The sequence below is a fragment of the Mustela erminea genome, chromosome 12, assembly GCF_009829155.1.
Source record: "Mustela erminea isolate mMusErm1 chromosome 12, mMusErm1.Pri, whole genome shotgun sequence".
Classification (NCBI taxonomy): Eukaryota; Metazoa; Chordata; class Mammalia; order Carnivora; family Mustelidae; genus Mustela; species Mustela erminea.
In genome coordinates this window covers 65083931-65226549 of record NC_045625.1, presented here as the reverse complement: position 1 = coordinate 65226549, position 142619 = coordinate 65083931, and the positions used below count along the sequence as shown (strand labels likewise).

The window sequence follows — 142619 nt, the reverse complement described above, 5'->3', positions numbered from 1 at the left end:
CAGTGGGGGAGGGGGTCCTCACCTGACTGTCACTCTGCAGTGTGACAACAGGTATGGCTCCTAGGGGGTTCTCTGATGTTGGGCTGTGGCTTTAAGGTCATTCATCAAAAGCCCTGGGGTTTGGCCGGGCTGGTCCTGCCCACACCACCTGGGCACACTGTGATCCTGTTGGTTTTGCTTTTGTTGGGCAAGCCGATGACTTCTATTCTGATGTTTTCTTGATGATTAGATCTTGTTTTTAACAGAACAAAAACATCTGGACAATTGTGTAGACTTGTATCCCTACCTTAACTGGTTTGACTAAAAACAGTGAGCTCACAGTGATTCAGTTAAGTGACCAATGAGTTCGCAATGGTCTGGCTTACAAAAACAAGTCTATGCATATGCAGTAAGGAAATGGATGTCCAACTCCCGTTAACTGCTGTCATGGTAAGACAAGAAGGAAGTGCACCATAGAAGAGCTTTGAAATGTATTTCGTGATCGCATGCTATCTACTATGTGTCTAGCAGTGGGAAAAGTAATCTGTATTTTTAGACATTTTTCTTACAACTCAGGGTTCCAGAATCCTGCAATAAAGCAATAGCACAATGAAGTGCTATTAAAATTTAAAGAAATTTTTTGGTTTCCCATTGCATACACAAGTCATGTTTTCCCTCTACTGTAGTCTATTTAGTGTGCAATCGCTTTATGTCTAAAAAATGCACAGGCATTAATAAAAAAACACTTCATTGCTAAAAAGTGCTAACCAAAATCATGTTTCAGCAAACATGATCATTCTGCTGGTGGAAGGTCTGTGCCCATGTTGACGGCTGCTGTCTGATCACGGTGGTGGATGCTGAAATTTGGGGTGGCCCTGGCAGTTTCTTAAAATAAGACAACAGTGAAGTTCGCTGCAATCGCTTTCTCTGGGGCATGCAATGCTGTTTGTTAGCATTTTACCCACGGTAAAACTTGTTTCCAACAGAGTCCCATGCCCTATCACAGCTTCATCAACTCCGTTTATGTAATATTCTAAGTCTTTTGTGGTCAGTTCAATGATCATCATAGAATCTTCACCAGGAGAAGAGGATGCTTTTCCATCTCCAGAAACCATCTTTTCGTTCATCTAAGAAGCAGCTCCTTATCTGTTCACGTTTTTTTTGTACACATAGGATTTTATTTTATTTTATTTTTTCATATAACATATAATGTATTCTTGGTTTCAGAGGTAGAGGTCAGTGGTTCACCAGTCCTGTATAACACCCAAGGCTCAGTACACCGCGTGCCTTCCCTCATGACCATCACCCAGTCACCCCATCCTCCCACCACCCCCCAGAAACCTTCAGTTTATTTCTTATGATTATGAAATTCTCGTGGTTTTTCTCCCTCTGTGACTTCACTTTCATTTATTTTTTCCTCTTTTCCCCTGAGATCCTCTGTTTTGTTTCTTAAATTCCACATATCCGTGAGATCATATAACTGTCTTTTTCTGATTGGCTTATTTTACTTAGCATAATACCCTGTAGTTCCATCCAGCTCGTTGCAAATGACAAGATTTCTTTCTTTCTTTCTTTCTTTTTTTATGGCTGATATATATAGATAAAGAGATACAGACAGATATAGATACATAGACATAGATATATATCTAGATATATCTAGATACATAGATATTTAGAGATTATATAGATATATAGAGACATATAGAGAGAAATATAGATATATATCTAGATATCTGTGTCTATGTGTCTGTATCTATATATCTATATCTATCTATAGATATATATCTGTATATCTTTGTTGTGCAAATGCTTTTTATCTTGATGAAGTCCCAATAGTTCATTTTTGCCTGTTTCCCTGGCCTTTGGAATGTGTCTGACAGAGGCGCCTGGGTGGCTCAGGGGGTTATAATCTGTGCCTTTGGCTCAGGTCATAATCCCACGGTCCTGGGATAGAGCCTCGCATTAGGCTCTGCTCTGCAGGGAGCCTGCTTCCTTCTCTCTCTCTCTCTCTGCCTACTTGTAATCTCTGTCAAATAAATAAAATCTTCAAAAAAAAAAAAAAGAGAGATGTGTCTGACAAGAAGTTTTTATGGCTGAGGTCAAAGAGATTGCTACCTGTGTTCTCCTCTAAGATCTGATGGATTCCTGTCTCACAGTTAGGTCTTTCATCTGTTTTTGAGTCGATTTTGTGTGTGGTGTAAAGAGATGGCCCAGTTTCATTCTTCAGCATGTGACTATCCAATTTTCCCAGCACCATTTTTTGAAGAGACCGTCTTTTTCCCACTGAATACTCTTCCCTGCTCTTGTCAAAGATTAGTTGACCATTCCATTTCTGAGTTCCTATTCTATTCCATTAATCTATGTATCTGTTTCTGTGCCAGTACCATACTGTCTTGATGATTACAGCTTTGTAACAGATCTTGAAGTCCAGATTGTGATGCCACCAGATTTGGGGGTTTTTGTTCTTTTCTTTTTTAGATTTTGTTTTCTTTTTCAACATTTCTTGGCTATTCGGGGTCTTTTCTGGTTCCATACACATTTTAAGATTGTTTTTTCCACTCTCTGTAAAAAGTTAATGGTATTTTGACAAGGATTGCATTGGATGTATAGATTGTCCATGGTACCATAGACATTTTAACAGTATTTGTTTTTCCAATCCATGAGTATGGAACATTTTTCAATTTCTTTGAGTCTTCCTCAATTTCTTTCTGAGTGTTCTATAGTTTTCTGAGTACAGATCCTTAACCTTTTGGGTTAGGTTTATTCCTAGGTATCTTGTGTTTCTTGGTGCAATTACAAATGGGATTGACTCCTTAATTTTTCTTTCTTCTGTCTCATTGTTGGTGTATAGAAATGCAACTGATTTCAGTACATTGATTTTATATTCTGCCAATTTTCAGAATTCTTGTACGAGTTCTAGCAATTGGGGGTGGAGTATCATGTCATCTGCAAAGCCGAAGAGCTTGATTTCTACTTTGCCAATTCGGATGCCTTTTATTTTTATTTTTTTGTTGTCTGATTGCTGAAGCTAGGACTTCTAGTGCTATGTTGAATAGCGGTGGTGATAGTGGACAGCCCTGCCATGTTCCTGACGGTAGGGGAAAATGTATCAGTTTTTCCACATTGAGCATGACACTCACTGTGGGCTTTTCATGTATGGCTTTTATGATTGAGGTATGTTCCCTTTATCCCTACACTGTGATGTGTTTTAGTCAAGAAAGGATCTGCTCTTTGTCACATGCTTTTTCTGCATCTATTGAGAGTATCATATGGTTCTTGTTCTCTTTTATTAATGTATTGTATCACATTGATTGATTTGTGGATGTTGGGTCAAACTTTGCAGCCCAGGAATAAATCCCACTTGGTCATGGTGGATAATCTTTTTAATCTACTGTTGGATCCTATTGGCTAGAATTTTGGTGAGAATTTTTACATGTTCATGTTCATCAGGGATATTGGTCTGTAATTCTCTTCTTTGATGAGGTCTTTGTCTGGTTTTGGGATCAAGTTAATGCTGGCTTCATCCACTGAGTTTGCAAGTTTTCCTTCCATTTCTGGAGTCGGATGCCTGTTCCTTCCTCCAGATTAGGGAAGTCTCTCCTATAATTTGCTCCAGTATACCTTCTGCCTCTCTCTCTCTTTCCTCTTCTTCTGGGATCCCAATTACTCTGATATTGTTTTGCTTTATGATATCACTTATCTCTTGAATTCTCACCTCATAACCCAGTAGTTGTTTATCTCTTACTCTCAGCTTCTTTATTCTCCATTGTTTTGTCTTCTCTATCACTGATTCTCTCTTCTGCCTTATTTATCCTAGCAGTTAGAGCCTTCATTTTTTATTGCATCTCCTTAATAATCTTTCTGATTTTGACTTGTTTCAATTTTAGTTCTGTTATTTCTTCAGAAAGAGATTCTCTAGTGTCTTGCAATGATGTGGATGGAGCTGGAGCGTATTATACTAAGCAAATAAATCGTCAAGCAAAGACAAATACCACACAATTTCACTCATATGTGGAATTTAAGAAACAAAACAAATTATAAAGGAGAAAAAAAAAGAAAGGAAAACCAAGAAGCAGACTCTTAACTATAGAGAACAAACTGATGGCTACCAGAGGGGAGATGGTTAAATAGGTGATGGGATTACGGAGTGCTCTGGTCATGATGAGCACTAGGTATTGTATGTAAGTGTTGAATGAGTACACTCTGAGCCTGACACTAATATTACATTGTATGTTAACTAACTGGAATCTAAGTAAAAACTTTAAAAAATTCAGAGTTCTTGGGATGCCTGGGTGGCTCAGTAGGTTAATCCACTGCCTTTGGCTCAGGTCGTGATCTCAGAGTCCTGGGATCAAGTCCTGCATCGGGCTCCTTGCTTGGCATGGAGCCTGCTTCTCTCTCTGCCTCTTCCTGCCTCTCTGCCTGCTTGTGTGCTCTCTCCCTCTCTCTCTCTGACAAATAAATAAATAAAACCTTTAAAAAAAAATTCAGAGTTCAGGCCAGAATCCCTCAAGTCATTTGTTTGCTTAACTACCACATATATATAGATTCTGGTTGCTCACTTATATTTGCTTTTAAATGGAATGATTGCATTGGAAAGTCCCATGCATATGCCCTAATATCAGGGCTTGATGCTTACCCCAAGCTTTAGGATGCTCTTTGTCTCTCAGTGGGCTGTTCTGGATTTCATGCGGTTATTAATGAAGCCCCCCAAAATCATTCAGTATGTCTGCCATTCTAAGAGAACTTCTAAGACAGGTGTGGGAGAAGAGTCAAAAAATTTCCAGACCAAGTGTGTGAAGTCGTTCTAAATTGGAAGAGGGATACAAATCATTTACAAGTGATACATTCCCTCACCAACTTCTGAGGGATATGGAAAGAGAGGCCATGTATTCTGTGGTGGAAAGGCAATGGTGTGGTCTGCTGGGTTGGCTGTCCCTGGAAGCCTTCTTGAACCCCAGTGAAAAAGAGTTGGCGATCCCATGGAACCAAGTGGCAGTCAGTCAACAGGATGCTGGGACCTAACTTTGCTCCCCCAAAATGAAACTTCAGATAAGTTTCTTCTTTCTTTCATTTCAAAGTGAAGTTCTCAAAAGTGCAGTTTCCTGTACCTCTCCTTCGAAAGGTCATATTTTGCCAGCACACATAAACCCATTGAGGGCAAAAGTGACAGGTTGTGAATTGTGAGGTTGATAAAATCAAAATTATTTACACGCTCTCAGTCTTGGAGATGTTTCATAGTCTCTTCCACTCTAAGCTAAAGAGTGTCTCTTCTAGAATCCATGAAAGATGATTTTTATGTTATGACTAAAAAATAAAACTCCTATACAAAAAGAAATACCATAAATCTTGTTGGAGTAGAGGTTTCGAATGAGAACAAAGGCATCAGCCCATGAATGACCAATAGCAGGTGAACAGGCTGACCACACGAGGACCCCTTGAAGATCTTACCACAGGATGAGTTCCCAAATGGAAAACCAGTCAAGAGAATAATCACACAAGTCACAAAAGAACCACAAATATCCGGCAGCAAATGGGAAAATGTTAATTAAATAATAAATGTTAATAAAAAGCAATGTATACTAAATGCTAAAATTCTAAATGTATACTAAATATTAAAATACTAAATACTAAAATGCACATGACACTGGCAAAAATTTAAAAGATGAGTGTGCTCAGTAGCATGGGAAAATACGCATTCTCATGAACTGTGAAGGAAAACATAACAGTCACAAGCTTTCCAGAGGTCAATCTATCAGTATGATTTCAAATTTTAGGTATCCATACCTTTTGACTCAGCAGTTATCTCAAATTCCCCCAGAAATTTATCCCAAGGAACTAATAGTTCAAATAAAAGAAAGATAAATGCACAAAGATATGCCACTGCAGAATTGGTTATGACAACAAAAGGAACAACTGAAATGTACATCTATAAGGGCCGGTTAATGTCTTCTGGGGTATCCGCGATATTCCAGAGATATACTGTGTTGCACATCTATTCATGCATAGAAAGGTTATCATTCTTTACATATTGATAACAAAACATGTTCTCAAAATATGCAGTGAAAGAAACAGGTTACGGGACTGAATGTATTCTCATATATATATATATGTATAGATGTATGCACATGTGTGCATGCAAATATGTGTATATACATATATAAACATACATACAAATATATAATATATATGTATATGGATATGTATGAAATATGTGTGCATGCATACACACACACACACACACACACATATACTATGTACATAGTATGTACATATCCATAAAGTGTTTTCTAGGGGTGCCTGGCTGGCTCAGTTGTTAAGTGTCTGCCATTGGCTTAAGTCATGATCACACGGTTCTGGGATTGAACCCCTTGTCAGGCTCTGCGCTCAGTAGGAAACCTGCTTCTCCTTCTCCCTCTGCCCTTCCCCCTGCTCATGCTCTCTCTGTCTCGCAAATAAATAAATACAATCTTTAAAAAAAAGTGTCTTCTAAGAATGTGTCATCTTATTGACAGTGATTTCTAGAAGTTGATGTTATAATGTTGTTTACTTTCCTTGTATTGTGTGAATATGTGCAGTGATCACATGCTGTTGAAAATAGATCATTCCAATTCTGCTTAGAGAAAATTACAAAAGCATTGTCATTTGAAAACACAGAGAGTATGCAATGAAAAAAATAATTGAGAAAAACTATGTCAGGTAGTTAATTATTAAAAATTGTATATTCTTTCTCTGGATTTTATAATGTTTAACATAGTATTAGCTTTTCAAAAACTGTGATATGTTGTGATTTCTTTTTCTACTTTAAATAAGTATTGACATTTGCACCAACAATAAAAATGAAAAGAAAGAAAACAGATCATCCTGATCTGAAAAACAGAACAGGGTCTCCCTTTATTTTGTCCTCCCCTCCTGGTTCCCTACAGCACAGAGCCCAGGGGTTGGGAATAAGGCAGACCCTCTCTGTTCAATGTCATCCAGAGAGAGTGTTCTGGCTGGAAAAGTCAGATTCAGGTTCTAGTCTCACTAGGAACTGGGCAGGTGACAATGAGCTCTCCTTCAGCCTCTCAGTAAAAGTGGAGCTCTTAGAAGATATTTAAGATCTTTTCAAATAGCCAAAGGAATATTGAAAAAGAAAAACAAAACTGGTGGCACCACAATTCCAGGCTTCAAGCTCTACTACAAAGCTGTAGTCATCAAGACAGTATGGTACTGGCACGAAAACAGACACTTAGATCAGTGGAATAGAATAGAGATCTCAGAAATGGACCCTGAACTGTATGGTCAACTAATCTTCAACAAAGCAGAAAAGAATGTCCAGCGGGAAAAAGACAGTCTCTTTAACCAATGGTGCTGGGAAAATCGGAGAGCCATATGCATAAGAATAACACTGGTGAACTCTGTACTAAGCAAATCATGCCTCAACCTAGAACATTCCTGCCTTTTGCTGCAGGAGTGCACACAGCTCAGATGGAGGAGAGTGGGGAGCGGGGAAGCACATCCCCAGCCAGGACTGAGAAACTAACATCTGAGGGCACGTGGCTGATGCAGACAAATGTCCTAACCTATTAGAGAGACTCTGACTTAAGCGTTTGTTAACCTTAATCCTTGCTAGCATCTGAGAAGGACGGGAAGTTAAGGTGATGCCCCTGGATCATAGGACAAGCCTTAAGAGAACGTATAAACCTCAGTTCCCCAGAGTGCATCAACCCTCCGCCACTTCCTTCCATTTTCTGTGAGCTAATAAGCCTTTTTCATACTCAACCTGACTGTAACCCAGACTTTGTGCATAATTACTCTCCACACTATTAAGGACTGGTATATTCCTTTACTCTTAAAACAAATGTAATTTAGAATACCCCAGTGCAAACTGTAGTCTCTTTCATTCACGGACACTCTCCTTCTCCCAAGGGCTGTGCAAGTGTCCTGGGGTTTTATAACAATTTGTGTTTTTGAAGCCCTTAGTCATCCCAGGATGTGTGATCCGCCCCCTCCTTGCCAATGCTTGTGCTTGGGAAGCGTCGGAGCACCCCAACCCAGACCAGCCTCACACAGAATGAGTGAGAGCAGGTTATGGCCCTCAGCCTTTGAGAAACCCCTGCCCACTCCGAGTGTCGGGGAGACCCTTCTCCCTTCTTCCTCCCATGCCACTAGACAAATGGACACTTCATTCCTTGATCTTATGGGAGGAATTCTCTATCCTTGGGATTAAGGTATTTTTTTTCCTTCACAGTTGGCTTTCAGGGTCCTTGTGGACTCAGGAATTCTAACTGGGCTGTCGAGTGCTGAACAGTGACTCTTACTTCTTTTTGCATTCCTGCTGTTGAAATCTAGATAATCCGTGAGACAAGGATGTCTCTCTAAGGAGGGGACAAGTCCCTGGAAATGGAGCACAAACGGGAGAAGAACCCAGACATATTCAGAAAGTATCACTCCCCTTGCCTCACACATGGCACACGTCTGCAGGCGGCTATAGGGCCCCCTCAGCATCTAAATACGGTCTCCCCACAGCCCTGCCAACTGCACCCCAACCTGCTCTAGAGGAAATAACTCAGGGGTGGGGCGTCTTCTGCCAGGGGTGGTGGTTCCTGCACAGACAAGAGAGGATCTCCCCAGAAGTCTGTGCACAGTTACAGAGCACAGGAAGAACTTTCCAGAAATGCTGAAGTGGACACGGTGGCAGAGGGTTGGCCATGGTGCCTGGGGTAATGATGTGGGACCCAGGAAGGAGTGTGTTCCCTTGGTTGCTGTCCCCAGGACGGAAGCATGAAACATTAGCTGTTGCCCTCTGCAGTTCTCTTTATTGATCTTTGCTGATGGCCAAACTTCAATCCTGGGTCTGGTCCAGCCCTGTGTGCTGCCTTGTCTGGAGTAACAACTCCTAAGATCAAACCCTGGCCCCCTGCTCCCCAGCCAGGGAAGCTGCCAGGCCCCTCAAAGCTTCGGTTCATTCATCTGGAACATGGGATAAGGGCTGTTATGGTGCACAAGGCCACCACCCAAAGCAGAGTGTTTGTGACTATGTCCCAGCTGTCCACTGGCTTCCAGAGCCCACAAGGAGGTGGATGGGAGGTTGGCTGCATGTTTTTTCCATTTTACTTATCTATAATTCCTAAAGTTTTCATAATGATCACTTATTTTGTTTTTTTAAAAAAAAATAAGTAAAAGGAACAGAAGAAGCTGCTGGAAGGCCAGTGGCCATCATCCTCTGAGATCCTTGACCGCAGCTACTACTAAGTCATTCAGGAAAACTCCAAGGGGAGGAGGCAAGTCAGGGCAATGGTGCATGATTGTCCCATCCCAGGAGCACGACATGGGAAAGTATGACGCTGCTGCTCACGAGCCAGGTAACAGGTTTGGTTCCTTGTTCCTCTGGTAGTGAAACATTCACACTCTTCACCTTTACAACAAACCACTGCATTCCCTTTAGATTCTGGATAGGCCCAGGACATAGAGACTGAAGTTTTAAGAGAATCATTTAAGTCATGTTTTCTGGCAAGTCCGATATGCCAGGACCATTTGGAGAGTGAAGCCACTGGAAGTCTCCAAAGTGGCTTTTGGCTTGGTTTTCTGAGAACGTGCAAGAGAAGAGCGGGAAGAACACCAGCTTCCCAGACGGAGCACGGATTAGCAGAGTTCACCGAGGCAAGGCCTGGACACAGCATTTCCTTCTGCCAACAGTCTGCCCCCACACGACCCATTTCAGTGCATCGTGTGCATTTGGGAGCTCAGCGGGCAGGGAAAGCCAGGGGCGAAGCCATGCTGATGGAAGCTTGTTTGGTTGAGAGCCTCCAAGGTCACCTTAGTTCTTGATTCTCCATCGGATTTCTAGCTCCATTTGAGCACAGAGCACCCGTGAGGCTCCAGCTGAGAGTTGTGGTCTCGTGTTCTTAATCCTTTGCCTATCTTTGCTGGTCCTGTGACCTCACGTGCTCACGTGTCCAGACCTCAAGGTCTTGTCACATGTTCCATTATTTTTCTGTGTCGTCTGATAATTCCATAATCTTCAGTGATAGATCTAAATTATGACCCCAACTAGGGTGTTCTGATGGTTTAAGGGCCCTCATAAATTCCAGAACATCTTTAGGAATAACAGTAGTAGCCACATGCGAGGGACTGTGTGCTCACCAAGGTATAACATATCCTCTATGACCCTCACCATCCCCTCAGAAGTAGGCATTTTTTCCATCAGTCTTAAATATTACCCAGTGCTCATTTCAGCACATACCCTCCCCAATGTCTATCACCCAGTAACCCCATCTGCCTGCCCCCCTCCCCTGCAGCAACTCTCAGTTTGTTTCCTGAGATTAAGAGTCGCTTATGGTTTGTCTCCCTCTCTGGTTTCATCTTGTTTCCCTTTTTCCTTTCTTCCACTATGATCCTCTGCCTTGTTTCTCAAATTCCACACATCAGTAAGAACATATGATAACTGTCTTCCTCTGATTGACTTATTTCGCTTAGCATAACACCCTCTAGTTCCAACCACATCATTGCAAATGGCAAGATTTCCCTTTTTCATGGCTATATCATATTCCATTACAGATATATCCCCTTCTTCTTTATCCATTCATCTGTCTATGGACATCTGGGCTCTTTCCTTAGTTTGGTTATTGTAAACACTGCTATATATAAAATTTTATCTGATATACATGAAAAAGGGAATCAATAGTTTAATGTCTTCTTTACTAGGCAATGAATTACATAGGAAGAAGCTCGAGACACTGTAGAGGTATTTTTGTTTTCCAGTAATTTCTCTGCTACTCTAAGTAAAGTCTTGGTATCCAGAATCACTTCAAGCCTGTCAAGTGGGGAAGAGCAGTCATCTTCAGTTCTCAGGCTAAACCATCCTTCTCCTTGGACTTTAAAAGAAACCCCAGAAGAGAGATTGACTGTGTACCCAGCCCTACAGAGACTTGCCTCCATGTGTGGAAATCAGGACTCAGCTCTCAGCCATGCATAAAAGCTTTCTTAGTCTGTTCTAGTTGCGATGACAGAATAGCAAAGATAGGTTTTCGTATACAACAGAAATGTATTTCTCACAGTTCTGGAGGCTAGATTTCCAAGATCAGTGCACCACTAAATTTCAGTGTCTCATGAGGGCCCTTTCCTGCTTCATAGATGACCATCTTCTCATTGTGTCCTCACATGTCCAGAAAGGAGAAGGAACTCTCTAGACACGAATCCTATCCCTATGGGCACCAGCCACCTCCCAAACACCCCATGCCCTGATCCTACTCTTGGGGGTTACGATTTCAATAGGGGAATTGGTGGGGGACACGAACCTCAGTCTACAGCAAACACGCTGCGATTTTTGGCTCTGGGTCCATCCCAATGCCTACAAGCCACCACCATCTTTCCATCAGTTTGAATTTGTGGAGAACTTTCCCAGAGCCGATGCAATGCTTCATGTGCATTCGCACAGCTTACCGCTCAGAACAAGCTTCTCCTTCCTGTTTCACAGAATAAGAAAACTGGAATCGAGAAGAGCGAGGGGAGCCTGAGGTCCTTGCGCAGGGAAGCTGGCAGTCTGTGCCAGAATCGGCACCCTCCTCTCGCGTGCCCTCTCTCACCTGATGGGAGAGCAGCCATGGGCTTCAGGTGGCCTTGGGTGATGTCTGTGGGTTTTTTATAGGCCAGCCCGCTGCGCATTCTAGCCAGCGAGTCAGGCTCCCCAAGAGAAACGTCGTCACTTCCAGCCAGGACGGAGCCCAGGGTCCAGGGAGAAACTTCTCCTCTAGAAACCTGGCTCTTGTTCATCTTGGAGGAAATAATTTCTTCTGCCTATTGCATGGTGCCCACTAGCACTCAGGGCCCTGGGGGTGCACCCTATCCCAAGGGGGGCTTGAGTCTTTGAAATACTACTGTGTTTTTTTTTTTAAAGATTGTATTTTCCAGAGATATCTGTATCAGTATCTCCAATTACATGTTTTGTTTGTTTGCTTCTTTTTACCAAATGACACTGTCACACCTTCCTTGAATGATGGGGTCTGTGTCCTCTCTTCTTGAACCTGGTGGGATCTGGTGACAGCCCCAGATACAGAACAGTGGAAGCCATGCAATGTGACTTACAAGACTGGAACTTAAACACGCCACGTCCTCTCCCAGTTGCCAGGTGGATTCTTATTCAGAAATATTCAATCCCTCGACATCCCTGCGAGAGCAGAGTGTACCTCCCTGCTCAGTTGGGGTGAGTCCATCTGGTTCGTCTGTGTGACTCGCTTTGTCCAGTGTAATAACATGAAAGGGACAGGGGCACCTGGGTGGCTCAGTCATTGGCAGTCGTGGCGTCTGCCTTCGGCTCAGGTCATGATCCCCAGGTCCAGGGATCGAGCCCCGCATCAGGCTCCCTGCTCAGCAGGAAAAGCCTGCTTCTCCCTCTCCCACTCTCCCTGCTTGAGCTCCTTCTCTCGCTGTGTCTCTCTCTGTCAAATAAATGAATATAATCTTAAAAAAAAAAAAAAGGCAGAAGGAGCAGTGTGCCGGTTCTGAGCTGAGGCCTTAAGAGGCCACGTGTGTTTCCGCTCACTCTGTTTAATTTCTGCTGTTGCCCTGCAAGGAGCTCGCGGTGGCTAGCCCAGCGAGGAGGGGAGACACACGGAGCAGAGCCCACGGGCCCAGCAGGTCACAGAACCTCCCGCTGACGCACAGCCTGGTGAGAAACAGGGAGTGATGGTCGTTTTCGGGCCGAGTTTTGGTGTGTGGAGTTTTCCAGCCATAGTTAACTCCAGCAGGACTTCGGTAAGTTCTTGACCCGCTGATGGGACGAGCCCTGGAAAGAGGCTGTGGTTGCACAGACAGACGCGATCTGAGCTCCCATGGTGGGCTTCACTTAGACCTGGGGGGAACCAGAAAGGTCTCATCAACATCTCGCCCCATCAAGTTGTGAGTCCATCTCATTGTGAAAGAGTGTGATCGGACCTGGGCTGACATCACCCAGGGAAGCTGTGAGGTTGGTGGTTTTATATGAGCAGCTGCAAATAGATAAATACTGTGGTACTCCGCAAACGAGGCACCTGCCAGCGGAATCAGAAAACTGGATTTTACCACAGCAGCAACCTATTGGCTCCATGGCCCTGGTGCATTGTTCATCAGAAAATTCTGCAAAATCTTGTCATGAAGCTTTCTCGTGGCTTCAAATAAAACAAAGTGGCTGCTGGGAAAGCTGAAGGTCTATGTTTTGTCACCACTGCTTGTGCATTCCCGTGCAACCTCAGTGGCTCCTGTCACTAAGTGCAAAGGAGAGCCCACGACTGCAGAGATGCAGAGACAGTCTCTCTGCATGAGACGACCGCAGTGCACACTGGTTCTGAGGATATCCTCAAAGTAGCCACAAGGGTCTCAACGAAGATTTGGAGAGAAAGGAGACTTGTTACTGTTCTCAATTGAACGGCACTGCCGACCGTCTCGCATTCACGGGCAGGCCACGTAAACGAGCCGTGGTCAGCACGGGGTCTGTGCGTGAGCCTCGGACAGAACACAGACAAGGGCAGCCGCCCTCCCGTTTGACGCTGAAATAGCTCCTGACATACGCCCATCCGGGGCACAAAGGGGAGTGCTGGAAACTTCTTATCTTCACCGAGGAAGACACGCAGATGGCGATGAGCACAGGAGGAAATGCTCATCATGACTAGCCGTTAGCGAAATGCAAGGTCAGCCAGGATGACACATCGTCGCAACCTACTAGATCGGGTAGAATAGAGTCGTGGCATCACCTGATAAGGATGTGCACGGACTGGGTCCCTCAGCCTTGGATGGGGGACGGGAAGTGGTGCAGCCATTCTGGAATGTCATTTAGTGGTTTCTTTTCTCCGTTTTACTGAGATATCACTGAGCTTTAACATTGTATTAAAGAGTATAACATAATGACTTCATATGTGTATAAACTGCAAATTGATCATCATAATATCTTTATTTAACATCCCTCCCCTTGTGTAGTTACAATTATTTTTCCTTGCAATGGGGACTTCTAAGTGTTAATCTCTTAGCAATGTTCCAATGTACAACGTGGCATTGTTCATGCCGGTCACCATAATGGATGTTATTTCCCCAGAACTTATTAACTTATTAACTGGAAGTTTGTACCTTTGTCCCCCCTGCCTCTGTATTCCCCTCCTCTATAAGCAGTTTCTTATAAAATCAAAACTTCAGGGGTGCCTGGGTGGCTTAATGGGTTAAAGCCTCTGCCTTCGGCTCAGGTCATGATCCCAGGGTCCAGGGATCAAGCCCCGAGTCCGGCTCTCTGCTGAGCGAGGAGCCTGTTCCCCTTCCTCTATCTCTGCTGCCTCTCTGCCCACTTGTGATCTCTGTCTGTCAAATAAATAAATAAAATCTTTTTAAAAAATAAATAAAATCAAACCTTCATTTACCCTACGACCCAGCAATGGCCATCTTTTCCCCCTTTTCCATCACCCCCTCCTCCTCGGGAGTGTTTCTGGAGTTGCCCACCAGACCTGTCTCCGGGATGGAGCTGAGACCTGCCCCTTCACCTACACTCTACAGAGATGATTTAAAGCGAGCACCTGCCACAGCCCAGTAGAGCCAATGGAACCGTTCCAACACTGTCTGCGCAATTCGGCAGGATTCTTTCCCTTTTCTGAGGATGCCGTCCTGAGAAGTGGATGAGTCTGTAATTGCCAAGAGTGAGTCTGAGAAGTCCGAGAGCGGAGCCCGGCGCTGGGAGCTAGAGAGGATGGGGGGAAGGACTGTGCACGGGGCGTGGTGACAGGGCTCAGGGAGGTTTGTCCCACACCCACCAAGCTTCTGAGGGACTCCCGCTGTGCTTCGAGATCACCTGCCCTGTTTCACATGCAAACACAAGAACTTGTGTGAAAGCATGTTGAGTTAGGCTTCTGTCACCTGAAGCTGGGAGCATCACGTCTAATGGAGAGACCGGGACGTGGACATGGGGCATTAGAAGTAACAGTCTATGAAACGTGGCATCGGCTGAGCTGGCAGAGGGCAGAGGCAGCCAGGGTGACTCTCTCCCTCCTGAGTAAGCGAAGAAGCTGGCAGTGTCTGCTGCGGGGTCGTTGACCTGGAGCCCATCATACCGAGGGATACAGACAGTGCCTAACAAGGCTGGATGCCAGGAAACTTGGCAGGAAACCTTCAGAACGTGGGATGTGGTGGTTACTCCTTGCCGCCTGCGCTAAGCTCCAGCAAGAATCGCACTTCCTTTTCAGAGAAGCTTCTCTTCCGTGCGTGTCAGCCCATCTGGAAACAGTGGGAAGAATATAAAGCCTTGTTAAGAGAGACCCTTTCTGCACACAGTAATTGAAGGTGTCTCAGCTTTTGTTCATCCTCTTACCCGCAGGGGAGAGGCACTACGCTCTGTGCCCCAAGCTAATGCTGGAACGGCAGCTAAGGATGGAACAGAAGTTGAGATCGCAGGAGGAATCAACAGCTTTTTCTGTCAGGCTCCCTTTTCTTTCTCTTCGTAATATTCTTTACCTTTTGACCCTGCTACCCTTTTCTCCCACCCACAGCCCTTGGATCTGGTAATCATCATGTGCTTTCTGTGTCTGTGTGCTTAGTTTAGTGTTTTGTCTCTTTGCTCGATTTTTGTTTTTGTTTTGCTTCTACACAGTGGAGAGATCGTATGGTATTTGTCTTTCTCTGTCTGACTAATTTCACTTGGGATGGTGCCCTCAAGGTCCATCCATGTTGTCACAAATGGCAAAATGCCATTCTTTTTTATGGCTGAGTAATATTCCGGTGTGTGTATATGCTACGTCGCTATGCATTCGTTCACTGATGGACACTTAGGTTGTTGCTATGTCTCGGCTTGTTTAAGTAATGCTGCGATGAATATGTGGCACATAGATCATCCTTTTGAGTTTTGTTTCCACTTTCTGTGAGTAAATACCCAGAAGCAGGATTTCTGGATGTTATGGTTGTTCTGCATTTAATGAGCTGGAAAGTCTGTACTCTTTTCCGTTGAGGCTGTAGCAGTTTGCCTTCCCGCCACCAGTGCACAGCGGTGTCCATCGATCTGTGTGTCTGTTTTTATACCAGTAAAAGGGACATTGGATTTCTCTGTATTATTTCTTACAATTGCATGTGACTCTATAATTTTCTCTAAAGAAAAACATTAATGAAAAGAAAGCATTTATCTGTGTGTTGAGAAGCTAAATGGGGGCTACTGTGTTGAACCAAAGTTTTTCTCAGCCACCAGCATCCACTTCCTCTGGTCTTGGTAGGAGCACTGTGGGTTCTTTCGGGAAACTGTCTCTTCCCCATTGCATGGAGTCTTAATGGGGCTGTAATTAAGATGCCTTCCCTCCCCTAGACATGAGATGAAATATCGATAGACAGTGTCTCCCAGGTTTTCGGAAGCAGAATGATGCAAGGGTGAAAGAAACAGTGTGAATTCTTCCTTCCAGCAACAGAGCCCTGACAATATTGCCTAATAGTTCCTGCTGCTGAGATCCCAGATTTGCCCAAGATTCCAGTTGTTTCGGTCCTGATTTCTGTTTCTTTCTTCAACATTGCTATCAACTCTGTCATCATCCCGATGTCTTTGCCAAAATTCTATTTTTAAGAAAATGATTTCAATTGCTTTGGGCTACCTATCACTTGCTCTTCGAGGAGATCTTACAACCGACTACTTGAGTCGTTAATTACTCAGGTTTTACATCGAGTCAGTTTTCTTAATCTTTGCATCGACTAAATTGGAATTCCACAACTCCAAATTTCATCTTTGGGAAGGGCAGCAAGTGTTCAAGATTCTCTCAGGTAGAAGTTACTGTGAAAGGAAATGCAGTGATATATTGAAAGCATTTAGCAATGCCTAACGTACTGCAAGTTGTTGACAAAGACGACCACAGTGACGATGATGATGGTGATGACGGTTTCCTGACTTCTAGAATATCTGAATCAAACGTTGCAAGTAACTTGCTCTTGTTTCTGAGAAAGTGGAATGGTTAATAGTAGCTGATATATTTGTAATTTTCTGGTCATTTGAATGCAGATGACAACGATACTAACCATGTTACAAGCATTTTTTCTACTAAAATATTCAAAACATTCACTGCACTTGCTTGAACATTTATTTATTTTGAAATTCTTTGTTCAATACAGCGTGGAAGGAAAATTCATCTGCCTTGGATGGATCATCACAGTGTATTAGTTAGAAAAAGACACCGGAAGAGATGTAAACATTAATGTGGCTATTTCAGCTCCATTTACTCACTTTTAATGTGACCAAAATCAGAGCCACTTTATGCATGGATGTACTTTGCATCATAGGAGAAATTTCAAAATCTAAAGCAATTGGAAGTCATCATTTGGCTCTGCTGCCTGTACTTTTCATGCATCACATGACCTTATTCATTAATCAAACACCCGTGACCCCGTCATTGAGATAATGGGTTCCGTGGTGTAGTAGACATGAACATGAGTTTGAGGAGCTCAGCCCGGCAAGGTTAACAAAAATTTATAAATCTCAAGAAATTATAATATAAAATAGGCACCCTGATAGCTTGAAGGTCCAGAAGCTATGGAAACAAGGAAACTGAGGAAACCCATTTACTGGCTTTTCAGAGGGGACTGGAGGCAAGAGCACGATCTCAGCAGGCATTTCAAGAGGTGGAACGGGAAGGAAGGACATTGCGGGTGGGAGGCACTGCTCGGTCAAGGCACTGAGGCACAGGAGAGCTGCTCAGGGCAACAGCAGGTCATGGCTCGTCTGGGGTGCATTGCTCCTGGCCGTGAGTGAGAAGCAAGCCTGGAAATGCTCTTCAGGACCTGTAGTGAGAATGTTGGGACCAAAAGATTCTGATGGTAGTGATGGTGCTCCTTCAGAATGGGACACTAGGGAGCGTAAGTGTGGCTCAATCGTTAAACGTCTACCTGCAGCTTAGGTTGTGATCCGAGGATCCTGGGATCAAGCCCCTCATTGGGCTCCCTGCTCAGTGGGGAGTCTGCTTCTCCCTCTTCCCCTGCCTGTGTTCCCTCTCTTGCTCTCTCTCTCTCTCCCTCTGCCAAACAAATAAAATCTTTAAAAAAAAAATAAAAGAGTGGGATAAAAGGACAACAAGCTCAGCGCTAACCCTGTGAAGGACTAAGTAGCAAACACTCATGGACAATTAACCAGGAAACAATTGTTAGGGCTTCACACCACACGAAATAAAACACTTCCTGCCTATATCGCGTGAGGGTGGCGGGACGTTGCCCGCTAGTGTAACGTCACTGTGAACATCTCTTCGACTTCCTGTTAAATGGCCTGGAAATGATGTTTTTCCTATTAATGGATCATTCTGGTGATTTAGGGAAGGGTGGGTGGTTTTCTAGGGAGAGGAGGAGGCACGTGTTCTAAGTGCTGACGAGCTGCATAGTTCAAGCAAATCCTCCAGAATGGAAAGGGAGGGGCTGCCTGGAAAGCTGGCTCTCAGCAACTTGTCTTACGCTTCTCTCAGGGAAAAACATGCAATCCTCTAGTATCCATGTACACTCGGTTGGGGGTGAACACCTTGGTTCTGGTTAAAACAGCTAATGCTGTTGACAGCTGTGCCAGGAAGGGTTAGGACCAACTATAAATTAATGTGGGCTGTAAAATGTGGTGTGTTTCCCTAACTTCCTGTTTTTCCTGAGAAGAAAATAATAAATCTTTTATGCAAATGCAAAAAAAAGATGTGAAATATTTGGAAATTATAATGAATGTGATAGAAAATTTAAAAGTATGAAAATTTTTTTTTAAAGATTGTATTCATTTATTCGACTGAGAGGGAGAGAACAAGCAGTGGGAGCAGCAGAGGGAGAAGCAGACTGTGTGCTGAGCAGAGCCCGTTGCAGGACCCGATCCTGGGACCCAGAGATCATGACCTGAGCTGAAGGCAGATGCTTCACCGACTCAGCCTCCCAGGCGCCCCAAAAGTGTGAATTTTAGAAGACTTGTAGTCCCCATAATTTGGATACTGAACCAGATGGCTGCCCTCAATACGTGGCTCACTGAAGTAATGAATTTTTAAAGATAGATTTCCCCTAGATGCATAAACACATTTTAAATCCTTAAAAGCAAGCACGTTGTATGAAATGACTGACATAGTTTAGTAGAAACGAGATCCCTCACATGGAGACACAGGCTTTCCAAACACAAAAGTCAAATACAGAAGAAAAAAACCTGCTTTTCCCCCAAAGGAAAGTCAGTTCTTTTGTCTCCCCCTCTCTTGCTCCTTCCCAGCAGAAGCCTTCCTGGCTTAGATTAGATGTTCTAATACTTCTTTAGAAACACCGACTATGTAGAATGTGATATTATCTCTAAGGATCTAATAAAACATTTATTGTTTTACAAATAAAACGTGAGATCAGTGACTAATGGTTCTCCCTCGGCTTTAAAGATGGAAGAATGGTATTAAATCCTGTGTCAGCTGAGTGCTTTAGGATAATGTACAGAAGAAGAAAGCAAGTTCGGCAGGTGAACAGGCTTCCCAGCAGCTCATCCTGACTTGGGGCTGCTCTGTCTGCTGGACCGCTGTCCCTGTGGCTTTGGATGAACCCAGGCTGCAGGTGCCGGGAACACGGAGAAGCCGGAGGCCAGGTTTTCCTTTCCCAGCTGCACGTCAGAGGGAGACCTGCTGTCGCTCCTTTTTCCCACCGAGTCAAGGAGCACAGATGTTAATAGTCTTCCTGGGGGCACAGCTCTAGGGCCAGTAGAAAGATTCTTGGCTATTTGCTACAGATTTGTCTTTTGAGAGAAAAGGCAGGAATCTGTTCAATATCCTGATACAGATTTCTGGGTGGTTTTTTTTTTTTTACTATGTAACTTTTTTTGCCTTGATCTCAAATTTTATCCTGACAAAGTTTCTGTTGATGTAGAATTTTGCATAGGGTAAAATGGATAGGTCTTATGTACATAGGTGGGTAAGTTTCGATGAATGTAGGCACCCGCGGAACTAGCCCCCAGATCAAGATACAGAATTTCCCAACTTTCTAATACATTTTCTTATGCCTCCTTCCAGCTAGTAATTCCCCTGCAAGACCACTGTTCTGATATCTGTCACCGCAGATTGGATTTGCCTTTTGAACTTTATATAATACAATTAATTATATGTACTTTTTAATATGTACCTTCTTTTGCTTGACATGGTGTTTTCAATGACGGGGTGTTGGAGCAGAGGGAGAGGGAGAGAGAGGGCTCCACACCCAGTGTGCAGTCCGACATGGGGCTTGATCTCACAGCCTGAGATCATGACGGGAGCCGAAATCATGAGTTGAACACTTAACTGACTGAACCACCCAGGCAACTCTTGACGTAGTGTTTTTCAGAATCATCTCTGTTGGGTTGCCTGGGTGGTTCAGTCAGTTAAGTGTTTCTTTCGGTTCGGGTCATGATCTCGGGTCCTGGGACCGAGCCCTGAGTCAGGCTCTCCGCTGAGCAGGGAGCCTGCTTCTTCCTCTCCCTCTCTGTCTCTCTCAAATAAATCTTAAAAGGATCATCTGTGTTGGTGCACACAGAGAAAGCTTGTTCCTTTCAATCGTCAAGTGTGAACATACTACAGGGTGTTCGTTCATTCTCCTGTGTTTTCCCGCTGGAAGTTACGATGCGTAAAAGAACATGCTCACGTGGGTAGAAACCTGACCCTAGAAATGCTGAGTTAGTGTCGGGTGAGCAGCTCCTGTTATAAGAAGCCGCGGAGCCCTGCAGGAGTGGATTACTGTTTGCACCCGCACCGAGAGCGGCCGAGAGTTCCCACGACTCCATGTGCCCCCACACACACGTGTTGACCCTCGTCACTTTCATCCATGCTGCTGGGTATGAAACATCATCTCGCTGTTACCCCGACAGCTTTTAGAGAAACATCAGCTGCCTTAGCACCTTCGATGTCCTCCTAAATTGTGATAGGGAAAATAAGCTATCTGTAGTTGAAAATGTGATATTTGCTCTAGCATAACGGATCAAACGTGAGACAATATTTTAGGGACTGTGGACATAGTCCTAGGATATGTGTGTCCCTTATATATCAATTTGGGAGCATGATTTAAGAATGTTAACTAGACGGGGCACCTGGGTGGCTCAGTGGGTTAAGCTTCTGCCTTTGGCTCAGGTCATGGTCTCAGGGTCCTGGAATGAAGCTCCGCATCAGGTTCTCTGATAAGCAGGGAGCCTGCTTCCCCCTCTCGCTCTCTGCTTGCCTCTCTGCCTACTTGTGATCTCTCTCTCTGTCACAAATAAATAAAATCTTTAAAAAAAAAAAAAAAGAGTGTTAACTAGATGTAGCTTGGCTTTTTAACATATAGCCTTACTTACCTATACTTTAGGGTTCATTTCATTATGTGGTTACCTGGCTCCCAGGAAGTAAAGAAATAAGTAGGAGGCCCATATAACAATAAATATGAATAAATATTTTCTGAATTAAGTGAGACCTTTGGAAGGATTTTCCCTTTGACCTCACAAGAAAGCAGTATGGAGTGAGCTCTACTCTATGCTAATGCATGACCTGTGTTAGCTCATTCAGTCTCACAAGCATCCTCTGAGGAAAATCAAATCACTGCCCCACATTCTGCACAAGGAAACTGAGTCTAGGGGTGCTGCAAAGCCTGCCTCGGTGGGGGGCTAGCCGAGAGGGGCAGAATTCTCATGCCGGCCCTGCCCTGACTCCCGGCCCCTGTGTGGAACCCCTTTCTCCCCTGCCCTCCCCGAGCAGAGAAGGGCTGGAGATGAGGAGTGTGGAAGCTCACTAGGGAGTCTCACAGACGGAGGTCCAGAGAAGGAGGCTGTGACCCACTGTCTAGACGCGTGGAATCGTGTTCCTAAGAAGAGCAAAACTGGTCATCAGAGGGAAAATTCATGGTCGGCTGATGAATGCTTTTTTTTTTTTCCTCTTTAGAAGAGCTGTTTTTCTAAAACATTTAAATTTAAATCTCGAGAAAAGCACATTGGACACTGAGAAACACAATCATCCATGAGGCAGAGAGTGGGGAGGAAAAAGCAGTTTCTACCTTCCGTCTTTCTTCCCTTTGTTAAACCATATTTTTCTGGAAGTAAATCATTTCTGATGATTTTGAGAAAGGCTTGGGAGGGAGGAAGAATACCCGTGGGGGCAGTCAGGACAGGAACATTCCAAAACACCACACCTTCCCTGGACACTCCTCCCATCAGTCCCTTTGCTGGAAAGCACTTGAGCCTTGCCCAGGGCATCCCCTGTTTGGACAATAGCCCATTGTCTCCAGATTCTCCCAAGAGCAGAGGCAGCCCCTCCTGAAACAGTGATAACAACTATCCCCCGAGGGCTCTATTTCCTCCAGCTGCCCCTTTGCTTGGCATAAACAGGAACAATAAGACTAGATTATCCTGTTCTCAGCCCTCAGGGAGATTTTAACCAAAGACTAGAGGATAGGCAGGGTGATGCCCACTTGGGGCTCCCTGTGAGCCTCTTTTTGTGAACCACCTGCCAACACATAAATTCCTGTTATTTAGTTGATCGGGGTCCCTAGGAAGGTGCTGGATCCCCTTCTACAGGGCTTTCCCGAGTCCTCTCACTTGACTTTCCCGGGTCCCCTGAGGCAGGCACAATCTCCCCTGGGACAAGTAGGGACCCAGCTATCACATGCCCCTAGGCTCCCCCAGCTCCAGGGCACACAGACCCCGCCCACAGGCAGGCTCAGCCAATTGCTATGCAGGCAGGTGCCAGGGGCAGGACCAGCAGGGCCAAATCCCAGGCTTAAATGGACAGTCTCCTACCCATCAGCAGGCATACTGGACACCTCCGACCTGCACCTCTGACTGCACCTGCCCCAGGTGAGATCCCAACCTGGACCCGAAGGGAAGGGCTACCCCTTAAAACATGGGGAGGTGGGTACCAGCCTTGGGGGCCAGGGGTTTAGGGCTCCAGGGAGGCACTCTTCCAGGGCCTGGTCCCTCTAGGCATGGCAGCTTGACCCCTACACCCCAGACTCAGGGCTTGTCACTCCCTGTATTGCCATCTACATGCTCTGGAAGCAGCAGGTGGGTTGCGGGTTGCAGGGCGGGGAACAGGCCAGCAGGCCCCCTGCACGCGCCACCTCTCCACAGCCCCGTGGAAACACTTGGGAGGATTAATGCAATGTCTTTACTGTACCAGAGTGGTTCTAACATCTCAGAATAAAGGATGGCTCTTTAGATGATTTGGTCTAATCCAAAACGCATTTCATTTCCCTTCCTAGGTTTTGGAACATGCATCCTTCTCTCTTCTTGGCTGCCCTTTGCCTGGGAATAGCCTCAGCTGCTCCACAACTCGATCAGAGCTTAGATGCACGCTGGTCCCAGTGGAAGGCGGCCCACAAGAGACTATACCACAAGGTTGGTAACATCTGAGCTGTCCACTGAGACCCCAGGGAATGTTCCATGCTGGTGGGAGTCCACAGTGGAGAGTAGTTTTTGGAGGCCACTGGTACCCAGGCAGGTAGCAGGGCACTGTGACTGTGCATGATGGAGACAGATGTCCTGCTGTGTGGTTGCTGGAGAGCAGCTCCTGGAGCATCAGCCCAGCCCTGGTCCAGGTCCCTCCTCCCTCTGTGAGCACATCCACTTGGTGCAGGTGAGCTGGGCTTAGATAGAAATCAACAGGATGGGTTGCATGTTTGTCTCCAGGATGAAGAAGGGCGGAGGAGAACAGTGTGGGAGATGAATCTGAAAGTGATTGAACAGCACAACCAGGAGTACAGCCAAGGGAAACACAGCTTCACGATGGCAATGAATGACTTTGGTGACCTGGTGAGTGCAGCTGGAGTTGCTGAATGTTTTGTGCTTCCTCTAAGGATTTTTTCCAAAAAATCTCATGCTTGTCAACATTCTATTTCCTTTTCCTTGAAGACCAGTGAAGAATTCCAACAGGTGTTGAGTGACGTTAAAATCCAGAAGCAAGAGGAACAGAACGTGTTCCAAGCACCTCTCTTTGCAGAGATCCCCTCGTCTGTGGACTGGAGAGAGAAAGGCTACGTGACCCCTGTGAAGGAACAGGTGAGACAGTACTCAGCTGCTCCCTTTCCAAGAGCAAAGCCAAGATGGACCAGTGCCCTCGTGATGGAAGTTGAGAAACCATATACAGTTTGTTATGCTTTGGAAGAGTTTTCAGATGTCAGGGCTTTTGTCAAGTCTTGCTATTAACTTTGTAGACTAAGAGCTGTATCATTTTGTTTTCAGGGTCCGTGTCAATCTTGTTGGGCTTTTAGTGCAGCTGGTGCCCTTGAAGGACAGATGTTCCGGAAAACGGGCAAACTTGTGTCACTGAGCAAGCAGAACCTCGTGGACTGCTCTTGGTCTCAAGGCAATGAGGGCTGCCGCGGTGGCATGATACATTTTGCCTTCCAATATATTATGGACAACGGAGGCCTAGAATCCGAGGAATCCTACCCGTATCTTGCAAGGGTAAACAGACTTCCTTATCTTTTATCAAGTTGAGTATATTCAGTAAAACAAAGCCTATATTTCAAATTCTCATTTTAGACTGTAGACTCTGTATCTGCACATGGTCAGAACAGATTAAAATCTGTTAGCCTGGCACAGTTCTCCACCTAGAGGGTTACCATACAGGTGTTCCCACTTCTCAGCCACACAGCAACACAAATATCATTCTAAATACAGTACAGATCTCCAGAGTGAAAAATCTATGCACAAGTAGACCAAAAGAGTGTCTCATTAAATAGATATTGCCTCATTTCTCAATTTCAAAACAAGCAATCATATTTTGCCTCTTGAGATGTTTTATAACACACTCGACTTGGACATCATTCAGCTGCAAACTGTCTTGAGCTCGTGTTCCCCAGGAGGTGGACGGTATTAATCAAGTCCCTTCCCCTTTACCTTTGAAAGAATGACTACTGCAGATACAGGCCTGAGAAATCTGCCGCCAATATGACTACCTTCTTGCACGTCTTAAATGAGGAGGATGGTCTTATGACCACAGTGGCTACTGTGGGGCCCGTCTCTGCTGCTGTAGACTCAAGCCTGTATTCCTTCCAGTTCTATAAATCAGGTGAGCATTTGTCTATGTAGAAAATTGGCCAGAAAATACAGGTAACCAGCATGACATACAATAAGATGAGCTCTTTTGTATGTGGGACTCAGGAGGGTATGGATTTAGCATGGTGGCTCATTCTGTATATGTAGTCCTTGTGCTTGTTGTCACCATTTGACATGACTTGACCCATATCCCCAGGCTTTTTTTTTTTTTTTTTTTTTTTTTAATAATTTTTTTTTTTTTTAATTTGACACACAGAGATCACAAGTAGGCAGAGAAGCAGGTAGAGGGAGAGAAGGGGGAGGAAGCAGGCTCCCTGCCAAGCAGAGAGCCCAACGCAGGGCTCGATCCCAGGACCCTGAGATCATGACCTGAGCCGCAGGCAGAGGCTTTAACCCACTGAGCCACCCAGGTGCCCTATATCCCCAGGCTTTTAAGCACTTCAGAAATATATTTAATTTCTAAAAATATTTTATTCATTTATTTATTTATTTATTTGGCAGACAGATCACAAGCAGGCAGAGAGGCAGGAAGACCGGGGTTGCGGGCGGTGGGGAGCAGGCTCCCTGCCAAGTAGAGATCCTGACGTGGGGATCCATCTCAGGACCCTGGGATCATAACCTGAGCCAAAGGCAGAGGCTTTAACCTACTGAGCCACCCAGGCACCCCTATAAATATATTTAAAGGGCTACATAACTTGACTGGTATAGTTTACTTCACTTTTTTCCAATGTTTGGACCTTGAAATTTTCCAAGGAATTTTACTACTGAAATAGACACTGGAAAGAACCCCTTGACTCAAGTAATTTTCTGTTCTCTGCTGCTTCTTCGGCTGACATCATAGGGTAGAATGACAAAGTTTCAACAAGTGCTCTTTTAGGCCTCTTCACTGTTCTTTACAAAAGAGACTGTGACAACATATATTTCTGGTAGTACTAGATGATGTCCTAAATCCCTAGCCTAGCTAAACAAAAAGATCTGATTTCTAAATTTATCTCTATAGATATCACAACCGGATTTTGAGATGCCGCCTTTGCTGTGGTCACTAGGTTGTTGTCACATGTTATCATGTCACTTGGATGTTTTTGCTCAGCACGGAATCTCTCTTCTCCAGGCATTTACTATGATCCAAGCTGCAGCAATACACGCCTGAATCACGGCGTTCTGGTGGTTGGCTATGGCTTTGAAGGAGAAGAATCGGAGGACAAAAAATACTGGATTGTCAAGAACAGGTATAAAGAGCCAAGAACACCTACCTTGGAAATTGAAAAGGGAATTCTTTCTAGAATCAGTGTTTGGAGGCAGATCCTCAAACCCTTGAGCACGCTTCTGAAATCCCTGAAGTGTTTATGCCATTAAGGGGGAAGGGACATACTCATGTGATGACGGCAGTAGCTTGCTAGGGTCCTGCCATGGTTTTGCTACCATTGCGTTTCTCAACTTGAAAATTTTCTCATTTCTGAAATGCATCTGGCCCCAAGAGCTTCTTTTTTCTGTGTTTCCATTCGTTGTCTGCGAAAGGTCTGGGGACAGAATTCTGTGCTGGGTTAGAACTCAAGCAGGAACAGGAACGGACTCTCCGGATTCTTCCTGAATCTGTCCTGGCCTCTGGTGCCCTGCTCAGGGTCGGGTGTGATGGTTCATGATGGGAAATGTGATTGATTGTTTGTAATAAATGGCAAACCCTGTCTTCTTTCAGCTGGGGTACAAACTGGGGCATGGAGGGCTACATGCTGTTGGCCAAGGACCGGGACAACCACTGTGGAATCGCCTCCATGGCCAGCTTTCCTGTCGTGTGAGATGAGGGTGTACAGAAGGCCTTGACTGGGAACCGAATATCGAGAAGATGAATTTTGTTTGAAAGCCGACCACATCTTATGATATGGAATAAAAACACTTGAACCTTTGAAGACCCAAGCTGGGATTTGACTGTGTGGATTTTATATGAGGAATGTTACCACTTCGCTCGTTACTGATGTAAAAGCCTTTGTATGACAGACTTGTCTAATAACTTTTGGATTTTCATTTTTTAAAAAAATGTATGAAGTTTTATTTTTTAATAAAAAACTTCAAAGTAGAAGGGAGGTAAAATGTTACTACTTTAACTCTTTATAGAGTCCAAATGTGACTGGGCTCTAGTATATCCCTGGATAGGCCAGTGTTCCACTGGAAGAATACTCGGTGGCCCAATTGTTTTGAGTATAAATGATTGTTACATCTGTAACATTGTTACAATGTTACATTAGTTTCAGGTGCACAACCCAATAATTTGCCAAACCTGTACAGTACGCTACGCTCAACGCAAGGATAGTTGGTATCTGTCAGTCTCACACTGTACCTTTACGGTGCTATTACCACACCATTGACTATATTCCCTATGCTGTGCCTTCTATTCCCGGGACTTACTCATTCCTTAGCTGGAAGCCTGGACCTCCCATTCCCCTTCACCCCTGTTATTCATCCTCATTCTAATCTATGTCCTCTTACTCTTTGCAGATTTCCCACCCCTCAGTTACTAACTGGGTTTCTCTCTCCACAGTCCCCAGCTCAGCTAGTAGTCTGTAAACATATCAGGGAGTTTTAGAGGAAGAGACTGTGGGGGCCAGGGAGGACACCCCAAAATGTGTCACAATGGTACATGGATTATCTGGATACGACGCTCCTTGGGAAACAGCGGGTGCGAGGGCGCCCAGGGGGTCCTCTGTCCCCAACAAGCTGGAAACGAGTCTGCCATAGCAGAGGTGCCCTCCCTGCACTGCGAAGTACAGAGACAGCCTTTGCCGCACACATGGGACTTCAAAGCTGGGAAAGCTGTAGAAAGAAACCTTGTGGCTTTTTTACTAATCTACAACCTCAGCACAAATTCCACTTAGCATTCCTGCTGGTTGAAAGCTCCCACATAGCAGGAAAGCTGGCCACGGTGGTCATTCCACACTGGTTGTCCAGGGCCTTGGCCATCAGCATGGAACCCTGTGTGCCCCAGTCCGTGCCTCAGTTGAAAGAAGCCAGGGTTTGCCAATTATTCCAGAGGAACAAACACATTTCCCGTCATGAACAATCACACCCGACCCTGAGCAGGGCACGAGAGGCCAGGACAGATTCAGGAAGAACCCGAAGAGGCCATTCCTGTTCGTGCTCGAGTTCTAACCCAGCACACAGTCCTTCTTTCCCAGACCTTTCACAAAACTGAAACAGGAGCAGGAAAAGGAAAATCTTTGGGGCAGATGTGTGCAGGAGTTTTTAAAAATCCAATTTAGAAATGCAGTGGTGGAAATCTATCGCAGGACCCCCCCGCCCACCTTGAGATAGTACCTTCCTGTGGTCGTCCCATGATATGCTTGTGTTCCGCCACGTGGGATAAACACTTCTGGGATTTCACAAGTGTGCTCAAGGGTTGGGGGACTTGTCTCTTAAGCACCAATTCCAAAAAGGATTCCCTTTTCAATGTCCAAGATAAGTATTCTTGGCTTTCTATACCTGTTCTTTTTTTTTTTTTTTTTAAAGATTTTATTTATTTATTTGAGAGAGAGACAGTGAGAGAGAGCATGAGCGAGGAGAAGGTCAGAGAGCGAAGCAGACTCCCCATGGAGCTGGGAGCCTGATGCGGGACTCGATCCCGGGACTCCGGGATCATGACCTGAGCCGAAGGCAGTCGTCCAACCAACTGAGCCACCCAGGCGTCCCTCTATACCTGTTCTTGATAATGCAATAGTTTTGGTTCTCGGATTCTTCTCCTTCAGATCCATAAACAAACAGCAGAACGTCGTGATTCAGGTCTTCACTGCCTCGGTTTGGAGCACAATAAATGCCTGGAAAGTAAAATCTAATGTTGGGCTGAGGTTTCCCATGTGACATGCGATAGTAGCAGCCTATCAGCCTATCAACCACAGTAAGGGAGACGTATCCAAATTCAGTTGCACTATAAATCCAGCTAAGATTAAAAGTCAGATAGTTTTGTTTAGGTAAGCTAGGGGTTTAGGCCCTCCTCTGATGTTAGCAGAAACACAAAGTGTCGCAATCTCTTTTGTAAACAATAGTCAAGAGGCATAAAAAAATACCTCTTGTGATTCTCCTTAAAGGATGTGAGCCTACGGAAACAGCAGAGAACACAAAATGACTTGCCTAAGGGCTCCTTTCCAGTGTTAATCTCAGTAGTAACATTCTTTAAAATTTTTCAAGGTGTAAGAATTGGAAAAAGGTATAGCAAGCTATACCAATCAAATTATGTAGCCATGTCCATATATTGATAATGTGTTTTAAATCATGGGGATTTGGGTCCAGTCATGACAGGCGGAAACAGGTATAAATGTTATGGGTGCAGGATGAACTGTGTGAAATCCACAGCCCCCCAAATTTTACATTGAATTCTGCATACCATGGTGTCACTCCTGCTGTATCTTAGGGTGGTTTTCCGATCTTTCTACCTCTATTTCTCCATAGACAGATGCGTACCCTCTTTATAGAACCGGAAGGTGTCCAGGCTTGCACAGAGAGCAGCAGGGACGGGCCGACAGCTGCCACCACCAGCACAAGGGACTCCTCCTGCAGAGGCATGCTCACCAGGCCGGTGGCGCTGGCAGCAGGAATTCCCGGGTCTGTATGCGCAGGGTCCGTCCTTTCAGAGGGAAAGGGGAAGAGACTTGATCACTACATCCACCTCCTGGGGAGCATGAGCTCAAGACAGCTTACAGGTGAGTGATTTCCAAGCCAAATTTGTCGTAAAGCATCCCAGGAGCTGAAATGCTATTGGTTGTTTTGAAATTGAAAAACTACCTTGTATGTGTTCAATGAATTATTCAGGATCTAGTGTCCTTAAGAACTGGTTCATTCCAGAGAAATCTGTACCCTGTAGAAAATGGTATGTATGTCTCCCTGTAACACAGAAATAAAAATAGTCATGGGGTCCCCACTGAGGCAGGCACTGTGCCTGGTTTGTCTGGTTTAATGACAGTCCTGACAGTTTGCAGCTCTAGGGTCCACCATTTAACGTGTGAATATTATGGGACCCTGGGTGGCTCAGTGGGTTGAGCCTCTGCCCTCGGCTCAGGTCATGATCTCAGCACTCTGGGATCGAGCCCCTCATGGGGCTCCTCCTCGGTGGGGAGCCTGCTTCCCCCCTCTCTCTCTGCCTGACTCTCTTCCTACTTGTGATCTCTGTCTGTCAAATAAATAAATAAAATCTTTTTAAAACGTGGTCTCTGTCTGTCAAATAAATAAATAAAATTTTTTTAAAAAGATAAAATAAAATGCAAATATTAAACATGGTATCTGTGTTCTTCAAAAGCATGTGACTCTGGGAGCAGAGCTGGACGGAGACACGTGAAAAGCTCCACTGACCCCTGGACAATATGGATAGGATTCCTCTGAGTCTAGGCCTCCGTTGTTCAGAATATACTGGAAGGCATAATTCATCAGGCCACCACAGCAGCCTTCACTGCCTTGAGACCAAGAATAGTCCAGCGGGTTCCGCTCACTCAGTGACACAATTTGGCCTGTTTTCCGGAACCTGTGTACTTTGAGGGCACCGGCTTCCCTAAAAGCCCAGCCAGAAGCACACCGACCCTGAAACCAAATTAGAAAGCTCTCAGCCTAAACAACAAACAGCAAGGCTTTGCCAACAGGCCATGAATCTGAAAACTCTTGTAAAACACAGCAAGAGTGTGTTGTTCCCCAGCAGGGACCCATTGAAGAGCTGCTGTTTTCTTTTCGGCTTTACTTTTGGAAAGAAGTCATCCTTTTTTTTGGTGAGAAGGGATCCTTCAGACTCATAGGACTTACCCCGGCTGTCTGTCTCCTGTCCACAGGTACAATGAAATCAGCAAAGAAGGGTATTTCAAACACTTTCCCCTCTGTGTCCTTCTGGATTTTAAGGTCATTCATCATGTGTCTAAATTCTTCACTGGACTTCAAGGAAAAGAAAGTAGAATGTTGACAAGGATGAGAATTCTTTGGCGAAGTACCAAAGAGAGAGAGAACAAAAGGTTCAGGAACCCCAGCCGCCCTCACCAGGTCACCGACGCATTCACCGCCGTTCGAGTGTTTTCCGATTCCTCTCCCACACTGCTCTCCTCCGTCTTTCACTCTAGAGACAAACATATAACCTACAATTTGTATTTCTATTTAAAGCCAACTCACCTACTCGAAGTGGATGTGCTCACAGAGAGGAGGAGGGGCCTGGACCAGGGCTGGGCGGATGCTCCGGGAGCTACTCTCCAGCAACCACACAGCAGGACATCTGTCCCCATCGTGCACAGTCACGGGGCCCCGTTTCCTCTCTGGGTAAGAGCGGCCTCCAGAGGCTCCTCTCTGCTGTGAACTCCCACCAGCGTGGATGTTCTCTGTGGGGCCCTCCAGACAGCTTAGATGTTCCCAACCATGCCATAGAGTTTCTCATAGGTTGCCTTTTATTGGATCCACTGAGCATCTAAACTTCGACCAAATTTTGTAGTAACTGAGACTATTCCCAAGCAAAGCACGGGCAGGAAGAGAAAAGGATGCATATTTCAAAACCTAGAAAGGGAAAAGAAATGAGCATCTGAACAGACCAATCTGTGTAAAAAGCCATCCTCTTCTTATGAGCTGTTAGAGCCACTAGGATGGACTAAAAGCATTGACTTTGACTTAAGCCTCCCAATATATACACAAGGACGGGACTGGCCCCACCAGTGGGGGGAGGGGGTCCTCACCTGACTGTAGCTCTGCAGGTGTGACAGCAGGTGGGGCTCCTAGGGGGTTCTCTGATGTTGGGCTGTGGCTTTAAGGTCATTCATCGAAAGCCCTGGAGTTTGGCCTGGCTGGTCCTGCCCCCACCACCTGGGCACACTGTGATCCTGTTGGTTTTGCTTTTGTTGGCCAAGCCGATAACTTCTATCCTGATGTTTTCTTGATTAGATCTTGTTTTTAACAGAATAAAAAAATCTGGACAATTGTGTAGACTTGTATCCCTACCTTAACTGGTTTGACTAAAAACAGTGAGCTCACAGTGATTCAGTTAAGTGACTAATGAGTTTGCAAGGGTCTGGCTGAGAAAAACAAGTCTATGCCTATTCAGTAAGGAAATGGATGTCCAACTCCTGTTAACTGTCATGATAAGACAGGAAGGAAGTGCGCCATAGAAGCGCATTGAAATGTATTTCGTGATCGCATGCTATCTACTATGTGTCTAGCACTGGGAAAAATAATCTGTATTTTTAGACATTTTTCTTACAACTAAGGGTTCCAGAATCCTGCAATAAAGCAATAGCACAATGAAGTGAATTAAAGAAATTTTTTGGTTTCCCATTGCATACACAAGTCAGGTTTACCCTCTACTGTAGTCTATTTAGTGTGCAATCGCTTTATGTCTAAAAAATGTACAGGCATTAATAAAAAAAACACTTCATTGCTAAAAAGTGCTAACCAAAATCATGTTTCAGCAAACATGATCGTTCTGCTGGTGGAAGATCTGTGTCCATGTTGACGGCTGCTGTCTGATCACAGTGGTGGATGCTGAAATTTGGGGTGGCCCTGGCAGTTTCTTAAAATAAGACAACAGTGAAGTTCGCTGCAATCGCTTTCTCTGGGGCATGCAATGCTGTTTGTTAGCATTTTACCCACGGTAAAACTTCTTTCCAACAGAGTCCCACGCCCTATTACAGCTTCATCAACTCCGTTTATGTAATATTCTAAGTCTTTTGTGGTCAGTTCAATGATCATCATAGAATCTTCACCAGGAGAAGAGGATGCTTTTCCATCTCCAGAAACCATCTTTTCGTTCATCTAAGAAGCAGCTCCTTATCTGTTCAAGTTTTTTTGTACACATAGGATTTTATTTTATTTTTATTTTTTCATATAACATATAATGTATTCTTGGTTTCAGAGGTAGAGGTCAGTGGTTGACCAGTCCTGTATAACACCCAAGGCTCAGTACATCGCGTGCCTTCCCTCATGGCCATCACCCAGTCACCCCATCCTCCCACCACACCCCCAGCAACCTTCAGTTTATTTCTTATGATTACGAATCTCTCATGGTTTTTCTCCGTCTGTGACTTCACTTTCATTTATTTTTTCCTCTTTTCCCCTGAGATCCTCTGTTTTGTTTCTTAAATTCCACATATCAGTGAGATCATATAACTGTCTTTTTCTGATTGGCTTATTTTACTTAGCATAATACCCTGTAGTTCCATCCAGCTCGTTGCAAATGACAAGATTTCTTTCTTTCTTTTTTTTTTTTTATGGCTGATATATATAGATAAAGAGATACAGACAGATATAGATACATAGACATAGATATATCTCTAGATATATCTAGATACATAGATATTTAGAGATTATATAGATATATAGAGACATATATAGAGAAATATAGATATATATTTAGATATCTGTGTCTATGTATCTGTATCTGTCTGTATCTATATATCTATATCTATCTATAGATATATATCTATATATCTTTGCTGTGCAAATGCTTTTTATCTTGATGAAGTCCCAATAGTTCATTTTTGCCTGTTTCCCTGGCCTTTGGAGATGTGTCTGACAGGGGCGCCTGGGTGGCTCAGGGGGTTAAAGCCGTTACCTTCATCAGCTCAGGTCATGATCCAGGGTCCTGGGATTGAGCCCCAAGTCAGACTCTGTGCTCAGAGGGAAGCCTGCTTTCTCCTCTCTCTCTGCCTGCCTCTCTGCCTGCTTGTGATCTCTGTCTGTCAAATAAATAAATAAATAAAATCTTTTAAAAAAAAGAGAAAGATGTGTCTGACAAGAAGTTTTTATGGCTGAGGTCGAAGAGATTGTCACCTGTGTTCTCTTCTAGGATTTGATGGATTCCTGTCTCACATTTAGGTCTTTCATCTGTTTTTGAGTCGATTTTGTGTGTGGTATAAAAAGATGGCCCAGTTTCATTCTTCTGCATGTGACTATCCAATTTTCCCAGCACCATTTTTTGAAGAGACCGTCTTTTTCCCACTGAATAGTCTTTCCTGCCCTTGTCAAAGATTAGTTGACCATTCCATTTCTGGAATGGTCAACTAATTATATGCTATTCCATTAATCTATGTATCTGTTTCTGTGCCAGTACCATACTGGCTTGACGATTACAAGTTTATAATAGATCTTGAAGTCCAGAATTGTGATGCCACCAGACTTCGATTTTTTTGTTTCATTTCGTTCTGGTTTTTTTAGATTTCATTTTCTTTTTCAACATTCCTTTGGCTATTTGGGGTCTTTTCTGGTTCCATACACATTTTAAGATTATTTTTTCCACTCTCTGTAAAAAGCTAATGGTATTTTGACAAGGATTGTTTTGGATGTATAGATTGTCCATGGTACCATAGTCATTTTAACAGTATTTGTTCTTCCAATCCATGAGTATGGAACATTTTTCAATTTCTTTGAGTCTTCCTCAATTTCTTTCATGAGTATTCTATAGAGTTCTGAGTATAGATCCTTAACCTTTTGGGTTAGGTTTATTCCTAGGTATCCTGTGTTTCTTGGTGCAATTATAAATAGGATTGACTCCTTAATTTTTCTTTCTTCTGTCTCATTGTTGGTGTATAGATATGCAACTGATTTCAGTACATTGATTTTATATTCTGCCAATTTTCAGAATTCCTGTACGAGTTCTAGCAATTGGGGGTGGAGTATCATGTCATCTGCAAAACCGAAGAGCTTGATTTCTACTTTGCCAATTCAGGTGCCTTTTATTCCTTTTTGTTGTCTGATTGCTGAAGCTAGGACTTCTAGTACTATGTTGAATAGCGGCAGTGATAGTGGACATCCCTGCCATGTTCCTGACCATAGGGGAAAAGGTATCAGTTTTTCCACATTGAGCATGACACTCACTGTGGGCTTTTCATGTATGGCTTTTATGATTGAGGTATGTTCCCTTTATCCCTACACTGTGACGTGTTTTAATAAAGAAAGGATCTGCTCTTTGTCAAATGCTTTTTCTGCATCTATTGAGAGTATCATATGGTTCTTGTTCTTTCTTTTATTAATATATTGTATCACATTGATTGATTTGTGGATGTTGAACCAACTTTTCAGCCCAGGAATAAATCCCACTTGGTCATGGTGGATAATCCTTTTAATCTACTGTTGGATCCTATTGGCTAGAATTTTGGTGAGAACTTTTACATACATGTTCATCAGGGATATTGGTCTGTAATTCTCCTTTTTGATGGGGTCTTTGTCTGGTTTTGGGATCAAGGTAATGCTGGCTTCATTTACTGAGTTTTCAAAAACCTTCCATTTCTGGAGTTGGACTCCTGTTCCTTCCTCCAGATTAGGGAAGTCTCGCCTATAATTTGCTCCAGTATACCTTCTGCCTCTCTCTCTCTCTCTCTCTCTCTTTCCTCTTCTTCTGGGATTCCAGTCACTCTAATATTGTTTTGCTTTATGATATCACTTATCTCTCGAATTCTCCCCTCATGATCCAGTAGTTGTTTATCTCTTATTCTCAGCTTCTTTATTCTCCATTGTTTTGTCTTCTTTATCACTAATTCTCTCTTTGCCTTATTTATCCTAGCAGTTAGAGCCTTCATTTTTTATTGCATCTCATTAATAGCCTTTCTGATTTTTAGTTGTTTCAATTTTAGTTCTGTTATTTCTTCAGAAAGAGATACTCTAGTGTCTTGCAATGATGTGGATGGAGCTGGAGAGTATTATACTAAGCAAATAAATCAGTCAAGCAACTTTCTAGAAGTTGATGTTATAATGTTGTTCACTTTCCTTGTATTGTGTGAATATGTGCAATGATCACATGTTGTTGAAAGCAGATCATTGGAATTCTGCTTATAGAAAATTACAAAAGCATTGTCATTTGAAAACATAGAGAGTATGCAATGAAAAAAAAAATAATGAGAAAAACTATGTCAGGTAGTTAATTATTAAAAATTTTATGTTCTTTCTCTGGATTTTATAATGTTTAACATAGTATTAGCTTTTTAAAAACTGTTATATGTTGTGATTTCGTTTTCTACTTTAAATAAGTATTGACATTTGCACCAACAATAAAAATGAAAAGAAAGAAAACAGATCATTCTGATGTGAAAAACAGAACAGGGTCTCCCTTTGTTTTGTCCTCCCCTCCTGGTTCCCTACAGCACAGAGCCCAGGGGTTGGGAATAAGGGAGACCCTCTCTGTTCAATGTCATCCAGAGAGAGTGTTCTGGCTGGAAAAGTCAGATTCAGGTTCTAGTCTCACTAGGAACTGGGCAGGTGACAATGAGCTCTCCTTCAGCCTCTCAGTAAAAGTGGAGCTCTTAGAAGATATTTAAGATCTTTTCAAATAGCCAAAGGAATATTGAAAAAGAAAAACAAAACTGGTGGCACCACAATCCCAGGCTTCAAGCTCTATTACAAAGCTGTAGTCATCAAGACAGTACGGTACTGGCATGAAAACAGGCACTTAGATCAGTGGAACAGAATAAAGATCCCAGAAATGGACCCTGAACTGTATGGTCAACTAATCTTCAACAAAGCAGAAAAGAATGTCCAGTGGAAAAAAGACAGTCTCTTCAACAAATGGTGCTGGGAAAATTGGAGAGCCATATGCAGAAGAATAAAACTGTATAATTTCCTTATACCACACACAAAAATAGACTCAAAATGGATGAAAGACCTCAATGTGAGAGAGGAATCCATCAAAATCCTAGAGGAGTATACAGGCAGCAACCTCTTTGACCTCAGCCACAGCAACTTCTTGTTAGACACTTCTCCAAAGGCAAGAGGAAAAAAAACCAAAAATGAACTATTGGGACTTCATCAAGATTAAAAAGCTTTTTCACAGCAAAGAAAACAGTTGGCATAACCAAAAGACCACTGACAGAATATGAGAAGTTATTTGCAAATGTTTTGTCAGATAAAGGGCTAGTACCCAAAATCTATAAAGAACTTATCAGACTCAACACCCAAAGGACAAGTAATCCAATCAAGAAATAAGCAGAAGACATGAACAGACATTTCTCCAAAGAAGCCATTCAAATGACCAACAGATACATGAAAAACAGCTCAACATCACTCTGCATCAGGGAAATAAAAATCAAAACCACAATGAAATACCACCTCACACCAGTCAGAATGGCTAAAATTAACAAGTCAAGAAAAGGCAGATGTTGCTGAAGATGCAAAGAAAAGGGAACCTTTCTACACTGTTGGTGGGAATGCAAGCTGGTGCATCCACTCTGGAAAACAGTATGAAGGTTCCTCAAAAAAGTTGAAAGTAGAGCCACCCTATATCCCAGCAATTGTACTACAGCATATTTACCCCAAAGATACAAACATAGTGATCCGAAGGGGCGATTGCACCCCAATGTTTATAGCAGCAACATCCACAATAGCCAAACTATGGAAAGAGCCCAGATATCTGTCAGCAGATGAATAGATAAAGAAGATGTGGTGTGTGTGTGTGTGTATACACACAATGGAATAATACTCAGCCTTCAAAAAAAGGAAAAATAAATCTTGCCATTTGCAATGAGGTGGATGGAACTAGAGGGTATTAGGCTAAGTTAAATAAGCCAATCAGTAAAAGACAATTATCATATGATCTAACTGATACGTGGGATTTAAGAAACCACATAGTGGATTATAGGGGGAGAGAGGAAAAAATGAAATAAGACAAAAGCAGAGAAGGAGACAAACAATAAGAGGCTCTTAATTATAGGAAAGAAATTGAGGATTGCTGGGTGGTGGGTGGAGGGATGGGGTAACTGGGTGATGAACACTGGGGAAGGTATTATATAAAACTGATAAATCATAGACTTGTACCCTGAAATAAATAACACATTGTATGTTAATTAATTTAATTCAAATTAAAAAATAAAATCAGAACAACAACAAAAATAAGATATTTAGGATCTTTCCCAATTCCATTTTAACTTTTTCTCCTCCCAAATAACACTCTCTGCTCTTTGAAGAAAAAAAAAGAAGTTTCTCTTGTAACCTTTCACACAGGTCAGCTTAGATAGTTTGACTATGGCTAGAAGAAAGACACTCAGGTTCTCAGGTAAATCTGTACTTTGTAATTTTACAAAATGGAGTAAATGCCCTACAGGGATCTCCAGTTTACCAAGGGAAGCTCTAGGAGTAACAAAGGTCCATCAGGGGGCACCTGAGTGGCTCATCAGTTAAGCATCTGACTCTTGGTTTCAGCTCAGGTCATGATCTCTTGGTCATGATCCCTGGATCATGAGATCGAGCCCCAGGAAGGGTTCCGTGCTGAGGGCAGGGTCTGTTTCAGATGCTCTCTCCTTCCCCTTCTGCTCCTCCCTGCACTTGTGCTCTCTCTCAAATAAGTAAGATCTATTAAAAGAAAGAAAGAAAACATGAGAAAGAAAATCTCATTAGAGTAGTATTTTTGAAAATGTTTTGACTATGACCATTAAGGACAGATGCATTTTACATATAATTCAGAGCCAATGTGTGCAAGCATGCACACACACACCAAAACAGACTGTCTACTGTGCTCTGATATTTTTTCATTCTTTTCTTTTTTATTCAGTTCCAGTTTGTTCTAATGTGATGTGATCCATTCTGTTCTGTTCCATTCCATTAGTTTAGATTGCATTTTATTTGAAAAAAAAATGTTAGTAATGATCCGTTAAATGGATTTTATGACCCATTAATGAATTTTCACCCACACTTGAAAAAGTGCTGAACTGGGCAGCTTCTTAGACATTTTACTACATCATAAAAGTAAGCTACAGATTCAGAATGGAGGCAGTGAGACAAAAATAAAGGGAAGTGTGCATTACATACAGAACAGGTTAACATCACTCAAATAGCCCATGGATGGCTGCGATTATTGCACCCAGTATGTGAATTAGTACGACTTGTGCAGTTGGAACTAAACAGCAGGTTATTCTGATCTCCTTGCTCAATAACAGTTGTTCGGTGGAGCAATCCCTCCTAGAAAACAGAAAGTCAGTGTTCACATATCATGGAAGAGGTAGGCTATTGAGCACAACATATTAATCAGTATTTCCATATCAATTTAAAGATGAGACCCCTCTCAACAGCAAAGGAAGGCACATATTCCCCAACATAAAGCAAGTCTCCAGAATCTTCCTGTTGTTTTTTAACGTGTAACTCCAGATTTAATATACATCTTCCCCTAGCATAAAAGGAGTTGTTTTGTCTCTAGGCGATTTTGGTTTTGCTTGCTTGCCTTTTACACAAAATCCCTTACAAGTTCCATAAATTGAAAACTAGGTATTGGTTCTGGCCCAGAAAGTTTAGTCTACATGTAACAGCAGGACACCAGTGTGAATGCTTGATAATTTCCTCAGGCCACGCTTGATAGTCCAGGGAGGGACTTTCTTCTTAATGTAAAACAAAAACAAAAACAAAACAAAAAAAAGAAAGAAAGGAAAGAAAAAGATCATTTTGATGGAAGTGCTGGTTCAGATTGGGAATTTCCAATTCTAACTGATAAGACAAGCAGAGTTACAGTGAAACCCGAAGTTGGATTCCAGAATTTCCTCCTATAGATACAAAAAGGAATTGTGACTTTGGACAAAGAGGAATACCTTTAACAGAGCGGTGGGCATCTTCCTGGATATGGTGGAGGTTGGCAGTGATCCCTTAGAAAGATTAAGAGGAGGGAGAGGAAAGATGGCAGAGAAGTAGGAGACCTAAATATCCCAGAAGCTCAGCTAAATAGTTATCAAACCATTCTGAACACTCACAAACTCATCAGGAGATAAAGAGAAGAGCAACAATTCTAGAAACAGAAAATCGACCACTTTCTGGAAGGTAGGACTTGTGGATAAGTGAATCTGAGGCAACATTTGGGAATATAGAACATGGGGAGAGGGGCTGGCTCCCAGCAAGCAGTAGAGCAGCAGAGCACAAAGTCAGGACTTTTAAAAGTCTGGTCCACTGAGGGATGTTGTTCCAGAGACTAAGTGGGGGGTGGAGCCCTCGCAGGGACAGTGTGGTCTCAGGACCCGAGGGGTCACAAAAAGACCTGGGGAGTCTGAGTGTGGCAGAGCTCCCAGGTATCAGATTGGGGAGGCTGGCTGCAGAGATGGAGCTGAGGAGTGAGTTCTCAGCTCGGGGTTACCTTAAACCATGATCTGAGGCACAGTTGGGCCACAGTTCTTTGAGCAGAGATCCCACAAGTGGCAGATCCTGAGTGACCCTCTCCTTCCTACTCCAGAAGTAGCAGTGCAGGAGTACACTGGAGGAATCAGCTGGGTTTGGAGACTCCAAATGGGGCCATTAGCCAAAGATAGAATGCTCGGTCACAGCCCAGGTGAACTCAGAGTGTGGTAGGAGACCAGGAAGAAGGGAGGGATTGACTGCTTTTCTCTGAGGGTACACTGAGGAGTGGGACCCCAAGCTCTCAGCTCCTATGGGACTGGAGATTGGGAAGCTGTCATTTTCTTTCCCGTCCTCCATAGCTATATGGAAAACATTTAGGGAACAAAAGCTCCTGAGATAAAACCTGAGAAGATTACTTAGCCTGGCCCCTGACAAAGGTGGTGCAATTCCACCTCGGGCAAAGACATTTGAGAATCATGGCAATAGGCCCCTCCCCCAGAAGATCAGCAAGAATATCCAGGTAAGACCAAGTTCTCTAATCAATGAGAACTGCAGAACTCCAGAACTAGGGGAATGCAACACATAGAATTCATGGCTTTTTCCCCATGATTCTTTAGTCTTTTAAAGTTAAATTTTTAAATTTTATTTTCTTATTCTATTTTAAAATTTTTTCCTCTTTCGTATTTTTTTTAAAAGATTTTATTTATTTACTTGACACAGAGAGATCACAAATAGGCAGAGAGGCAGTCAGAGAGAGAGAGAGGAGGAAGCAGGCTCCCCGCTGAGCAGAGAGCCTGATGAGGTGCTCAATCCCAGAACCCTGGGATCATGACCTGAGCCGAAGGCAGAGGCTTTAACCCACTGAGCCACCCAGGTGCCCCTCTTTCCTATTTTAATTTTTTAAATTATTTTATCTTATCAATAAAATTATTTTATCTTATCAATAAAAATCTTTTAAAATTTTCATTTTATGGTCATATTCTATCCTTTCATTATATTTAACCTTATTTTTTGTATACATATAAGTTTTTCTTTCTTTAAAATTTTGGGATATAGTTTCTTCTAACAGATAAAAATGTACCTAGCTATATCTAATGTATGGCTGTGTTCTGTTCTCCAGCCTGATCATATTCTCTCCTTTCTTTTTCTTTTCTTTTTTTTCCAAACAACTTCTTATCAATTACTTTTTTAGAATCTTTTAAAATTTTCATCTCTGCAGTCATATTCCATCATTTCATCATGTTTACCCTTATTTTTGTGTATATATAAGTTTTTCTTTCTTTAAAATTTGGGGATGCAGTTTCTTCTAATAGACTAAAATATACCCAAAACCAAGTGTGTGGCTATGTTCTAATCATGATATATCATATAATATATCATATGTATGCTGTTATATGTGTTATACTATTATATATCATATATATGCATGTGTGTGTGTATTTTTTTTCCTTTCTCCTTTCTTCTCTCCCTGTCAGTTTCAGGGTTCTTCTGATTTCGTTAGCATATATTTTTCTGGGGTTGTCGCTACTTTTTTAGTATTCTGTTCTCCCATTCATCAATTCTTATCTGGATAAAATTACAAAGAAAAACTCACCCCCCCCCCAAAAAAAGAACAAGAAGCAGTAACAATGGCTAGGGACCTAATCAATACAGACATTAGCAAGATGTCAGAGCTAGAGTTCAGGATGATGATTATCAAGGTGCTAGCTGGGTTCAGAAAAAGCACAGGAGATACTAGAGAATCCCTTTCTGGAGAAATAAAAGAACTAAAATCTGACCAAGTTGAAATAAAAAGGCCTATTAATGAGGTGCAATAAAAAATGGAGGCTCCTTCTGCTAGGATAAATGAGGCAGAAGAGAGAATTAGTGATATAGAAGACCAAATGATGGAGAATAAAGAAGCTGAGCAAAAGAGAAAAAACAAATACTGAACCATGAGGGAAGAATTCGAGATAAAAGTGATACCTTAAGATGAAACAATATTAGAATAATTGGGATCACAGAAGAAGAAGACAGAAAGAGAGGGGCAGAAGGTATATTGAGCAAATTATAGTAGAGAACTTCCCTAATTTGGGGAAAGGAAAGCATCAAAATCCAGAGGCACACAGAACCCTCTCAAAATCAATAAAATTAGGTCCACACCCCATCATCTAATAGTAAAACTTACAAGTCTTGGTGACAAAGAGTAAATCTTGAAAGCAGCTCAGGACAAGAGGTCTGTAACATACAACAGTAGAAATACTAGATTGGCAACAGACCTATCCACAGAGACCTGGCAGGCTAGAAAGGACTGGCATGATATATTCAGATCACTAAATGAAAAAAATAAGCAGCCAAGAATACTATATCCAGTGAGGCTGTTATTGAAAATAGGAGATCAAAACCTTCCAGGACAAACAAAAATTAAAAGAATTTGCAAACATCAAACCAAACCTATGGGAAATATTGAAAGGGATCCTCCATGCAAAGAGAGAACCTGAAAGTAACAGACCAGAAAGGAACAGAGACAATATACAGTAACAGTCACCTTAAAGACAATACACTAAATGGCACTAAAATCATATCTTTCAACAGTTACCCTGAATGTAAATGGGCTAAATTCCCCAATAAAAAGACATGGGGTATCAGAATGGATTAAGAAAAAAAAAAAAAAAAACAAGACCCATAGATATGCTGTCTACAAGAAACTCATGTTATACCCAAAGACACCTCCAGATTTAAGTGAGGGGATGGAAAGCAATTTACCATGCTAATGCACATCAAAAGAAAGCTGGGGTGGCAATCTTTAATGTCAGATAAATTGGATTTTAGGCCAAAGACTATAATGAGGAAGGACACTATATCATACGTAAAGGGTCTGTCCAACAAGAAGATCTAACCATTTTAAATATCTATGTCCCTAACATGGGAGTCACCTATTATATAAACTAATTAATAACAAAATCAAAGAAACATATCGAAAAATACCACAATAATAGTAGGGGAATTTAACACCTCCCTCACCTAAATGGACAGATCATCTAAGCAAAAGATCTACAAGGATATAAAGGCTTTATATGACACACAGGACCAGATGGACATCACAGATATATTTAGAACATTCCATCCCAAAACAACAGAATACACATTCTTCTCTAGTGCACACGGAACCCTCTCCAGAATAGATCATATCCTGGGTCACAAATGAGGTCTCAACTGGTACCAAAAGATGGATCATTCCCTTCATATTTTTAGACCACAATGCTCTGAAACTAGAACTCAATCACAAGAGGAAAGTTAGAAAGAACCCAAATACATGGAGGCCAAAGAGCATCCTACTAAAGAATGAATGAGTCAACCAGGAAATTAAAGAAGCATTTAAAAAATTCATGGAGGGGCACCTGGGTGGTTCCGTGGGTTAAAGCCTCTGCCTTCGGCTCAGGTCATGATCTCAGGGTCCTGGGATCGAGTACCTCATCAGGCTCTCTGCTCAGCGGGGAGCCTGTTTCCCTTCCTCTCTCTCTGCCTGCCTCTCTGCCTACTTGTGATCTCTGTCTGTCAAATAAATAAATAAAATCTTTTAAAAATTTTTCTAAAAAAAAAAAAATTTCATGGAAGCAAATGAAAAAGGAAACACAACCATTCAAAATCTTTGGGGCACAGCAAAGTATATAGCAATACAAGCCTTTATCAAGAAACAAGAAAAGTCTCAAGTATACAACCTAGCCCTACACCTTAAGGAGCAGGAGAAAGAACAGCAAAGAAAACCTAAACCCAGCAGGAGAAGAGAAATAATAAAGATCACAGCGGAAATCAATGAAATAGAAACCAAAAAACAGTAGAACAAATCAATGAAACTAGAAGCTAGTTCTTTTAAAAACTTAATTAGATTGATAAATTCCTGGCCAGACTTTTCAAAAAGAAAAGAGAAAGGACCCAAATTAATAAAATCATGAATGAAAGCAGAAAGATCACAACCAACACAAAAGAAATACAAGCATTTATAAGAACATATTAAGAGCAACTATACAACAGCAAATTTGACAATCTGGAAGAAATAGATGCATGCTTAGAGATGTATGAACTACCACAACTGAGACAGGAAGAAATAGAAAACCTCAACAGACCTATAACCAGTAAGGAGATTGAAACAGACATCAAAAATCTCCTAACAAACAAGAGCCCACGGCCAGATGGCTTCCCAGGGGAATTCTACCAAACACTGAAAGAAGAATTAATACCTATTCTCCTAAAACTGTTCCAAAAAATAGAAATGGAAGGAAAAATTCCAAGCTTATTTTAAGAGCCCAGCATTACTTTGATCCCCAAACCAAAGACCCCATCAAAATGCAGAATTACAGACCAATATCCTTCATGAACACAGATGCAAAAATTCTCATCAAAATACTAGCCAAAAGGATCCAAAAGTACATTAAAAGGATTATTCACCACGACCAAGTGGGATTTATTCCAGGGCTGTACGGTTGGTTCAAAATCCACAGATCAGTAAATATGATACAATACATTAATAAAAGAAAGAATAAGAACCATATGATACTCTCAGTAAATGGTGGAAAAGCACTTGACAAAGTACAGCATCCTTTCTTGATCAAAACTCTTCACAGTGTAGGCATAGAGGGTACATACCTTAATATCATCAAAGCCATCTATGAAAAACCCACTGCGAATACCATTCTCAATGGGAAAAAACTGAGAACTTTTCCCCTAAGTTCAGGAACAAGACTCAGATGTTCACTATCACTGCAGCTATTCAACATAGTACTAAAAGTCCAAGCCTCAGCAATCAGACAACAGAAAGAAAGAAAAGGATCCAAGTCAGCAGAGAAGTCAAACTTTCACTCTTTGCAGATGACATGATACTTTATGTGGAAAACCCAAAAGACTCCACTCCAAAACTGATAGAACTCACACAGGAATTCAGCAAAGTGGCTGGATATAAAATCAATGCACAGAAATCAATGCAACAACAGCAAGACAGAAGAAAGAGAAATTAGGAAGTCGATTCCATTTACAATTGCACCCAAACCATAAGATACCTAGGAATAAACCTAACAAAAGAGGCAAAAAATCTGTACTCAGAAAACTATAATGTATTCATGAGAGAAATTGAGGAAGAACAAAGAAATGGAAAAACATTCCAAGCTTATGGATTGGAAGAACCAATATTGTGAAAATGTCTAAGCTAACTAAAGCAATCTACACGTTTAATGCAATTCTTATCAAAATACCATCAATTTTTTTTTTCAAAGAAATGAAACAAATTATCCTAAAATTTATATGGAACCAGAAAAGGCTTCGAATAGCCAGAGGACTATTGGAAAAGAAAACCAAAGTTGGCAGCATCACAATTCCAGACTTCAAGCTCTATTACAAAGCTGTAATCATCAAGACAGTCTGGTACTGGGACAAAAACAGACCATAGATCCATGGAACAGAATAGAGAGCCCAGAAATAGACCCTCAACTCTATGGTCAACTAATTTTCAACAAAGCAGGAAAGAACGCTCAATGGAAAAAAGACAGTCTTTTCAATAAATGATGTTGGGAAAATTGGATAGCCACATGCAGAAGAATGAAGCTGGACAGTTTCCTCATACCACACACAAAAGTAGATCCAAAACTGATGAAAGACTTCAATGTGAGATAGGAATCCATCAAAATCCTAGAGGAGAACACAGGCAGCAACCTCTTCAACCTCAGCCACAGCAACTTCTTCCTAGCAAAATTGCCGAAGACAAGGAAAGCAAGGGCATAAATGAACTATTGGGACTTCATCAAGATCAGAAGCTTTTGCACAGCAAAGAAAACAGTCAACAAATCCAAAAGACAATGGACCGGATAGGAGAAAAGATTCACAAATGACATATCAGATAAAGGACTAGTATCCAAAATCTGTAAAGAACTTATCAAACTCAAAACCCAAAGAACAAATATTCCAATAAAAAAAATGGGCAGAAGACATGAACAGACATTTTGGCAAAGCATACATCCAAATGGCCAACAGACACAGGAAAAAGTGCTCCTCATCACTCAGCATCAGGGAAATACAAATCAAATCCACAGTGAGATACCACCTCACCCCAGTCAGAATGGCTAAAATGAACAAGTCAGGAAAGGACATATGTTGGCAAGGATGCAGAGAAAGGGGAACCCTCCTACACTGTTGGTGAGAATGTAGGCTGCTGCAGCTACTCTGTTATGGAGGTTCCTCAAAAATTTGAAAATGGAGCTACCCTGTGACCCAGCAATTACACTACTGGGTATTTACCCTAAAGATACAAATGTAGTAATCCCAATGGCCACTTGCACCTGAATGTTTATAGCAGCAGTGTCCCCCATAGCCAAACTATGGAAAGAGCCCAGGTATCCATCAACAGATGAATAGATAAAGAAGATGTGGTATATATATATATATTATATATATATATATATATATATATATAATGTGTATGTATGTATATAAATATAAATATATATATATATATAATTAAATACTATGCAGCCATCAAATGAAATGAAATTTTGCCATCTGCAATGATGTGGATGGAACTAGAGACTATTATTCTAAGCAAAATAAGTCAATCAGAGAAAGGCGATAATTACATATCTCTCTGATATGAGGAATTTGAGAGGCAAGGCGGGGGAGTCGTTGGGGGTAGGGAGGGAAAAAATTGAAACAAGATGGGATCAGGAGGGAGACAAACCATAAAAGACTCTTAATCTCATGAAACAAACTAAGGGTTGTTGGGGAGTGTGGGGGTAGGGTTAGGGTGGCTGGGTTATGTACATTAGGGAAGTTTTGTGTGGTGAGTGCTGTGAAATGTGTAAGCCTGTTGATTTACAGACATGTACCCTGGGGCAAATAATACATTATATGTTAATTTTAAAAATTAAAAAAATAAAAGCATACCTCAGGGCACCTAGGTGGCACAGGTAAGCATCTGACTCCTGGTTTCTGCTCAGGTTGGGATCTCAGAGTCCTGAGATTGCGGCCTGTGTTGGGCTCCACACTGAGCGCTAAGCCTGCTTAAGATTGTCTCTCCCTCTGTCCTTCCTCCCACTCTCTCTCTCTATAAATAAATTAATCTTAAAAAGTATACTCAAATAAAAGAAAATGGAATCTAGATTCTCCCATATAAGAAATACATGGAAACATTCCTCATGCCTCAAATTTTTTGTTCTGTAACATGGAATTAATATACTCCTCCTTCTCTCACACATCCTTGGGGAAGATGGATTGGTTGATATTTATTTATATCTCTTTGAGACACAAGCAATGAATATGGTGTTATTGGCTTAGCAAAGAATAGCTTTTGAAAAAGAAAAATAGCCGCACAAATTTCTCTTTGCTGCTTCCTCTACTTTTTTATGTAACCCTATGGAAAACCAGTCATACGGAACACGATTTGGTATGATATTTTAATTTGTGTTCCTATGAAATAAAAGCTGTAACTTGGTGGTTTCTTTGATAAAGAACTTAGAATTGAGAGCCATAGTTTCCAGAACTTCTGGAGTGACAGGAAGGTATGGTATCAGTGGCCTGGCTCTCCATGACCACTCCTTCCCCACTCCACCTTCTGCCATGGAATGCTTCCACTGATCTTTGGCCTTATGGAGCAGAAATGAGACTGGGACCAAAACCAAGCAGAACCCCCAGAGTAGGACATGTCTCTGAGATTCAGGGGAAATTGAGGGAGACGGTGGGCTTTCTACAAAGGGAGAAACCCCATCACACGCTCTGACTGGAGAGGACAGGAAGCTAATTCTGTGGAACTTTCTGGTCTTTGATCATTGGTGTCGCCCTGAGCCTGGTATGGTGTTAATGCTTCATTTCCGTTTTTTTAATCAACTTCCTTAGCTTATATACAGCAGGGTGACCAATAAGGGGCCAAGCAATGGGGAGAGCCAATGAGAGTCCTGTTACTATGCTGATTAAATTTGATACAGCCAATAACTATGTCCTCCTTTAGACGGGCTTCACCAGAAAGTTCATTGTATACTTGCAGCGTATTTTGCTAGTAGTGAGCCAAGCACCTTCTTGTAATGGCGGGGACTTTCCCGGCTGGAGGCGGTCCCCGACATCTCCCCCTTTTTTGTTTTATGGCAGAGATCGTGCCTGTCTTAGGTCGTCAGTAGCAGAAAACATCCTTACCCGTCATCAGACACAAGATATCGATGATCTCTGTCCTGTCTTAGGTTGGTATGTTTCTCTACTGATCTTACCCGTCTTTGACTACCGATCTAGCATGCTTAGCCATATCTGGGGAGATGTCCCAGCCTCTATTGACATAAAGGCTTGTGCTATAGCTCGGCTCTGCTCTCGCTGCTGTGTTCTCCCTTGGTGAACGTTTCTGAATAGAAGCAGAATGCCAATAAGGAGGGGGACAAGATGACCAATTGTACCAGCCCATTGTTTGGTGAACTGGAACATATTGCTGAATGTTGGAAATAGCTCTGGAAGGGAAGCTGGTTGCACACGCATACTATTTACTCGAGTTATCTCAGCCAGAAGGATTCGTGTGAAATTTTGAAAATCGTCAGACCAAGCACCCTGCAAATACTGGGAGAGCTGTTGGGAGGAATTGCTGGCCTTATTAAATTGAGAGAATTTTACAGGGGTAACACAAAGCGCAGAAAAAGGAACAATAGAACCAACACTCAGTATATCAGCTAGTGAAGAATGGGGGGAAGATAAAGGAAGAATTAGTTAAAGGTAAAGGATAGGGCCAAGCCTTCAGAATAGCCCATAATTCACGTGTCGCTGTCGGGGGAATTAGGAATATCCGAGTCCCCCACGACAGTAGGAGGATCACGGCTTCCTCTGTCCTCATCCTCGTTCTCAGGGGCCTTCCGGACCAATCTCTCTGGAATCCAAATCGGCACTTCTTTGTTCTGTGGGAAAACACAAACGGAGCCTCTGCTCCAGATTAATACAGGATCCGGGCCTTTCCATTGTCCCGTAAGGATATCCTTCCAAAGAACTAAGGGCTTGGGGGAAGAATCCATACGGGCTGAATGTCTTTCAGCTGCTGCTTGACTGTTTTTATCGAGCGTCAAAAAAATTGAAATAAATAGAATTGTATTTAGTTTGTCTTTAGGGGACCGGAACGTGTCCCCTATTCCCCCTTTTTGTTTTAAAAGAGTTTGTTTGATGGTTAAGTGGGCACGTTCCACGATGGCCTGTCCTTGAGGATTGTAGGGAATACTATGATTTAGGGTAATGTTTAGTTGAGTAAGGAAACCGTGGAATACTTGTGAGGTGTATGCAGGTCCACTGTCTGTTTTTATTTGTCGAGGTTTACCCCAAGCGGCGAAGGCTTGAAGGCAGTGGGAAAGAACATCTTTGGGTTTTTCCCCAGCATGGATAGAGGCGAATATGACACCAGAACATGTGTCCACGGAAACATACACATATTTTAGTTTGCCAAATTCAGGGATGTGAGTAATATCCATTTGCCATATATGGTTGGGTAACAGGCCTCGTGGGTTAACTCCTAAGGAGGGGGATGGCAAGAGAGTAACACAGTTTTTGCAAGAGACTACAATGTCCCTGGCTTGAGCTTTAGTTATGTTGAATTTAAGTCTGAGAGTAAGGGCATTAACATGAAATAGCTTGTGAAATTGTTTTGCTTGTTGAATATTTTCCATTAAAGTGAAGATAAATTGCTCTTTGGTTAACATGTCTGTAGTGCGATTGCCTTGAATATCTTTTACTGAGCGACATTCATTCGCCCAGTGTGTACCCTTGCCACACCTAGGACATATGCCAGGTTGCTTTACTGTTGGGGGACCCTTGCTGTCAGGACATTCTCGCTTAAAGTGCCCCTGAGCTCCACATTTGTAGCATTCCCCAGAATTTCCTTTAGTGCCCTTACGTTGGGGTAGCTGAATGTCCTGAAGGCCTTGAGTAATGGCTGAAGCAAGTACTTGTCCTTGAATAACACTGTCATTAATATCCCTGCATACCTTGATGTATGTGCTTAAATCTTTAGCCTTCCATGGCCTAAGGGCCTCTTTACACCATTTATTGGCTTGCTCATAGGCCAGTTGTTTAATTAGAGGCATGGCTGTGTCAACATCCCCAAATACTCTCCCAGCTGTTTGCATCAATCTTGCAACAAAATCAGCATATGCTTCATTTGGTCCTTGTATCACCTTAGATAGTTGACCCTGCAAGTCCCCACTGCCCTGGAGGGTTTTCCATGCTTTGGTAGCGGCAGCCGCAATCTGCATGTATACGGCAAGGTTGTATTGCAGTTGGTCATGTTTACCAGTGTATGGCCCCATGCCCATAAGCATATCCAGATTCCATTGTGGATTGCCTGCCGCGGCATTACGCTGTGCAACATCCTGGGAATGCTCTTGCCATGCTGTCTTCCAGACCAAATATTGCCCTCCAGAGAGGGCTGCCCTTGCTAAATTCCCCCAATCTTCAGGGATTAAATTCATGCCTGCTATGGACTCCACTAGAGAAATAGTAAATGCTGCCTGAGGGCCATACTGCATGACCGCTTCCTTTAATTGTTTAACTAATTTAAAGTCCAAGGGCTGGTGATACCGTTGATGATTTTGGTCCTCTAGAACTGGGAAAATCGAGCTGCTATTGGCCCCCCTCCATGCGGTCTTCCAATCCTCATTAGCAGAGGGATGACATTTACATGTTATCTCCCCCGCCAGGGGATTGTAAGGAGGTGGAGCACTAGGGGTCACTGCTGAACAGGGAGGGTCTGGTTTTAATTTGAACTTCCACTCTAGCTCCTCCCCCGACATTTCTTCTTCCCCTTCGCTAGAACTACTCCTTTCCGAAGCACGAGATGAGCGGTCTTCTTTCACTTCCTCGAGTGCCTCAGCGCCCTCCTGAATAGCTGAGTCACATTTCGGCTTATATCCTCCCAGGCACCCTCTGACTAGAGTCCATATAACTAACGTTCCCGGCGGCAATGGTTTATTTTTATCCCTCTTCTTAAAATCCTCACCTAACTGGTCCCATTGGGGGATATTTAGCAAGCCCTCGTCCAGAAACCAAGGCGCCACTGTCTCAACTGTATTCAAGAATGTCCTAGCAGTTTTCGTTTTTAATGGCGTGCCATTGGCCTTTAGAAGGTCCTTTAGGAAACCCTCTAACCTCGACTTTGACAGTCCAGATCCCATAATTAGAATCCCAACCTAATGGCTGTTCCGTGTATACTCACTGCTAAATCCCGGCTCTAAGGCCGCCCCGCTTCTTATTGCGGTCTTGTACAAGATTCCCACCACTTTGATCGTGGTCCCTTCCCCGCTTACCTGCGGACTTCTCCCTTGCAAGGTTTTTCTATTTTTCTTAATATTTCCCGGGTCTCAGCACCATTTGTCGCCCTTGGCCCGCAAGGACGACAATGAGCCTGGTATGGTGTTAATGCTTCATTTCTGTTTATTTAATCAGCTTCCTTAGCTTATATGCAGCAGGGTGACCAATAAGGGGCCAAGCAATGGGGAGAGCCAATGAGAGTCTTGTTACTATGCTGATTAAATTTGTTACAGCCAATAACTATGTCCTCCTTTAGGCGGGCTTCACCAGAAAGTTCATTGTATACTTGCAGCGTATTTTGCTAGCAGTGAGCCAAGCGCCTTCTTGTAATGGCGGGGACTTTCCCAGCTGGAGGCAGTCCCCAACAATTGGCTTCTCATTCCCACCCCCTCTAGTTTTCTTATTTGCTTCCCTCCCCTGGAAGATTGTCCCTGTTGTGTTTAGTACTCACTTCCTGGTTATTGATACAAACACTGGCCTTGGTTCTAGATTTGAAGGGTGTAAGACTTGGAGGGGCTCCTTGGAACATCTTAGATATTCCATGGCGGGGGGGGGGGGGGGCTTGAGAATGTCAGAGAAAAGCAAAAATGGTTCTTCCTTTCCCAGCACAGAGAGGCAGAGAGATGAGTGACAGGGAGAGGAGATATGTCTGTAGCCCTTGCCTGGCTGCAAAGCTCAGAAGCTGGACCCTGACCCCTCAGCTGTTGGGAACACAGCCATCATGGCGGCCCATGACCCTGTTGCTTGTGGAGGAATCAGTCAAGTAGCCTTGGGGATGTTGGCTCCAGAGCTGGAAGAACTGGGTGCTCCATTCTGTGGGCCTGAATCAGCCACCAGGTTGTATTTTGGTGGGAGTTCCTGTTACAGCCTCTGGAACCCAACCTAGGGGAGATGTTGCTGCCACCTGGAGACAATCACGTGCTGCCAGAACAAGCACTGTGATTCTTGTCAGCTCCGTGGTCGGTAATACTCCAAGACCAGAAGAGCTGAAACTCAATAAGCATGATGACAACCATACTGAATCTGGGAAGGGGGAATTAAGGGCATTATCCAAACCCAGAATCTGAGGAAATGGAGTGCACGTCTGACCTGTCCAGACAACACTCCACATGCTGGGGCACTAGCCCTTAGGGGGCTCATTTCCAACCATGCCCAACACTTGTAGGACTGTTTGGTGTTGATGTTCTTTGTTCCTTAGAACCTCGGCTTTTTGCCTACTCTAGAGAAGATCCCACACATGTGGAGGAATTGTAACAAAATCTACTGGCGATAACACAACATCGAAATGAGGAGCACTGGGTGTTATATTCAACTAGTCAATCGCTGAACATTATGTCAAAAAAATTTTAAAATAAAAATAAAAAATAAAAATGCAGAAGAGGAAAAGAAAACCCACAGCCTTAGAATATTGAGCTCATGGGAATGTGATGCTGCTAATATCATGTTCTTCCAGAATCAGTCCAGTGACTGAAGGCCTCAGCATGAGGCTAATGCTTAGTACCTGTTTCTGCTTCTGTCAGTGATGAGAAGGCTATTTGTTTAGCTAGAACAACCAGACCCATAGTCCAGCCCAAATTTGCCCAGAGCTACACTGGGACATTCACGACATCATCATGTCCCCTCTTATCCCTTTAGTTCCCTTCAAGCAGGATCCCATTTACATAGGAACCATATCCCTACGGAGGAAGCAGTGCCCAGGCCCTTGAGTGAGTTATGTCAACAAATGTTTCCAGACAAAATATTCAGCTGGGACGGCTCCTAATTTCAGAACAAGCTCACACCATTTGGGGCTTCTATTTGTGGGTGAGCCGTTGGAGTGAGAGGCAGGAAGGCATTCTACTCTTCTGTCTTGATTACTAACCACTCTGACCTGCGGGAGAAAGGTCAGGTCCTCTCTCCCATGGTATGGGGTCTGGTGGGAAGGCATGTGAGTGGGGCCTTCTCACTCTGACACAAACCTGAAGGTCACTGCTGGGCCTTCGCACTGCCATCGACCTCCTCCATCTGACCAACTCATTTATGCTCCCTAGTGATTTAGCAGTTCTGTCCAGAGTGGCTAAATGAAACATCCAAAAAGCATTCTAGAAATGTTCAAAATCCTTTCTAGAAAGTCATCAATAATTGATCACCAATGACACTGAAACTATCTTAGCCATATATTTTAGAGACTGACATCTTGGGCAAGAAATTTCCCACTTGAGGCTAAAGTCAGTTTTCCCCATGAAAAAATGATTTTTTTCATGGTTTCTACTTAATTCGTATTTCCCAGCATTAAAACAACTTGAGCTGATTGATCTTATGTAGGATATTTAAAAAGTAAAAACAATTCTACAATAGTTTCAATATGAAGTATTTCTAGAATCCAACAAAGAATTCCTATTTCTGTTCCAGGAAACCACAGAGTTGACTGACTGCCTTAGGAGCCAGGAGGCAACTTCAATATTTCAATGAACTACAAACACAGCAATGACCCACATTTCCACCTTATGCCTCTGTTCCCCAATCTGGACAGGAGATAGTGTAGGTTTTCTCTCGCTTCTGCGGGCTGTTCTCCGCACATCTGTATGGACCAATCTCCCCGAGTGCCCGCGCCAGGACTCCAGGATTCCGCCTGTGTTTGGGTCAGGCAAGGACAACGGAAGGGTCTCCCTTCTTTGAGTGACAACAAAGGTGAAAATCCTCTGGGCTCTTCCCATCTCCCTGTACCATTCCCAGTTTTAGTCACAACGCCTCCCAAATAAGTTGGGTGTGTCCATACGGGGGTTCAGGTTCACTGACTTTCTGGACTTCAGTGTGGTTTGTCCGCTCTGTGGGTACCGCGGGGTGAAAATAAAACAGAGATAAATGATCCCTTTTGAATGAAAGACCAACAATCGAATGCAACAAGCAATAGTTTATTTATACTAAAAAGAGGGAAAAGAAAAAAAGAGAACAGAAGTGAGAAACCAACATCTTTTTACTACCTTGTATAGATTAAGTAAAAATACCTGTATTCATATATATGTATATACATACTGCATATTTATGTATATATACACATATACACACATGGAATGGAACATTAAAATTACATGCTTCCCAGGACAGAAGAATTAGGACACGTTCCCTCATATCAACTTAAAACTCCATCACAACTGCAAGGAAACTGACTTCCTTCATCTTGTTGGACTTCAAGTACACGAAGGTATGGAACCAGGAGCTAGATGTGAAAATCGTCCGCTGTGCACCGATGACAACAGACTGCCACACGCCACGGGGCAGGGGTCTTCCGAGTTCTCCCACAGGCCTTCCTCACCTGCAGCTGTGTCACCTTCTACCTGAGATGATCAGGAATGAGGCAAGGGAACCATGGGCAGGTGCCGCGTGGACCTGCACGCCGACGTTTAAACAAGAGCAACAAAGACACGTCTTTCTGTGAAAAAACCACCAGCCGTGAAATGACTCAGAAGAGGGTTCCTTCCTCCCCTTTCCTTGCCAAGTGAAACACAAAAACTACTGGGGGACAAACCAGCTCAGAACGCAGCACCTCCAGCGGTGATCAGCAGACAGCAAGGGACAGAGAGGGGGCGTCTCCTGGCGACAGCTCCTGGCTGACCCGGCTGCTCTCAGACACACCCTCTTCTGCAAAGGCACTCACATGTTGTCTGTTTATGAGGGACACAGTGGGAGTCCGTGCATGGGAGTCCTTCCTACAAATACCAAATAGGTAAGCTGAGGACGTGGTCTAACAGGGACAAGAGAAAAAGAAATACATATTTTGGATAAATGCGTGCTTTTTAAAAGAAAGGACAATCAATATAGTAGTTTTTTTAAATAACTGATTAAAAAGTGAGGAATTCCGGGAAAATTATCAGGAAGGAGCAAGGTACTTCAGGACACTGCAGGTGGACGGGAGGCGGTGAGAACAGGGCAGCCTCTGTGTCTCCTCCCCAGCAGCCTGGCCCGCGCCTTGTCCCTTCCTGGGACACTCTTGTCCCCACCTCCTGCTGCTTCAGGCTGGCTTCGTGGGCCCCCCACGTGTGGGTCAGGGGTGCTGCCCTGATTCTTCCTGTCCGCTGCACCTCCCACACCTCAGTACCAGAGGCGGACCCTGGGGACTGCATCTCTGAGGCGCCCCTGTCACTTGGCTTCTGGTTGGGGTCAGCCAAGGGGAGGCACTGGACAGGCTGAGGGGAGAAGGCCCAGGTACTATGAACTTCCTCCTCGCTCCCTTCTGCTTCTCTGACAGCAGCTGCACGTCTGTGACTCAGACACATCCCCCCGCCCCCCCCAGCGGCTTCACCCCGGGGCTCCAGCTTTTTCAGGAACAGAGTATCTTCCTCTGGTCTTTCCGCCCCAGGGGAGGGAATGGCTTCCTTCTGTCCCAGGCCTTGAACGCTTCACCGTCTCTGCGATGCTCCCCTGACTGTGCCCATGACACTGTCCTTCCATTAACGTCCCCACCAGGACCCAAAATGAGGCCGATGAAGCTGTCCCACTCTGGGCCGTGAGATTGTGTCAGGCTGACCGCGAAGAGATTCTACCCACTAGCAGGCCAGCTTGTCCCAGGCAGAGCGGACGGGATTTGGCAGGCACTCCTGAACCTCACTGAGTTCTCGTTAGGACAGCGTTTGTGTCCAGTATCATAAAAATGATAATTTCACACGGAGACAGAGGCACCAGAGGGAAACCATTCATCGTTGCTAACTGCTGACCCCTAGTGGTGGGAAGCGGCAGGCCCGGAGGAGCAGCCCCCTGGGCACCCTGAGCAGAGACAGAGCGCCCCTGTGTTCCTCTCTGGGGACCGCAGGCCGCCTCCCCTGCAGGCTCCTCCTGGACACCTGCTCCCCCTCTGCTCTGGGTATGTCCTTCCTGCTGCAGCCCCACAAGGCCACAGCCAGACCCTCCGCTGGCCGCAGAGCGAGTCTGGGTGTGGCCACCAGACCAGCTCAGTGGGGAAGACCCAGGGGCCCCGAGCAGGTGCACACGGAGCAGCCGGGATCCACGCTCCTGCGTCCTGCCCGGTGGCTCGGCCCTTCTCCCCCTGCACCTTCAGGAGCCAACAGCGCCAAGGGCCAGGCGTCTAAGTCTGAGTGATCTGTGGCGCCCACGGGGGCCTCTCTCCCAGGGAAAGGAAACAGGCCTGGCCCTTCTCACAGGGCTTGTGCGGACCAGGGGTGCGGCCTGGGAGGGAGCAGAGCATGGCCCCCCGGGCATAGTAGAGCCTCTGTGCACTGACAGAGCTGGATTCAGACATTTCTTGGAAGCCACCTTGGCCCCATGGATCCTGTCTACCCAAGGTGGCTCTCATGGCACCTCCTATGTGCGCCGTAGTCTGCTTTTCTGACGACTGCCCTGATACTGCTCCCTGAGTGTCAGGAGGTGACGGGTGAGCTGGCCGCCCTGGGAGGGGCAGGCTTCGGGCTCCACGTGCAGCTGTCTCCAGCCGCCCCTACTCCAGGTCCAGCCTGTGCTTGTTACACGGCCTGCAGACACAGCTTCTGGCTCTTCCCCGACCTCAGGCAGATCTACAGTTACCTGCAGGTGGGTCTTGTCACTTCCAGGGACTGTTTGGAGGGAGACTCTCCCTGTCCCTTGGGGCAGACCGACCCCCTGGGCATGAAGCCACATGGACCCCTGAGGGGTTTCCCATCCAACCCCTGCTTATCTAGACCCTCTGGGAGACCACTGGGCTCTGGGCCTCAGATATGGGACTGAATTCCACCTCCGGGGTAGGTAGACTGGGGTACCTTAGTCCATGGTCACACACTCCAATGCCTTCCTGAAATGTCATTTCTGTCACAGGACAAAATTTCACACATGGAGGTGGTAGCCAGTTTCTCTGTCCTGGTCTATGGGACTCTGGGTGAGGGGCTGGGGGCAGAGGGGGTGAAAGACAGGAGGTGCTCCTCTGTCTGAGGCAGCCACCCTCCTCCTCGCTGACCAGCCTCAGGCAGTAATGTGACCCCCATGTAGCTGAAGTTTCCAATTTTCCACAAGAAACCCATTATTCAAGTTTTTAGTGGAATCTTCTGAGGTGTGAATATTGGCAGCTAATCCTATTTTCCTCCCCCACACCCGCTCCTGCACACAACACACTGCGCCCAGGCCCCGGGTTTCAGCCTCTGCCTGAGGCAGACACGTTATGTCTCTGAGCCCCCACTTCCTTCTCTCCAAAGTGGGTTATGACACAACCTCAAAACGTCGTGAGAATCCAGTGAGACGACATGTGTGCAGGACCCGGATCCAGGTCAGCACAGACCATGTCAACCTCACACACCACTTTCCACGCTTCCCGGCTTCCAGGTTTTACTTGGTTTCCACAGAGACCAGCCACTTTGCCCACTGGACATCCTTTTGGTGTCCCCTGGGCCTTCTCTCCTGTCCTTCCTGCATTTGTCACTTTCTTCAGTCTTACGAATCCCTGAGGGGATTTCCTTTTACACAAGTGACCACGGAGAGCAGAGCTCTGCCTCCTGAGAGAACAAGGCTGTCCACTCCCCGGAGAATAGAGTACAGTTCGGATCTTTCTGGTAGCAAAGCCAGCATCCTCAGGGATGCTGGGAGACCAGGAGGATTCTGGAACGGACTCACATGGGACACAAGAGAGGGCACCTCCTAACAGTCCTGTCGGGGAAGCCGAGCCCCACCAACCTGCTATCCTGACAGAATTTTGCGGGTTCAGCCTGGAGACGCAGCTCTGAACCAGGGGTGGTCAAGAGAACAGGAGAAGCAGCCTCCCTAGGGGACCCGCTGCGTCTCTGCGCTGACCGTGGCTGGCGAGGCCTCTCTGGTCCAGAGCGGACATGGTCCTGCCAGAATCTTCCGTCACTGAGTCCCATGACCCAGTCTCTCTCGGCCCTGGCTGAAGGACGCCGCCACACTCGTGACCCTGGGTGATAACACGGCCTTCCTGAGCCACAGTTTATCAAGAATCTACTTCCAGATTCTTCCACCTGTGGAAGATGAACGGAGACATTACTTCTCAGGGATGAGGGTTGAGAAGGAGATAAAATCTCACCTTCTCGGGAACCTACATGTCACTTGACTGACGTGTGGCTGGTTCAGCTCCTGGGCTTTGGGGTCATAACCTTCATACCAAATGAGGACTGAGGAAAATTCCAGATCAGAGCTCTAAATACATCTCTCTGTCTCGGTCTGTTCGCCCTAACTCTCCACCCCTGCCTTGTGTCTCTGTCTCTCTTTCCCTCTTTCTCTCTCCCTCTCTCTCTCTCTCTCTCTCTCTCTCTCTCTCTCTCACACACACACACACACACACACACACACACACACTCCGCAGTGGCTCAGTCTGGAGGGAGTTTACCCCACAGCAACGGAGAGCTGGCTCCCTCTAGGGGTGATACGGAATTCTGCCAGGAAAGCTGACCCTTCACTATCCACAACACAGGCTGGTCCACACAGATGGTGAAGCTAACCATTAAACGGGGAACACTACTGGCTCTGGAAAAGGTGTAACCCGTTTTACATCCCCAAACTGGATCAAGATTACAGTGGAAAATGGAAAACATGTGGTTTAAACTAGGTGTCACATGTACCACATTTTACCCAGTTCCTGGCACACAGCTAATGCTCAGTAAGAATTAGAAACGTACGTTGACGGCATGATAATCTTTCTAATTAGAAATTCATTTTGGCAGATATTTCTTCCCCAAGTTTTTTCTATTCCTGTGCTCAGGGAAAAAAAAAACTGAAAGGGGCATGTAAATCTCAGTCAACTGTCCCCCAACACAACAAGTGCTCTCCAACCATCTCTCCTTACAGAGACAGGAGTTACACAGAAAAAACTTCAAGTTTCAAAACATTTGTTTTCAGCCTGAAGGAGGCATAGGACACCTTTGTCATATCACATACAGAAATGCATCTGAAGCCCAAAACTTCAAAACTGACATTGTGTGGGAAACTCTTTGAAGATCTCTATTCCTTTTTTTTTTTTTAATTCCGTATCTAAATGAAGGCCTCTGTTCTTACCTGTGCAAAATGGAATTCCCTCACTCCAGAGCACTTAGGAGAAATAGCATCTCAAGTGGTACAGTTCCGTCATGCTTCCTGTGGGTGCTTCTCAGGCATCCACAGGCCACCCTGCACTTCTTGCCTGTGGGTGCTTCTCGCCTGTGGGTGAGAATCCCCCCACAGCCGTGTCTGCAGAAGGAGGGGGAGCACAGCAAAGCCCACCTCCCGGTCAGGCTTCATGTGAGTGGACGGACAACCCATGACATCATTAAGGAGCCTTTCAAAACCACCAACCAGCGTTGATATGCCTGGGAGTGGAGCTTCCCCGGGAACCCAATGCTGCTGCTCTCTACTGAGTGTGCCCAGCTTCTTTCTTCCAAGAAGAAAGCCTAAGGGGAAGGGCCCATTCTGTGGCCAGTATTGGATCTGTGCAACATGAAACCTGTGTTCGTCCAAGCTCAGTGTGTCTCCAAGGACTGCTTCCCAAAGTAGAACACGACACCATTCTGTGATTGGCACATTTGCCGTTTGGACCTCTGTGCCTGTGACCGTGATTTTGGGGAGGCCCTGGCCTTGCTATTCCTGGGCAATCTGGGAGCACAGGCCAAGAAGCAAGTGCACACAGGACCCAAAGCTGGGCTAGACACCTAGAGCCAACAGGGCAGTGAGATCCGGTCACCACGGGCCAGGGAACCAACACAAAGCCACTAGTCACCCTAGACCTTGACACGGGACAGCACAAAAACCAGCACCTCGCACAGAGACAGGAGCCGGGGTGGAGGCGCCTACCTGCGGGCTTGGAAGCCAGCGGGAAGGGCGGGAACCTGGTGGAGCTGGCAGAGGACAGTCTGGGCCGGCGTCTCCGGAAGAAGCTTCTCAGCAGCCCACACTTGAGCGATTCCACCAGCGTGGTTTTCCCGGAGCCCGAGTGGCCAAACAGCTTCAGTTTGATCCTGGATTGGAGGTTCTGCGTGGGTCGCAGCTGCTGGATGAAGAGTCCCCGGTGAGCGTCCTAAACATAGGTGCAGGGGGGCCAGTTAGTCACAGAACAAGAGAAGCCTCTGAGCAAATTGCCAGCGCAGATGCTCCCACTTTGGAACCCTCTCGCCGTGTCCTTCCCGATCCGGGATTTCTTTGTGAGGAGAAGTTTTAAGAGCCACTCTCTTAGGAACTTTCACACGTGCCATGCAGTGTTAGTAACTGTGGTCCTGTCGTGTACAGTACATCCCGGCACTCATTTTCTAACTGGAAGTTCATATCTGGTCCACGATTGCTACCCATGGTGCACAGAGGTTTCGTGGTGTCCCATTGTAGCCACAAAAAAATTCACGTAAAATGCAAGTAACATACAATTCCCTGTTTCAGCCATTTTAAGGAGAACTGAAGCTTCGAGGTGTTACTACATGTACGATGTGTGCAACCAGCCCTGCTCTCTGGTTCTGGAACATTCCATGATGTAAGGAAGCTGAGCCCATCAGTAGTCACTCCTCCCTCCCCGCCTGGCCCCTGACAACCACCCATCTGCTCTTGGTCGCCAGCATGTGCCCAGGTCCGTGGCATTTTGGTGCACAAGGAATTGGTTGGAGCTACTCCTGTGAGGTCGCTGATTACCAGGAAAAGCAGGGTTGGCCTGTCTGCCTGGTCAGGGGTGCCTGCTGCTCTCTGCGTGGAGGGGTCCTGTTCCCCTGGCACCGTGACTGTACCAGATGCTGAGAAGGAGGGCATCACGAGGTACAAAGACAAAGAGTGGCAGGGCGAGGGCCCGATCACCTGCCCCCTGTCCTCTCTCTCTCCCTACAGGGAGAAGCAGGAGAACTCACAGACTCACTCATTCCCTCACTTGTGAGCAGACATTTACGGAGGCCCCTGTGGGCTCCGCACAGTGTAGGGAACAGGAAGGTCCAGACCCAGTCCAGATCCGTGTCCTGGGGACACACAGGTATGTAAACACTGACACCAAACACGGCAAGAGTGCTTCTGCAGGGACAGTATGGGCAGGGGCTCTGGGCACCCAGACAGCTCACCTCGAGGCTGCACAGTGAGGCATCACTCCCGTGCCCTTGACTCCATCGGCCTCACAGGCAGCCTCGTTATCCACTCCCAGAGTGAGCCTGGCTCCAGAACAGAGGCCCACTGGAGCTGTGGGGTACAGCCTCAGGGGAATTCCTTCCCCGACCCAGAATGGTCCCACTCTCTAACCTATTGACGTCCGGCATCTAGGGGACTCCTCCTGCTGGGATCCCTTCTGGAACATTCTTCCCCGGGAGGCTCTGGCCCAGGTGCGGTTCTCCATTGTGACTCCACCAGACTGTAGGGTGATGTGGGACTCTCTCCCCTTCTCGACTTGGAGCCAACTTGAGGGCAGAGACAGTGTCCCCAGCACCTGGCAGGGAGGTGCTCAACAGAGAGGTGTGCGAGAAATGACAGGACTCAGGGGGACCCCACAGGAGCCTCTGGGAGGAAACTGCCCGCTCTTGGTCTCCTGGGACCTCAGGTCTGGCAGACACTGTGCCCACTTCCAAACCTGGGGAAGGAGGTTTCCTGCTGCTGTCCTCCCGCTGAGCCATTGTGGCTTTCTCCACCACCCAGCAAGCTTACCTGCTAGACACAGCTCTGCTGAGGGCTTCCTGTCCTACACCCCACCCGTCTCTGTGTGGGATAGGGACTTTCCTTCTCCACGCCACAACACTGCCCCCTAGCGGGCATGGTGGAAATGGGTAGCGGCTTTCACATTGAGAAGGGAGTTGGGGGAAGTGGGTAGGACTTGTGCCCCTATGTTCATACAAGGTCCCAGCACCTGGAATTCTCCTGAAGCCGCCTGACTTCTGAGTGTCTGCTTAGCATTATAAAGGAGAACAACCAGTTCATGATTATCTAAGCTTAGGACACCTGCATTTTACATAGAACGATGGTTTGGGGGAGAACATGGCTTAATACATGCTAATATTTCCAAGAATGTAACTTTCTAATAAATTGATAAAAGAATATATATATCGGTATAGATATCTTTACTGAGCTCTGTCCCTTACTTTTGAAAATCATGTCACCATGTTCCTGTCATGTTCGAGTCACTATCCCAGCCACCATTGTGAAAAGGGGGCCCTAGACAAGCTTCCTACCTGCCCCACAACTGGGACCCTGTGACATTCAAACATACCAGTGAGTTCCCCTCATGCCTTTCCTGCCGTACCCCACCTAATCTCCAATAAGATCCCTTGGCAGGGGTCCTCCCCCTGCTTCTCTCACTTGGATGGGCTCCCACCCTGTGACCACCGTCTGGTCGGACTCTCTGAGCCTGTGAGTATAAGAAACACCGCGTAAGAAACTCCCCCCCTCCTGCCTGTTTCTGCGCCTGCCCCTAGGCGACCAGCTCAGAGAAGAAAGCAAAGCAGTACAGTAGGTCCGGCAAGAAGCTCGCACCTTGATGTTTCCTCTTAGCAATTTCCATCCATCGACCCACCGGCTCAGTGACTCTACATCCCCAATTGTCCTTGCTGGGGTCCAAGCTGAGCCACTCTCTCTCCTGGCTACAAACCCCACCGCAGGCCCCAGAACACAGTGTGCCTCACCATTCCAGCAGGGGTCAGAGCGCTAGTGTGTGCTCCTTGGAAGAACCTTAAACAAAGTAGGAAATCCTTTTTTTTTTTTTTTTTTTTGTAGGAAATCCCTTTTAATGACCTCATTCTTCAGAACTCTCTCTCTCTTTCTCTCTCTCTCTTTTTAAAGATTTTATTCATTTATTTGACAGAGAGAGAGAGACAGTGAGAGAGGGAACACCAGCAGGGGAAGTGGGAGAAGGAGAAGCAGCTCCCCATTGAGCAGGGAGCCTGATGTGGGGCTCAATCCCAGGATGCTGGGATCATGACCGGAGCCGAAGCTTAACAACTGAGCCACCCAGGCACACCCAGAGCTCGCTCTCTTGATTGAGCTCTCATAGTTTGGTCATAGGAATTCCCAGCCCAATGGTGCCTGATCAGTCCAGGCTAATTATGAGCCAATTTCTATTATGTTTCCTCACCTTATCCCTTGAGTGTTGCTTCTGTCCATATAACCATCCACATCGCAAGATGCTCCTAAGTAGAAATGTAATGCCAATTGAATATTACCCCCACCTTAAAAGACCACCAGAGACGTGAGTCAAAGCCAATAAGCAAGGGTCGTTTATTGCAGGTTCGAACCTGGACCTCTGCGGCGCTCGTTGCTGATAACGCCGAGAGGTCCAGAGCTGGGTTGGTGCAGGATTTTTATAGACAGATACAAACAAGTTTCGGGTGGGGCTGAGCTGATTGATTGATAGTTTGAACAGGCATACTTGGCGTCAGTGGATTGGGTCAGGGGACCCCGCGCGAAAGCAGACAAAGCAATCTTAACAGAAGCAGAACTGGCCGGTTAGCCCACGCATGCGAAAAAAAGCACTACCAGGATATTGGAGGCCTGGTTACTTATCAAGTAAAGACAATTGGGAGTCTCCTGGTGGAATGTTACATTCCTATCCTTGTTAATGAGATTTAGGTTTAGAAGAAATTGAACTTTATTTACTTTTCCTTCTACCTCTGCCTCCTTCCGTTTTCATGGAGGGGAGGGTGACATTAGGGCTATTGATAAGGTAACTTCTTTGTTGTAATCTCAAGGAAATTTGCAAACCAAGGGAGACTCCTGTCTTGCAGGATTGCGATCTCAGCAAGTTAACTATTTATCATTTTATGGCAGTCAGGGGTGCCTGAGGAATGCTACACATATGGAGGGGAGCGGATGAAGGGGGGGGTGCAAGACGCCAGCTTTTGCTTTGTCCTCAGCCAGCCTCCTGCTCCTTCAGAAACTGCCCTTTTCTCTCCCTACTGTCCCATTTCCAAGTATGACCCTGTGGAGGGCTGCACGCCCTGAAATTTAGCATCATGATAGAACAGGAAGTCCCATGGATTCTCTAGCAAAACCCTCTTTAAAAATATGTTTCTAGGGTGCCTGGGTGGCTCAGTCGGTAAGCATCTGCCTTCAGCTCAAGTCATGATTCCAGGGTTCTGGGATCAAGTCCCACATGGGGCTCCCTGCTCAGCGGAGAGCCTGCTTCTCCCTCTCCCACTCCCCCCGCTTGTTTCCCTCTCTCACTGTGTCTCTCTCTGTCAAATAAATAATAAAATCTTTAAAAATATAAAATAAAATAATAAAAATATGTTCCTAATAACATGGAGGCCATTAGGAGAAGGAAAGGAAAAGTGAAGTGGGGGAAATCGGAGAGGGAGACAAACCATGGGAGACTGTGGACTCCGGGAAACAAACTGAGGGTTTCAGAGGGGAGGGCAGTGGGGGGTGGGTGAGCCTGGTGATGGGTATTAAGGAGGACATGGATTGCTCTGAGCACTGGTTGTTACATGCAAACAATGAATCATGGAACACTACTAATGATGTATTGTATGCTAACAACATAATACAATAAAAAATGTTCTTAGACTTGTCAGCTGATTAAAAGTGAAAACAATGGGGCATTTCTGTTGCCAGTCTAGGCCATTTGCATACCTATGGAATGATAAGGCAATTTAAGACCACCCCCCCTGCTGTGTAGATACAGACTTCTCCCCAGGAATGTGTTTAGGATCCCATGAGGGGTCGAACAGATGATGGCTCACCCCAGGGTGTCAGGAAATGCATGGAGGTGATATTTTTTATTTCACAATGAATGGGGAAGGGGAGGCAATGAAAGGAGCTGCTTGGGGTTCTCGTGCCCAGCAAGGTCAAGAAGTCCCACCAGCCCCAAAATGCCCCCCTCCCCCAGAGAAACACTGGGAACATCAAAGAGGAAATGACATGGGAAGGAAATGGGGACAAGAGGCTCCTAAGTAGAAACTGTCCTCTTCCTCTCCCTTCTCCGACCTCACGGCTTGTGATCGCTCTCCTCCGCCATGTGATATGAATTACAACAGCAAACACGGCCACTGTCTTGGCTTCTCTGTGGGGATTGCTGCCCCTGGGACAACCTACCACATGTCCCTGCTGACCTATTCTCCAGGTCCTTCCTGTGACGTCTCAGTCATTTTCAAGAAACAGATGCCAGTACCGGTTGTCCCTAGACTCCAAGCAGCTACTTATTTGGAAAGTGATTGATTGACAGATTGATTGATTTTTTTAAAGACTGTGGTTAGAAACACATGGCAGCCAACTCCCCCCTGGCTCATCAGGAAGCCAGGGTGTAGGGCCCTTTGAGGGAACCAGACTCGCAGGTCTCACTGAACACAGAGTCGAGGAGATGCTCCTGAATGGAGCAGGACCTGGTGAACCCAGGAAGGAGATCAGGGGCTTACTACACAGCAAGTGAGCTCAGCTCCGGAGAAGGACCCCCCTCCCCATAGCTGGGGAGGGATCAGCACAGATGCCTTGAGCCCAATGACCCCCCTCCCCATAGCTGGGGAGGGATCAGCACAGATGCCTTGAGCCCATTAAAGTCCAGTGGCTAAAACCTCTTCAAAAATATTTTAATGGTCAAAACCTGCTTATCCTATAGCTGTATAAGAATTTACCAGTTATTGTTGTTGCCCTGATGTTTTTCATTTTTATAACTGTATTATAAATAACACTGCTGTGAATATCTTTCTGCATAAAACTTTTTTCCCTACATTTTTCATTTCTTTAGGATAGAGTGCCAGACATGGAGTTCCTAGCTTAGAGGGTGTGACTATTTCGAAGACTCCTGATACACATTCCTATGATGTGGGCTAGAAAGACACCCCTGCATTTACTTATTTGTATCCTGTTTCCTTAAACCTTAGAGCAACAGTGTTTCCTAAACCCACAGGAAACAGACAAAATCAATCCAGTGGATCTAAACGGGGATGGGGGGGGGTGTTGCTGGGTGGCTCGGGCCCTGATTCCCGGGTCCTGGGGTCGAGCCCTGTCCTGGCCCAGGGGCTCCCTGTTCAGTAGAGTCTGTTTCTCCCTTCCCCTATGCCCCTCCCTCTGCTTGTTCTCTCTCTCTCTCAAATAAATAAATAAAATCTTATTAAAAAAAAAAAAAGTGAATCCTCACAGTCAAACCTGTGTTGTTCAAGAGTCAACAGTATTACAGAAAATTTGGAGAAAATACATTAACATTTAAAGCAAAAAGTGTGAATCACACTAGTAAAATTTCAAACACCACTGTTAACACTTTGTTTTTATGCTCTAAAAAAAAAAAAACTTACAATGTGCACATAATATTATCTTCTGCTTGGAAGCCAGGAAGAAATTAAGCATTAAAGTCCAGTGGCTAAAACCTCTTCAAAAATATTTTAATGGTCAAAACCTGCTTATCCTATAGCTGTATAAGAATTTACCAGTTATTGTTGTTGCCCTGATGTTTTTCATTTTTATAACTGTATTATAAATAACACTGCTGTGAATATCTTTCTGCATAAAACTTTTTTCCCTACATTTTTCATTTCTTTAGGATAGAGTGCCAGACATGGAGTTCCTAGCTTAGAGGGTGTGACTATTTCGAAGACTCCTGATACACATTCCTATGATGTGGGCTAGAAAGACACCCCTGCATTTACTTATTTGTATCCTGTTTCCTTAAACCTTAGAGCAACAGTGTTTCCTAAACCCCAGCATATCATGTGACATCTTGGAGCTCAAAACATTAAGAAAGAAAGAAACTGTCAGCTTTCTCATTTCCTGTCTACTTTATGGGAACAGTTATTACAGAAGCGGTGGGAGGAGGGAAACCAGGCACAGAAACTGTAAGGAAGCCAAATGATTTCCAAGTCCAAACACAGAAGAAGAAACCGATAGGGAGCTGATCCATTTATGCTAACGGTATGCAAACCACAGGTCAGGGAGAGATGCCTTTCCTACAGCCTGTGTGTCCAAAGTCTCATTTTGTTCAACTCATTGTATAAAAGGAAAAAGACAGAATTTTTCACATAAAAACAGTATCAGGCCAAAAAAACAGAATTTCTCACCTTTCGGAGTCTTGCAAGCAGACCTGCTATGTGTTCGTGCTGCTCTGATTTAGCGAGCTCTTCTGCTGTCTTTCCGTCCTGTTGGAGAAAAACCGTTAGTGTCTTTCCTACACGGGAGGCTGTTTGTTCCATCCACTGGTTCTGCTGTCAGAGACAGAAACAAGGGTTAACAGGCCTTAGAAACAAAAAAGGTGGACATAGTCCTCGATTCTTTCCCTTTCTGTACGGTCCTTATTTCATTTCCTTATTGGTTCTGCAGGGAGGCAAGGTGAGAATTAAGGAAAAAAACATGTGCACTGGTGTCTCGAAGTCCATCCGTGAGATGTCTCAGACCCACAGGCTTTCTTCACACTTGGCACCTCACGGGGTGGTGGCAGGGGGGTGACCCCAGATGCTGAACCTCCCTCCAAGGCAGACGATGCAGACTTTCATAGATGCCAAAGTCCAGCTGGTGCTAGCTAGTGTCTTAAATCCCTTCCACAGACAAACCTGAGCACTAACAGAGGATGCTAGTTACTGGAAATTTCTGTGCATTTCAAAGAAAAGCCTTAGTTTTACAGATGATTTTGATGTAAAGATTTTCAGTGAACATAAGAGGAGGAAATCAGAGATCCCGGCACCTTTTAAGTAGAGAATTTTCACAAGGCTGCCGTTTCCCAGCGAGCAAATTCACTTACATTTCTGCGCCCGCAGTAAGCAGGAGCCGGGCTGACACGGAGGCCGGGACCACGACGCGCAGCTCCGGTTTGGAGGGCGGGGGGCGCTCGTTGGAGAGGAGCTCCGGCTGCTCATCCGTGGGCCACCAAGGGGGAAACAGAGGCTGAGGGGCTGTTCTGCTACAGTTTTAAAGTCTTTATTAATTCAGAGTAGAAAAGGCCAGAGGCCATTTCCGTGCAAATAAAAGCAATCTCCTTTCAACGAGACCGAGAAGCATTTCGATCCCTCTCCCGCTCGGGGCCGCTCAGCACCGGTCACAGCTGCATTCCCGAGGAAGCTCGGGGCCACCCGAGTCTCACCGACAGCACATCTTCCGCTTTCTCCTGCGCGGGGCTTCTAGAGACCAGTGTTTCTCAGCCTCAGCACAGCTGACGTTTTGGACCAGATCGTTCTCTGCCGTGCGGGGCGGTCCCGGGCACTGCAAGGTGTGGAGCGCCACTGTCTCTGGTCTCTGCAAGGCTCGTCCTCCCCGATTCCTGACAACTCCAGGTGTCTTCAGACGTGGCCCTGGGCTCCCTGTGGGGCGCGAAATCACCCCAGCTGAGAACCGCCGCCTTAGGCTGCAGCTGGAGGCTCACGTGAGCGCTCGGGGGAGCAGTCTTCACAGTGTGCGGCCCACCTCTGCTCTCCCTTAGGGCCCCCAGGTGTCTCCAGGGGCACAGTCATCTTGTTGACCTGCAGGGGGCAGCAGAGGACAGGCCGGAGCAGAGAGAGAGGCTCCTTGGGTCCTTAGCACACGTTTTCATACATATATTTAAATAGAAAGGAGAAGGAAATCCTCTCTAGAGAGTACATGGCCAGCGTTGTTTTCACGGAAAAACACGTCTTTGTTGCTCTTGTTTAGACGATGTGCGCATCCACGCGGCACCTGCCCACGGTGCCCCGGCCTCATTCCCGCGCATCTCAGGTAGAAGGCGACACCGCTGCAGGTGAGGAAGGCCTGTGGGAGAACTCGGAAGACCCCTGCCCCGTGGCGTGTGGCAGTCCGTTGTCGTCTGCGCAAAGCGGATGATTTTCACATTTAGATCCTGGTTTGATAACTTCCAGTCTGCGAGGTCTAACAAAGAAGGTGAAGGAAGCAAGATTTCCTGCAGTGATTTCACATTGTGATACAGTTTTAAATAGCTATGAGGGGGGCACCTGGGTGGCTCAGTGGGCTAAGCCGCTGCCTTCAGCTCAGGTCATGATCTCGGGGTCTTGGGATAGAGTCCCATGTCGGGCTCTCTGCTCAGCGGGGAGCCTGCTTCTCTCTCTCTCTCTCTCTGCCTGCCTCTCTGTCTACTTGTGATCTCTCTGTCAAATAAATAAATAAATAAATAAATCTTTAAAAAAAAAAATAGCTGTGAGGAACGTGTCCTAATTCTTCTGTCCTGAGAAGCATATAATTTTAATTTTGTGACATCTATCAGTTATCTACCTACATAGTGTGTATATGTGTATATCAATAGAGTTATTTTTACTTAATCTATAAGTCATAGTCTTGGAAGTTGCTGGTTTGCCTTCTCTTTCTTGTTCTTTCTTTTTCCTTTTATTTTATTTTGTTATAAATAACATGTTTCTTATTTCATTAATTTGTTGAACTTTCATTCAAAAGGGATCCTTTATCTCTGTTTTGTTTTCCTCCTGTAGTACCCACAGAGCAGACAAACCACACTGAAGTCCAGAAAGTCCGAACCTGTACCCCCATATGGAAACACCTAGCTTATTTGGGGGTTGTTATTACCAAAATTGGGAATGGTGAGGGGAAACGGCAAGAGCCCAGAGGGTTTTCACATTTGTTCTCACAAAGAAAGGAGTCCCTTCCGTTGTCCTTGCGTGACCCAAACACACGCCAAATCCTGGAGTCCTAGTGTAGGCACTCGGGAAGCTTTGTCTGTACAGATGTGCGGGGAACGGCCTAGGACACTGGACCCAGAGGATGGTCTTGGAAACCATCTGTATGTAAATTCCAGAGAAGGATCAGGTCCCTCAAGGGACCTGGAGCAGCCCTGCACAGAACATGGAGGGCGGGGAGGTGGAGTCCTTGAGGGTCTGGCCCTGGGGACCCCGAGGTGAGGTTGGGAAAGGAGCCCTTCTTCCCAAGAAGGATGTTCTATTAAGAGGGGAAAGGGGCAGAGGGAGGATGCTGGGCAAAGAAAAGCAAAGGACCACAAGCGTCTATACTTGTCTTTGATGCAGGTGCCGGGCTTGGTGCATGTTCAGAAGGATGTGGGCCACTTGGGCTCCTGGAGTGTTGAAGCCATAATGGGAACCATTACAACCCAAATCTGAAGGGCTTCAGGACCATGGAGCTCAAAGCCCCTTCCTGGGAAAGCCCATGGGGGCCTTTTGGGGTCTTCAGTCATGAACTTAGATGAGGCTGGAAGTGTCTGGCAAAGTCCCACCATAGGCAGCCGGCTCCGCCTCCTGCAGGAGGGAAGAAACCAGAACATGGGTCACCTCGTGAGGCCACAGTGAGACCATCAGTGCAAGGTCCCAGGAGCCACAAAGACAAGCCTCATAGGACCTTTTTCTTAGTGTCACAGTGAAGGGCACTGGGGAACAGGCTCCTCAACCCTTCTAGGTGGCGTTGCTCTTTGGTACAAAGCCCCCTCCTGGGCTGCCCTGGGCGGCCTGAGGTCTCCATATGGACAGGAGCTTCCCAGGGTCCGAAGCCTCTGTGGAATGTGCTGGAGGCCACCATGGGAGTTCTGATTGGCTCCAACTCTGGAAGGCACATTTCAGGAAAAAGAATCAAAACTATAGGTGGAGATTCTGGAGGACAGTTTCGGGAGGACAGGGGTTTTTTTTTCTTCTTCTTCTTCTTTTCTTTAAAAAAAATTTTTTTTTAATTTTATTTATTTGACGGACAGATCACAAGTAGGCAGAGAGGCAGGCAGAGAGAGAGAGGAGGAAGCAGGCTCCCCACTGGGCAGAGAGCCCGATGCGGGGCTCAATCCCAGGACCCTGGGATCATGACCTGAGCCAAAGGCAGAGGCTTTAACCCACTGAGCCACCCAGGTGCCCGCAGAAGGGGTTTAATTACAACTTAGTAGTCCCTGAAGTGACAAAACCACATTTGGCCCCATCGATGTCCAGAGTCCCCATCGGTTTTATTGAATCTTAACAGTGTGGCCCTAGAAAAGCCACAAAGTGAGGGTCTGAGTTCACTCTTTCTACAGGCACAGCGGTGACGTGCCTGTCAGGGAGTGTGGTCAGGAGAGCTGAGCTTCGAGAGGAAGGCCTTAGTGAAGGGGAAAAGCTAATTCAGTTTGGAAGATGAAAATGATCTGGGGACGGATGGTGAGGCTGGTGCCCAGCGCTGGGCGTGTGCTTGCTGCCCTGTGCCGCACGGGGAAATGCGGCTCAAACAAACAATTTTATATTCTATTTCGCTGCAACTTTTTAAAGTAGAGAAAATATATAAAGCTGGAATGTAAAAATATCCAGGTAGCAATAAGGATTGCAGAGGAATGTGCAAGATTACCTTACCAAAGCTAGGGTGTTTGGAACATCCAACAAAGCAGGATCCCCACAAGGGGGGGGAATAGAAAAAAAGATAGATTTTGTTTTGGAAGAATTCATGTTCATTTTATCAAAAAATATTTTCTTTAAGATGGTATCATAGGAAGAACAGATAAGAATTTTGTTTGGCATCTTTTCTCTTTTTCTTTCCTACACAATTTTCCTCCTTCAGTTTCAACTCATACTTGGGATAGCGCCATATCTTTTCAGGACTTCAGATTCTCGAGGATGTAATCAGGCCAAACTTTATGAGGAGTAATGTCGTCTGATTGATTATCCCCCAGATGTTTGCTGAGCACCTATTATGTTGCTCCCCGGGCTCACAACAAGGACACAGAGACAGGTGACAGTGTACCTGCTCCCCCAGGCCAGTCACGGGGCTCAAGCTAACAGCCGCCTGAAAAATGGGCTCCTGGGAGCTCTTTCCAGAGACTGTAGCTGTGCTCTGGCTACCACCTGAGGGTGAGGTCCGACTTTATCTTTGCAATGAAAAGTTACGCACTGCTGAGAGGCTGGAGCCCCAAACCCCTTGGGCCCGGGACTCAGTGACTTCCAGACATGGGCCAGGACGGGGATGGAGCGCAGGTCCCAGCTGAACACCCTGGAGGAGGGAGGGCCAGAGAGGAGTCCCTGAAATGGGATTTTAAGGGGTAGTCAGCGCCGTCCCAGAGCACCCCTGGAAATGTGCGTGGGGCAGAGCCAGACATGCCCCAGGGGACAGCCGCTAATCTTCCGGAAGGCCCGCCTCAGAGGGCTGGTGGGGACTGTTGCTCCCAGGGCCATGTCTCTGCTCTATAAGGATGAAGTAGAGTGTGGGCATGAGGAGGAGGGTCAGGAAAGAAGTTCCACAAGGATCGACAGCAGAGGTGCCCCGGGATGGGGCTGTGATGTGCCCTCACCCTGGGGGCTGCTGTTTGGTGAGGGGGGCCTGGCTGGGGGCCCAAGGCTGTGACTCCAGCCATGGGGCTCCTGTATGGGGGCACAGAGCAGGGACTGAGTTCACTCTTGGTGGGTAATGTCCCTTGTCCTTGAAATCACAGAGTCTTACAACTAAAAGAGTCTTACAAATGGTTTGCTTCAACCTCAGTCTTTGGGTTCTGAAAACAAAGGGTTTAAGATTTAGACCAAACTAGACCATCAGTCATTAACAATCCACACTAAGTGTCAGGGCATCTGACTGTACCTGGGGCCCGTTATTCTCGTATGGTATTCATACGGTAATGGACTGTGTGTGCGTCAAGTTGTACACGTGTATGAGTATATTGTGTGACTATGTTTGCATATGTGCGCATTTGTCTATAAATGTGTGTTTGTTGTGTGTGTTGTATACAAGCACATGTATACTTGTGTCTGTGTCTCATGAGGTTAAGGATTCTCTGGCCCTGAAGACATGTTCTCCTGGCCCAGTACCTTGGCCCTGAGCGATTCATCCACGGATGCCCATTTCCCACAGTCAGAGACAAACAGAGCCGGGTGAGGACACTGTCCTCCTCCAGACGCCTTCGTGCCGTCCCCACCCAAGGGAGACGATGGACTTCAGCAGGGCCTCTGGCGGCCTAGCACCAGGGCTGATGGGGATCTTTCTGTCTTCCAAGAAGAGGTGGCCAGTCACCCTCGAGGGAGGCTGCTGCCAGTTCCTGGGAGTCATGTGACTCTGTGACCAGTCCTCACACGGGAAAGAGAAGCCTGGAATTTATTGCTGACAGTTCAGTGTGCTGAAGGTCAGCAGCCTAAACCCTTCAGGGTCAGCCCTCCCTGGAGCTCGGGCAATGACCCTCTTGGATTTGGGGGCAATTTGATGTAATGAAAGTTTTTATTCCCTTCCATTTTTTTCCTAGACATATTTTAATGTAACTGAAATAATATAAAATGTACAATTGTATAACCTGCCTTTTCTTATTTTTACTTAATGTGTCATAATAGCAATAATTCAACGTTCCGCCAAAGCTCTTCAGAAAGCACAGTGGTAACGGCTGTGCACTGGGATGGTGTGGCCATGTCCCAATTCCCGACCCTGAGACACTCACTCATTCTTCCCTATTAGAAATAAAGATGCGATATACACTTTCATGAACGTTTTCCCTCTATTTTGGATTGAACGTAAAACTTCTTTTTTTGTTGGTTTGGTTTGTTTTGTTTTGTCTCATGACGATTAAAATCCAAGGAGAGAAGCACTTCTTGCCGAGGGGAAAAAATGCATTTGTAGTGCTCACTCTGTTTGGTTTCCATTTTTCCCAGAAAGCATTATTATATTAAAAAACTGTTAACACACCTTCTAATCCTTTAAATACAGTTTTTGCTACCTAAAACAGATTTTTAATACCCCTCTGAGCAAAACAGAAAGATTATTCAATCATTCCAACATCATGAGAGATGAAAATGATTAGTTAATCATTATAATTATTGATAGTTTAGAAAACTTTCAGCTTCAAAACTCCTTCTTGGTAATGCCACGCACATTTGTAGGATTGGTTTCAAATCCGGTGAACCCCCATCGTGTGTTTTTGTTTTGTTTTTTGTTTTATTTTTTGTATGTAAGCTGTAAGGTTTCCCGACATGTGGAAGTTAGTGACTCATTTAGTGACTCAGCAGAATTCTCATTGAACTGACAACACTATGAACCCATCTGTGGTGGTCTGTGTCCTTGTCTGCCTGATTTGAGGGGCCGAGTTCCGCTGCAGGCTCCCCTCACTGGGGCTGCAGCCACACTAGGATTCTGGGTTCTTCTCTGCATAATGCTCCCCTGCCTCCTGGCTCAGGTTTCCACTTCCCCAGCATCCTCACAACCTCGTGCTCGAGAGCCAGCCATCCAGCCGGAACCCTGCCCACCTTGGCCCTGGGAAACTAGGCCCCCCTAGACGGATAAGTTCCCCGTCAACACAGGCTGTAATAGAGAGGACCCCACTGAAGACCCTTCCATGGACAGGACACCCAGCCACGGGGCCACCATGCAGAATGGGTTATCGTGTGGAATGTTCTGATTTGTGGCTTTATCTGGTAACATCCAGATAAAATGGACAAAAGTGAACTTCAGGCTTGATTAAGTTTCATTCATCATTTTAGTAGGAATGTTGTTCTGAAAATAAGACATAAAAATAAATTTTAGAACTCTTTGCCTCCAGAATCTGGTGCCTGAAGCTCTTTTCTAAGGGAGACGAGCTTCTCCTCTACCGCCTCTTAAACCCCGAGAAGCCCTACTGTGTCCCAGGGGCTCCCACACTTTGGCATTTTCATGGAGTAGTAAGATTTCATAAAGAACATGGGGGACCGACACTTTGTTTTCCCAAGTAGGATCGCTCAGAAAAAGCAACAGCTGCCGGCCGTTGTCACCAACATTGCAAAACACATTTTTAAAACCTTGTAAGGCCATGAAGAAGAGAAAGAGCAGAGTTTTAAAAATGATCTTAGAATAATGGATATTTCTTTTTATTGAATAATTTAACCTAAAAGAAAAATCATCCGGTGATCCTTCTTTTCCTCCAATTCACAACACTAGTGACCAGATTGTTGCGGGCAGTGTGACTTTCAATTCATTATTGTTTAGTTTGTGCAGAAGCTGTGTATAGAAATAGATGGCAAGCCGCACAGGCCCCTTCCCGTGAAATATTTCGTGGCCTGTGGACTCCGTCCCCTGGCACTACAAAACTCACCCATGTTCCGGAAACAGGTGGGGGGTCGCTTTGGGAAGCACTGTGATTCTGGCTGCTTGGGAAACATGGTCACAGTTTCCTGACTCCAGGAAAGCTGGAGTCAGACCATGGTCCTGTCATGAAACACAGGGGTCAGCGGGTCTCTGCTCCAGCAGACCCAGGGACGGAGAATGGGAAGAGCAGGCTTTAATTCATAAATGTGCTGACACTTGAACGTGAACTTTCCATCCGGTCCAGCCTCCAGGTTACATGGAAACCTGGATTTCTCATCCACAGTAGCCGTATACACATTCGTTAAGACAGTATTTATGTTGTTTGCTAAGTTTTAAAACTTTCCTTACGACAAGATGATCTCGAGTCAGGACACCTTAGGTGCCTGGCCTAGCCTTCATGAGCTTTTCGACAATTAGGACAGTGCATCTCTTTCTATAAAGCCTGGCCTTGTATTGAAAGCCAGAGGCTTAAAAAATTCTGTTTTGAAAGTTACAGACTGAACATGGGACTCTTTTTCTTACTGTCTCCATTTTACTAATCCCAACCCTTCCAAAGGCAATGGATACCTGTGGCTGAATCAGAGCGGGTTGCGTACAAGAAAGTCAACAGGTAATGAATGTTATCCTTTCATCCTGACCACCTGAGGGACACCTGAGTGGGAGAACAAGGCATGTCCAGCCCTCTGGTCCGGTCATGTGAGTGTGGCCACCCAGCTGGGATCTTCAGCCTGCTCTACCTGTCTTTGATCTTTAGGACCAAGCAAACAGAGGTGGAACAGGCTGTGTACCTTCCCTGCAGCAGCAGATTTCCTGGCTGACCCCTGCTGATGCTTGTGCACTATGTACGCTGTCCCATGGTGCCTGGAGGAGAGGACTGGGGGGTCGCATTTCACCTGCGTTCAGCCCTAGAAAGGTTTTTAAGTGTTTCTATTACCCACTCAGAACAGAACTGCTGAAGCATTAGGGAGCGTAAATGAGATGGTCAGATGGAGGAAGCTGATGGCAGTGGGAAGGCTCAGCAGTGGCCTTCAAGGCTGTTTCAGTGTGAGGCTAAAGCCCTATCCATAATGCCCCAAGCAGGAGGGAGCAGCAGGGCCTGTCCCTCAGACCCCATGGCAGGGGAGAAAAGATTTGATCTTCCTCCCACAGTTGAGTCATTACTAATCAAGTTGAAAGTACAAATGCATTTCTGCCCCTTACTCTACCCGACCCCCCCAACCCCGGCCACACAGAAGCCCTGAGTAATGCTGTCTTGCCCTGATACTAGGAGTCAGTTCAGTCAAATACACTCTCAGTTTCAATTCTGCTGAAAATGCTACCACATTCCCCAAATAGTGACAATGCTTCCGGTTTGTGTTCCTTAAGTTTTTAATGATATAAATTAACATTTGTATATCTTGTATGTTTTCCTCCATTTAAAATATTTTCACAAACTGTCATTTAAATCCTGACATTCACTGTAAATTAAATTAATAATCATTGAGGTAAAACATGAATAAGACAAATTTCTTTTAAATCTGAAGAAGATCACATTGGATACTGAGGCCGGTAATAACCCGTAATGCAGAGAGTGGGGAGGAAAAAGCAGTTTCTACTTCCCGCCTTTTTTCTTTTTATTAAGCCGGATTTCTCTGTAAATAACATGTTTCTGTCAGTTTTGAGAAAGGCATGAGAGGGGAAAAAGAAACTGCCCGGAGAGTCAGCGCAGGAACATTACAAATGCCACACCTTCCCTGGACCTCCGCCTGTCAGTCCAGTTCCTTGAAAGCCCTTGAGCCTTGCCCAGCACACTGGCTGTTCAGAGATTTCCAGCCCTCTCCAGATTTTTCCATAACTCGGAGGCATCCCATCCTGAAACCACGGTATCACTTTCCCCCGTGGGCTCTACTTCCTCCAGCTGCCCCATCTCCGCTTGGAATAAACAGGAACCACTTGGACTAGATTATCCTGTTCTCAGCCCGCGGGGAGATTTTAACCCGACTCTAGGACTAGAGGACAGGCAGGGTCACGCTGGAAACCCACTTGGGGCTCCCTGTGAGCCTCTTTTCGTGAACCACCTGCCAACACATCCATTTCTGCCGATTAGTGAATGGGGGTCCCTAGGGAGGGACCGGATTCCCTTCTCAGTCCCGTCCCCGGTCCCCCGGCTCGCCTCCCCCAGGTCCCCCGAGACGGGCTTGCCCAGCGTGTCCCAGCTTGGCGGAGCTCCCGGGCGCACAGGCCCCGCCCCCAGGCTGACTCAGCCTCTCGCAGCCTGAACTGGCGCTGGGGGCGGGGCTGACCTGGCCGGATCCCGGCCCTAAAAGCTTGGCTTCACCCCACTGCCGGGCTTTCTGGAACTCAGGACACGCATCTGTGATCGAGACTGCGCAGCTGCGCTGCCTCGCGCCACTGGCCACAGGTGGTCTTCTCGTGCCGAACCTGAGCAGGGGGCACCCGCGCGGCTGCCTGCCTCGGCATTGGGGGTTCTGGGCTCCCAGGAGGCGCTGACCATGGATTTGACGTTTCCGGACAGGGCAGCCTGATTCCCCTGACACCTCGCTGCCAGGGCCCGCCCCTCCCTGTGCTGAGACGCAGGTTCCCTGGAAGTGGCAGGCGGGTCACAGGGCGGCAGACCCCCTGCCCATCCCACAGCCCCAGCCTTCCTCCAAAGCCCCGTGGAAGCACTCGGGAGGATGGAGTGCGTGTTTGTACTCCACCTTAGTGGCCTTACATCTCAGAAGGAAGAAGGATGGCTTTTTAGATGGTTTGGTCTAATCAGAAACTCTTCTTTTCTTCCTAGGTTTTGAAACATGCATCCTTCTCCCTTCCTGGCTGCGCTTTGCCTGGGAATAGTCTCAGCTGCTCCAAAACTCTATCAGAGCTTAGATGCGCGCTGGTCCCAGTGGAAGGCAGCACATGGGAAACTGTATGACGAGGTTGGTAACATCTGAGCTGTCCACTGAGACCCCAGAGAATGTTCTATGCTGGTGTGAGTTCACAGCGGGGAGTAGCTTCTGGAGGCCGCTGGTACCCGGTACACTGCACAGGATGGGGACAGATGTCCTGCTGTGTGGTTGCTGGAGAGCAGCTCCGGGAGCATCAGCCCAGCCCCGGTCAAGGTCTGTGCTCCCCTCTGTGAGCACATCCACTTGGTGCAGGTGAGCTGGTTTTAAATATAAATAAAGATGATAATTTATTTGTTTTTCTGCAGAATGAAGAAGGGTGGAGGAGAACAGTGTGGGAGAAGAATCTGAAAGTGATTAAACAGCACAACCAGGAGTACAGCCAAGGGAAACACAGCTTCACAATGGCAATGAATGCTTTTGGTGACCTGGTGAGTGTGACCCGGGTTGCTGAACGTTTCATGCGTCCCCTCCTCGGTGCTTTGCCCAAATAATCTGCTGCTTGTCAACATTCTACTTCCTTTTCCTTGAAGACCAATGAAGAATTCAAGCAGGTGATGAATGGCCTTAAAAGCCAGAAGCGCAAGGAGGGGAACGTGTTCCAAGCACCTCCCTTTGCTGAGACCCCCTCATCTGTGGACTGGAGAGAGAAAGGCTACGTGACCCCCGTGAAGAATCAGGTGGGACAGTACTCCACAGGTCACCCTCAGGAGGAAAGGTGAAAGGAATCGGTGTCTTTGCTGTGGTCGGCTGAGAAAAGTATGCAGCTCGTGATGTTTTAAAATAGTTTCCGGATCGGTGGGCTGCTGTCAAATCTTGATATTTGTTTTGTAGACTGAGAATTTTTTTTTAAATTTTATTTATTTATTTGACAGACAGAGGTCACAAGTAGGCAGAGAGGCAGGCAGAGAGAGAGGAAGGGAAGCAGGCTCCCTGCTGAGCAGAGAGCCTGACGCAGGGCTCAATCCCAGGACCTTGAGACCATGACCTGAGCCGAAGGCAGAGGCTTAACTTACTGAGCCACCCAGGCGCCCCAGAGACTGAGAATTTTTAAAATTTGTTTCAGGGTCCCTGTGGTTCTTGTTGGGCTTTTAGTGCAACTGGAGCCCTCGAAGGACAGATGTTTCGGAAAACCAGCAGACTGGTGTCACTGAGCGAGCAGAACCTGGTGGACTGCTCTCAGGCAGAAGGCAATGAGGGCTGCAGTGGTGGCCTGATGGATTACGCCTTCCAGTACGTGAAGGACAATGGAGGCCTGGACTCGGAGGAATCTTACCCGTATCATGCACAGGTAAGTAGTGCTCCCTACCTGTCATTCCAGCTCCGCTTTTTAGCATTGAACACATACAGATAGAACAGATATCACATTTCATACTCACCGTTTATGTTGTAGACTCTACAGCACCAACTGTCAGAACTATCATTAAACTCTATTAGCCGGGGGCGCCTGGGTGACTCAGTCGTTAAGTATCTGCCTTTGGCTCGGGTCACGATCCCAGGGTCCTGCGCTCGGCAGGAAGCCTGCTTCTCCTTCTCCCACTGCCCCTGCTTGTGTTCCCTTTCTTGCTGTCTCTCCCTCTGTCAAATAAATAAATAAAATCCTAAAAAACAGCAACAACAACAACAACAAAAAAAACCCTATATTCTCTGCCTTGATAGTGACCATGCAACTCTTCCTATTTCTGTTATGGGGCCATTTGATACCATTCTATATATAGTACAGACTTCTCCAGAATGAAAAGCTTCTTATGGACAGGTAGACTGAGAGTGTCTCATGAAGAACACACCAGTTAATGTTTCGATTTCAAAACAGCCAATAGCGTTTCGGCTCCTAGGATGCTTCCTAACAAACTTGACTTGGAAAACATTGAGCTACAAACTGTCTTGAACTCATGTTCCCCAGGAGGTGGATGGTAGTGATCAAATCTCTTCCCCTGTCCCTTTGAAAGGATGAATCCTGCAAATACAAGCCTGAGCAATCCGCCGCCAATGACACCGGCTTCATGGACATCCATCCGGAGGAGGAGTCCCTTAAGCTGGCGGTGGCCACTGTGGGGCCCATCTCTGCTGCGATCGATGCAAGCCTGAGTACCTTCCAGTTCTATCATAAGGGTAAGCATCTATTTATGTAGAAATTTAGGCAGAAAATGGGAAAACCACCATTACATACAATAACATTGACTCTGGTATGTAGAAGTCAATGTGGAATTTTGGAGGGTGAGGATTTAACAGAGCCGTGTTTCTCTGCACATGTAATTTTTGTGCCCATTGTTTCCATCTGCCATGACCTGACCCATATCCCCGTGATTTTAAGTACATCATAAATGTATTTAAATTGCTACATAATTCAACTGGTGTATCTCAATTTATTTTCCTTTTTTCCTAACTATTAGACCTTGAAACATTCCAAAGAATTTTACTACTGTTATTGAAACTGGCAAGAACCCCTCGGCTCAAGTAATATTGTGCTCTGGGTTGTGTTTCCTTAAGCTGACGTGCTCAAAGTCGAACCACAAGGTGTCAATCAGTGTTCGTCTATGTTTCTTGACAAAGTGTTTACAAAAGAGATTGTGCCAGTTTGTCTTTCTGCTGGTATTAGATGAACGCCTAAATCCCTCGCCTAGCTAAAAGTAAATCAATAAATGAATCTGATTTTTAAATCTTACCTGGGGTTATGTCATCTAACTGAACTTTGAAATGCCTCCTGTTGGTTGTGGTTGATAGACTGGATCACATGTTCCTGGAGATCGTCACCCCAGCCCTGAATCTCTCTTCTCCAGGCATTTACTATGATCCAGACTGCAGCAGTGAAAACTTGGATCACGGTATTCTGGTGGTGGGCTATGGTTCTCAAGGAGAAGACTCAGAGAAGCAAAAATACTGGATTGTCAAGAACAGGTATAAAAAGCCAAAAATAAGGACGTCCAGCTGGCTCAGTAGGTAGAACATGTCTCTGTTGATCTCGAGACCATGAGTTCAAGTCCCACGTCGGAGATAGTGTTTACTTAATAAAAAAAAATTGTTTTAAAAATATAATGAATATACTATACATGGGACGCCTGGGTGGCTCAGTTGGTTAAGCAGCTGCCTTCGGCTCAGGTCATGATCCCAGGGTCCTGGGATCGAGTCCCACATCGGGCTCCTTGCTCGGCAGGGAGCCTGCTTCTCCCTCTGCCTCTGCCTGCCTCTCTGTCTGCCTGTGCTCGCTCGCGCTCTCTCCCTCTGTCTCTGAAAAATAAATAAAATCTTTAAAAAAAAAAAAAAAAAAAAAGAAAAAGAAAAAGACAAAACTAAGTGATCTATAATGGAATAAGAAATAGACTTTTTTAAAAAAGTCGAAAATACTTATCTTTAAAGTTGAAAAGGGAATCCTTTTTGGAATCAGTGTTTGGAGGCAGGTCCCCCAACCCTTGAGCACACTTCTGAAATCCCAGAAGTGTTAACCCCATGTAGGGGGAACGCAGGCATATTCATGAGACGACCACAGTGAGGTACTGTCTCGAGCTGGGGGATCCTGTTATAGTTTTGGTACTGTTGCATTTCTAAATTGGAGATTTTTAAAAATTTCTCTTTTTTCATTCTTTAATTTTTTTTTAAAGGATTTTATTTATTTATTTGACAGAGAGATAGAGAGCACAAGTAGGCAGAGAGGCAGGCAGAGGGAGAGGGAGAAGCAGGCTCCCTGCTGCATAAGGAGTCCAATGACAGGCTCGATCCCAGGACCCTGGATCATGGTCTGAGCTGAAGGCAGACACTTAACCAACTGAGCCACCCAGGTGTCCCCTTTATTTTAATTTCTGAAACACATCTGATCCTAAGCATTTTGGGGTCTCTCACTTTGTAGTCTATGTGAAAGGTTCTATGAAAGTCTATGAAAGGTTCAGGAGTAGAATTATGAGCTGAGTTAGAACTCGAACAAGAACAGGAACGGCTTCTCGGATTCTTCCTGAATCTGTCCTGGCCCTGTCCTGCCCTGCTCAGTGTCGGGTGTGATTGCTCATGAAGGGAAATGTGTTTGTTCCTCTGGAATAATTGGCAAACTCTATCCTCTTCCAGCTGGGGCACAGACTGGGGCACACAGGGTTACGTACTGATGGCCAAGGACCGGGACAACCACTGTGGAATCGCCACCGCAGCCAGCTTTCCTACTGTGTGAAATGAGAGCATAAGGCAGACCTCGACTGGGGACCGAATAGGCAGAAGAGGAATTTTCTCTTACAAGTAACCACACCTCATTGTGTGGAATGAAACACTCAGGCCACTGGAGATCTAACCTGTGATCCGATTTTGTGATTTCTTTAATTGCTGCTTTGGACAGCTTTGTGTGGTTGACTTGTTTAATGGATTTTGAATTTTTATATCTTGTACTGATATGTTAAGTTAAACCTTTTAAAATAAAACCATTTCAAAGTAGAAGTGGGGGAAGTTTTTAATATAATTAACTTATAGACTCAGGCTGTTAAATAACAAAAAAACAAATAAATTACAAAGATCTAATTGGCTTAATAAAGGATTCATGAATCAGACAGCTTCGTATATATCTAGCAAGTAGAGAAGAACTCCAAGAGCTACCAAAAAAGAAAGGCTTGTACATGTAAAAAGGGAGCAGAAAAAGGAAAGTATGAGCAAAGAATCTGTTAGCAAAGTTGTTGTCCGTCAGGGACCAGAAAGGGTCCCTCAGTATGTGTACTGGTGCAGACCAGCATGTTCCCATTATCGCCTGGTAAAGGTCATATTGTAGCAGGGAAGAGGTTGAAACTGCAGTTAACTTAGGTGTTAAGTCTTGGTTTATTAACTTGGGACCTTTACCTAAGAGATGCCATGTTGGGCCCATGGTTTTATTTTTGACAGGGCTCTAAAGATATAACCGCATGTGCCAGTGGTCCATTAGGAGAATACTGGGTGGCCTCTGGTTCTTGTAGTTGCAACTATGCACATCTTATGACAGCTGCCCTTGGGCTGTGTCTGACCCAACCCTGGAATGAAGCAAAATGGGACCAACGATCTATAGAGACAAAGGTACATTATCTCAACAAGGAAAAGACTTCGCATTTTCAAAAAGTGAACACACACCCATAGGATTTCAATAGTAGAGAAATGCATTAGAGATCAGGGTCATTGGACCCCGGATAGCTACAACCCAGTGGAGCTACAAGACGGATGTCCCAGAGCCTGTTGCGAGTGCCTCTTCCCCACCTGCTAGTGTGGGCAGATGAGGAAGGACCAGACACAGTGGACTGGTGTGTCTTGGGCCCAAAAGGGCTGAGGGTTAAGCCCCCAGATGTGAGTCCAGGCTTCAGCAACAGAGCAGGGGCCTCAGCAGTAGAGACCGGTGAGGGCATCCAGAGCACCCAGCTCTCTGATCGAACACTATCCTGGACCTTGCTGTGCGGTCCCTACGTACAAGTTATTAGCAACTAAAATCGGCCAACAGGGTTTAAATAAAGATTTCTCTCAATAATGTGGGCAGGCATGTGCGGGCAGGAAGTCCTCCTCCACCCTCTTGGGATCTCTGGCCTGGCCCAAGAATTAAACAGAAACAAGGTAGATTCACAGGAAAAAAGCGTATAAGTTTTGTTGGGTTTTTATGTGCATCTGGAAGCCTTCATTGAGAGAAGGAAGATCCAAAGAAGTGACCAGAGCCAGTAGCGACTAGACCTTCCAGACAAGAATCGACACGTTTGTAGAGAAATAACAAGACAAAGAGCAGTAAGTTGTGGGGAGGGATGAGGAGACACCTGTGGGGGCAGGAGGCAGAAGACGTGGAAGATGGGGGTTGGGTGGGAAGTGTGTTTGCACAGGTGGCGGTTCGGTGTGGACGCCCGGACTCTGGTGATCAGAATGTTCTCTTGCTGGCTCCTTTCTCAGGGGTGAGAACCCCTTTCTCGTGGGAAATGCTATGACCTGCTTTCGGAAGGGGGTTGTCAGAGAGCCCTTCCTGCCTCCCTCCTCTGCTTCTCAAGTGCCCTCAGCTGAAAATAACCCGTATGCCCATGTGGTACATTCTGGGGGAGCGTGTCCTGAACCCCTCCAGCCTCACCGATCAGTTGGATGTCTTTTTTTTTTTTTAAGATTTTATTTATTTGACAGAGAGATCACAAGTAGGCAGAGAGGGAGAGAGGGAGAGAGAGAGGGAAACAGGCTCCCTGCCCAGCATAGAGCCCGATGCGGAACTCGATCCCAGGACCCTGAGATCATGACCTGAGCTGAAGGCAGAGGCTTAATGCACTGAGCCACCCAGGCAGCTCCAGTTGGATGTCTTAAGAGCAAACCTGGGGCTTCTGGGGGAAGAAGGAAGTCTACCTCAAGACTGTGGCATGGGGTGTGGGTCTGTGTGTCTATGTGTCTGTGTGTCTGTGTCTGTGTGGCTGAGGGGGCTTGAATCCTATTGGCTCCGTGTCTCTGGAGAATTCGGACTGATGCACAGATCACCTCAGAGACCCGCCCACCAACTCCCACTTTCATGCATATCTTTCTCATGCCTGCTGCCCTTCTTTGCGGAAAAAGAAATCACGTGATTAGATTTCACTACATTTTTAGTTTCATTTCAGTTTAGAATGAGAGCTTTCTAATTTGGCTTCAGGTCAGTGTGCTTCTGTCTGGGCTTTTAGGAAAGCCGGTGCCCTCGAAGGACACAGGTTCTGGAAAACAGACAAACTTGTGTCACTGAGCGAGTGGGACCCGCTGGACTGTTCTTGGTCTCAAGGCAGTGAGGGCTGCCATGGTGGCCTGATGAATTACACCTTCCAGCATGTTCCGAACAATGGAGGCCTGGATTCAGAGGAATCCTAACCATATCGTCCGGGGTAAGTGGAACTCCTCACATGTCATCAGTCCAGCTCTGCTCCCAGAGTCACATGTTTTTGAAGAACCCAGATACCATACTTAATATTTGCATTTTAAATGGTGGACCCTAGAGCTGCAAACTGTCAGGACTGTCATTAAACCAGACGAACCAGGAACAGTTCTCTGCCTCGGTGGTGACCACATGATTATTTTTATTTCTATGTTACAGGAAGACATACATATCATTCCATACAGGGTACAGATTTCTCTGGAATGAACCAGTTCTTAAGGACACGTAGACCCTGAATAATTCGTTGAACACATACAAGGTAGTTTTTCAATTTCAAAACAACCAATAGCATTTCAGCTCCTGGGATGCTTTACGACAGATTTGGCTTGGAAATCACTCACCTGTAAGCTGTCTTGAGCTCATACTCCCCAGGAGGTGGATGTAGTGATCAAGTCTCTTCCCCTTTCCCTCTGAAAGGACGGACCCTGCGCATACAGACCCGGGAATTCCTGCTGCCAGCGCCACCAGCCCGGTGAGCATGCCTCTGCAGGAGGATTCCCTTGTGCTGGTGGTGGCAGCTGTGGGGCCCGTCCCTGCTGCTCTCTGTGCAAGCCTGGACACCTTCTGGTTCTATAAAGAGGGTACGCATCTGTCTATGGAGAAATAGAGGTAGAAAGATCGGAAAACCACCCTAAGATACAGCAGGAGTGACACTATGGTACACAGAATTCAATGGCTGTGGATTTCACACAGTTCATCCTGCACCCATAACATTTATGCCTTCTGTTTCCACCTGTCATGACCAGATCCAAATACCCATGATTTAAAACACATTACCGATGCCGCCCTCTTAGCGCAGTAGGCAGCGCGTCAGTCTCATAAAACACATTACCAATATATGGAAATGGCTACATAATTTGATTGGTATAGCTTGCTTTACTTTTTCCAATTGTTAGACCTTGAAAATTTTTGAAGAATGTTACTACTGAGATTAACACTGGAAAGGAGCCCTTAGCCCAAGTCATTTTGTGTTCTCTGCTGTTTCCGTAGGCTCACATTCTTTAAGGAGACTCACAAGAGGCATTATTTTTATGCCTCTTGACTACTGTTTACAAAAGAGATTGCGACACTTTGTATTTCTGCTAACATCAGAGGAGGGCCTAAACCCCTAGCTTACCTAAACAAAACTATCTGACTTTTAATCTTAGCTGGATTTATAGTGCAACTGAATTTGGATACATCTCCCTTACTGTGGCTGATAGGCTGATAAGCTGTTACTACCCCATGTCACGTGGGAAACCTCAGCCCAACATTAGATTTTACTTTCCAGATATTTATTATGATCCAAACCACAGCAGTGAAGACCTGAATCACGGCGCTCTGCTGTTTATTTATGGATCTGAAGAAGAACCCGAGAACCAAAATTATTGGATTGTCAAGAACAGGTATAGAAAGCCAAGAATACTTATCTTGGACATCGAAAAGGAATCCTGTTTGGAACTGGTGCTTGGAGACAAGTCCCCCAACCCTTGAGCACACTTGTGAAATCCCAGAAGCGTTTATCCCACGTGGCGGGAACACAGGCATATTCATGGGACGACCACAGGAAGGTACTGTCTCAAGCTGGGGGGTCCTGTGATAGATTTCCACCACTGCATTTCTAAACTGGATTTTTTTTAAATTCCTGAAACACTTCTGTCCCAAAGATTTTCCTTTTCCTGCTCATGTTTCAGGTTTGTGAAAGGGCTGGGAAAGAAGGACTGTGTGCTGGGTTAGAACTCAGCATTCCCCTGGGTGCCTCAGGCAGGGGAATGTGTCAGCTGGAGACAACAGGAAAGGCCTCTCAGGATTCTTCCTGAATCTGTCCTGGCCTCTGATGCCCTCCTCAGTGTCGGGTGTGATTGTTCTTGAAAGGAAATGTTTGTTCCTCTGGAATAATTGGCAAACCCTGGCTTCTTTTGACTGGGACACAGACTGGGGAACTCAGGGCTCCATGCTGATGGCCAAGGGACAGTTAGTGCGGAACCACCACCATGGCCAGCTTTCCTGTCGTGTGAGACGAGGGTGTAAAGGAAACCTTGACCGGGGACAGAAAATACAGAAAGCGAGTTTTATTTTAAAGCTGGCCTCTCCTTATTGTGTGGGATAAAACACTGACGATCTAACTTACGGTTTGATTCTGTGACCTTTCACACTGGGGATGTCACTACTTCCTTAATCCCCGCTCTAATCAATGTTGTGTGATTCACTTGCTTCATAACTTTTGAATTTTCATGTTTTAAAAGATTGCAGGGGGATGCCTGGGTGGCTCAGTGGGTTAAGCCGCTGCCTTCATCTCAGGTTATGATCCCAGCGTCCTGGGATCGAGTCCTGCATCGGGCTCCTTGCTCAACAGGGAGCCTGCTTCTTTCTCCACCTCTGCCTGCCTCTCTACCTGCTTGTGTGCTCTCTCTCTCTCCTTCTCTCTGACAAATAAAACCTTAAAAAATAGAAAGATTGCAGGGAGTTTCATCTTCTAGGAGAAAATAATTTACTTGTGCTGAGGTGTGATTCTTTTTTTTTTTTTTTTAAGATTTTATTTATTTATTTGAGAGAGAGAGTATGAGTGGGCAGAGGGGGTACCAGGGGGCAGGTGGGGGCAGAGGGAGAAGCAGACTCCCCACTGAGCAGGGAGTCTGACCCTGGGCTCACCCCAGGGCCCTGAGATCAAGACCTGAGGTGAAGCCAGACTCTTAACCAACTTAGTCACCCACGAGCCCCCTTTCTGTGTTTAATTCATAAACTTCTTTATAGTTAAAAATGTCATGCTTTTGTAGGGAGAAAGAAATTTCCTTATTTGCTCCAAAATTCTTCCAGCTGGCTTAAGAATTTAATTGACATGAGACAGATCAAGGGGAGAAAAAATTCCTACAAAGTTTTATTACACAGGCATGGAGGCCTAGTAGGGAATTTGAGACCCAAAGAAATGACCAAGGCAGGCAGGTTTGTTGTTGTTTTCTGGGCAGAGGCAGGTTTTACACATTTTAGACAAAGACAATAACCTGTGAGAAATTGACAGGATAAAGACAACAGGGATGTGGGAGCTTTCAACCAGCAGGAATGCTAAGTGGAATTTGAGCTGAGGTTGTAGATGAGTAAAAAAGCCACAGGTTTCTTTCTACAGCTTTCCCGGCTTTGAAGTCCCATCTGCAGGGCTAAGGATGTCTTTATACTTCCCAGTACAGGGAGGGCACCTCTCCGGCGGGAGACTCGTTTCCGGCTTGTGGGGGGACAGAGGACCGCCTGGGCGCCCTCGCACCCGCTGTTTCCCAAGCAGCTTCATATCCAGATAATCCATGTACCATTGCGGCACATTTTGGGGTGTCCTCCCTGGGCCCCCACAGTCTCTTCCTCTAAAACTGCCCTGGGATGTTTACAGACTACTAGCTGAGCTGGGGACTGCGGAGAGAGAAATCCAGGTAGTAAATGAGTAAAAAGAACATAGATTAGAATGAAGATGAATAAAGGGGGTTAAGGAGAATGGGAGGTCCGGGCTTTCAGCTATGGAATGAATAAGACCCGAGAATAAAAAGCACAGTATAGGGAATATCATCAACGGTGTCGCAATAGCACTGTAATGGTACAGTGAGAAACAGACAGTAGCGATCCCTGTGGTGAGCATAGCCTACTGTATAGAGTTGGCAAATTACTGTGTTGTGCACCTGAAACTAATGTAACATTGGGTGTTATCTGGACTCAAAACATTTGGGGGAGGAAAAAAAAAAAAAAAACGCATGAGGATGAATAAACAGAAAAGAACACATTTCCCCACACATCATGAAACCAGTCCCACAACCCTCAAAATAGATCAGCCCTGTCAAATGTATGCGTTTCATTTATCTGATGGTAAGTATTAATTCTTTTTTTAAAACAGATTTAAATTAGATATGCATCTCACTGGGTTTACCTAAAAGCATTTTTCCCTGATGGTTGGGCGAGCGCCCCCTGCTGGGAAGACACTGTATGTGGAACATGATGCTACGCGGATTCCCAGTCTGTTACCTTGGGACTGGAGTATTTTCAAAGCCGGCATAGTGGTATTGAACCCGTGTTCCATTACCAGAGAGAGATTTAGGATTGCCTTTTCTAGTTCACAATCTCTGAAACTTAGGAATAAGATCCTTAATGCTGACAAGAACTTGGAATTCTGATACAAAAGCAGGTTTTCTATGAGTTTTCAACAGGCATGTTTGTGTGGCACAATTTTATGAAAAAGTGTAATTTAGCGGGCATTTAAGGTGGCACGCTCAGTGACAGAGAGCCAGAAATCCAAAGGCCATATATGGTTGTGGCCATTCAGGCGGGAACCCTCTCTATGCTTTGCTGCCACATGAAAAAGACCAGTGTCTTTTTATAGTGTGGTTTACAGACAAGGCTAAGTTGGAGACTGTGATTTTCAAAGTCTGGAGTGTTCCATGACCTTTGCCATAGATAGTGTTGATATCTTTCCCTCTCCATTTTTCTTATGATCCTGTCAGTCTGTGAGAGCAGAATAGGTTGCAAAACAGCTGATATGAGAGGCTTGCGGCGTGACTCTGGCGGCAAGGAAGGGTGGTTTTGTCACCCAGCAATGTAAGCCCAGATTTTCGGTCCACATTTTTGGGTGTCCTGGCTTTGGTCAATACAGTTCCTTCCTCTGAAACTTTTCTGGGAGTTTCACACATTCAACGTTGAACTGATAGATGGCTTCATCTCCTTGAACCAGTCTCTCAGTTCTGGCAGTGGGTCAGTTCAGTCAGATTCACTTCAGGAGGCGGCGATGCAGGTGTGTTCTCAAAGCTAAGCCTCTGCTTCAAATGATCAGATAATAAATAAGAGGCAACTCAGGGGCACCTGGATGGCTCAGTCAGTTGAACACCGAACTCTTGGTTTCAGCTCGGGTCATGATCAGGGTCCTATAATGGAGTCCCCATGTCGGGCTCCATGCTCAGAGGGGAGCCCGCTTGAGATGCTCTCTCTCCTTTTGACTCTCTTCCCGATTGCTGTCTCTCTTTCTAAAATAAACTCTTTTTTAAAGATTATTTATTTATTTATTTGACAGATAGACATCACAGGTAGGCAGAAAGGCAGGCAGAGAGGAGGGAAGCAGGCTCCCTACTGAGCAAAGAGCCCAATGTGGGGTTCGATCTCAGGACCCCAAGATCAGGACCTGAGCTGAAGGCAGAGGCTTTAACCGCCTGAGACACCCAGGCACCCATAAAATAAGCTCTTTTTTAAAAAGAGTCAATTTTATGCAAGCTGGTGCAACCATGGAGGTTCCTCAAAAAGTTGAAAATAGAACTACCCTATGACCCAGCAATTGCACTACTGGGTATTTACCCTAAAGATACAAACGTAGTGATCCAAAGGGGCACATGCTCCCGAATGTTTACAGCAGCAATGTCCACTATAGCCAAACTATGGAAAGAACCTAGATGTCCATCAACATATGAATGGATAAAGAAGATGTGGTATATATACACAATGGAATACTATGCAGCCATCAAAAGAAATGAAATCTTGCCATTTGTGACGACGTGGATGGAACTAGAGTGTATCATGCTTAGTGAAATAAGTCAATCAGAAAAAGACAACTATCATATGATCTCCCTGATATGAGGAAGTGGAGATGCAACATGAGGTGTTTGGGGGGTAGGAGAAGAATAAATGAGACAAGATGGGATTGGGAGGAAGACAAACAATAAGTGACTCTTAATCTCACAAAACAAACAGAGGGTTGCTGGGGGAAGGGGGGTCAGGAGACGGGGGTGGGGTTATGGACATTGGGGAGGATATGTGCTATGGTGAGTGCTGTGAAGTGTGTAAATCTGGCAAGTCACAGACCTATACCCCTGGGGATAAAAATATATTATATGTTCATAATAAATAAATAAATAAATAAATAAATAAATAGAAGAGTCAATTCTATGGCAATAAAAGCAAAATAATGGTTAATGATTTAATCGAATTGTAAACCAGTTTCTGAGTTCTGAGGGTAGCCAGTGGAGAGAATTTCTAGATGTTGCTCTTAAAGCATCTGTAGACAGAGTAAAAGTAGGTAGTGGCAGTCTGACAGATTTTCTAGGCTTGTAGTTTGAGTGTCCCTGGTGATGTTTTTGAGTGGCCGAGAGAGACACAGGCACGAAGACTGTCTCTACACGAGCTGTTGTGATGATTTCTCTAAAGTGTCTATCAGGTCATTCATATGAAATTTGCAGGGCTTCAGGAAAAAAAGGGTACTTTTAGTGATCCAATGATTCCAAGTCCAAGGGTGGGAAAAAGTGGAAAACGTTGGTTTGGAGAATTGTAGTCAGGCTTTGGAGGAAACTAGAAGAAATTAGGATCTAGTCCCGTTTATAGGGAACCCTATCAGAATCTAATATCCGCAGAGGCATGTTATTGAAACACTATTTTTTCTCTATAATCACCCTCCTTTTTACCAAGGACAGCCAAGTTAAGACCAATTTATTTGCGAAATCGAGTTGTTTTTGTTTTTTTAACTTGGCCTGATTATTAAATTGCTCTAAGTCATAGCTTAAGAGAAAAAAAGTTTCCTAGGATTCCTTACTAATTAAAGCTCGCAAACATCTGTTTTCTTTATCCTGTTAATTCATCATGAATTTATTGTCTCTTTGTCTGCAGTGTAGAAAAGCTGCCTGCCTTGCTTACAGACTCAGCTATAAGTATCAGGCTATTTTTCCAAGCGGCTTGATTGGCTCCATAGTCTGCCTGAGTTCTTTAAAGCAGTCTGGTCATATCTGAGCCTGTGCGTGTCTCCTTTCAAATATGACATTTCAGTCAGAGGCTTGGTAATATGACAAGAGTTTCCAGTTGTGTCCTATTACTAGGAGAGCAGATTCTTATTAAATTATGCATATAAACATGGAAGAAAATATAAAAATACTCATTGAAAGATTTTAAATATTTCACTTTATTCACAAAGGTGTATTTTATCCAATTGCTGTATGTCATAGCTTAAAAGAAAATCGCTTCTTTAATACTGGAAAAAAACATTTAATAAATCAGCAGTGTCTCAGAACAAAAATTTTATAAAAAGTATAATTATCCTCTATTCATTCAGTCGCAAGTTGTTAATTCTTGCTTTTCTTGAATTCAAATCTTCCATTAGTTCCAGAAATTCCTACCCAGTTCGGTTTTATGGTCTGAAGGTTATCAGAAACCTATATTCAAAAGTTCTTTCCGTCAGTCTCACTGTAGATGAAGCACATTTGCAGGAAGATTTTGTAAAAGCATCTGAGTAAACCTATAATTGTCTGTAAATGATAAAAGACTTAAAAACAGGCCATGATTAAAGACCTGATGAGCGATCATTACAATGTAATTGACAAGGAAATTGGTTATTTCTGTGACACACAACAGTTCAAGTAAAAATATGTCAGGACATATTAGATTTCTAGGAGTTTCATACAGTTTCTAGAACACTTATTTTAATAACACTCTGCATAAATATAATCTAGGAGTGCTTAGTATCACCTACTTGACAATACCTCCTATGTAATTTAACATACCAAAAAAACCATATTAGTGTAATAGCCCCCTTTTTTTTTATAAAGAGACCAAATCTCTTGAAAATGTTGCAGAGATCCTCTGGAATATTGTAGTTACATTGTGGTCAAATACTTCATTTTAGAATTTGATTTTGGAAAGTTTGTGTTAAAAAAATAAAAAATATTTGAACATTTGATTAAATAGGATCATAGATCATTATGCAACAATATTTATCTATTCAACTGAAGTGATAATAAAAGGTTTTGGTTGGTTGGTTTTTTCTTTTTTTTTTTTAAGAAAATTAAGTGTTTATTCCCTTGTTTCACAAATAAAGTGGGCTGAATTGGTTGCTTTTTTGGTGATTAGTCAAGGAGACTAAATTCTGTATCCTCATCCGATTCCTCTGAATCTTCCTTGGCTTCAGTCTTGGCTGGGGCTGTGACAGCAGCAGAAACAGCGGTGGTGAAAATAGCCACGGGAGCCCCAGCCACGAATGCGGATGGATCAGCCAAGAAGGCCTTGACCTTTTCAGCAGGTGGGAAGGTGTAATCGGTCTCCACAGACAAAGCCAGGACCTTTTTGTCTGTTGATGGTAGAATGGAGCACTGATGCAACAGTTGGGTAACCTATCTGCAAGACATGCTCACTGCAGACACCCTCCAGGAAGCCAGAGTGCAGTTTCCTCTGTGATGTCAAGCACTTCAAGGTTGTAGATGCTGCTGTAGTCAAACACCTGCTGGATAACCAGCCCAAAGGAGAAGAGGGCATCTCCTCTTCATAGTTCAGCATGCTCAGCTGTGCGGCTTCACTGGCTCCCAATCTGTCTCCAGTCTTAATCAGTTGTGCCTCACTCAGGATTTCAGTGGTGCCCCTGGAGATTTTAGTGGTGATGTCAAAAGCCTGGAAGAAGGTCTTCTCTGGCCCCAGACCAGTGTGGTGGGCTGCCACAGTGACTTCACTGGGATTAGGGCACCAGCACAGGCGACAGCTGGCACCTTATTGGTCGGAAGCATGTTCCTGATCTCAGTGAGGTCCTCCTTGGTGAACCCAAAGCCCACATTCACCCAGATACAAGGCACTAGTTCCTCCAGAGCTCAGTTGTTCTCCAGATGCCCTCAGACGGTCTTGAACATCATGGTGTCCTTGCCCATCAGTGCCACAGCCCTTCCATGGAGGGACATGCATATCTTCTGTGTCTCCTTGGAACCCTCCGCTCCACAATGAAGCATTTGGATGATCATTCTGAATGATCTTAAGGAAGAAGTTGGATTTCTGGGTCATTCTGTCTCCCGGGCATCATAGTAGTGAATCAGGGACTGCCATGCAGGGTTGAAAAACGATGTCACTCTCACAAAGACACCTGGAGAGAAGAGGGCCAACAGTAAAAGATTTTAAAGACAAATGCAGAAGGTTACACAGTTATGAACAAAATTCAGGTCTTTTAAAAAATATTTAATTTACTTATTTGACAGAGAGAGCAGGAGAGCACAGCAGGGGGAGCAGTAGAAGGACGGGGAGAAGCAGGCTCCCCACTAAACAGGCAGGGAGCCCAGTGAGGCTCGATCCCATGACCCTGGGATCATGACCTGAGCTGAAGGCAGACACAACCATCTGAGCTACCCAGGCGCCCCCAAATTCAGCTATTTTAATATTAAGACTCCATTTTCTTGAATAACCTGATAAAGACAAACATTAGAAGTTTGTATATCTAGACCATTGGCCTTCACATCAAATGCAAGGAAAAACTTTGCTTATTTTTTTTTGTCATAAGCATACCAACAATCTAAGAAAATTTTTTGTCCTTTTTTACAGAGAAAAAAACTAAGTTCTAATTTTGCATCTGTATCCTTTTGATGTTAAAACTCATTCTTCAATGAAACCTTAAATAAAATCTATTTTGGCATGGCTTGTGAGAATCCGGGCAGGTTTTTTTTGTTTTGTTTCAATGGCAGTGTTTTGATGGCACCACTTCATAAGGTCCTTCCTCGGGAGGTGACAGCACATGCTTTCTTCTAATGACCTTAATGTCTGCTTGGTCTTCTGGCTGAAAGGTGTAGCAAACCTCAGCAGTTGGTGGAGGTCATGCCTCTTTTACCTGTTTTTAATGTGCTTCAGGTAGACGAGGTAGTCCCTGTCTAGAGTTAGTCATAACATCATGCTTTTCACTTATTCCATGAATGGAAGGCTTAGAGATGTCAGTAGGCTTTGACAACAAAACACTATTTCTAAAGAGATTGATCTATGTCTCCTATTTGGTGAATTCTGGATCCTAATAAGGGTCAGAGTTAATGTTGCTGGCCATTCATACTTAATTTCTTGGTAGTTTCCTACAGTTCTTCTCATGTCTAGACTTTTACATTTCTTTTGCCTTAATGATTGAGGATGACATACGGTATGAAGTTTTAACATGTACCCAAGAGTTTTTGCAAGTGGGTGGCTTATCTCTGCTATCAAATGAGTTCCTTTTTTCTGACTTAATCCATAAAGGAATGGCAAAATGAGGGATAGTCTCAGTATTAATTTCTTTACTACTGCTGTGGCAACAGCATATCTAGTCAGAGAGCATCAGCTCATCCATTAAACATACAGACAGGGGCGCCTGGGTGGCTCAGTGGGTTAATCCTCTGCCTTCGGCTCAGGTCATGATCTCAGGGTCCTGGGATCAAGCCCCACATCGGGCTCTCTGCTCAGCAGGGAGCCTGCTTCCTCCTCTCTGCCTCCTCTCTGCCTGCCTCTCTGCCTACTTGTGATCTCTGTCTGTCAAATAAATAAATAAAATCTTTAAAAAAAAAAAAAGCATACAGACAATGACTGAACAGTGAGAGTAGCCCCAGGCTAGGGACGAATCTATAAAATCCAACTGAAGTGGGCCTAGGAGGACTTCTTGGGGTATGCTGATGATTTCTAGGAATCTGCTGACATTTACAAGTAGTACGCTATGAAATAATCTGGTCAGGAATGTTGTAGATGCTAAGGCAAAAACATTCTTTTAGTTCCTTAATTATCTTTCCACGTGTGTCCAATTTGGTGGGAGGTAAGTACAAGCCAAATGGTTAAAAGAAAAGGATGATCTAGGAAGTCCATCTGACCCACGATATAATCCCTCTGATGGTTGTTTGGCACCTTTATATCCAACTGTCTTTGGAAGACTACGGGGCATTTGTTGGATAATTAATGGTGTCGGTCTGGGATAAAAGTAGGGTTAACACCTGGGTGGAGAGAGGATCAGGAGGTCTGCCTGCGGTGGATTCTTAGCAGCTCTGGCAGCCCTAACATTTTCTAAAGGTATAACATCAGCTTTCTCAATGCGGGCTGAGCAGTGAAGAATGATTTTAGAAGGGGGGTGGGGAGCGGTAATAGGTCCTCGGTTGTAATCTCACCAGCAGTGGAAGTGAGAGGATGGAGCGTTAGTTAAAAGAGCTTGTTTGTAAGGGATCTGTCACCGTGTAGAGAAGGGCTGTGTTTTAGGAACGTGTAAGAGAGCAGGCACCTCGTGGGGACACACAGGCGACTAAGGGAGCTTGATGTCAGAGTGCTGGCTTTGTCAATCAAGGCAGCAGATGCGATCACACATAAGCATGGGGGCTCCTGGATGCCAGCAGGTCTGCTGGGCGCAAGAAATATGCTACTGCTGCATCCGAGAGGCCCAAGTTTGTCCTGGAATTTCATGACAGTGTCAATGAAACGGCTTGTCCAAATGAGGTAAACTGAGAGCTGAGGGGGTGGACAGCTCCAGTGTTAAAGCTTCAAAGGAGGTGGACGCCTCTGGAGTCCAGGAACTAGGCTCTGGATTGATGTCTGATTGAAGAGCATATAAAGGTTTCTCAAAAATTGCGAAATTAGGAACTCTTTCGAGGCAATAGCCAGCTGTCTCTAAAAATTTACTTAACTGTGTTTTCATTTTGGGGAGAGGGAAGGACAAAATTGACACAAGATGTGGAGTGAGATTTTGAACGCCGTGAGGTATCTCCTAAAAGGTCTCATTATCCTAAATATATAACAGTGTCTGCACTCTTTCAAGTTTAGGTGTGGCAGGTTTATGGCCTCACTCGGCTCCTGCCTTCAGTGAATGAAGGAGCTCCCAGCTTCGTTTAGTTACAATCTAAAACGTCATTATACATTGTACCAGAGGGAGTCTTGGGCAAAGTTTATAGCATCTAGGTGGGTTTTAAGGACTTGGCGAAATATTAAGGAAGACTCACAATATCCCTTGGGGTATGCAAATCTAGGTTAATAGTCTCTATTTTATTTTATGTTATTTTTAATTTAAATTTTGCTAGTTAACATGCAGTGCAATATTACTTTCTGAAGTAGAATTCAGTGATTCACCACTTACATGATGAACCCAGGGCTCATCACAAGTGCCCGCCCTAATCCCCATCACCCGTCCAGCCCATCTCCCTCCACCAGCCCTCAATGTGTTCTCTGTCATTCAGAGTCTCTTATGGCTGGTTTCCCTCTCTCCTCCCCCTGTTCCTGTATGTTCATCTGTTTTCTTTCTTAAATTCCACATATGCATGAAATCATACGGTGTTTGTCTTCCTCTGACTGACTAATTTCACTTAGTATAATACTCTCTAGCTCATCAATGTCATTGCAAACGGCAAGATTTCATTCTTTTTGATGGCCGAGTAATATTCCATCGTATATGTATACCACCTCTTCTTTATTCATTGATCACTCGACATTTGGGCTCTCATGGACATTTGGGCTCTCTCCATAGTTTGGTTGTTGTTGATAGTGCTATTAGAAACAGCAGGATGCATGTACTTTTTGAATCTGTACTTTAATATCCTTTGCATAAATACCTAATAGTGCAATTGCTGGGTCATAGGGTAGCTCTATTTTTAACTTTCTGAGGGGCCTCCACAGTGTTTTCCAGGGTGGCTGCATCTGTTCGCGTTTCCACCAACAGTGCAAGGGGGTCCCCCTTTCTCTGCATCCTTGCCAACACCTGTCATTTCCTGTGTTGTTAATTTCAGCCATTCTGACAGGTGTGAGGTGCTATCTCATCATGGTTTTAATTTGTGTTTCCCTGGTGATGAGTGATGTTGAGCATCTTTTTGTGTGTCTGTCAGCCATCTGATGTCTTCTTTGGAAAAATGTCTATTCATGTCTTCTGCCCATTTCTTAACTGGATTATTGTTTTTGGATGTTGAGTTTGATAAATTTTTTATAGATTTTAGTAATTGTTTCTCTTTAAATGCAAAGCACAAGAAACCAGGGGTCGGGGTGCACTGGAATTGAAAAGGAAGCTGTGCAGAGGTCATTTCTGTAAACCAGGTTGCATCAGCAGGAATGACGAAGAATTTCAGCTGCACCGGGAGCCATAGGCTGCCGAGGAATTATCGAAGAGATTATGGCCCTTAGGTCCTATACATTGATGGATTTGGTTTCCCTCTGAGTTTTACAAATTTGCCTTCTTTCTTTATGAGCAAGATTGGGGTGCTACAGGGTAGGGTGCTGTGTTTCAAGAGAGATTCTGTTACAGGGTTCGTCCCTGCTCTGAATCTCTGGAGACCGTGTGCTGAGCCACAGAAAGAGAGGGTGGGCTCCTCTCCCAAGAAATGCGCACAGGCCCCCACTTCCTAACAACCCAATTTTATTCACGTGTGCAGCCTCAAGACTGACGGAAGTTTCTTTTAAAGACCCCTCCTCTTCAGAAGAGTGTTTTATCAGGATGAGCTTTCAGTAAAGCAAGCAGGAAAGTTGGGAATTGGCCTGAAGCTAAGGAAACAAAAATGCCTTTTCATTGCCATTTATAGTGGTATTAACTGTGAATGACAAATCTTTACCAGGAAGGTTGGCTGGCCAACAGGTAGACAGTAGCCAGTCTGAGTGTGAAGAGGGCCTGAAGATACTGGGCTGGGCTGGGCCTCGGGCAGTAAAATGGGTGCCTGAGACTCCACAGGCTGAATAGAAGCAGGGGGAACAGGTACAGGGAATTCCTCTGAGCAGATGCGAGAGGAATTCACACCAATGTCCATCAAGAAACCCAGTTCCTGAGCCTCTGTTTGAAGTTTTATGGTAGGTTCCCAGGTGTGACAGTCATTGAAGGGGAATTTGTCCCTCAGGAGAAAGATGAATTTTTTTCAGGGTTATGTGACTGAGGGGCATTGTTTCTTATACTTTTCTTTTTCTTAAGTGCATGATCATTCCTCTTCCCATGACCTGCTTTTTTTGCAATAACAGGGAGATCTCTGAGGGAGCTTTGAGTCATCCTCAGGCATGCTTTTGCCTTTCCAAAATTCAGGTTGTAAAGCAAGAATTGCTGCTTTTAGTTCCTTTTTTTTTTTTTTTTTTAGTTTATTTATTTTTTTAGTTAGTTAGTTAGTTAGTTAGTTTGTTTGTCTATTTCACAGACAGGGATCACAAGTAGGCAGAGAGATGGGAGGAAGCAGGCTCCCCACTGAGCAGAGAGCCCGACGTGGGGCTCGATCCCAGGACCCTGAGATCATGACCCAAGCTGAAGTCAGAGGCTTAACCCACTGAGCCACTCAGGCACCCCTAGCTCCTTTTTGTTGTTGTTGTTTGGCTTTCTTGCAAGCTATTTTCAAAGTAGATGCCTCCCTTGTTAATACTTAGCGGTTGTCCTGTCCAAATGACCATACTACTGTGGATTTGTTTTTTAATATCAGGGAGAAAATTTCCCACTGATGCAGAAATTAGAAGATTTCTATGTTCTGGGGCTCCCAGCTTGAAAGCAGTGTGCCTTTTTAAGTTTCCATAAAATGATTCACAATTGCAGCCCTCTTCTTTCTGAGTGTATATTTCAAACTTAGACCAACTCACTTGGGAAGAACAGGCTTCTTCCATTGTTCCTATTAATGCTTGAACAGTTGAGCTTGTCCTTGGCTCTGGCCCTCTGTTTCCCATTGGGGTGGAGGGGGTAGTTTGGCCTGCCTGGTATCTGCTATATCCTGGGCTGGAAGGATTCCCCTCAGTAGCCAGTGAAGACTTCTGCGAGTTGCATTGTAAAAAGCTACTGATTTTTTAAATTCTTCTCTAAATTGGTAAGATCCTCTGAGAGCAGAAGTAAGGGGACTTTATAATTTAAAGGGTCTGTTGCTGTCCAGGGGACATGAATTCCTTGTAATGGGGGTCCAGGCAACCCTCATCAAGGACGGTGCCCAGGAAGGCCTGAGACTGGCGGAGCTTGCTGACAAAGCGCTGAGGAGATGAGGAATTATCAGGCCCCGCAAGACAGACTCCATTGCCTTCTTGGGGCTCCCGCTAGATTTCTTTCTTGACATTCAGCATTTACATGTGTGAACAGTGTCTCGCCAGCCATACTCTCTATCAATCTTGTAGAGAAAAGAATAAACAAGCAGCTGGCTGTTTCGGGGTTTTCCTTGGGAAAGTTGAAGTTTTAGGATCGAAGGAGACTGGCTGAGGAGCTGGGGGTGGGTTTTTTTTTTTTTTTTTAAAGATTTTATTTATTTATCAGAGAGAGAGGCGGAGAGAGCGAGCACAGGCAGACAGAACGGCAGGCAGAGGCAGAGGGAGAAGCAGGCTCCCTGCTGAGCAAGGAGCCCGATGTGGGACTCGATCCCAGGACGCTGGGATCATGACCTGAGCTGAAGGCAGCTGCTTAACCAACTGAGCCACCCAGGTGTCCCTGGGGGTGGGTTTTGAAGGGAAAGGTTTCAGACCAGGGGCCCAGAGATCCAAACGACCTTCTGGAGGGTCGGGGACAGAGAGGTGGGGAGGAAGCGGAGTGGCAGAAGGGAATGTCGGTCAGATGACGTTTTTAATTCTTGGTCTAATTGCTTTTCTTTTGTTAAGAGAGCCCTTATACGGGTTTGTGTTCTTTTCATGTTGATCCTCCCATAAATAGCGATAAGGCAGCTGCTAGGAAAGAGAGCTCTCTTGAGACATGTTCTAAATATAGGTGTTTCTCTAATCGGAAAGATGTGCTACTAATGAGTGGGATTGTCATTAGGATATTTAATCTCAAGTGACTCAGTCCAATAAGCCTCTTTACCACAGGACTCCCAAGCAACTCCCCAGGCTGAGAATAAATATTTCCCATGGAGGCAAGAGACATGGTGCATGGTGTTGGGAGGAGGAGGGGGACCTCACTGAAAACTTTATGGGGTCCTAGTCATGGAGGGGTCTCCACAGTTTTGTGAGTTTTAACATCAGGAACTCTACTGGGTTCTTCAAGTGAATATCTGGAAAAAGAAAAAAAGTCTCCTCCTACGTCTGGCAAACCTCCTCCAGTCTTCTTTGAATAAGGAAATAAATATCTTGCCTAGTTTTACACAAAGGCTTTCTTCTCATCACAGTAGACAAATGTGGAAGGAATTCAATACAGGTTCATGCGAAGGCCCTCTGCTTCCTCCTAACCCGATGATAACACATTTCTTTACTCTCTGGATTCACTTTCATGTCATGTAATCTCATCACCTCCTTTTTTCTCTAGAAGGAAAAAAAAGAAACAAAACAACAATATGGAAGAAAGTGGGGGACGGTGGGTGGGTCTATTAAGTGAGTCTGTGTATCAGTCTAAGTTCTCTGGAGAAACAGAACCACTAGGACCCACACACAGAGGCACACAAACAGACATAGAGACACAGACACACACAAAACTATGACAATTTTGAGGCAGAGTTCCTTCTTCCCCCAGAAACTCCAGGTTTGCTCCTAAGACAGCCAACTGATCGGTGAGGCTGGAGGGGTTCAGGACACGCTCCCCCAGAATGTACCACATGGGCATACGGGTTATTTTCAGCTGAGGGCACTTGAGAAGCAGAGGAGGCAGGAAGGGCTCTCTGACATCCCCTTTCCAAAAGTGGGTCATAGCATTTCCCCCAAGAAGGGGGTTCTCTCCCCTGAGAAAGGAACCAGTAAGAGAACATTCTAATCACCAGAGTCTGGGAGTCCACACTGAACCACCATCTGTGCAAACACACTTCCCAAATAACCCCGATCTTCCACGCCTTCTGCCTCCTGCCCCCCCAGGTGTCTCCTCGTCCTTCCCCATAACTTACTGTCCTTTGTCTTGTTATTTCTCTACAAATGTGTCATTTCTGTCTGGAAGGTCTAGGAGCTTCCAGCTTCGGTCACTTCTTTGGGTGTTCCTTCTCTCATTAAGTCTTCCAAGTGCATATAAAAACCCAATAAAACTTGTATACTTTTTCCTGTGAATCTACCCTATGTCAGTTTAATTCTTAGACCTGGCCAGAGATCCTGAGAGAGTGGAGGAGGACTTCCCACCCCTCTCCCACATGTCCACCCTTAGTATGGAAAGAAGTCTTCTTTATCTGAAGTGAACTGGTTATCAATTTTAATCACTTCTACACAGGAACTTCACAGCAAGTTCCAGAAAGGTGTTGACCAAAGAGCTGGGCACCACAGCCTCCCGAAGCTGACACTTGAAGTCAACCATCTTGAAGTCTGAAGTACAAACAGGGAAATCTGACCCTGCAAGCTATGATGTTGGGTGAAAAAGGCATTTTACAAACATATGATGGGGTACAACTTTTGTGAATTAAGGGGGAAAAAAAGCACAAAACAAACGTGTGTTCTTAGGTAAAGGAAAAGGAACAGGACTACTAATCGCCCTATGCTCATGGTTCTGGTCACTTGCCTCAGGCAGGGGAATGTGGGTTGGAGAAATTGAGAACCAAAAGGGGACTCTGTTTTTTCTTCACGCTTGACTCAACACTGTGAGCATGTATTCACTTGAAAGTTGTGTACGTCACTTATTAATACAGTCAGGCAGCAGAATTTGTGTGTCTCCCCTGTGTCAGGTCCTGTCTGGCTGCTGAGGACAGAGGTGAACGAAACAAAAATCCTTGAACTCGGTGTAGATTCAGGGCCGATGTATGGAGACACGCAACAGCCACATGCAACATACAGAGAGGAACAGTATGTCAGCTGGAGACAAGGCTCTGGGAAAACAAATCAGGGAAGGGGAGAGGAAGCCCAGGAGGGGCTGTGTTTATTGTAATTCCAGGCAAGGACAAGCTTCTCAGAGAGGGAGACAAGGCAGCCAGGTCAGACGGCGGAGAGGAGCCTTGGACACACGTGGACGAAAGCCTCACAGGGGAGCAATAGAAAATACATAAAAGGACATTGAAACTGGAAGAATTATTTCTAAACATAACAAAATACTAGATACGGGATTTCAAGTGTACTTCTTTTTTTTTTTTTTAAGATTTTATTTATTTATTTATTTGAAAGACGGAGATCACAAGTAGGCAGAGGGGCAGGCAGAGAGAGAGAGAGAGGAGGAAGCAGGCTCCCCTTAGAGGAAAGAGCCTGATATAAGGCTCGATCCCAGGACTCTGGGATCGTGACCTGAGCCGAAGGCAGAGGCTTTAACCCACTGAGCCACCCAGGTGACCCTCAAGTGTACTTCTTTTAGGACCTCACTCTCGCCCCCTCTAGGAATGGTCTGACCTGCCCTGGAGAGGTGGGAAGGTGGGCAGGAAGGCAGACAAGGACAGACCCCACCCAGTGAATGGTTGACTCCAACTGAGACTGTTTTCTGGGGAGGTTCCCTAACCAGAGAGCTTCGCCGGCACAGGAGGACTCTTTGGTTGGAGACACAGCTTTATTCATCCTGCAAATAGGCTGACACCCAGAACAGTGTGACCATCATGTGACCAAGGCTCCCAGACATCCAGGGACAAGGCTGATGGGGGCAGGGGTGGGAAAGGCAGATCAGGATCACCTGCCTGCACTTAAGCCACCAAAGGACAACAAAAGCTGGCCCAGAAGATGGAGCCCAGTATAGATGTATACATGTTCACATGTCTAAAATGTGAAGGGTTTTGTTTTTCCTAGTAAAAATAATTTACCTTTGTCCTTAAAGATTGATGGTCCCATTTTGCTGCATTCTGGGGTTGGGTTAGATACAGGCAAAGGGCAGCTGACGTGAGATGTGTATCTTTATACCTACAAAGAGCCAGAGGCCCGCCAGTGGTCTCCCAGTGGACCACGGGCACATCCGGGGATGTGCCTCGAGCCCAAACACACTTTGACTCTATAAAAACTTACTGTATTAACATTTTACCTCACTTCTTCTTTGAAGTTGTTTCATATTTTAAAAAGTAAAACTTCATACATTTTTTTAAAAAATGAAAATTCAAAAGGTATTAGACAGGGCAGTAATACAAAGATGTTTTCATCAATAATGAGCGAAGTGGTAATATTCCCTGCGTGTAAAACGTCACACAATCAAAGCAAATTTAGCTCTCCAGTGATTCAAGTGTTTTATCCAACACAATAAGGTGTGGTCAGCTTTAAAATAAGATGCATTTGCTGGATATTCTGTCAAAGACACTGGGACGTTGACAGAGTTGATAGCAATGTTGAAGAAATAGATGTCAGGACCAAAACAACTGGAATCTTGGGCAAATCTGGGGTCTCAGCAGCAGGAACTATTAGGCAATATTGTCAGGGCTCTGTTGCTGGAAGGAAGAATTCACACTGTTTCTTTCACCCTTGCATCATTCTGCTTCCAAAAACCTGGGAGACACTGTCTATCGATATTTCATCTCATGTCTAGGGGAGGGAAGGCATCTTAATTACAGCCCCATTAAGACTCCATGCAACGGGGAAGAAACAAGTTTCCCGAAAGAACCCACAGTGCTCCTACCAAGACCAGAGGAAGTGGATGCTGGTGGCTGAGAAAAACTTTGGTTCAACACAGCAGCCCCCATTTAGCTTCTCAACACACAGATAAATGCTTTCTTTTCATTAATGTTTTTCTTTAGAGAAAATTATAGAGTCACATGCAATTGTAAGAAATAATACAGAGAAATCCAATGTCCCTTTTACTGGCATAAAAACAGACACACAGATCGATGGAACAGAATAGAAACCCAGAAATAAACTCACGTGTATAAGGTCACATCACTTACAACAAAAGGGGTAAGAATATACGAAAGGGGAAGAACAGACTCTTCAGTAAATGGTGCTGGGAAAACTGGGCAGCTACGTGAAAAGAATGAAACCGGACCACCTTCTAACACCGTACACAAAAATTAACTCAAAATGAGTTAGAGATTCCACTGTAATTTCTGAAAGCATAAAATCTCTTGAAGAAAATAGAGGCAATAAGCTCCTTGACATAGGTCTTGGCAGTGGTGTTTTTGAATCTGACACCAAAAGGAAAAGCAAAAAAAAAAAGCAAAAACAAGGAAGTGGGGTTCCACTAAACTAAAACGCTTCTGCAAAACAAAGAAACCCATTAACAAAATGAACAGGCAACCTACGGAATGGGAGAAAGTATTTGCAAATCATGTATCTGATAAGGGTTTAAAATCCAAAATATTAAAGAACTCATGGGATTCAATAGCAAAAAAAAAAATTTAAAAAAAATAAAAAATAGCCAGAAGATCTGAATAGACATTTTTCCAAAGAAAACACACAGATGGCCGACAAGTACAAGAAAAGATGCTCATCATCATTAATCATCAGGAAAGGAAAGTAAACATCGCCATGAGATGTGACCTGCACCAGGCAGGACGTCACCATCAAAGACGAGGAATGAACAGCTCGGTGAGGTGTGAGGGAGGGACACCGCTGTGCACTGGTGGCGGGAAGGCAAACTGCTGCAGCCCCAACGGAAAAGAGTACAGAGTTTCCAGCTCAGTAAATGCAGAACAACCATAACATCCAGAAATCCTGCTTCTGGGTATTTACTCACAGAAAGTGGAAACAAAACTCAAAAGGATGATCTATGTGCCACATATTCATCGCAGCATTACTTAAACAAGCCGAGACACAGCAACAACCTAAGTGTCCATCAGTGAACGAATGCATAGCGACGTAGCATATACACACAACGGAATATTACTCAGCCATAAAAAAGAATGGCATTTTGCCATTTGTGACAACATGGATGGACCTTGAGGGCACCATCCCAAGTGAAATAAGTCAGACAGAGAAAGACAAATACCATACGATCCCTCCACTGTGTGGAAGCAAAACAAAAACAAAAATCGAGCAAAGAGACAAAACACTAGACTAGGCACACAGACACAGAAAGCACATGATGATTACCAGATCCAAGGGCTGTGGGTGGGAGAAAAGGGTAGCAGGGTCAAAAGGTAAAGAATATTACGAAAAGAAAGAAAAGGGAGCCTGACAGTAAAAGCTGTTGATTCCTCCTGCGATCTCAACTTCTGTTCCATCCTTAGCTGCCGTTCCAGCATTAGCTTGGGGCACAGAGTGTAGTGCCTCTCCCCTGCGGGTAAGAGGATGAACAAAAGCTGAGACACCTTCAATTACTGTGTGCAGAAAGGGTCTCTCTTAACAAGGCTTTATTGTCTTCCCTCTGTTTCCAGATGGGCTGGCACGCACGGAAGAGAAGCTTCTCTGAAAAGGAAGTGCGATTCTTGCTGGAGCTTAGCGCAGGCGGCAAGGAGTAACCACCACATCCCACGTTCTGAAGGTTTCCTGCCAAGTTTCCTGGCATCCAGCGCTGTCTGTATCCCTCGGTATGATGGGCTCCAGGTCAACGACTCCGCAGCAGACACTGCCAGCTTCTTCACTTACTTGGGAGGGAGAGAGTCACCCTGGCTGCCTCTGCCCTCTGCCAGCTCAGCCGATGCCACGTTTCATAGACTGTTACTTCTAATGCCCCATGTCCACATCCCGGTCTCTCCATTAGACGTGATGCTCCCAGCTTCAGGGGACAGAAGCCTAACTCAACATGCTTTCACACAAGTTCTTGTGTTTGCATGTGAAACAGGGCAGGTGATCTCGAAGCACAGCGGGAGTCCCTCAGAAGCTTGGTGGGTGTGGGACAAACCTCCCTGAGCCCTGTCACCACGCCCCGTGCACAGTCCTTCCCCCCATCCTCTCTAGCTCTCGGCTCCGGGCTCCGCTCTCAGACTTCTCAGACTCACTCTTGGCAATTACAGACTCATCCATTTCTCAGGACGGCATCCTCAGAAAAGGGAAAGGATCCTGCCGAATCGCGCAGACGGTGTTGGAACGGTTCCATTGGCTCTACTGGGCTGCGGCAGGTGCTCGTTTTAAATCATCTCTTAGAGTGTAGGTGAAGGGGCAGGTCTCAGCTTGGTCCCAGGGACAGGTCTGGTGGGCAACATCAGAAACACTCCCGAGGAGGAGGGGGTGATGGAAAAGGGGAAAAAGATGGCCATTGCTGGGTCGTAGGGTAAATGGAGGTTTGATTTTATTTATTTTTTTAAAAGATTTTATTTATTTATTTGACAGACAGAGATCACTAGTGGGCAGAGAGGCAGGCAGAGATACTGGAAGGGAAACAGGCTCCTCACTGAGCAGAGAGCCGGACTCGGGGCTTGATCCCAGGACCCTGGGATCATGACCTGAGCCGAAGGCAGAGGCTTTAACCCATTAAGCCACCCAGGCGCCCCTGAAGTTTTGATTTTATAAGAAACTGCTTATAAAGGAGGGGAATACAGAGGCAGGAGAGACAAAGGTACAAACTTCCAGTTAATAAGTTCTGGGGACATAACATCCAGCATGGTGACCGGCATGAACAATGCCACATTGTACATTGGAACATTGCTAAGAGATTAACACTTAGAAGTCCCCATTGCAAGGTAAAATAATTGTAACTACACGAGGAGGGGGATGTTAAATAAAGATATTGTGGTGATCACTTTGCAGTTTATACACATATCGAGTCATTATGTTATACTCTTTAATACAATGTTATAGCTCAGTGATATCTCAGTAAAATGGAGAAAAGAAACCACTAAATGACATTCCAGAATGGCTGCACCACTTCCCGTCCCCCATCCAAGGCTGAGGGACCCAGTCCGTGCACATCCTTATCAGGTGATGCCACGACTCTATTCTACCCGATCTAGTAGGTGTGGGACGATGTGTCATCCTGGCTGACCTTGCATTTCGCTAATGGCTAGTCGTGATGAGCATTTCCTCCTGCGCTCATTGCCGTCTGCGTGTCTTCCTTGGTGAAGATAAGAAGTTTCCAGCACTCCCCTTCGGGTCCACGATGGGCATATGTCAGAAGCTACATCAACGTCAAACGGAGGGTGGCTGCCCTTGTCTGTGGTCTATCTGGGGCTCACACACAGACCCCGTGCTGACCTAGGCTCGTTTATGTGGCCTGCCCGGGAATGCGAGACAGTCAGCAGTGCCGTTCGATTGAGAAGGGTAAGAAGTCTCCTTTCTCTCCAAATCTTCATTGAGACCCTCGTGGCTACTTTGAGGATCTCCTCAGAACCAGTGTGCACTGCGGTCGTCTCATGCAGAGAGACTGTCTCTGCATCTCTGCAGTCGTGGGCTCTCCTTTGCACTTAGTGACAGGAGGCACTGAGGTTGCACGGGAATGCACAAGCCGTGGTGACAAAACATAGACCCTCGTCTTTCCCAGCAGCCACTTTGCTTTATTTGAAGCCATGAGAAAGCTTCATGACAAGATTTTGCAGAATTTTCTGATGAACAATGCACCAGGGCCATGGAGCCAATAGGTTGCTGCTGTGGTAAAATCCAGTTTTCTGATTCTGCTGGCAGGTGCCTCGTCTGCGGAGTACCACAGTATTTATTATCTATTTGCGGCTGCTCATATAAAACCACCAACCTCACAGCTTCCCTGGGTGATGTCAGCCCAGGTCCGATCACACTCTTTCACAATGAGATGGACTCACAACTTGATGGGGCGAGATGTTGATGAGACCTTTCTGATTCCCCCCAGGTCTAAGTGAAGCCCACCATGGGAGCTCAGATCGTGTCTGTCTGTGCAACCACAGCCTCTTTCCACGGCTGGTCCCATCAGCGGGCCAAGAACTTATCGAAGTCCTGCTGGAGTTAACTATGGCTGGAAAACTCCACACACCAAAACTCGGCCCGAAAACGACCATCACTCCCTGTTTCTCACCAGGCTGTGCGTCAGTGGGAGGTTCTGTGACCTGCTGGGCCCGTGGGCTCTGCTCCGTGTGTCTCCCCTCCTCGCTGGGCTAGCCACCGCGGGCTCCTTGCAGGGCAACAGCAGAAATTAAACAGAGTGAGCGGAAACACACGTGGCCTTTTAAGGCCTCAGCTCAGAACCGGCACACTGCTCCTTCTGCCTTTTTTTTTTTTTTTAAGATTATATTCATTTATTTGACAGAGAGAGACACAGCGAGAGATGGAGCTCAAGCAGGGAGAGTGGGAGAGGGAGAAGCAGGCTTTTCCTGCTGAGCAGGGAGCCTGATGCGGGGCTCGATCCCTGGACCTGGGGATCATGACCTGAGCCGAAGGCAGACGCCACGACTGCCAATGACTGAGCCACCCAGGTGCCCCTGTCCCTTTCATGTTATTACACTGGACAAAGCGAGTCACACAGACGAACCAGATGGACTCACCCCAATTGAGCAGGGAGGTACACTCTGCTCTCGCAGGGATGTCGAGGGATTGAATATTTCTGAATAAGAATCCACCTGGCGGTCGGGCCTGGTTAGTACTTGGATGGGAGAATCCACCTGGCAACTGGGAGAGGACGTGGCGTGTTTAAGTTCCAGTCTTGTAAGTCACATCGCATGGCTTCCCATGTTCTGTATCTGGGGCTGTCACCAGATCCCACCAGGTTCAAGAAGAGAGGACACAGACCCCATCATTCAAGGAAGGTGTGACAGTGTCATTTGGTAAAAAGAAGCAAACAAACAAAACATGTAATTGGAGATACTGATACAGATATCTCTGGAAAATACAATCTTTAAAAAAAAAACACAGTAGTATTTCAAAGACTCAAGCCCCCCTTGGGATAGGGTGCACCCCCAGGGCCCTGAGTGCTAGTGGGCACCATGCAATAGGCAGAAGAAATTATTTCCTCCAAGATGAACAAGAGCCAGGTTTCTAGAGGAGAAGTTTCTCCCTGGACCCTGGGCTCCGTCCTGGCTGGAAGTGACGACGTTTCTCTTGGGGAGCCTGACTCGCTGGCTAGCATGCGCAGCGGGCTGGCCTATAAAAAACCCACAGACATCACCCAAGGCCACCTGAAGCCCATGGCTGCTCTCCCATCAGGTGAGAGAGGGCACGTGCGAGGAGGGTGCCGATTCTGGCACAGACTGCCAGCTTCCCTGCGCAAGGACCTCAGGCTCCCCTTGCTCTTCTCGATTCCAGTTTTCTTATTCTGTGAAACAGGAAGGAGAAACTTGTTCTGAGCGGTAAGCTGTGCGAATGCACATGAAGCATTGCATCGGCTCTGGGAAAGTTCTCCACAAATTCAAACTGATGGAAAGATGGTGGTGGCTTGTAGGCATTGGGATGGACCCAGAGCCAAAAATCGCAGCGTGTTTGCTGTAGACTGAGGTTCGTGTCCCCCACCAATTCCCCTATTGAAATCGTAACCCCCAAGAGTAGGATCAGGGCATGGGGTGTTTGGGAGGTGGCTGGTGCCCATAGGGATAGGATTCGAGTCTAGAGAGTTCCTTCTCCTTTCTGGACATGTGAGGACACAATGAGAAGATGGTCATCTATGAAGCAGGAAAGGGCCCTCATGAGACACTGAAATTTAGTGGTGCATTGATCTTGGAAATCTAGCCTCCAGAACTGTGAGAAATACATTTCTGTTGTGTACGAGACCCTATCTTTGCTATTCTGTCATCGCAGCTAGAACAGACTAAGAAAGCTTTTATGCATGGCTGAGAGCTGAGTCCTGATTTCCACACATGGAGGCAAGTCTCTGTAGGGCTGCGCACACAGTCAATCTCTCTTCTGGGGTTTCTTTTAGATCCAAGGAGAAGGATGGTTTAGCCTGAGCCTGAACTGAAGATGACTGCTCTTCCCCACTTGACAGGCTTGAAGTGATTCTGGATACCAAAACTTTACGTAGAGTAGCAGAGAAATTACTGGAAAACAAAAATACCTCTACAGTGTCTTGAGCTTCTTCCTATGTAATTCATTGCCTAGTAAAGAAGACATTAAACTATTGATTCCCTTTTTCATGTATATCAGATAAAATTTTATATATAGCAGTGTTTACAATAACCAAACTAAGGAAAGAGCCCAGATGTCCATAGACAGATGAATGGATAAAGAGGAAGGGGATATATCTGTAATGGAATATGATATAGCCATGAAAAAGGGAAATCTTGCCATTTGCAATGATGTGGTTGGAACTAGAGGGTGTTATGCTAAGCGAAATAAGTCAATCAGAGGAAGACAGTTATCATATGTTCTTACTGATGTGTGGAATTTGAGAAACAAGGCAGAGGATCATAGTGGAAGAAAGGAAAAAGGGAAACAAGATGAAACCAGAGAGGGAGACAAACCATAAGCAACTCTTAATCTCAGGAAACAAACTGAGAGTTGCTGCAGGGGAGGGGGGCAGGCAGATGGGGTACCTGGGTGATAGACATTGGGGTGGTATGTGCTGAAATGAGCACTGGGTAATATTTAAGACTGATGGAAAAAATGCCTACTTCTGAGGGGATGGTGAGGGTCATAGAGGATACGTTATACCTTGGTGAGCACACAGTCCCTCGCATGTGGCTACTACTGTTATTCCTAAAGATGTTCTGGAATTTATGAGGGCCCTTAAACCATCAGAACACCCTAGTTGGGGTCATAATTTAGATCTATTACTGAAGATTATGTAATTATCAGACAACACAGAAAAATAATGGAACATGTGACAAGACCTTGAGGTCTGGGCACGTGAGCACGTGAGGTCACAGGACCAGCAGAGACCGGCAAAGGATTAAGAACACGAGACCACAACTCTCAGCTGGAGCCTCACGGGTGCTCTGTGCTCAAATGGAGCAAGAAATCCGATGGAGAATCAAGAACTAAGGTGACCTTGGAGGCTCTCAACCAAACAAGATTCCATCAGCATGGCTTTGCCCCTGGCTTTCCCTGCCCGCTGAGCTCCCAAATGCACACGATGCACTGAAATGGGTCGTGTGGGGGCAGACTGTTGGCAGAAGGCAATGCTGTGTCCAGGCCTTGCCTCGGTGAACTCTGCTAATCCGTGCTCCGTCTGGGAAGCTGGTGTTCTTCCCGCTCTTCTCTTGCACGTTCTCAGAAAACCAAGCCAAAAGCCACTTTGGAGACTTCCAGTGGCTTCACTCTCCAAATGGTCCTGGCATATCGAACTTGCCAGAAAACATGACTTAAATGATTCTCTTAAAACTTCAGTCTCTATGTCCTGGGCCTATCCAGAATCTAAAGGGAATGCAGTGGTTTGTTGTAAAGGTGAAGAGTGTGAATGTTTCACTACCAGAGGAACAAGGAACCAAACCAGTTACCTGGCTCGTGAGCAGCAGGGTCACACTTTCCCGTGTCGTGCTCCTGGGGATGGGACAATCATGCACCATTGCCCTGACTTGTCTCCTCCCCTTCGAGTTTTCCTGAATGATTTAGTAGTAGCTGCGGTCAAGGATCTCAGAGGATGATGGCCACTGGCCTTCCAGCAGCTTCTTCTGTTCCTTTTACTTTTTTTTTTTTTTAAAAAAACAAAACAAGTGATCATTATGAAAACTTTAGGAATTATAGATAAGTAAAATGGAAAAAACATGCAGCCAACCTCCCATCCACCTCCTTGTGGGCTCTGGAAGCCAGTGGACAGCTGGGACATAGTCACAAACACTCTGCTTTGGGTGGTGGCCTTGTGCACCATAACAGCCCTTCTCCCATGTTCCAGATGAATGAACCGAAGCTTTGAGGGGCCTGGCAGCTTCCCTGGCTGGGGAGCAGGGGGCCAGCGTTTGATCTCAGGAGTTGCTACTCCAGACAAGACAGCACACAGGGCTGGACCAGACCCAGGATTGAAGTTTGGCCATCAGCAAAGATCAATAAAGAGAACTGCAGAGGGCAACAGCTAATGTTTCATGCTTCCGTCCTGGGGACAGCAACCAAGGGAACACACTCCTCCCTGGGGCCCCACATCATTACCCCAGGCACCATGGCCAACCCTCTGCCACCGTGTCCACTTCAGCATTTCTGGAAAGTTCTTCCTGTGCTCTGTAACTGTGCACAGACTTCTGGGGAGATCCTCTCTTGTCTGTGCAGGAACCACCACCCCTGGCAGAAGACGCCCCACCCCTGAGTTATTTCCTCTAGAGCAGGTTGGGTACAGTTGGCAGGGCTGTGGGGAGACCGTATTTAGATGCTGAGGGGGCCCTATAGCCGCCTGCAGACGTGTGCCATGTGTGAGGCAAGGGGAGTGATACTTTCTGAATATGTCTGGGTTCTTCTCCCATTTGTGCTCCATTTCTAGGGACTTGTCCCCTCCTTAGAGAGACATCCTTGTCTCACGGATTATCAAGATTTCAACAGCAGGAATGCAAAAAGAAGTAAGAGTCACTGTTCAGCACTCGACAGCCCAGTTAGAATTCCTGAGTCCACAAGGACCCCGAAAGCCAACTGTGAAGGAAAAAAAATATATCTTAATCCCAAGGATAGAGAATTCCTCCCATAAGATCACTGTCATCAAGGAATGAAGTGTCCATTTGTCTAGTGGCATGGGAGGAAGAAGGGAGAAGAGTCTCCCCGACACTCGGAGTGGGCAGGGGTTTCTCAAAGGCTGAGGGCCATAACCTGCTCTCACTCATTCTGTGTGAGGCTGGTCTGGGGTGGGGTGCTCCGAGGCTTCCCAAGCACAACCATTGGCAAGGAGGGGGCGGATCACACATCCTGGGATGACTAAGGGCTTCAAAAACACAAATTGTTATAAAACCCCAGGACACTTGCACAGCCCTTGGGAGAAGGAGAGTGTCCGTGAATGAAAGAGACTACAGTTTGCACTGGGTTATTCTAAATTACATTTGTTTTAAGAGTAAAGGAATATACCAGTCCTTAATAGTGTGGAGAGTAATTATGCACAAAGTCTGGGTTACAGTCAGGTTGAGTATGAAAAAGGCTTATTAGCTCACAGAAAATGGAAGGAAGTGGCGGAGGGTTGATGCACTCTGGGGAACTGAGGTTTATACGTTCTCTTAAGGCTTGTCCTATGATCCAGGGGCATCACCTTAACTTCCCGTCCTTCTCAGATGCTAGCAAGGATTAAGGTTAACAAACGCTTAAGTCAGAGTCTCTCTAATAGGTTAGGACATTTGTCTGCATCAGCCACGTGCCCTCAGATGTTAGTTTCTCAGTCCTGGCTGGGGATGTGCTTCCCCGCTCCCCACTCTCCTCCATCTGAGCTGTGTGCACTCCTGCAGCAAAAGGCAGGAATGTTCTAGGTTGAGGCATGATTTGTTTAGTACAGAGTTCACCAGTGTTATTCTTATGCATATGGCTCTCCGATTGTCCCAGCACCATTGGTTAAAGAGACTGTCTTTTTCCCGCTGGACATTCTTTTCTGCTTTGTTGAAGATTAGTTGACCATACAGTTCAGGGTCCATTTCTGAGATCTCTATTCTATTCCACTGATCTAAGTGTCTGTTTTCGTGCCAGTACCATACTGTCTTGATGACTACAGCTTTGTAATAGAGCTTGAAGCCTGGAATTGTGGTGCCACCAGTTTTGTTTTTCTTTTTCAATATTCCTTTGGCTATTTGAAAAGATCTTAAATATCTTCTAAGAGCTCCACTTTTACTGAGAGGCTGAAGGAGAGCTCATTGTCACCTGCCCAGTTCCTAGTGAGACTAGAACCTGAATCTGACTTTTCCAGCCAGAACACTCTCTCTGGATGACATTGAACAGAGAGGGTCTGCCTTATTCCCAACCCCTGGGCTCTGTGCTGTAGGGAACCAGGAGGGGAGGACAAAATAAAGGGAGACCCTGTTCTGTTTTTCAGATCAGGATGATCTGTTTTCTTTCTTTTCATTTTTATTGTTGGTGCAAATGTCAATACTTATTTAAAGTAGAAAAAGAAATCACAACATATCACAGTTTTTGAAAAGCTAATACTATGTTAAACATTATAAAATCCAGAGAAAGAATATACAATTTTTAATAATTAACTACCTGACATAGTTTTTCTCAATAATTTTTTTCATTGCATACTCTCTGTGTTTTCAAATGACAATGCTTTTGTAATTTTCTCTAAGCAGAATTGGAATGATCTATTTTCAACAGCATGTGATCATTGCACATATTCACACAATACAAGGAAAGTAAGCAACATTATAACATCAACTTCTAGAAATCACTGTCAATAAGATGACACATTCTTAGAAGACACTTTTTTTTAAAGATTGTATTTATTTATTTGCGAGACAGAGAGAGCATGAGCAGGGGGAAGGGCAGAGGGAGAAGGAGAAGCAGGTTTCCTACTGAGCGCAGAGCCTGACAAGGGGTTCAATCCCAGAACCGTGTGATCATGACTTAAGCCAATGGCAGACACTTAACAACTGAGCCAGCCAGGCACCCCTAGAAAACACTTTATGGATATGTACATACTATGTACATAGTATATGTGTGTGTGTGTGTGTGTGTATGCATGCACACATATTTCATACATATCCATATACATATATATTATATATTTGTATGTATGTTTATATATGTATATACACATATTTGCATGCACACATGTGCATACTTCTATACATATATATATATATATATATATGAGAATACATTAAGTCCCGTAACCTGTTTCTTTCACTGCATATTTTGAGAACATGTTTTGTTATCAATATGTAAAGAATGATAACCTTTCTATGCATGAATAGATGTGCAACACAGTATATCTCTGGAATATCGCGGATACCCCAGAAGACATTAACCGGCCCTTATAGATGTACATTTCAGTTGTTCCTTTTGTTGTCATAACCAATTCTGCAGTGGCATATCTTTGTGCATTTATCTTTCTTTTATTTGAACTATTAGTTCCTTGGGATAAATTTCTGGGGGAATTTGAGATAACTGCTGAGTCAAAAGGTATGGATACCTAAAATTTGAAATCATACTGATAGATTGACCTCTGGAAAGCTTGTGACTGTTATGTTTTCCTTCACAGTTCATGAGAATGCGTATTTTCCCATGCTACTGAGCACACTCATCTTTTAAATTTTTGCCAGTGTCATGTGCATTTTAGTATTTAGTATTTTAATATTTAGTATACATTTAGAATTTTAGCATTTAGTATACATTGCTTTTTATTAACATTTATTATTTTATTAACATTTTCCCATTTGCTGCCGGATATTTGTGGTTCTTTTATGACTTGTGTGATTATTCTCTTGACTGGTTTTCCATTTGGGAACTCATCCTGTGGTAAGATCTTCCAGGGGTCCTCGTGTGGTCAGCCTGTTCACCTCCTATTGGTCATTCATGGGCTTATGTCTTTTTTCTCATTCGAAACCTCTACTCCAACAAGATTTATGGTATTTCTTTTTGTATAGGAGTTTTATTTTTTAGTCATAACATAAAAATCATCTTTCATGGATTCTAGAAGAGACACTCTTTAGCTTAGAGTGGAAGAGACTATGAAACATCTCCAAGACCGAGAGAGTGTAAATAATTTTGATTTTATCAACCTCACAATTCACAACCTGTGACTTTTGCCCTCAATGGGTTTATGTGTGCTGGCAAAATATGACCTTTCGAAGGAGAGGTACAGGAAACTGCACTTTTGAGAACTTCACTTTGAAATGAAAGAAAGAAGAAACTTATCTGAAGTTTCATTTTGGGGGAGCCAAGTTAGGTCCCAGCATCCTGTTGACTGACTGCCACTTGGTTCCATGGGATCGCCAACTCTTTTTCACTGGGGTTCAAGAAGGCTTCCAGGGACAGCCAACCCAGCAGACCACACCATTGCCTTTCCACCACAGAATACATGGCCTCTCTTTCCATATCCCTCAGAAGTTGGTGAGGGAATGTATCACTTGTAAATGATTTGTATCCCTCTTCCAATTTAGAACAACTTCACACACTTGGTCTGGAAATTTTTTGACTCTTCTCCCACACCTGTCTTAGAAGTTCTCTTAGAATGGCAGACATACTGAATGATTTTTGGGGGCTTCATTAATAACCGCATGAAATCCAGAACAGCCCACTGAGAGACAAAGAGCATCCTAAAGCTTGGGGTAAGCATAAAGCCCTGATATTAGGGCATATGCATGGGACTTTCCAATGCAATCGTTCCATTTAAAAGCAAATATAAGTGAGCAACCAGAATCTATATATATGTGGTAGTTAAGCAAACAAATGACTTGAGGGATTCTGGCCTGAACTCTGAATTTTTTTTTTAAAGGTTTTATTTATTTATTTGTCAGAGAGAGAGAGGGAGAGAGCACACAAGCAGGCAGAGAGGCAGGAAGAGGCAGAGAGAGAAGCAGGCTCCATGCCAAGCAAGGAGCCCGATGCAGGACTTGATCCCAGGACTCTTGAGATCACGACCTGAGCCAAAGGCAGCGGATTAACCTACTGAGCCACCCAGGCAACCCAAGAACTCTGAATTTTTTAAAGTTTTTACTTAGATTCCAGTTAGTTAACATACAATGTAATATTAGTGTCAGGCTCAGAGTGTACTCATTCAACACTTACATACAATACCTAGTGCTCATCATGACAAGAGCACTCCGTAATCCCATCACCTATTTAACCATCTCCCCTCTGGTAGCCATCAGTTTGTTCTCTATAGTTAAGAGTCTGTTTCTTGGTTTTCCTTTCTTTCTTTTTTCTCCTTTATAATTTGTTTTGTTTCTAAAATTCCACATATGAGTGAAATTGTGTGGTATTTGTCTTTGCTTGACGATTTATTTGCTTAGTATAATACGCTCCAGCTCCATCCACATCATTGCAAGACACTAGAGAATCTCTTTCTGAAGAAATAACAGAACTAAAATTGAAACAAGTCAAAATCAGAAAGGTTATTAAGGAGATGCAATAAAAAATGAAGGCTCTAACTGCTAGGATAAATAAGGCAGAAGAGAGAATCAGTGATAGAGAAGACAAAACAATGGAGAATAAAGAAGCTGAGAGTAAGAGATAAACAACTACTGGATCATGAGGGGAGAATTTGAGAGATAAGTGATATCATAAAGCAAAACAATATCAGAGTAATTGGGATCCCAGAAGAAGAGGAAAGAGAGAGAGAGGCAGAAGGTATACTGGAGCAAATTATAGGAGAGACTTCCCTAATCTGGAGGAAGGAACAGGCGTCCGACTCCAGAAATGGAAGGAAAACTTGCAAACTCAGTGGATGAAGCCAGCATTAACTTGATCCCAAAACCAGACAAAGACCTCATCAAAGAGGAGAATTACAGACCAATATCCCTGATGAACATGAACATGTAAAAATTCTCACCAAAATTCTAGCCAATAGGATCCAACAGTAGATTAAAAGGATTATCCACCATGACCAAGTGGGATTTATTCCTGGGCTGCAAAGTTTGACCCAACATCCACAAATCAATCAATGTGATACAATACATTAATAAAAGAGAACAAGAACCATATGATACTCTCAATAGATGCAGAAAAAGCATGTGACAAAGAGCAGATCCTTTCTTGACTAAAACACATCACAGTGTAGGGATAAAGGGAACATACCTCAATCATAAAAGCCATACATGAAAAGCCCACAGTGAGTGTCATGCTCAATGTGGAAAAACTGATACATTTTCCCCTACCGTCAGGAACATGGCAGGGCTGTCCACTATCACCACCGCTATTCAACATAGCACTAGAAGTCCTAGCTTCAGCAATCAGACAACAAAAAAATAAAAATAAAAGGCATCCGAATTGGCAAAGTAGAAATCAAGCTCTTCGGCTTTGCAGATGACATGATACTCCACCCCCAATTGCTAGAACTCGTACAAGAATTCTGAAAATTGGCAGAATATAAAATCAATGTACTGAAATCAGTTGCATTTCTATACACCAACAATGAGACAGAAGAAAGAGAAATTAAGGAGTCAATCCCATTTGTAATTGCACCAAGAAACACAAGATACCTAGGAATAAACCTAACCCAAAAGGTTAAGGATCTGTACTCAGAAAACTATAGAACACTCAGAAAGAAATTGAGGAAGACTCAAAGAAATTGAAAAATGTTCCATACTCATGGATTGGAAAAACAAATACTGTTAAAATGTCTATGGTACCATGGACAATCTATACATCCAATGCAATCCTTGTCAAAATACCATTAACTTTTTACAGAGAGTGGAAAAAATAATCTTAAAATGTGTATGGAACCAGAAAAGACCCCGAATAGCCAAGAAATGTTGAAAAAGAAAACAAAATCTAAAAAAGAAAAGAACAAAAACCCCCAAATCTGGTGGCATCACAATTCTGGACTTCAAGATCTGTTACAAAGCTGTAATCATCAAGACAGTATGGTACTGGCACAGAAACAGATACATAGATTAATGGAATAGAATAGGAACTCAGAAATGGAATGGTCAACTAATCTTTGACAAGAGCAGGGAAGAGTATTCAGTGGGAAAAAGACGGTCTCTTCAAAAAATGGTGCTGGGAAAATTGGATAGTCACATGCTGAAGAATGAAATTGGGCCATCTCTTTACACCACACACAAAATCGACTCAAAAACAGATGAAAGACCTAACTGTGAGACAGGAATCCATCCGATCCTAGAGGAGAACACAGGTAGCAATCTCTTTGACCTCAGCCATAAAAACTTCTTGTCAGACACATCTCTCTCTTTTTTTTTTTTTTGAAGATTTTATTTATTTGACAGAGATTACAAGTAGGCAGAGAGAGAGAGAGAAGGAAGCAGGCTCCCTGCTGAGCAGAGCCTAATGCGAGGCTCTATCCCAGGACCGTGGGATTATGACCTGAGCCAAAGGCACAGATTATAACCCCCTGAGCCACCCAGGCGCCTCTGTCAGACACATTCCAAAGGCCAGGGAAACAGGCAAAAATGAACTATTGGGACTTCATCAAGATAAAAAGCATTTGCACAGCAAAGATATACAGATATATATCTATAGATAGATATAGATATATAGATACAGACACATAGACACAGATATCTAGATATATATCTATATTTCTCTCTATATGTCTCTATGTATCTATATAATCTCTAAATATCTATGTATCTAGATATATCTAGATATATATCTATGTCTATGTATCTATATCTGTCTGTATCTCTTTATCTATATATATCAGCCATAAAAAAAGAAAGAAAGAAAGAAAGAAAGAAAGAAAGAAAGAAAGAAAGAAAGAAATCTTGTCATTTGCAATGAGCTGGATGGAACTACAGGGTATTATGCTAAGTAAAATAAGCCAATCAGAAAAAGACAGTTATATGATCTCACGGATATGTGGAATTTAAGAAACAAAACAGAGGATCTCAGGGGAAAAGAGGAAAAAATAAATGAAAGTGAAGTCACAGAGGGAGAAAAACCACGAGAATTTCGTAATCATAAGAAATAAACTGAAGGTTTCTGGGGGGTGGTGGGAGGATGGGGTGACTGGGTGATGGCCATGAGGGAAGGCACGCGGTGTACTGAGCCTTGGGTGTTATACAGGACTGGTGAACCACTGACCTCTACCTCTGAAACCAAGAATACATTATATGTTATATGAAAAAATAAAAATAAAATAAAATCCTATGTGTACAAAAAAAACGTGAACAGATAAGGAGCTGCTTCTTAGATGAACGAAAAGATGGTTTCTGGAGATGGAAAAGCATCCTCTTCTCCTGGTGAAGATTCTATGATGATCATTGAACTGACCACAAAAGACTTAGAATATTACATAAACGGAGTTGATGAAGCTGTGATAGGGCATGGGACTCTGTTGGAAACAAGTTTTACCGTGGGTAAAATGCTAACAAACAGCATTGCATGCCCCAGAGAAAGCGATTGCAGCGAACTTCACTGTTGTCTTATTTTAAGAAACTGCCAGGGCCACCCCAAATTTCAGCATCCACCACCGTGATCAGACAGCAGCCGTCAACATGGGCACAGACCTTCCACCAGCAGAATGATCATGTTTGCTGAAACATGATTTTGGTTAGTACTTTTTAGCAATGAAGTGTTTTTTTATTAATGCCTGTGCATTTTTTTTTAATTTTATTTATTTATTTGACAGACAGAGATCACAAGGAGGCAGAGAGACAGGCAGAGAGAGAGGAGGAAGCAGGCTCCCTGCTGAGCAGGGAGCCCGATGCGGAGCTCGATCCCAGGACCCTGGGATCATGACCTGAGCCGAAGGCAGAGGCTTTAACCCACTGAGCCACCCAGGCGCCCCATGCCTGTGCATGTTTTAGACATAAAGCGATTGCACACTAAATAGACTACAGTAGAGGGAAAACATGACTTGTGTATGCAATGGGAAACCAAAAAATTTCTTTAAATTTTAATAGAACTTCATTGTGCTATTGCTTTATTGCAGGATTCTGGAACCCTGAGTTGTAAGAAAAATGTCTAAAAATACAGATTACTTTTCCCAGTGCTAGACACATAGTAGATAGCATGCGATCACGAAATACATTTCAATGCGCTTCTATGGCGCACTTCCTTCTTGTCTTACCATGACAGCAGTTAACGGAAGTTGGACATCCATTTCCTTACTGAATATGCATAGACTTGTTTTTGTAAGCCAGACCATTGCGAACTCATTGGTCACTTAACTGAATCACTGTGAGCTCACTGTTTTTAGTCAAACCAGTTAAAGTAGGGATACAAGTCTACACAATTGTCCAGATGTTTTTGTTCTGTTAAAAACAAGATCTAATCATCAAGAAAACATCAGAATAGAAGTCATCGGCTTGCCCAACAAAAGCAAAACCAACAGGATCACAGTGTGCCCAGGTGGTGTGGGCAGGACCAGCCCGGCCAAACCCCAGGGCTTTTGATGAATGACCTTAAAGCCACAGCCCAACATCAGAGAACCCCCTAGGAGCCATACCTGTTGTCACACTGCAGAGCGACAGTCAGGTGAAGACCCCCTCCCCCCACTGGTGGGGCCAGTCCCGACCTTGTGTATATATTGGGAGGCTTAAGTCAAAGTCAATGCTTTTAGTCCATTCTAGGGGCTCTAACAGCTCATAAGAAGAGGATGGCTTTTTAGACAGATTGGTCTGTTCAGATGCTCATTTCTTTTCCCTTTCTAGGTTTTGAAATATGCATCCTTTTTTCTTGCTGCCCGCGCTTTGCTTGGGAATAGTCTCAGCTACTACAAAATTTGGTCGAAGTTTAGATGCTCAATGGATCCAATGGAAGGCAACCTATGGGAAACTCTATGGCATGGTTGGGAACATCTAAGCTGTCTGGAGGGCCCCACAGAGAACATCCACGCTGGTGGGAGTTCACAGCAGAGAGGAGCCTCTGGAGGCCGCTCTTACCCAGAGAGGAAACGGGGCCCCGTGACTGTGCACGATGGGGACAGATGTCCTGCTGTGTGGTTGCTGGAGAGTAGCTCCCGGAGCATCCGCCCAGCCCTGGTCCAGGCCCCTCCTCCTCTCTGTGAGCACATCCACTTCGAGTAGGTGAGTTGGCTTTAAATAGAAATACAAATTGTAGGTTATATGTTTGTCTCTAGAGTGAAAGACGGAGGAGAGCAGTGTGGGAGAGGAATCGGAAAACGCTCGAACGGCGGTGAATGCGTCGGTGACCTGGTGAGGGCGGCTGGGGTTCCTGAACCTTTTGTTCTCTCTCTCTTTGGTACTTCGCCAAAGAATTCTCATCCTTGTCAACATTCTACTTTCTTTTCCTTGAAGACCAGTGAAGAATTCAGACACTGATGAATGACCTTAAAATCCAGAAGGACACAGAGGGGAAAGTGTTTGAAATACCCTTCTTTGCTGATTTCATTGTACCTGTGGACAGGAGACAGACAGCCGGGGTAAGTCCTATGAGTCTGAAGGATCCCTTCTCACCAAAAAAAAGGATCACTTCTTTCCAAAAGTAAAGCCAAAAAGAAAACAGCAGCTCTTCGATGGGTCCCTGCTGGGGAACAACACACTCTTGCTGTGTTTTACAAGAGTTTTCAGATTCATGGGCTGTTGGAAAAGCCTTGCTGTTTGTTGTTTAGGCTGAGAGCTTTCTAATTTGGTTTCAGGGTCGCTGTGCTTCTGGCTGGGTTTTTAGGGAAGCCAGTGCCCTCAAAGTACACAGGTTCCGGAAAACAGGCCAAATTGTGTCACTGAGTGAGCAGAACCCGCTGGACTATTCTTGGTCTCAAGGCAGTGAGGGCTGCCCTGTTGGCCTGGTGAATTATGCCTTCCAGTATATTCTGAACAACGGAGACCTGGACTCAGAGGAATCCTATCCATATTGTCCAGGGGTCAGTGGAGCTCTTCACGTGTCATCCGTCCAGCTCTGCTCCTAGTCACATGCTTTTCAAGAACACAGATACCGTATTTAATATTTGCATTTTTTTTATCTTTTTAAAAAGATTTTATTTATTTATTTGACAGACATAGATCACAAGTAGGAAGAGAGGCAGGCAGAGGGGGACGTGGGAAGCAGGCTCCCCACCAAGGAGGGAGCCCCATGAGGGGCTCAATCCCAGGATGCTGAGATCATGACCTGGGCCGAGGGAAGAGGCTTAACCCACTGAGCCACCCAGGCACCCACAATACTCACATTTTAAATGGTGAACCCTAGAGCTGCAAACTGTCAGGACTGTCATTAAACCAGACAAGCCAGGCACAGTGCCTGCCTCAGTGGGGACCCCATGACTATTTTTATTTCTATGTTACAGGGAGATATACATACCATTCTCTACAGGGTACAGATTTCTCTGGAATGAACCAGTTCTTAAGGACACTAGATCCTGAATAATTCATTGAACACATACAAGGTAGTTTTTCAATTTCAAAACAACCAATAGCATTTCAGCTCCTGAGATGCTTTACGACAGATTTGGCTTGGAAATCACTCACCTGTAAGCTGTCTTGAGCTCATGCTCCCCAGGAGGTGGATGTAGTGATCAAGTCTCTTCCCCTTTCCCTCTGAAAGGACGGACCCTGCGCATACAGACCCGGGAATTCCTGCTGCCAGCGCCACCGGCCCGGTGAGCATGCCTCCGCAGGAGGAGTCCCTTGTGCTGGTGGTGGCAGCTGTGGGGCCCGTCCCAGCTGCTCTCTGTGCAAGCCTGGACACCTTCCGGTTCTATAAAGAGGGTATGCATCTGTCTATGGAGAAATAGAGGTAGAAAGATCGGAAAACCACCCTAAGATACAGCAGGAGTGACACTATGGTATGCAGAATTCAATGTAGAATTTGGGGCGGGGGGCTGTGGATTTCACACAGTTCATCCTGCACCCATAACATTTATGCCTTCTGTTTCCACCTATCATGACCAGATCCAAATGCCCATGATTTTAAACACATTATCTATATATTGAAATGGCTACATAATTTGATTGGTATAGCTTGCTTTACTTTTTTCCAGTTGTTAGACCTTAAAAAATTTTAAAGAATGTTACTACTGAGATTAACACTGGAAAGGGTCCTTAGGCAAGTCATTTTGTGTTCTGTTGTTTTTGTAAGCGCACATCCATAAGGAGAATCACAAGAGATATTTTTTTATGCCTCTTGACTATTGTTTACAAAAAGATTGTGACACTTTGTGTTTCTGCTAACATCAGAGGAGGGCCTAAACCCCTAGCTTACCTAAACAAAACTGCCTGACTTTTAATCTTAGCTGGATTTATAGTGCAACTGAATTTTGATACATCTCCCTTACTCTGGCTGATAGGCTGATAAGCTGTCACTACCCCAGGTCACGCGGGAAACCTCAGCCCAACATTAGATTTTACTTTCGGGCATTTATAATGCTCTAAGCCGCAGCAGTGAGGACCTGAATCACGGCGTTCTGCTGTTTGTTTATGGATCTGAAGGAGAAGAATCCGAGAACCAAAACTATTGCATTATCAAGAACAGGTATAGAAAGCCAAGAATACTTATCTTGGACATTGAAAAGGGAATCCTTTTTGGAATCGGTGCTTGGAGACAAGTCCCCCAACCCTTGAGCACACTTGTTTAGACAAGTGTGCTCAAGAAGCGTTTACCCCACGTGGCGGGAACACAAGCATATCATGGGACGACCACAGGAAGGTACTGTCTTAAGCTGGGGGTCCTGCTATAGATTTCCACCACTGCATTTCTAAATTGGATTTTTAAAAACTCCTGCACACATCTGGCCTGAAGATTTTCCTTTTCCTGCTCCTGTTTCAGTTTTGTGAAAGGGCTGGGAAAGAAGGACTGTGTGCTGGGTTAGAACTCGAGCACGAACAGGAATGGACTCTTCGGGTTCTTCCTGAATCTGTCCTGGCCTCTCGTGCCCTGCTCAGGGTCGGGTGTGATTGTTCATGACGGGAAATGTGTTTGTTCCTCTGGAATAATTGGCAAACCCTGGCTTCTTTCAACTGGGGCACGGACTGGGGCACACAGGGTTCCATGCTGATGGCCAAGGCCCTGGACAACCAGTGTGGAATGACCACCGTGGCCAGCTTTCCTGCTATGTGGGAGCTTTCAACCAGCAGGAATGCTTAGTGGAATTTATGCTGAGGTTGTAGATTAGTAAAAAAGCCACAAGGTTTCTTTCTACAGCTTTCCCAGCTTTGAAGTCCCATGTGTGCGGCAAAGGCTGTCTCTGTACTTCGCAGTGCAGGGAGGGCACCTCTGCTATGGCAGACTCGTCTCCTGCTTGTTGGGGACAGAGGACCCCCTGGGCGCCCTCGCACCCGCTGTTTCCCAAGGAGCTTCGTATCCAGATAATCCATGTACCATTGTGACACATTTTGGGGTGTCCTCCCTGGCCCCCACAGTCTCTTCCTCTAAAACTCCCTGATATGTTTACAGACTACTAGCTGAGCTGGGGACTGTGGAGAGAGAAACCCAGTTAGTAACTGAGGGGTGGGAAATCTGCAAAGAGTAAAGAGGACATAGATTAGAATGAGGATGAATAAAAGGGGTGAAGGGGAATGGGAGGTCCAGGCTTCCAGCTATGGAATGAGTAAGTCCCGGGAATAGAAGGCACAGCATAGAGAATATGGTCAATGGTGTGGTAATTGCACCGTAAAGGTACAGTGTGAGACTGACAGACACCAACTATCCGTGTGGTGAGCAGAGCGTACTGTACAGGGTTGGCAAATTATTGGGTTGTGCACCTGAAACTAAAGTAACATTGTAACAATGTTATAGATGTAACAATCATTTATACTCAAAACAATCGGACCAGCCAGTATTCTCCCAGGGACCACTGGCCTATCCACGGATATCCTAGAGCCCAGTCACATTTTGACTCTATAAGGAGTTAAAGTAGTAACATTTTACCTCCCTTCTACTTTGAAGTTTTTTATTAAAAAATAAAACTTCATACATTTTTTAAAAAAATGAAAATCCAAAAGTTATTAGACAAGTCTGTCATACAAAGGCTTTTACATCAGTAACGAGCAAAGTGGTAACATTCCTCATATAAAATCCACACAGTCAAATCCCAGCTTGGGTCTTCAATGGTTCATGTGTTTTATCCCGTATCATAAGATGTGGTCGGCTTTCGAACAAAATTCATCTTCTCGATATTTGGCTCCCAGTCAAGGCCTTCTGTACGCCCTCATCTCACACGACAGGAAAGCTGGCCATGGTGGCGATTCCACAGTGGTTGTCCCGGTCCTTGGCCAACAGCATGTAGCCCTCCATGCCCCAGTTTGTACCCCAGCTGAAAGAAGACAGGGTTTGCCATTTATTACAAACAATCAACCACATTTCCCGTCATGAACCATCACACCCGACCCTGAGCAGTGCACCAGAGGCCAGGACAGATTCAGGAAGAATCCGGAGAGTCCGTTCCTGTTCCTGCTTGAGTTCTAACCCAGCACAGAATTCTGTCCCCAGACCTTTCGCAGACGACGAATGGAAACACAGAAAAAAGAAGCTCTTGGGGCCAGATGCATTTCAGAAATGAGAAAATTTTCAAGTTGAGAAACACAATGGTAGCAAAACCATGGCAGGACCCTAGCAAGCTACTGCCGTCATCACATGAGTATGTCCCTTCCCCCTTAATGGCATAAACACTTCAGGGATTTCAGAAGCGTGCTCAAGGGTTTGAGGATCTGCCTCCAAACACTGATTCTAGAAAGAATTCCCTTTTCAATTTCCAAGGTAGGTGTTCTTGGCTCTTTATACCTGTTCTTGACTATCCAGTATTTTTTGTCCTCCGATTCTTCTCCTTCAAAGCCATAGCCAACCACCAGAACGCCGTGATTCAGGCGTGTATTGCTGCACCTTGGATCATAATAAATGCCTGGAAAAGAGAGATTCAGTGCTGAGCTGGAACACCCAAGTGACATGATAACATGTGACAACAACCTAGTGACCACAGCAAGGGCGGCATCTCAAAATCCGGTTGTGATAGCAATTGAGATAAGATTAAGAAATCAGGGGGCGCCTCGGTGGCTCAGTGGGTTAAAGCCTCTGCCTTCGGCTCAGGTCATGATCCCAGGGTCCTGGGATCGAGCCCCACATCGGGCTCTCTGCTCAGCAGGGAGCCTGCTTCCTCCTCTCTCTCTGCCTGCCTCTCTGCCTACTTGTGATCTCTGTCTGTCAAATAAATAAATAAAATTGAAAAAAAAAAAAAGATTTAGAAATCAGATCTTTTCATTTAGCTAGGCTAGGGATTTAGGTCATCATCTAGTACTACCAGAAATATATGTTGTCACAGTGTCTTTTGTGAAGAACAGTGAAGAGGCGTAAAAGAGCACTTGTTGAAACTTTGTCATTCTACCATATGATGTCAGCCAAAGAAGCAGCAGAGAACAGAAAATTACTTGAGTCAAGGGGTTCTTTCCAGTGTCTATTTCAGTAGTAAAATTCCTTGGAAAATTTCAAGGTCCAAACATTGGAAAAAAGTGAAGTAAACTATACCAGTCAAGTTATGTAGTCATTTAAATATATTTATAGGGGTTGCTGGGTGGCTCAGTGGGTTAAAGCCTCTGCCTTTGGCTCAGGTTATGATCCCAGGGTCCTGAGATCGAGCCCCACGTCAGGATCTCTACTCGGCAGGGAGCCTGCTCCCCCCCCCGCCCGCAACCCCGGTCTTCCTGCCTCTCTGCCTGCTTGTGATCTGTCTGCCAAATGAGCCACCATGCTAAATCCATACCCTCCTGAGTCCCACATACAAAAAAGCCCATCTTGTTGTATGTCATGCTGGTTACCCGTATTTTCTGGCCAATTTTCTAGGTAGACAAATGCTCACCTGTTTTATAGAACTGGAAGGAATACGGGCTTGAGTCTACAGCAGCAGAGACGGGCCCCACAGTTGCCACTGTGGTCATAAGACCATCCTCCTCATTTAAGACGTGCCAGAAGGTAGTCACATTGGCGGCAGATTTCTCAGGCCTGTATCTGCAGTAGCCATTCTTTCAAAGGTAAAGGGGAAGGGACTTGATTAATACCGTCCACCTCCTGGGGAACACGAGCTCAAGACAGTTTGCAGCTGAATGATGTCCAAGTCGAGTGTGTTATAAAACATCTCAAGAGGCAAAATATGATTGCTTGTTTTGAAATTGAGAAATGAGGCAATATCTATTCAATGAGACACTCCTTTGGTCTACTTGTGCATAGATTTTTCACTCTGGAGATCTGTACTGTATTTAGAACGATATTTGTATTGCTGTGTGGCTGAGAAGTGGGAACACCTGTATGGTAACCCTCTAGGTGGAGAACTGTGCCAGGCTAACAGATTTTAATCTGTTCTGACCATGTGCAGATACAGAGTCTACAGTCTAAAATGAGAATTTGAAATATAGGCTTTGTTTTACTGAATATACTCAACTTTGATAAAAGATAAGGAAGTCTGTTTACCCTTGCAAGATACGGGTAGGATTCCTCAGATTCCAGGCCTCCGTTGTCCATAACATATTGGAAGGCAAAATCCATCAGGCCACCGTGGCAGCCCTCATTGCCTTGAGACCAAGAGCAGTCCACGAGGTTCTGCTCGCTCAGTGACACAAGTTTGCCCGTTTTCCGGAACATCTGTCCTTCAAGGGCACCAGCTGCACTAAAAGCCCAACAAGATTGACACTGACCCTGAAAACACAATGATACAGCTCTTAGTCTCAAAGTTAATAGCAAGACTTGACAATAGCCCTGACATCTGAAAACTCTTCCAAAACATAACAAACTGTATATAGTTTCTCAACTTCCATCACGAGGGCACTGGTTCTTCTTGGCTTTGCTCTTGGAAAGGGAGCTGCCGAGTACTGTCTCACCTGATCCTTCACGGGGGTCACGTAGCCTTTCTCTCTCCAGTCCACGGACGAGGGGATCTCAGCAAAGAGAGGTGCTTGGAACACATTCCGGTCCTCTTGCTTCTGGATTTTAAGGTCACTCAACACCTGTTGGAATTCTTCACTGGTCTTCAAGGAAAAGGAAATAGAATGTTGACAAGCATGAGATTTTTTGGAAAAAATCCTTAGAGGAAGCACAAAACATTCAGCAACTCCAGCTGCACTCACCAGGTCACCAAAGTCATTCATTGCCATCGTGAAGCTGTGTTTCCCTTGGCTGTACTCCTGGTTGTGCTGTTCAATCACTTTCAGATTCATCTCCCACACTGTTCTCCTCCGCCCTTCTTCATCCTGGAGACAAACACGCAACCCATCCTGTTGATTTCTATCTAAGCCCAGCTCACCTGCACCAAGTGGATGTGCTCACAGAGGGAGGAGGGACCTGGACCAGGGCTGGGCTGATGCTCCGGGAGCTGCTCTCCAGCAACCACACAGCAGGACATCTGTCCCCATCATGCACAGTCACAGTGCCCTGCTACCTGCCTGGGTACCAGTGGCCTCCAAAAACTACTCTCCACTGTGGACTCCCACCAGCATGGAACATTCCCTGGGGTCTCAGTGGACAGCTCAGATGTTACCAACCTTGTGGTATAGTCTCTTGTGGGCCGCCTTCCACTGGGACCAGCGTGCATCTAAGCTCTGATTGGGTTGTGGAGCAGCTGAGGCTATTCCCAGGCAAAGGGCAGCCAAGAAGAGAGAAGGATGCATGTTCCAAAACCTAGGAAGGGAAAAGAAATGTGTTTTGGATTAGACCAACCATCTAAAGAGCCATCCTTTATTCTGAGTTGTTAGAACCACTCTGGTACAGTAAAGACATGGCGTTAATCCTCCCACGTGTTTCCACGGGGCTGTGGAGAGGTGGCGCGTGCAGGGGGCCTGCTGGCCTGTTCCCCGCCCTGCAACCCGCAACCCACCTGCTGCTTCCAGAGCATGTAGATGGCAATACAGGGAGTGACAAGCCCTGAGTCTGGGGTGTAGGGGTCAAGCTGCCATGCCTAGAGTGACCAGGCCCTGGAAGAGTGCCTCCCCGGAGCCCTAAACCCCTGGCCCCCAAGGCTGGTACCCCCCTCCCCATGTTTGAAGGGGTAGCCCTTCCCTTCAGTTCCAGGCTGGGATCTCACCTGAGGCAGGTGCAGTCAGAGGTGCAGGTCGGAGGTGTCCAGCACGCCTGCTGATGGGTAGGAGACTGTCCATTTAAGCCTGGGATTTGGCCCTGCTGGTCCTGCCCCTGGCACCTGCCTGCACAGCAATTGGCTGAGCCAGCCTGTGGGAGGGGGCTCTGTGCCCTGGAGCTGGGGGCCTTGGGGCATGTGATAGCTGGGTCCCTACTTGTCCCAGGGGAGATTGTGCCTGCCTCAGGGGACCCGGGAAAGTCAAGTGAGAGGACTCGGGAAAGCCCTGTAGAAGGGGATCCAGCACCTTCCTAGGGACCCCGATCAACTAAATAACAGGAATTTATGTGTTGGCAGGTGGTTCACAAAAAGAGGCTCACAGGGAGCCCCAAGTGGGTTTCCAGCATCACCCTGCCTATCCTCTAGTCTTTGGTTAAAATCTCCCTGAGGGCTGAGAACAGGATAATCTAGTCTTATTGTTCCTGTTAATTCCAAGCAAAGGGGCAGCTGGAGGAAGTAGAGCCCTCGGGGGATAGTGTTATCTCTGTTTCAGGAGGTGCTGCCTCTGCTCTTGGGAGAATCTGGAGACAACTGGCTATTGTCCAAACAGGGGATGCCCTGGGCAAGGCTCAAGTGCTTTTCAGCAAAGGAACTGATGGCAGGAGTATCCAGGGAAGGTGTGGTGTTTTGGAATGTTCCTGTCCTGACTGCCCCCACGGGGATTCTTCCTCCCTCCCAAGCCTTTCTCAAAACCAACAGAAATGATTTACTTCCAGAAAAATATGGTTTAACAAAGGGAAGAAAGACGGAAGGTAGAAACTGCTTTTTCCTCCCCACTCTCTGCCTCATGGATGATTGTGTTTCTCAGTGTCCAATGTGCTTTTCTCGAGATTTAAATTTAAATGTTTTAGAAAAACAGCTCTTCTAAAGAGGAAAAAAAAAAAAAAAAGCATTCATCAGCAGACCATGAATTTTCCCTCTGATGACCAGTTTTGCTCTTCTTAGGAACACGATTCCACGCGTCTAGACAGTGGGTCACAGCCTCCTTCTCTGGACCTCCGTGAGACTCCCTAGTGAGCTTCCACACTCCTCCTCTCCAGCCCTTCTCTGCTCGGGGAGGGCAGGGGAGAAAGGGGTTCCATACAGGGGCCGGGAGTCAGGGCGGGGCTGGCATGAGAATTCTGCCCCTCTCGGCTAGTCCCCCACCCTGGCAGGCTCCGTAGCACCCCCAGACTCAGTTTCCTCGTGCAGGATGTGGGGCAGTGATTTGATTTTCCTCAGAGGACGCTTGTGAGACTGAATGAGCTAACACAGGTCATGCATTAGCATAGAGTAGGGCTCATTCCATATTGCTTTCTTGTGAGGTCCAAGGGAAAATCCTTCCAAAGGTCTCGCTTAATTTAGAAAATATTTATTCAAGGATTTGTTACATAGGCCATCCCTACTTACTTCTTTACTTCCGGGAAGCCAGGTTACGACATAATGAAATGAACCCTAAAGTATAGGTAAATAAGCTTATATGTTAAAAAGCCAAGCTACATCTAGTTAACATTCTTTTTTTTTTTTAAACATTTTATTTATTTGTGACAGTGAGAGAGATCACAAGTAGGCAGAGAGGCAGGCAGAGAGAGAGGGGGAGGCAATCTCCCCGCTTATCAGAGAGCCCGATGTGGGACTCGATTCCAGGACCCTGAGATCATGACCTGAGCCAAAGGCAGAGGCTTAATCCACTGAGCCACCCAGGTGCCCCGTCTAGTTAACATTCTTAAATCATGCTCCCAAACTGATATACAAGGGACACACATATCCTAGGACTATGTCCACAGTCCCTAAAATATTGTCTCACGTTTGACCCGTTATGCTAGAGCTAATATCACATTTTCAACTACAGATAGCTTATTTTGCCTATTACAAATTAGGAGGTCATCGAGGGTGTTTCTCTAAGAGCGATCAGGGTAACAGCGAGATGATGTTTCATACCCAGCAGCATGGACGAAAGTGACGAGGGGCAACACCTGTGAGCGTGAGCACGTGGAGTCGTGGAACTCTCGGCCGCTCTCGGTGCGGGTGCAAACAGTAAGCCACTCTGGCAGGGGCTCTGTGGCTTCTTATAACAGGAACTGCACACCCGACACTAACTCAGCATTTCTAGGGTCCGGTTTCTACCCACGTGAGCATGTTCTTTTACGCATTGTAACTTCCAGCGGGAAAACACAGGAGAATGAACAAGCACCCTGTAGTACATTCACACTCGACAATTGAAAGGAACAAGCTTTCTCTGTGTGCACCAACACAGATGATCCTTTTAAGATTTATTTGAGAGAGACAGAGAGGGAGAGGAAGAAGCAGGCTCCCTGCTGAACGGAGAGAATGACTCAGGGCTCGATCCCAGGACCCGAGAGCATGACCCGAACCGAAAGAAACACTTAACTGACTGAACCACCCAGGCAACCCAACAGAGATGATTCTGAAAAACACTACGTCAGGAGTTGCCTCGGTGGCTCAGTCAGTTAAGTGTTCAACTCATGATTTCGGCTCCCGTCATGATCTCAGGCTGTGAGATCAAGCCCCACGTCGGACTGCACACTGGGTGTGGAGCCCTCTCTCTCCCTCTCCCTCTGCTCCAACATCATTAAAAATACCATGTCAAGCAAAAGAAGGTACATATTAAAAAGTACATATAATTAATTGTATTATATAAAGTTCAAAAGGCAAATATAATCTGCGGTGACAGATATCAGAACAGTGGTCTTGCAGGGGAATTACTAGCTGGAAGGAGGCATAAGAAAATGTATTAGAAAGTTGGGAAATTCTGTATCTTGATCTGGGGGCTAGTTCTGCGGGTGCCTACATTCATCGAAACTTACCCACCTATGTACATAAGACCTATCCATTTTACCCTATGCAAAATTCTACATCAACAGAAACTTTGTCAGGATAAAATTTGAGATCAAGGCAAAAAAAGTTACATAGTAAAAAAAAAACCACCCAGAAATCTGTATCAGGATATTGAGCAGATTCCTGCCTTTTCTCTCAAAAGACAAATCTGTAGCAAATAGCCAAGAATCTTTCTACTGGCCCTAGAGCTGTGCCCCCAGGAAGACTATTAACATCTGTGCTCCTTGACTCGGTGGGAAAAAGGAGCGACAGCAGGTCTCCCTCTGACGTGCAGCTGGGAAAGGAAAACCTGGCCTCCGGCTTCTCCGTGTTCCCGGCACCTGCAGCCTGGGTTCATCCAAAGCCACAGGGACAGCGGTCCAGCAGACAGAGCAGCCCCAAGTCAGGATGAGCTGCTGGGAAGTCTGTTCACCTGCCGAACTTGCTTTCTTCTTCTGTACATTATCCTAAAGCACTCAGCTGACACAGGATTTAATACCATTCTTCCATCTTTAAAGCTGAGGGAGAACCATTAGTCACTGATCTCACGTTTTATTTGTAAAACAATAAATGTTTTATTAGATCCTTAGAGATAATATCACATTCTACTTAGTCGGTGTTTCTAAAGAAGTATTAGAACATCTAATCTAAGCCAGGAAGGCTTCTGCTGGGAAGGAGCAAGAGAGGGGGAGACAAAAGAACTGACTTTCCTTTGGGGGAAAAGCAGGTGTTTTTCTTCTGTATTTGACTTTTGTGTTTGGAAAGCCTGTGTCTCCATGTGAGGGTGCTCGTTTCTACTAAACTATGTCAGTCATTTCATACAACGTGCTTGCTTTTAAGGATTTACCATGTGTTTATGCATCTAGGGGAAATCTATCTTTAAAAATTCATTACTTCATTGAGCCACGTATTGAGGGCAGCCATCTGGTTCAGTATCCAAATTATGCGGACTACAAGTCTTCTAAAATTCACACTTTTGGGGCGCCTGGGAGGCTGAGTCGGTGAAGCGTCTGCCTTCAGCTCAGGTCATGATCTCTGGGTCCCAGGATCGGGTCCTGCAACGGGCTCTGCTCAGCACACAGTCTGCTTCTCCCTCTGCTGCTCCCACTGCTTGTTCTCTCCCTCTCAGTCAAATAAATGAATACAATCTTTAAAAAAAAATTTTCATACTTTTAAATTTTCTATCACATTCATTATAATTTCCAAATATTTCACATCTTTCTTTTGCATTTGCATAAAAGATTTATTATTTTCTTCTCAGGAAAAACAGGAAGTTAGGGAAACACACTACATTTTACAGCCCACATTAATTTATAGTTGGTCCTAACCCTTCCTGGCACAGCTGTCAACAGCATTAGCTGTTTTAACCAGAACCAAGGTGTTCACCCCCAACCGAGTGCACATGGATACTAGAGGATTGCATGTTTTTCCCTGAGAGAAGCGTAAGACAAGTTGCTGAGAGCCAGCTTTCCAAGCAGCCCCTCCCTTTCCATTCTGGAGGATTTGCTTGAACTATGCAGCTCGTCAGCACTTAGAACACGTGCCTCCTCCTCTCCCTAGAAAACCACCCACCCTTCCCTAAATCACCAGAATGATCCATTAATAGAAGAAAAAAATCATTTCCAGGCCTTTTAACAGGAAGTCGAAGAGATGTTCACAGTGACGTTACACTAGCCGGCAACGTCCCGCCACCCTCACGCGATATAGGCAGGAAGTGTTTTATTTCGTGTGGTGTGAAGCCCTAACAATTGTTTCCTGGTTAATTGTCCGTGAGTGTTTGCTATTTAGTCCTTCACAGGGTTAGCGCTGAGCTTGTTGTCCTTTTATCCCACTCTTTTTTTTTTTTTAAAGATTTTATTTATTTGGCAGAGGGAGAGAGAGAGAGAGCAAGAGAGGGAACACAGGCAGGGGAAGAGGGAGAAGCAGATTCCCCACTGAGCAGGGAGCCCGATGAGGGGCTTGATCCCAGGATCCTCGGATCACAACCTGAGCTGCAGGTAGACGCTTAACGATTGAGCCACACTTACGCTCCCTAGTGTCCCATTCTGAAGGAGCACCATCACTACCATCAGAATCTTTTGGTCCCAACATTCTCACTACAGGTCCTGAAGAGCATTTCCAGGCTTGCCTCTCACTCCCGGCAAGGAGCAGTGCACCCCAGACGAGCCATGACCTGCTGTTGCCCTGAGCAGCTCTCCTGTGCCTCAGTGCCTTGACCGAGCAGTGCCTCCCACCCGCAATGTCCTTCCTTCCCGTTCCACCTCTTGAAATGCCTGCTGAGATCGTGCTCTTGCCTCCAGTCCCCTCTGAAAAGCCAGTAAATGGGTTTCCTCAGTTTCCTTGTTTCCACAGCTTCTGGACCTTCAAGCTATCAGGGTGCCTGTTTTATATTATAATTTCTTGTGATTTATAATTTTTTGTTAACCTTGCCAGGCTGAGCTCCTCAAACTCATGTTCATGTCTACTACACCACGGAACCCATTATCTCAATGACGGGGTCACGGGTGTTTGATTAATGAATAAGGTCACGTGATGCACAAAAAGTACAGGCAGCAGAGCCAAATGATGACTTCCAATTGCTTTAGATTTTGAAATTTCTCCTATGATGCAAAGTACATCCATGCATAAAGTGGCTCTGATTTTGGTCACATTAAAAGTGAGTAAATGGAGCTGAAATAGCCACATTAATGTTTACATCTCTTCCGGTGTCTTTTTCTAACTAAATACACTGTGATGATCCATCCAAGGCAGATGAATTTTCCTTCCACGCTGTATTGAACAAAGAATTTCATAATAAATAAATGTTCAAGCAAGTGCAGTGAATGTTTTGAATTTTTTAGTAGAAAAAATGCTTATAACATGGTTAGTATCATTGTCATCTGCATTCAAATGACCAGAAAATTACAAATATATCAGCTACTATTAACCATTCCACTTTCTCAGCAACAAGAGCAAGTTACTTGCAACGTTTGATTCAGATATTCTAGAAGTCAGGAAACCGTCATCACCATCATCATCGTCACCGTGGTCGTCTTTGTCAACAACTTGCAGTACGTTAGGCATTGCTAAATGCTTTCAATATATCACTGCATTTCCTTTCACAGTAACTTCTACCTGAGAGAATCTTGAACACTTGCTGCCCTTCCCAAAGATGAAATTTGGAGTTGTGGAATTCCAATTTAGTCGATGCAAAGATTAAGAAAACTGACTCGATGTAAAACCTGAGTAATTAACGGCTCAAGTAGTCGGTTGTAAGATCTCCTTGAAGAGCAAGTGATAGGTAGCCCAAAGCAATTGAAATCATTTTCTTAAAAATAGAATTTTGGCAAAGACATCGGGATGTTGACAGAGTTGATAGCAATGTTGAAGAAAGAAACAGAAATCAGGACCGAAACAACTGGAATCTTGGGCAAATCTGGGATCTCAGCAGCAGGAACTATTAGGCAATATTGTCAGGGCTCTGTTGCTGGAAGGAAGAATTCACACTGTTTCTTTCACCCTTGCATCATTCTGCTTCCAAAAACCTGGGAGACACTGTCTATCGATATTTCATCTCATGTCTAGGGGAGGGAAGGCATCTTAATTACAGCCCCATTAAGACTCCATGCAATGGGGAAGAGACAAGTTTCCCGAAAGAACCCACAGTGCTCCTACCAAGACCAGAGGAAGTGGATGCTGGTGGCTGAGAAAAACTTTGGTTCAACACAGCAGCCCCCATTTAGCTTCTCAACACACAGATAAATGCTTTCTTTTCATTAATGTTTTTCTTTAGAGAAAATTATAGAGTCACATGCAATTGTAAGAAATAATACAGAGAAATCCAATGTCCCTTTTACTGGTATAAAAACAGACACACAGATCGATGGAATAGAAAGCCCAGAAATAAACTCACGCGTATATGGTCACATCACTTACAACAAAAGGGGTAAGAATATACGAAAGGGGAAGAACAGACTCTTCAGTACATGGTGCTGGGAAAACTGGGCAGCTACGTGAAAAGAATGAAACCGGACCACCTTCTCACACCGTACGCAAAAATGAAAAATGAGTTAGAGATTCCACTGTAATTTCTGAAAGCATAAAACTCCTTGAAGAAAATAGAGGCAATAAGCTTCTTGACATAGGTCTTGGCTGTGGTTTTTTGAATGTGACACCAAAAAGAAAAGCAAAAAAAGCAAAAACAAGCAAGTGGGGTTCCACCAAACAAAAAAGCTTCTGCAAAACAAAGAAACAAAATGAAAAGGCAACCTACGGAATGGGAGAAAGTATCTGCAAATCATGCATCTGATAAGGGTATAAATTCCAAAATATTAAAGAACTCATGGGATTCAATAGCAAAAAAAATAAATAAATAAATAAATAAAAAATAGCCAGAAGATCTGAATAGACATTTTTCCAAAGAAAACACACAGGTGGTCGACAAGTATAAGAAAAGATGCTCATCATCATTAATCATCAGGAAAGGAAAGTAAACATCGCCATGAGATGTGACCTGCACCAGGCAGGACGTCACCATCAAAGACGAGGAATGAACAGCTCGGTGAGTTGTGAGGGAGGGACTCCGCTGTGCACTGGTGGCGGGAAGGCAAACTGGTGCAGCCCCAACGGAAAAGAGTACAGAGTTTCCAGCTCATTAAATGCAGAACAACCATAACATCCAGAAATCCTGCTTCTGGGTATTTACTCACAGAAAGTGGAAACAAAACTCAAAAGGATGATCTATGTGCCACATATTCATCGCAGCATTACTTAAAAAAGCCGAGACATAGCAACAACCTAAGTGTCCATCAGTGAACGAATGCATAGCGACGTAGCATATACACACAACGGAATATTACTCAGCCATAAAAAAGAATGGCATTTTGCCATTTGTGACAACATGGATGGACCTTGAGGGCACCATCCCAAGTGAAATTAGTCAGACAGAGAAAGACAAATACCATACGATCCCTCCACTGTGTGGAAGCAAAACAAAAACAAAAATCAAGCAAAGAGACAAAACACTAAACTAGGCACACAGACACAGAAAGCACATGATGATTACCAGATCCAAGGGCTGTGGGTGGGAGAAAAGGGTAGCAGGATCAAAAGGTAAAGAATATTACGAAAAGAAAGAAAAGGGAGCCTGACAGAAAAAGCTGTTGATTCCTCCTGCGATCTCAACTTCTGTTCCATCCTTAGCTGCCGTTCCAGCATTAGCTTGGGGCACAGAGTGTAGTGCCTCTCCCCTGCGGGTAAGAGGATGAACAAAAGCTGAGACACCTTCAATTACTGTGTGCAGAAAGGGTCTCTCTTAACAAGGCTTTATTGTCTTCCCTCTGTTTCCAGATGGGCTGGCACGCACGGAAGGGAAGCTTCTCTGAAAAGGAAGTGCGATTCTTGCTGGAGCTTAGCGCAGGCGGCAAGGAGTAACCACCACATCCCACGTTCTGAAGGTTTCCTGCCAAGTTTCCTGGCATCCAGCCTTGTTAGGCACTGTCTGTATCCCTCGGTATGATGGGCTCCAGGTCAACGACCCCGCAGCAGACACTGCCAGCTTCTTCGCTTACTCGGGAGGGAGAGAGTCACCCTGGCTGCCTCTGCCCTCTGCCAGCTCAGCCGATGCCACGTTTCATAGACTGTTACTTCTAATGCCCCATGTCCACGTCCCGGTCTCTCCATTAGACGTGATGCTCCCAGCTTCAGGTGACAGAAGCCTAACTCAACATGCTTTCACACAAGTTCTTGTGTTTGCATGTGAAACAGGGCAGGTGATCTCGAAGCACAGCGGGAGTCCCTCAGAAGCTTGGTGGGTGTGGGACAAACCTCCCTGAGCCCTGTCACCACGCCCCGTGCACAGTCCTTCCCCCCCATCCTCTCTAGCTCCCGGCTCCGGGCTCCGCTCTCGGACTTCTCAGACTCACTCTTGGCAATTACAGACTCATCCACTTCTCAGGACGGCATCCTCAGAAAAGGGAAAGGATCCTGCCGAATCGCGCAGACGATGTTGGAACGGTTCCATTGGCTCTACTGGGCTGTGGCAGGTGCTCGTTTTAAATCATCTCTGTAGAGTGTAGGTGAAGGGGCAGGTCTCAGCTCCATCCCGGAGACAGGTCTGGTGGGCAACATCAGAAACACTCCCGAGGAGGAGGGGGTGATGGAAAAGGGGAAAAGATGGCCATTGCTGGGTCGTAGGGTAAATGAAGGTTTGATTTTATTTATTTTTTTAAAAGATTTTATTTATTTATTTGACAGACAGAGATCACAAGTGGGCAGAGAGTCAGCAGAGATAGAGGAAGGGAAACAGGCTCCTCGCTCAGCAGAGAGCCGGACTCGGGGCTTGATCCCAGGACTCTGGGATCATGACCTGAGCCGAAGGCAGAGGCTTTAACCCATTAAGCCACCCAGGCACCCCTGAAGTTTTGATTTTATAAGAAACTGCTTATAGAGGAGGGGAATACAGAGGCAGGGGGGACAAAGGTACAAACTTCCAGTTAATAAGTTAATAAGTTCTGGGGAAATAACATCCATTATGGTGACCGGCATGAACAATGCCACGTTGTACATTGGAACATTGCTAAGAGATTAACACTTAGAAGTCCCCATTGCAAGGAAAAATAATTGTAACTACACAAGGGGAGGGATGTTAAATAAAGATATTATGATGATCACTTTGCAGTTTATACACATATGAAGTCATTATGTTATACTCTTTAATACAATGTTAAAGCTCAGTGATATCTCAGTAAAACGGAGAAAAGAAACCACTAAATGACATTCCAGAATGGCTGCACCACTTCCCGTCCCCCATCCAAGGCTGAGGGACCCAGTCCGTGCACATCCTTATCAGGTGATGCCACGACTCTATTCTACCCGATCTAGTAGGTTGCGACGATGTGTCATCCTGGCTGACCTTGCATTTCGCTAACGGCTAGTCATGATGAGCATTTCCTCCTGTGCTCATCGCCATCTGCGTGTCTTCCTCGGTGAAGATAAGAAGTTTCCAGCACTCCCCTTTGTGCCCCGGATGGGCGTATGTCAGGAGCTATTTCAGCGTCAAACGGGAGGGCGGCTGCCCTTGTCTGTGTTCTGTCCGAGGCTCACGCATAGACCCGGTGCTGACCACGGCTCGTTTATGCAGCCTGCCCATGAATGCGAGACGGTCGGCAGTGCCGTTCAATTGAGAACAGTAACAAGTCTCCTTTCTCTCCAAATCTTCGTTGAGACCCTCGTGGCTACTTTGAGGATATCCACAGAACCAGTGTGCACTGCGGTCGTCTCATGCAGAGAGACTGTCTCTGCATCTCTGCAGTCGTGGGCTCTCCTTTGCACGTAGTGACAGGAGGCACTGAGGTTGCACGGGAATGCACAAGCAGTGGTGACAAAACATAGACCTTCAGCTTTCCCAGCAGCCACTTTGTTTTATTTGAAGCCACGAGAAAGCTTCATGACAAGATTTTGCAGAATTTTCTGATGAACAATGCACCAGGGCCATGGAGCCAATAGGTTGCTGCTGTGGTAAAATCCAGTTTTCTGATTCAGCTGGCAGGTGCCTCGTTTGCAGAGTACCACAGTATTTATGTATTTGCAGCTGCTCATATAAAACCACCAACCTCACAGCTTCCCTGGGTGATGTCAGCCCAGGTCCGATCACACTCTTTCACAATGCAGATGGACTCACAACTTGATGGGGCGAGATGTTGATGAGACCTTTCTGGTTCCCCCCAGGTCTAAGTGAAGCCCACCACGGGAGCTCAGATCGTGTCTGTCTGTGCAACCACAGCCTCTTTCCAGGGCTGGTCCCATCAGCGGGCCAAGAACTTACCAAAGTCCTGCTGGAGTTAACTATGGCTGGAAAACTCCACACACCAAAACTCGGCCCGAAAACGACCATCACTCCCTGTTTCTCACCAGGCTGTGCGTCAGCGGGAGGTTCTGTGACCTGCTGGGCCCGTGGGCTCTGCTCTGTGTGTCTCCCCTCCTTGCTGGGCTAGCCACCGCGGGCTCCTTGCAGGGCAACAGCAGAACTTAAACAGAGTGAGCAGAAACACACGTGGCCTCTTAAGGCCTCAGCTCAGAACCGGCACACTGCTACTTCTGCCTTTTTTTTTTTTTTTTTAAGATTATATTCATTTATTTGACAGAGAGAGACGCAGCGAGAGAAGGAGCTCAAGCAGGGAGAGTGGGAGAGGGAGAAGCAGGCTTTTCCCGCTGAGCAGGGAGCCTGATGCGGGGCTCGATCCCTGGACCTGGGGATCATGACCTGAGCCGAAGGCAGACGCCATGACTGCCAATGACTGAGCCACCCAGGTGCCCCTGTCCCTTTCATGTTATTACACTGGACAAAGCGAGTCACACAGATGAACCAGATGGACTCACCCCAACTGAGCAGGGAGGTACACTCTGCTCTCGCAGGGATGTCGAGGGATTGAATATTTCTGAATAAGAATCCACCTGGCAACTGGGGGAGGACGTGGCGTGTTTAAGTTCCAGTTTTGTAAGTCACATCGCATGACTTCCCCTGTTTTGTATCTGGGGCTGTCACCAGACCCCACCAGGTTCAAGAAGAGAGGACACAGACCCCATCATTCAAGGAAGGTGTGACAGTGTCAATTGGTAGAATGAAACAAACAAACAAAACATGTAATTGGAGATATTGATACGGATATCTCTGGAAAATACAATCTTAAAAAAAACACACAATAGTATTTCAAAGACTCAAGCCCCACTTGGGACAGGGAGCCCTGAGTGCTAGTGGGCACCATGCAATAGGCAGAAGAAATTATTTCCTCCAAGATGAACAAGAGCCAGGTTTCTAGAGGAGAAGTTTCTCCCTGGACCCTGGGCTCCGTCCTGGCTGGAAGTGACGACGTTTCTCTTGGGGAGCCTGACTCGCTGGCTAGCATGCGCAGCGGGCTGGCCTATAAAAAACCCACAGACATCACCCAAGGCCACCTGAAGCCATGGCTGCTCTCCCATCAGGTGAGAGAGGGCACGCGAGAGGAGGGTGCCGATTCTGGCACAGACTGCCAGCTTCCCTGCGCAAGGACCTCAGGCTCCCCTCGCTCTTCTCGATTCCAGTTTTCTTATTCTGTGAAACAGGAAGGAGAAACTTGTTCTGAGCGGTAAGCTGTGCGAATGCACATGAAGCATTGCATCGGCTCTGGAAAAGTTCTCCACAAATTCAAACTGATGGAAAGATGGTGGTGGCTTGTAGGCATTGGGATGGACCCAGAGCCAAGAACCGTGGCGTGTTTGCTATAGACTGAAGGTACGTGTCCCCCACCAATTCACGTATTGAAATCCTAACCCCCAAGAGTAGGATCAGGGTTTGGGGTGTTTGGGAAGTGCTTGGTGCCCATAGGGATAGGATTCGAGTCTAGAGGGCTCCTTATCCTTTCTGGCCTTGTGAGGACACAGCGATTTCTTCAGTTATAGATCTAAGTTATGACCCCAGCTAGGGTGTTCTGATGGCTTAATGGCCCTCATAAATTCCAGAACATCATTAGGAATAACAGTAGTAGCCACATGCGAGGGACTGTGTGCTCACCAAGGTATAACATATCCTCTATGACCCTCACATCCCCTCAGAAGTAGGCATCTTTTCCATCAGTCTTAAATATTACCCAGTGCTCATTTCAGCACATACCACCCCAATGTCTATCACCCAGTTACCCCATCTGCCTGCTCCCCTCCCCTCCAGCAACTCTCAGTTTGTTTCCTGAGATGAAGAGTCGCTTATGGTTTGTCACAGCGAGGACACAGCGAGAAGATGGCCATCTATGAAGTGGGAAAGGGCCCTCATGAGACACTGAAATTTAGTGGTGCCTTGATCTTGGAAATCCAGCCTCCAGAACTGTGAGAAATACATTTCTGTTGTGTACGAGACCCTATCTTTTCTATTCTGTCATCGCAGCTAGAACAGACTAAGACGGCTTTTATGCATGGCTGAGAGCTGAGTCCTGATTTCCACACATGGAGGCAAGTCTCTGTAGGGCTGGGCACACAGTCAATCTCTCTTCTGGGGTTTCTTTTAAAGTCCAAGGAGAAGGATGGTTTATCCTGAGAACTGAAGATGACTGCTCTTCTCCACTTGACAGGCTTGAAGTGATTCTGGATACCAAAACTTTACGTAGAGTAGCAGAGAAATTACTGGAAAACAAAAATACCTCTACAGTGTCTCGAGCTTCTTCCTATGTAATTCATTGCCTAGTAAAGAAGACATTAAACTATTGATTCCCTTTTTTATGTATATCAGATAAAATTTTATATATAGCAATGTTTACAATAACCAAACTAAGGAAAGAGCCCAGATGTCCATAGACAGATGAATGGATAAAGAAGAAGGGGATATAT

The 142619-nt window shown here is 45.2% G+C and overlaps 4 protein-coding genes, 1 long non-coding RNA gene and 1 pseudogene across 8 annotated transcripts; 3 read left to right on the top strand and 3 right to left on the bottom strand.

Annotated features, from left to right (window-relative positions):
* Positions 1–22682: 22682 nt before the first annotated feature.
* Positions 22683–26953, top strand: LOC116570442 (cathepsin L1-like). The gene is made up of 8 exons (XM_032307578.1): positions 22683–22717; positions 23122–23257; positions 23549–23671; positions 23771–23917; positions 24101–24325; positions 24770–24932; positions 26031–26148; positions 26616–26953. Exons 2-8 carry the CDS (start codon positions 23132–23134, stop codon positions 26713–26715), a joined length of 1002 nt encoding a protein of 333 aa, XP_032163469.1. The 5' UTR covers positions 22683–22717; positions 23122–23131; the 3' UTR covers positions 26716–26953.
* Positions 26954–54101: 27148 nt separating this feature from the next.
* LOC116570444 (death-associated protein kinase 1-like) lies at positions 54102–67474 on the bottom strand. Of its 2 annotated transcripts, XR_004277429.1 has the most exons (5): positions 67108–67474; positions 59966–60188; positions 59195–59335; positions 57977–58161; positions 54102–54915 (listed from the first exon to the last, which is right to left on the bottom strand). XR_004277429.1 is itself a non-coding variant. In XM_032307581.1 (4 exons), the coding sequence occupies exons 1-3, from the start codon at positions 67237–67239 to the stop codon at positions 59286–59288; spliced, it is 405 nt and encodes a 134-aa protein (XP_032163472.1). In that variant the 5' UTR covers positions 67240–67465; the 3' UTR covers positions 57525–58161; positions 59195–59285. The 2 variants fall into 2 exon arrangements, 1 of the variants encoding a protein (XP_032163472.1); XM_032307581.1 differs by lacking the exon at positions 54102–54915 and having other exon boundaries at positions 57525–58161; positions 67108–67465.
* Positions 67475–76948: 9474 nt separating this feature from the next.
* On the top strand, positions 76949–82272 carry LOC116570439 (cathepsin L1-like). 2 transcript variants are annotated; one of them, XM_032307575.1, is made up of 8 exons: positions 76949–77052; positions 77754–77889; positions 78165–78287; positions 78390–78536; positions 78923–79147; positions 79806–79968; positions 80637–80754; positions 81913–82272. In XM_032307575.1, the coding sequence occupies exons 2-8, from the start codon at positions 77764–77766 to the stop codon at positions 82010–82012; spliced, it is 1002 nt and encodes a 333-aa protein (XP_032163466.1). In that variant the 5' UTR covers positions 76949–77052; positions 77754–77763; the 3' UTR covers positions 82013–82272. The 2 variants fall into 2 exon arrangements, with proteins under 2 accessions (XP_032163466.1, XP_032163465.1); XM_032307574.1 differs by lacking the exon at positions 76949–77052 and adding an exon at positions 77249–77372.
* Positions 82273–84289: 2017 nt separating this feature from the next.
* On the bottom strand, positions 84290–101388 carry LOC116569995 (annotated as a pseudogene).
* A 20148-nt stretch (positions 101389–121536) lies between these two features.
* LOC116570446 lies at positions 121537–138405 on the top strand. Of its 2 annotated transcripts, none has more exons than XR_004277432.1 (3): positions 121537–121614; positions 121717–121841; positions 137613–138405. It is a non-coding gene; the product is annotated as an uncharacterized LOC116570446 (long non-coding RNA). The 2 variants fall into 2 exon arrangements; XR_004277431.1 differs by lacking the exon at positions 137613–138405 and adding an exon at positions 122960–123741.
* Positions 125545–129482, bottom strand: LOC116570440 (cathepsin L1-like). Its single transcript, XM_032307576.1, has 8 exons — positions 129417–129482; positions 128878–129013; positions 128464–128586; positions 128218–128364; positions 127811–128035; positions 127203–127365; positions 126134–126251; positions 125545–125666 (listed from the first exon to the last, which is right to left on the bottom strand). Exons 2-8 carry the CDS (start codon positions 129001–129003, stop codon positions 125567–125569), a joined length of 1002 nt encoding a protein of 333 aa, XP_032163467.1. The 5' UTR covers positions 129004–129013; positions 129417–129482; the 3' UTR covers positions 125545–125566.
* Positions 138406–142619: the final 4214 nt, after the last annotated feature.

Bases quoted from the DNA above. Each gene is read 5' to 3' on its own strand.
- LOC116570442 (XM_032307578.1), top strand. From the start codon at position 23,132: ATGCATCCTTCTCTCTTCTTGGCTGCCCTTTGCCTGGGAATAGCCTCA. The intron at 24,326-24,769 runs GTAAACAGACTT...TACCTTTGAAAG, and splicing joins CCTACCCGTATCTTGCAAGG to AATGACTACTGCAGATACAG. The intron at 26,149-26,615 runs GTATAAAGAGCC...GTCTTCTTTCAG, and splicing joins TACTGGATTGTCAAGAACAG to CTGGGGTACAAACTGGGGCA.
- LOC116570444 (XM_032307581.1), bottom strand. From the start codon at position 67,239: ATGGAACAAACAGCCTCCCGTGTAGGAAAGACACTAACGGTTTTTCTC. The intron at 60,189-67,107 runs GTGAGAAATTCT...ACCTATGTTTAG, and splicing joins TGCTTGCAAGACTCCGAAAG to GACGCTCACCGGGGACTCTT. The intron at 59,336-59,965 runs GTAGGCGCCTCC...TCTCACCCACAG, and splicing joins GCTGGCTTCCAAGCCCGCAG to GCGAGAAGCACCCACAGGCA.
- LOC116570439 (XM_032307575.1), top strand. From the start codon at position 77,764: ATGCATCCTTCTCCCTTCCTGGCTGCGCTTTGCCTGGGAATAGTCTCA. The intron at 78,288-78,389 runs GTGAGTGTGACC...TTTTCCTTGAAG, and splicing joins TGAATGCTTTTGGTGACCTG to ACCAATGAAGAATTCAAGCA. The intron at 79,969-80,636 runs GTAAGCATCTAT...TCTCTTCTCCAG, and splicing joins CTTCCAGTTCTATCATAAGG to GCATTTACTATGATCCAGAC.
- LOC116570440 (XM_032307576.1), bottom strand. From the start codon at position 129,003: ATGCATCCTTCTCTCTTCTTGGCTGCCCTTTGCCTGGGAATAGCCTCA. The intron at 127,366-127,810 runs GTAAACAGACTT...TACCTTTGAAAG, and splicing joins CCTACCCGTATCTTGCAAGG to AATGGCTACTGCAGATACAG. The intron at 126,252-127,202 runs GTGAGCATTTGT...TCTCTTTTCCAG, and splicing joins CTTCCAGTTCTATAAAACAG to GCATTTATTATGATCCAAGG.